General features: G+C 46.5%; 1 protein-coding gene across 2 annotated transcripts; it reads right to left on the bottom strand.

The window, feature by feature from the left end:
* Positions 1 to 4088: 4088 nt before the first annotated feature.
* RCAN1 (regulator of calcineurin 1) lies at positions 4089 to 118096 on the bottom strand. Of its 2 annotated transcripts, none has more exons than XM_044284461.1 (4): positions 117819 to 118096; positions 11237 to 11410; positions 10839 to 10998; positions 4089 to 7812 (listed from the first exon to the last, which is right to left on the bottom strand). In XM_044284461.1, exons 1-4 carry the CDS (start codon positions 118005 to 118007, stop codon positions 7634 to 7636), a joined length of 702 nt encoding a protein of 233 aa, XP_044140396.1. In that variant the 5' UTR covers positions 118008 to 118096; the 3' UTR covers positions 4089 to 7633. The 2 variants fall into 2 exon arrangements, with proteins under 2 accessions (XP_044140396.1, XP_044140398.1); XM_044284463.1 differs by lacking the exon at positions 117819 to 118096 and adding an exon at positions 17512 to 17798.
* Between the last annotated feature and the right edge of the window lie 4416 nt (positions 118097 to 122512).

Here is a 122512-nt window from a genome sequence, read left to right on the forward strand (position 1 = left end):
TCACGAAATACCTTGGGGTGTCTTCTTTCCAAAATGGGGTCACTTGTGGGGTAGTTATACTGCCCTGGCATTTTAGGGGCCCAAATGCGTGCAAAAGTAGTTTGAAATCAAAATCTGTAAAAAAATGACCTGTGAAATCCAAAAGGTGCTCTTTGGAATGTGGGCCCATTTGCCCACCTAGGCTGCAAAAAAGTGTCACACATCTGGTATCGCCGTACTCAGAAGAAGTAGGGCAATGTGTTTTTGGGTGTCTTTCTATATATACCCATGCTGGGTGAGAAATATCTCGGCAAAAGACAACTCGGCAAAAGACAAATTTTTTTTATACAAAGTTGGCATTTGACCAAGATATTTATCTCACCCAGCATGGGTATATGTAAAATGACACCCCAAAACACATTGCCCAACTTCTCCTGAGTACGGCGATACCACACGTGTGACACTTTTTTGCAGCCTAGATGCACAAAGCGACCCAATTTCCTTTTAGGAGGGCATTTTTAGACATTTGGATCCCAGACTTCTTCTCACGCTTTAGGGCCCCTAAAATGCCAGGGCAGTATAAATACCCCACATGTGACCCCATTTTGAAAAGAAGACACCCCAAGGTATTCAATAAGGGGCATGGTGAGTTCATTTAAAAAAAAAATTTGGGCACAAGTTGGCGGAAATTGTTTATTTTATTTTTTCTCACAAAGTCTCCCTTTCCTTTGGCACAAAAATTTCAATCTTTCATGGACTCAATATGCCCCTCACGGAATACCTTGGGGTGTCTTTTTTCCGAAATTGGGTCACATGTGGGGTATTTATACTGCCCTGACATTTTAGGGGCCCTAAAGCGTGAGAAGAAGTCTGGAATATAAATATCTAAAAAAAAAACGCATTTGGATTCCGTGAGGGGTATGGTGAGTTCATGTGAGATTTTATTTTTTGACACCAGTTAGTGGAATATGAGACTTTGTAAGAAAAAAAAAATATATATATATATCAATTTCCACTAACTTGTGCCCAAACAAAAAGTCTGAATGGAGCCTTACAAGGGGGTGATCAGGGAGTCTATGGGATGATCACCCCCCTGTAAGGCTCCATTCAGACGTCCGTATGTGTTTTACGGATCCACGGATCGGATCCGCAAAACACATACGGACGTCTGAATGGAGCCTTACAGGGGGGTGATCAATGACGGGGGTGATCAGGGAGTCTATATGGGGTGATCACCACCCTGTCATTGATCACCCCCCTGTAAGGCTCCATTCAGACGTCCGTATGTGTTTTGCGGATCCGATCCATGGATCCGTGGATCCGTAAAACACATACGGACGTCTGAATGGAGCCTTACAGGGGGGTGATCATCCCATAGACTCCCTGATCACCCCCTTTTAAGGCTCCATTCAGACGTCCGTATGTGTTTTGCGGATCCGATCCATGGATCCATGGATCCGTAAAACACATACGGACGTCTGAATGGAGCCTTACAGGGGGATGATCAATGACAGGGGGGTGATCAGGAAGTCTATATTGGGTGATCAGGGGTTAATAAGGGGTTAATAAGTGACAGGGGGGGTGTAGTGTGGTGTTTGGTGCTACTTTACTGAGCTGCCTGTGTCCTCTGGTGGTCGATCCAAGCAAAAGGGACCACCAGAGGACCAGGTAGCAGGTATATTAGACGCTGTTAGGCTGTAGATCGCTGGCAGGCTGTAGATCCACTCGCTTACCTTTCGATCCTGTGTGCGCGCGTTCACAGGAAATCTCGCGTCTCGCGAGATGATGCGCCGATACGTCTAGGAGGAATGAATCGACCGCCGCCAGGACGCATCCCTGCGTTAGGCGGTCGGGAAGCAGTTAATTAGGCACACATGGAGGTGTAAGCTGCCTATATAAGCACATCCGCAATACCCAGTCCCCATAGCTCTGTGTGCTTTTATTGTGTAAAAAACCCGATTTGATACATTTACAAATTACCCTGAGATGAGTCCTGTCCCGGAGATGAGCCCAGCACCGCCCCGCATCCTCCGAATCTCCTCCTTGCTCCCCGACGTCAGAAAGCGAGAGCGCCGTAATCTCGCCATGCGCGAGCTAGCGCATGCGCAGTTCCTTCCCTGAGGCTGATGCATCGCGAGATTACGGCGCTCTAGCTTTCTGACGTCGGGGAGAAAGGAGGAGATTCTGAGGATGCGGGGCGGTGCTGGGCTCCTTCACGCTGGACTCATCTCAAGGACAGGACTCATCTCAGGTTAATTTGCATATGTATGAAATTGTTTTTTTTACACAATAAAAGCACACAGAGCTATGGGGACTGGGTACTGCGGAGGTGCTAGCGGCCATCTAGTAACCCATGTCCTCAGCTCTATACCCAAAATCCAGATGACAGGTTCCCTTTACGGCGCAGACGTAGGAGAAGAAGGCATTTCGTCATTTGGGAGATAAATCTTGTTACCTTAGATTGGATCATAATCCTTTGATAATATCTAGTTCCGCCTTATATTTTATTTTGAAAAAGGCGTATGACTTAAGGACTATTAGTTCTAAAACGTTGGAGGGTTTGGCGACTGAATTTCTGGTCCTCCCCACATTCTATCTACTCCCTACAGGGCACATGGATTCTACTTGTCCATCAGAGAGGCCGATTGTGTCGGGCATAGGGGGTTTGTGTGAGACTGTCGGTTTGTGGATTCTTATGTGTGGAAACTCCGCCATCTTTTGTCCGTGACACTACTGATGTTCTGAAGAGAATAAATGTTGTCCATTTGGAGGAGGATATGTTTTTAGTTACGTGCGACGTCGAGTCCCTGTATACCTCCATATGTCATGACCATGGGCTACGGGCGTCGAGATTCTTCTTGCAGATGACAAGTCTAGATAAGGATCCGATTGACTTAAAAGGGGTTCAGCAGTTATCCTCTGGATAGATCATCAGCATCTGATTGGCGGGGGGTCCGACACCCGGGACCCCCGCCGATCAGCTGTTTGAGAGGGCAGCGGCGCTGGCAGCAGTGCCGTGGCCTTCTCACTGTTTACCGCAGGCCCAGTGACATCACGACTAGTATCACTGGCCTGGGCGGGGCTAAGCTCCATTCAAGTGAACAGAGCTTAGCCCCGCCCATGCCAGTGATACTAGTCGTGACGTCACTGGGCCTTTAACTGTTTAGGCATTTATTCAGGGCCCTTGATCAAATATTGGTATGGGACATATGTGAACAGTCCCCATTAAATATTAATATATGGCAGCGTAAATAGGGTTTTCTACATCTTACTCCCCTTTTTCTTTGTCCTTTTCTCTTTGTTTCTATATTTTTATTTATAAATATCATGTATTCAATCGTCTTAGAATTTGTAGGGGAGGTCTAAACAGTATGGCAGCCATATGTGGCGCGGCATTTGTAGGCTGGTGGAGCGCATCACCAGGGTGTGCTGCGTGTCACGTCACGCAGGAGCGGCGCGACGCATCCTTGTGGGGCGGGCTGGACTGCATAGCGTGTGTTCCACCCCTCTCCCTCACGAGGATGCCGATACTGTGCTGGCATGGCGCGCATCACCTGGTGGTATGCGCCATATATTCATCACCTGCTATTTATTATTAGTTTTGGCGCCTTCAGGTGTTTATAAGGACACATAGCTAGAATGTACTCTAACCTCCTGACGAAGCAGAGAAGGCGAAACGCGCGTCGAGGCGTTTTCTAACCTCTGTGGTCCCTCTACCCCCAATCATGTCTACCGGTGGGTTTCTTTGGGTGGGAACTTCAGGATTAGATGCTATTTGGGGAGCAAGTATATGTTATGTTTGAGGGTTATGGGACCCCCCCCCCCCTCCCCCTCCCATCATCTAAATATTTGAGGATTTATTTACTGCCATCTTCGAGGAGTGTGATTATATTTAACCTCCTTAAATAAAGAACAACTATCTGTTGTTCTCTTCCCCCCTCACCCTCTGTCCGACATCTTTTTCGGGTGTATTGGTGCCAGTGGTTCGGTACAGCTACATTACTGTGTTTCTGATGTCTTGTCCCATGCCACTTATCCCATCCATCATGTGCAGAGTGCCAGCGGATTCAGTATAATAAATAATACAAGAAAAAAAAAGACGGTTGATATAAACGCACTAATACAAAGGAAGTTTATTGTCTTGAGACATTTACACAACGGACAAAAAATGGAGACGTCCAGTTTGCAATCAGACAGTAAAAATCAATGGAATCATTGACCAGTTTATCAGACGTTTCGTATCTACATAGCATCTCATAACCACGTTCTACTACTGGTGGGATTGATATCCCCATTCATCCTGAGCTTCCTCGTGCTTGAATAGCATGCCTGCGCTGTAGTGAACACTGACACGACAAATGCTGAATCGATGGTGCCACGTATCAGAACATCGGACAAGTGGAGGGGTGAGTGTACAGTGGGTGGGGGGGGGGGTGTATTTTGTGATTGCTTTGACCAAAAAGGCCATTGTGGACAGTGTACCATACCCCGACAACACCACGCATCCAATATCTACTATAGAGGCTACAATCTCATTCACATTTAGGCTGCGATCCCATGCGGCCATGTCACAGTTTTCTTAAAATGCACCACAACGTGTGAATAATAGCCATATATGTTGAAGCTGAAACTTTCCTGACCGTGTCCAGCTGGCATAGATGCTCGGCTCGTTCAGGCGTTTTATTTTTATTTTTTTGCAGTTTCTAAGTGTAGACCAAAAAACATGATGTCACTACTGTCCCGCATTGTACACAAATGAGGCTGTGTTCACTTTACATCTGGGTGTTATGGCGGGGAAGAACATCACGTCTAAGAGGACTATGGTAGATAAAATCTCTGACCGTATGACCCGAACTTAAACCACTATATACCCATACAATGGTATACATCATCCACAGGTCACCAACAAAAATGTAAAAAAAAATAAAAAATCATCTGGGGCACTAAGGTGTATAAGATCCTTCACATTCGAAGGCCACTGCAGAGATTTTAAGAAAGAGCGGACCACCGGTCGTTCCCTACTGTAGGACAGAAAAGCGGCGCCACCTGGTGGCTATGGTTTACAGCACACGTCACCAAGGGATCATTTCAATGCAAATGAGATTTATGAACACTAAAAATCTGATTGGCTGTTAGAAATCAGTGCACCAACTATTAAAAAGATATAGAAAGGGGCAAATTTCTACAAAGAAAAAGGAAAGGCACACGTCGCCCCGCTAAATCCTACGTATAATCAAATGTAAAAGCAAAAAAAGCAAAAACAAAGCATAATACATACACGGGGTTTATACTGGGAAAGTGTCGTTGATCTATCTTGTGCGTGATGTAAAGGCTATGAACACCTTTTTATGATTGCATTTTGCTCATTTTGGGTTAAAAATAATTTTTTCAATTGGTCTTTATTAAAAACATTCAGAAGTTCTCTCACTAAAGGTTAACTGTTTAGCTGTGTTAATGGTACTTTTACTTTGTACAGTCATCTAATAAACCTCATCACTAAATTACTAAAAAGTCATAGACACTTATTTAAGCCACATTCTTATCAGTAAGATGAAATGAGATATAATGAGTATTGTATAAGGTTAGAGGTGCGAGATAAGGAGCCATCAGCTGAGCTGCCGGATGGAACAGAGTGAAAACAGACAGCAGGCTACTAGAGAATCTCAAGGCTGTGCAGAGAAAAGGGCTCCAAATTTCCCATAAAGACCAATTGAACAAAATGATTTTTAGTTCAAAATGAGTACAATTCAATAAAAAAATAAAAATCGCCCCCAAAAGGTGTTCATAGCCTTTAAGCCTTCTCTACTTATTTACATATGTATACAGATCGGCGCTATTACCAGCACCACCCTCTGGCAGGACATGGAATTGCAAAGAAAATTGTATTTTCTTGTAAATGGGTGGTGCCACAAAGTCAATTATAATGGATGGGGGGGGGGGGGGGAGTAGTTGACGAGAGTAATTTTAGGGGCACAAAGCAGAGGCAGCCATTTGTAGTCTCGCCATCTAGTGATGAGGTCATTCACCAAGTTTAGTGAGGGTCTCAATGGGGACTAAAAGACACCGATAAGCGTCCAGCTGTGACCACCGTAAATGATAGGGTCCGACAAGGATACCCCTTATCCAGGTGCATCCATACTAGCGTAGGGGATAGAGCAGCGTTCCCAGAGCGGGGATAATATTTCCTGACTTTTTAGATGCTAGTAGATAGTCATCTATCATATATCTGTCTGTTACCGAAACTGAAGCTGGTAAATTTGGGACCTGTAAGCCCCGCCCTAGGCAACGCCCCCAAACAAACGTATCGGTGGAGCTTACTTAAGCCCTGCCCATTTTCGGCTCGGGATAGCCCGAATTTGGAACCATCTCTGAAAGTTAGGGACAGTCCTTGAAAATGCGGGGCTGTTGGCATCTATGCGGTCTCTCTCAAAGGAGAGACTATGGGGTTAGCGCTGTGAAATATGAAATCTGAGCATTGATTGGTCGCTATGGTCAACATAGTAAGTTTTAGGAAATTTCATACATCTTTTTTAAAGGGTTTTTTGACGGTATACACCATAAAAGCGCGAGACTGACTCCTGGGACTCCGGCCTAGCGGGAGAATGGGTCTGGCGCCGTTCCTGGAAGAGGTCATTTTCCATTAAAGTCAATGGGAGATGCCCAAATTCTGTACCTAAGCAAGCTCAGGATCACTGATGCGGCACAATATGGTGGAAAACCCCTTTAATTACTGTAAACTGTGGTCGACGGTCAGTTGATTGGAGACGACTGACGCCATTTTGAATTTCCAAACCTATACGGTAGTCACAGTGGGGAAAGCAGCACACAGGTAGCAGGTATTGCATACTTTATCTTATGATCTTTTCCAGGATCACACGGACAGCGTATACATTGAAAAAAAAAAAAGCTACGAGACTAAAGTCATTGACATTGCCATACGATCAATCGGTAGGGTGGAAAGTCCAAAGTTTTTAGTTTTTTTGTTTAAACTTTCCATCTTGTGTTCCATACAACAGAGTTGTAAAATAATATCACCAACGATTCATTCAGTTTTTTCCGCGAGGGATGTCACGGGGTCCACCGGCAATCGGGGAGGAAAACGAAAAAAAAAAATCTAAAACTAAAATCTATGATAGAAAATATGTCGGCATTGAGTTCACATGCAGAATAATAATTAAAAATGGAAAAAAAAACTGCCTTCTTCCTCCCTGCTCGCAATGAACAGATGTGCGCATACCAGCAAATATATACAAAGGTAGGTTAACGGTGAAGCCGCCCGCGTCTCTGCACGCGACAGGCCATCAAGCATCCAGCCCTCACTATTCCATTAACCTAGATCATCGAAAAGGCAAGAAAAATAAAAAGAGGCCTAAAAAAAAAAAAAAACGGCATTTGCTCTCCCCCTTGATTGTTTGATTGTTTTATAAGGCCCAATGGACTATACAAAACGCGAGGGCGCTGCCCGGCCGATTACAAAAACAAGCCAAAAAGAAAAAAAAAAAAAAAAAAGACACCAGTTCGGAAAAGCCGAGTTCTGTATAAATTCGGCTTCTGCCGCCTCTGTGCTTCACGCTGAGTTCTGTCGTTCTCAGGTTTACAAAAATTTCATGGAGTGAAACGGACGTCTGTCCTCAAACTGCGTCTGTCCTCCTCTTCAGCTCAGGTGGATGGGCATGTAGTCTGGCCTTTTCGTCTGAATGATTTTTGGTCTGGGTTTGCTCATGCCATCCTCGTCTTCTTCCACCTCCAGTTCGTTCTCGGGATCGCTCTCGCAGACATGGACGACCACGCTGGGGGTGGTGTCTGTGGCGGCGTGTAGTTCATACTGCTCACCTGTAAAGAGGGAAGGGCAATGGTCAATGCTCGTCAATTATTCATCTTTAGACAGATCACGTACAAAAAGACTTAAAGGCTGGAGTTCCCCTCTAATGGTCTATTCATGGACAGGCCATCAATATTCTTAAGCCGGGAAATCCCTTCAAGGGGGTTGTGCCAACTATGAAAGTAATTCCCTATCCACAGGATAGGAGGTAACTAATTAGTCTCTAGGGGTCCGACTGCTGGGACCCCCACAATCCCAAGAACGGGGACTCCATGTTACCATCGTGATGGAGCGGATGGTGGAGCATGCGTCTTGCCTCTCCATTCATTCTCTATAGGACTGCCATAGCTGAGTGCTGCCACCCCAACAGGAACATGGGGTTCCCGTTCTTGGGACTGTTGAGGGTCCCTGAAGTCAGACCCCCACCGGTCAGCTAGTTATTCCCTGTTGTGTCAATAGGGGATAATTTTCAAGCCCCATTAAGGGTATATTCAGACATTGTGGTCATACTTCAGGTCTTTCCATGAGTTTGTAACAAACATGAACCATCATAGCACTGGTTTCTGATGATAATTAAAGGGTCACTGAGACATATCACAAAACTTTTGATCAGTGGGGGTCCGAGTGCTGAGACCCCTGCCAGTCTCTAGAACAAGGAGAGAGAAGGGCTTGTATAGTGCACTCTCTTTCCCTTAATCCAGAGGATGGACTAAACTTCTCTTGAGCCTGTCTCCTGCACCGAGGAGAAAGAGCACATCATCTTTCTCCTTGTTCTAGCCATCTTGGAGGTCTCAGCACACTGGTGAAAACTTTTTATATGTCTCTATGACATATCAAAAGTTTTACCAAAATTCAGCGACCCTGTAAGCTTCTATAACTCCAAGCCTTGCATGGCTCCTCTATGTGGAAAGTAAGTAGTATACTATTCATCTGGTTTCTCCTAGTTGATGGATGAACTACAGTAAAAAACATCACACAAGGAGCAGAAGAGAGGGAGCAAGATAGCTAAAGAAGTTCTCCACTTTGGAAATGCCTACTCGCTAGAAAGGTCTGTTGACAAAAAGCTGATCACAAAGGCATCTCCAGTGATCAGCTGTAATCTGTGAGGAAACCTGGCAACAAGTGTTACATTTCCCTACAGCACTACCACAGGAGAACGTAGGTATTATACAGTTTCTCATTCCAATCAATGCTTTCTGTGCCATCCAGGACAGGACATGTCCTCCAGAGCATAAGACGCTCTTTGTAACCACTCTCCACTAACGTTTTGGACATGAGTTTATTAAACCGGACCACCCCTTTAAAGTAACTCTTTAGGAAATAGGCAAATTTATTGGCCATTCAGGGTCTGTGAAAAGCTGGGCACTGTGAAGTCTACCTGAATCGGTTGTCACTCAGCACATGTAGGAGGCCACAAGAAATAGTTGAAGACCCTATCATGACGTGACACAATGAAAAGAGCGTCAGTCTCGAAAGCGGATTCCGCCAGTCATATATAACGGAGGTTTCTCCTGGATGACCTGCGCCAATTTTCCCACATTACTTAGAGGATGAGGTTTTGTTTTTGAGCTCTATGCTGGGATATTTTTTTCCCCTTTAGCCTAATGTAGGAAAAATGTGCTACACAGAAAAATAACTGAATGATTTTGTCTGGAAAGAATGGAAACTTGGCCCCCGCACATGTTCTATAATCAGCAGCTATTTCTGGACAGCTCAGAGAAAACCTTCTCTGTCAGTAGCTCACACTTGCTGCACAGGAAAATAAATAATGACCAAAGTGTAATGCCATTGCCTGAGCTGGATCTGCACCAGCATCTTACTGCTACTCTTATCTATAGGACAAGTCAAGACAAGTGGAGCATTATAGTTGTATCAGAGCTATATCCATCAGTTAAAGGTGTTGCAGGCTGTGGCAATAGTGTGTGTAACATGGTGGCTGGTAAAGTTCTGGGGGAGTGTACCGGTATATCTCACAAAGATTGCTTGGATGGGTGAGTTAAACAAAATCCAGGAAACCTGGATTATTTTATCAAAGCATAGTTTCCTGAGGCACTTTATTTTAAGGTTTGTTATGGGCCTGGATTTTTATGGAATGGTGGGTAGGTTGGTAGAGGGACCTGCCATTCCCTCCCACTCCAGTACAACATTTTCAATTAGCTTGAGATAAACCTAGGTGTAGCTGCTGGGCACATTACTGTGGATATAAAGAAAAGGCTGAGAGCCTCATTCTGTGTCAGTGCCTGGAAGCTGCATAACCTGTGGTGGTTGTGCAAAGTCTGATCCTCCTGTGCTGGATTTGAAGTACCTAGGTGAGGTAACCTGATGTATAGTTAGTGTCCAGATGGGCAAGGTTATTTTTATGTCACGTAAATGTGGATGTTGAAACGTAACGAATGAATTTGAATGCCATTATTCTTGGGTTGGATGGAAAAAAATAAAGTTGTTTGGGCTTTAAATCCCCGAAATATGTGATTCTGTCATTGCCGACCCCACCACAAGCACATGGACCTTCGACATGTGTTAGAAAATAATAAAAACTAGCTCATCTTTTAAAATGCCCTCCGTTCCAGTGTTGCAGCTCCCAGGTCAGAAGTGACGGCGACCCATTCTTTTTTACAAGACCACTGCAGTTACTTACTGGCCTCAGTGGTCATGTGTGTAAGAACACCACATCTTGTACGCATAACCGCTGAGGCCGTTGGTTGGCTGCAGCAGTCTCGTGACCAGGAATGGGTCCCAGTCACTTCCGGTTTGGGAGCCGCTGCACTGGACTGGAGGGAGTTTTAACTATACGGTTTCTCACCAAAAAATTCTCTAAAACAACATTTAAAAAAAAACCTCTTCAGTCCACTGCCAATCCAGGGCCGATCCCCCACTCTCTGCTTTAAAGCAGCTGGCATATAACTGCTGCAGTCAATTAGCGGCCTCAGCAGTCACATGACATACTAGTAGCATCACAGCTCCTACAACTGAGTGGTGATATTAACAAATCTCAAGTGTGCACGTCATATATATACGTATAAGCAGCAGCTCCTACCTGGCCCGAGTTTTGAGATGGCGTACAGGAGATCGTAGTTGATAACCGGGGTGGCGTCTTCTGCCTGTTTCCAGCCCACAGGAGGGGAGGAGGGAGGAGAGATAAGGAATTGCTTCTCGGGGTTTGGGGGTGCCAGGTGAGAACTTCCTATGTGCAAGGTCTACAAAAGAACAACACAAGGACTATTGACGTGGACTGCATTCAAGTATGGACACGTCACATTCACGGGGACTGGTGGCACTATATACAAAGTAGTGCCTAACCATACACACTATACAGTCACATATGGGCTTAACGGGCTTTGACTGACCAGGGTAGCATGCTGGGATATATAGTGGCCCAAGGGCTGTGCTTACACTTCACAACAGACGTACATTTTAATGGCGGCTTACACAGACCTGTGCGAAGTACAACTTGATCTCCTTCCCCAGGAACTCTGTCTTGTGAAGCTGGATTCTGGCCTCTGCTGCTGACAACGGGTTACTGAAGTTGATCCTCACTCTCTTGAAGCTCTTAAAGTACTGAAAGGTGGTGTCTTTATCGTACGCTCTGAACAGAGACTCAAACTTGGTCTGAAAGAGAGGAAGTCAATTAAGAAAAAAATGTTAGATTACGTGTCCATTTATCCATCAAACATGAGACCCAACAGAATATGAAACAATCCAAATACCCAGACACGGAGAAGAAAACAGAATTACAATTCAAGAGTTTGAATACTTTTGCAACCATCTTTTTATTACTGCTCGACTGGATCTAAAATAAGGCAAACTATTTTAAAAAGACTCTTCATTGACAATATCCTACTGCTTTGTGTATACAGACGTATGTGTCCCCATGGTTACAGACTACAAAGAAACCTTGTGTAGTCTGATCCTTCAGTTGTTTTTCCTTCTCCTTGTCCTGCTTACATGCTCTTTGAAAGGGGTTTTCTGATATTTAGATACTTAAGATCTATCCTCAGGATATCCGATAGACCGGGGTCCAACTGCTAGTACCCCTGCCAATCAGCTGTTTGAAGAGGCCGAGGCACTCTGGTGATTGCCACGACCTCTTCCTAAGCCATGTGACTTCGCGATCATCGGTCACATGGTCTAGGCACAGCTAAGTGTCATTCAAGTGAATGGGACTGAGCTGCGATACCAAGCAGAGCGAGGAGGCCCCAGCAACGTTTGGCCCTAGCTACTACTATGTCAATCCTGGATCTTTTCATATTAGCTACACATGGTCATAAGAAGTTATATATGCTTATGATACAGTGTCCCTACCGACTGCACAGACTTGTCTAGGTCTCTCTAGGGCCATGGGGCCTCCACTATCCATCCTCTCATCCTGTCTCCATAACTCATGTAGACCTCACTGTGCATGCATGACCTCTATGCAGCTGCAATAGGGTACTGGAGGTAGGATAGGGGCCCCCCGCCAACCATAATCCAGCCCAGGGTCTATTCCATTATGTACAGTGAGAACATTCATGGAAATATCTTGGCAATTCTTCCATTCTGTGAATGAACCACCTGTATAACCAGATGACTGTACTTGCCGCCTGCACCGGCTCTTTCCAGGAGGTAGACCCGGCATGGCACTCTATATAGCAACACTGATGACACTGAGTAATACAACCGGCAATTTCTTGCAAGTCACAAGTGTCCCCCACCACCAGGGAAAAGAGGGCGCATTAATCATTGTGTGAGCTGTGACACAGGAATGCCATTCCTCTATGCTGCCACCGCGCTGGGCGTAAAATACCAATTAGGAGCCCGAATGACTGCTTATTGACAAAAGGGGCAATGACAAATTGTCTGTGCCATAGACTAATATGTTTTTCCATTGCTGCAGCTGTCACCTTCCTACAGAAAAGAGCAGCTGTCACTCCCCCCGTGGAAAGAATGTCACACTAAAGAGGGGAAAACGCGTCCTGCTAATTCATTTTATGAGTGCTCCTTCTAAGTGACAGCGCTGCTCCTTGCAGGACACTAGCCCGAGTACAAAATGCTGCTTCAGCCTGGAAGATGGCGGCCTTCATTATGCATCGGTGATGGTTGACATCTAAAGCGGCGTGAAACCAGGTGAATACCAGACCGCTTTGGTAAACCATGAAATTAAATGGAGACTTTTTGCACGGTTTGGACATTCCCAGCGCGGGGATTATTTGTCCTGAATTTACCAACTGCACATTTCTGGCACCGACAATGCCTAATGGACCCCACTGATGTATAGTAGGGTCATTCAGGCTTGCATCGTGGTGTCCTTCGTTCTGATGAGTGCTTGCTCGAAATGAGTGACCGAAGCCACAATGCTCCACATGGACCATCATGTTCTGATGAGGTGGCCCTGCATGAGCCTCCTCCAATGCAGATGTGAACAGAAACTCTAGGTGGCCATATACCTTAGATAGTTGTCCACATACACGTGTATGCTCATCTTAGCCTGTCAGAACATAGAAATGGGCATGCTGAAATCAAACATGCCTGACACTTCTTTGCCCCCTGCCATCAGGGGAGAGTCGGGACACCCCATACACATTAGATGGCTACCCTCTCCTGCCACATTTGATTTAATTTTTATGGGTACCGCCCTATCATATCTCTAATATCTCCCAAATTTTTCATATTTCTCTCAGAACTTTATCTTGATCCAGCCATCTCAAACCTATTCATGATACATACAGCAAACACAAGAAAGGCTTCATGCACACAAGCATTTCAAGTCCTATTATACAAAAAAATTAAATATACTGTGCCCATCCATTTATAAGAGGTTCCATTTAATTAGGGGGGGGGGGGGTCTAGGACCCTAATGAAGGATCCAGATGAGATTATAAGCACTGTTGTGGATCTTTCCTCAGAGTTTTGGCGGGAAGCTTTCCCGCCTAAATTTCCTTTGAATCCAGGCAGACTTGGCCCAGCTAGCAATGGTCAGCTGATTGGACCATGGTTCGTCCAATCCGGGTAGAGAAGATTTTCCCTGAACCCAGTTACAGGTGGGTCATTGGGCTGGTGAAATCCATGTGACCCACCTGCTTTGCTATATAAGGACAGCTCCTAGGGCTAGAAGTTGTTGATCTCCTATCTTCCCACTCTTTTTGCTTATTTTAAGTGGCTCATTTTGGTCTTTTATGTTTCTGTGCTGTCATGGCCTCTTTATTTAAAGGAGGAGTGAGTCCCTCACGTTGTGAGTGGACTGTCTGTGAATGGTCTGGTTTGTCTGAACTTTTGGCTGGACTATAAATATAGTTCGTTAAAGGGAACCTGTCATCAACTTTATGCTGAGCTCACTGAGGGCAGCATAAATTAGTGATAGAAATGCTGATCTCAGCGGTGTGTCACTCATGAGCTAAACGTAAGTGGTTGCTGAGAACCAGCTTTATAACCATTGCAGCCCAGGCCTGGAAAAAGAGTCAAATCTACCTGAGAAGAGTCCTGGTTATTATAATCTCCCGCACTCTCACCCATCTGCTGATGACTGGCAGTTCTCTCCTAGAGAGAAAGGGAGAAAACTCAGTAGAAGACGGTCAGTCATCAGCAGGTGGGCAGGAGAGCAGGGATTCATGAATAACCAGGACTCTTCTCAGGTGTCCGGGACTCTTTTCCAGGCCCAGTCTGCAATGATTGTGATGTTGGTTCTCGGCAACCACTTACTTTTAACTTATAAATTACAGATCATTGAAATCAACTCACCTGTCTCTACTTTATACTGCTGTTAGTATGGGCAGCATAAAGTTGATGACAGGTTCCCTTTAAATATAATTAAAGGTATTTATTATGGATTGTTGAAGTTTAGATAATTATCAATCTTTAATAAAGATGGCTGTGTCCAAATCTTATCTCCACTAAGTCTGGTCTCCACGTATTTTCATTCAGTGTCCGTTCCGTTTTTTTTGCAGACCGTATGCGGAACCATTCATTTCAATGAGTCTGCAAAAAAACTGAAGGTACTCTGTGTGCATTCTGTTTCCGTATTTCCGTTCCGCCAAAAAAATAGAACATGTCCTATTATTGTCCGCATTACGGACAAGGAGAGGACTGTTCTATTAGGGGCCAGCTTTTCCATTCCGAAAAATACGGAATGCACACGGACGTGATCCGTTTTTTGCGGACTGCAAAATATATACGGTCATGTGCATGTTGTGGGGGGGGGGGGGAGGGTCCGACTATCAGCATTCAGCACACACATATAATATATATATACACACACATATAATATATATATATATATATATATATTATATAACACATTATGAGATTCTCAGAAAACCCCTTTAATAGTAGATATTGATGAGTATTGTGATTTATAATCTCCCAAATCTAGTTTTCCTCTACAAGCAATAAATCCGGTGCTTCTACAGGAGAACCTGTGGCGGCGGACGGGCTGTGTTTTGGATTATACCGAGGATGCCTATAAAACATAAGAACATGGTACTGACATAATATAGTGGCCTCACAATGCTGACCGGAATTACTGTACACAGCACATCGTTACACCAGACATGTTCTCATGTTATCATGCACTTCCATACACTGACCAGCAGGAGGCAGTCAATCTTTACATATTTCGCATTCCTCCGCACATAGTTATGATCAGGCCTGGCTGGCTTTCAGGTCAGCCCATAACAAGGAAAATGCCCCCAAAACATAGAAACTTATATTTCATGTTTACATTTAAACAGAACTTGTTTCACCGGCATACAAAAAATCCAAAAATTCAGTCTTACAAGCTACACGGGTGGGGGAGTGGGGGTAGTGTATATATTTACAGATATAACAGGAGAATATGTGCTTAAAAAAAAAGTACAATGTCATCGGCCTCATTTATCAAAACTGTCTAGTAAACCTGTCTGACAACCACAGCAACCAATCAGAGCACACCTTTCATTTCCTGTATAGCTCTGGAGATCTGAAAGCTGGGCGCCATGAAATATATAAAAAAAAAAAAAAAAAAGTGTCAAAAACCCTTGCTTATCATTTTTGGTAGCATTTTTGCAGGTGTTTTTGCCCACTTGACGTTTTTTGCATTTTCTGTTTTATATTTTAGAGGACAGAGAGCATTTTTTTTTTTTGTTTTTTTTTTTTTAAATAAACATGCAAAACTGTCAACACATTATGAAGCTAAAAACTTAATAGAGATCTATGGGGGGGGAAGCTAGGCAACAAGGAGACCACGCAAGACCCAAAGCAGTCAGAAATTAGAAGAAAAAAAAATTATATATATGCAAATGACCCAAAAATGCACCTTAAGGTGAAAAAGGTCATTACAAAAAAGTGCCCGTTTGTCCTGCGTATAATATTACCTATAGACTTTCATGCAAGCTGATATTTGCTGCCTAAAAATGCTGCAAAAAAACGCCTGCAAAAAAATAAACACACACACACAAAAATCCCAGCCTTAGGCCTTAAAAACGCGATAAATAATCTGCTAAGAAACCCGCTACCCAAGGGGTGGATGACCGATTTGACAATCCGCACGGCAGGTCAAATCCTGCATGGAAGACAATACCTGTACTATGCTGCGTTTTTTTTCTGCATTAAAATTGGCGCAGAAAAACCGCACGTACATCTTGTGCAGGTAGCCTAAGGCCGGGTTCAAACGCGACTGAAAATCCGGTTTTCTGTGCGCTTGCGCAGCAAATGGTGCATAAAAAGCTGCAACAATCCTCTGTACAAATTGACACACTGCTGAATTCACCGCAACTTTTTTTGTTTAGTTTTTTCACGCAGCGCGTGGATTGGAATTCAGAAATATTCATCCACTTTTTACTAAAATCCACAACGGCAAATCCGCAGCTAATAAGTCACTCGGGACCCCCGACCTTAAGGGCCCGATTAAAGGACTTACTGCACGTAATGTGTCCACAGAGAACCAAAATTGTAAGCCTATGTCAGTACCGTAAAAACACGCGACACGTCTGTCCCTCTGACGCGGACAGATCCATCAACAGCAGGTTAGAGGTCAACAGCAATCGGTCAGACGGATCACCCAGCGCATCCTCAGGCTACTTTCACACTGGCGTTTGGTGCGGATACGTCAAGGATCTGCACAGAGGGATCCGTCCAGATAATACAACCGCATGCATCCGTTCAGAACGGATCCGTTTGTATTATCTGTAACACAGCCAAGACGGATCCGTCTTGAACACTATTGAAAGTCAATGGGGGGGGGCGGATCCGTTTTCTATTGTGTCAGTGAAAACGGATCCGTCCCCATTACATTGTGTGTCAGGACGGATCCGTTTGGCTCACTTTCGTCAGACGTACATTAAAGCGTTTTGGTGTCCGCCTCCGGAGCGGAATGGAGATGGAACGGAGGCAAACTGATGCGTTCTGAGTGGATGCTTAGCCATTCAGAATCCGTTTTGACCGCGTGGGAGAGCCCTGAACGGATCTCACAAACGTAAAGCCAAAATGCCAGTGTGAAAGTAGCCTAAGGCTAGTCAGATATAAGTGACTGGCGCGAATCCTACCGAACTATTGTCTTCTTTCAACCGTACCTACTGTGTTCATTGTTACGAAGGTAGCAGAGCCCAAAACGTCGATGTAGCAGAGCCCACTGATTTACAGAAGCTGTATCGTAGCGAGTCGCCTGCCTGAAAGAAAACCTTCAGCGACAGGATCAGCTCTGCTACATCTGAACTGTCACTGCGGAAAATAATACTAATGAAAGGGAAATAAATCCTTACCCTGACATCGCTCTGATAGAAGATGTCGTTCTCGGCCACACAGGCCACCAAGGAAGCAAAGCTGTAGTTGAAGTTTCTGAAATGCATCTTGAGTGTTTGCGGAGGGCAGAGCGGAGCTGACTAAGAAGTTTCAAGACCTGAGCAAGACACTTAAGGAAGCAGTGCCAACACCAAACTGTGTTTATAAGGCGGCCGCCACAACTCCTCCCAGCCAAACCCGGCAGATTGGGTCCTATGGGGCAGCGGATTCCTGTGCAAAGCCCTGTTCCAAGTAACCGGGAAGAAGGACAGAGCAGAACTAGCTGGGAAGAGGGTGACGTCAGCATTAGTCACTTTCCCTATGCTAATTAACTGGCTCTTTTTTTTTCTGATTTGCAGGATGGAAAAACAGCTGAGGTTTGCAGAGCAGTTTCTTTATCAGGACCTCTGGCTGCATAGTTTCCACAGCGAGTAATTCCATTCAACACTCAGGCTACATGCACTCTCCACTTGAGCCCGTCTTAAGATGGAAAATGTTAATGCATGCGACCCGGCCGGACACCCAGGCATTATCTGAGAGGAGGCGGAAGAGAGAAGACAAAACACACCGCACTGTTAGTAAATTAGCAGGCGCAACAATGTAACCGAGTCCGAGGACTTCACTGCTACAGCAAGTGTGTATATATAAAGCTGTATAACTGTGTACATACATTATATGACTAATCCTGTACCGATCCTGGGTTACATCCTGTATTATACTCCAGAGCTGCACTCACTATTCTGCTGGTGCAGTCACTGTGTACATACATTACATTACTTATCCTGTACTGATCCTGAGTTACATCCTGTATTATACTCCAGAGCTGCACTCACTATTCTGCTGGTGGAGTCACTGTGTACATACATTACATTACTTATCCTGTACTGATCCTGAGTTACATCCTGTATTATACTCCAGAGCTGCACTCACTATTCTGCTGGTGGAGTCACTGTGTACATACATTACATTACTTATCCTGTACTGATCCTGAGTTACATCCTGTATTATACTCCAGAGCTGCACTCACTATTCTGCTGGTGCAGTCGCTGTGTACATACATTACATTACTTATCCTGTACTGATCCTTACATACTTACATTCTGTATTATACTCCAGAGCTGCGCTCACTATTCTGCTGGTGCAGTCACGGTGTACATACATTACATTACTTATCCAGTAGCGATTCTGAGTTATATCCTGTATTATACTCCAGAGCTGCACTCACTATTCTGCTGGTGCAGTCACGGTGTACATACATTACATTACTTATCCAGTAGCGATTCTGAGTTATATCTTGTATTATACTCCAGAGCTGGAGTCGACTAGGAGAATTGTGAGTGTAGCTCTGGAGTATAATAAAGTTTGCAACTTGGCATCAGTACAGGATATAAAATTTATGTATAAAGTGACCGCACCAGCAGAATAGTGAGTGCAGCACTGAAAAATACAGGATGTTAACGGAATTTGAGTCAGTTATCACACTGAAGAATGCTGCAGTCATCCTCAGTCCTGCTTTAAATGCCCGATATCAGGGAATAATAGACTCAGCTGCAAGCAAAAAATTTACTTCAAGTCGGGTATATTTACATTCTGCTGAGATCTGTACACATGGGCGGGTTGGAAATGAAAGAATCTGAAGGTTAAAAGTCCTAATCTAGTTTATTTTATATCCAAACAAAACAGTGGCATCCAAGTTGTCATTTTGCTCAATCCACAGGTAGCAAATATAAACAAAGAAAATACCTGCCCATCTGGGCGCTAACTGAAGACAGGTAACTCGCATAGCTACTTCAGCATAAAGAAGAGACCAGACGTAGCACAGCAAGCATGCCTTGTAGCTTACAGGTGACCCCGAATGAGCCTTTCACCCTGCATCTATTCCACCAGTAATGAGCCCAGCAGACTCACCTGGGTTACCTTGGGCTAGGAAAAAAGTGGTGTACTGGAGTGGGGAGGGAATGGCAAGCCCCACTACAAATGCACAAACACGCCTCAGCTAACTAAACTTTTCTGGATTCTTTTCTCTCACCCATCTACCCATGCTGGGCCCCCCTCCATTACCTTTCCGGACACAGTGTTACAGTTCTTAGGCAAAGCCTACATAAGAATGTCCCTTGTGAAAAATCTTAGCTTAAAGGGGTTTTACAAGACCTATCCTCTGGATAGGTAATCAGTATCTGATCGGTGGGGGTCTGACACTCAGGACCCCCGCCTATCAGATTTTTGAGAAGGCAGCGGCACTCGCAATAGCACTGCAGCCTTCTCCCTGCTCACCAAGCACAGCGTCGTACATTGTATAGCGGCTGTGCTCGATAATCGCAGCTCAGCCCTATTCATTTCAATCACCATCAAGTTTCCTATTAAGTGACAGCAAGCAGAGATCTAGATAGCCCTGAGGAATTGATCTCCAGAAAGTGGATTAGAAAATTGTAAAATCCGACAAGTACATGAGGCCTGCTCCGCCCGGACAGGGAAACAAGCGTTGAATTACTGACCACAGGTTACTAATGCATGTGCTGTGCAGAGACTGGAGGTAGTATTAATGCTCGGAGGGATAATAGGTTATACCAGCAAACAGTAATTACAGCTGTATACCGCCATCTCCAAGCCCCGCCAGAGATTAAACTATTTCCTGCACACACATTACACAAGTTGCTGACGGAGCAGATATCAAGCATAGGTCTCTGTCAATCTTTAAGTAGAGTCTTCGATTAACATTGACCTGTAGCCCATAAATGTAAAATTGAGCACCACGACGGGGTTGTCCGATTTAGAAAAGCCACGTTCAAATTCTGGACGCTTCTGGCAAATTGATAGGCTATATCAAAAATGTCCGATAGATTTGGGTCGTTCCACCCCTGGGACCTGATCCTCCAGTATCTCAAGAACAAGGCCCTGAGTGAATGTAGAGCATGCCGCGCGTGCGCAGAGTCCTCTCCCAGGGCGCTTGACTATTTTTGTTAGTCCCATAGCAGCAGATGGAAAGGAAACCAAGCCATGTGCGGCCACCCCTCCTTTCACCGCTATGGGACTTCCGAAAAATAGCCGAGCTAGAGCTCACTTTTTTTGGGATGTCCTATATCGGTAAATGGCGGAGTGGCGGCGCCTGCACAGCTTTCTTTCCAATCACCTTGGGCCCTGTTTTTGAGATAGGAGCGGGTCCCAGAGTTGGAACCAGCACCCATCAGACATCTACACCATAAAGGTCCAAATGGTACAAACCCATCTGTTCATCCAGAGGGTAGAGCATAAGCCCCACCCTGGGAATGCTCACTTATTAGGGGGGCTTGCACAGGCCTGCCCATTTTCAGACTGAATCCAAGACAGTCTGAATTTGGAATAACTGTGTCTGAAAATAATGGACCGTACCTGTAAATTCGGGACTGTTGGCAACTATGGTAGAGTGCTTCTCTCTCTCTGAAGGACTTTCCCGGTCCTGCATTGCATGGACAGCCCAGTCATGTGAATGGACACTGTGTAATGCTCGACTTCCCCTGTGCTGTGGGGCTTCAGGGAAACATAACTTAAAAGGTGTATTCCGATTAGCTTAACCTATCCCCCCATCTACAAGATAGGGGATAACAATTATACTGTAGGGGTCCCAGCAGTAGGACCCCCACTGATCATGAGAACATGGGCCCCATATCTCCTGCAAACCCCTGAAATTAATTGAGCGGCCAGTCCTCCATGGGGAAGCATAGGGGGCATTATAAGTACTGGTGGCACTATGAAGTCATTATAACTATTAGGAGCACTATGGGGGTACTATAATTACTGGGCCACTATAGGGAAGCATGATAATTACTGGGGGCACTATAGCTACCACAGGCACTATAGGTCATAATAACTACTGAGGGCACTTATGGGGGCATCATTACTACTATGGGTACAATGGGGGTTGTTATTATTGGGCACAATATGGAGGGTACTACTACTAATGGGAGTACACTACAGCAGCAATGTTAATAATAAAATTATAACTATTGATGGGTGCTTTTTTGCGTTTGCTACTATTATGGAGGGGAGACTGTCTGTATAGGACTATTATTTGTGCAGTATAGTTTTTGGGGGGCTTGGGGGAGCACAGCCAGTAAATAATATTGGGGGTAGAAATAAAATTTGGGCACCGGGGGGTGAAGTCAAGAAACTAAGGTGTCTGTGTGTCAAACTCTGCAGAGACGAGACGCGCTTGAAAGAAGACATCATGGCGGTCTGGCCCGAATGGAGAAGAAGGAGAATGTGCATATAATTAGAAGAGACATGACTGGATGTAAGAGGCATGTGGTGCTGCATTCTCCTGTATGTTTGGTAGAACTGAATGTAAATTTGACCATCCAAACATGTCTTTAGTGGACATAACTCTGTGAGGGCACTATTGGGGCATTCTACTGTTTGGGTGTCACAAAGGGGACATACTGTAACTACTGTGTGGGGCACTATGGGGGGAAAAAAGGAGAAATTCTGTAACTACTTTGTGGAACACAATGGGGGCATTCTACTGTATGGGGGGCACAACGGGGGCATATGGAAACTACTGTGTGGTGCACTATGGGGGCAAAAAGGAGACATTCTGTAACTACTTTGTGGGACACAATGGGGGTATTCTACTGTATGGGGGGCACAAAGGGGGCATACTGTAACTACTGTGTGGGGCACTATGGGAGCAAAAAGGAGAAATTCTGTAACTACTTTGTGGGACACAATGGGGGCATTCTACTGTATGGAGGCACAATGGGGACATACTGTAACTACTGCGTGAGGCACTATGGGGGAATTCTACTGTGGAGAACATAAAAGGGATATACTGTAACTACTGTGTGGGGAACCATGGGGGTATCATACTGTGTGGTGGGCACAATGGGGACATACTGTAACTACTGTGTGGGGCAGTATGGGGGCACTCTACTGTGTGGAGGGCACAATGGGGACATACTGTAACTACTGTGTGGGGCAGTATGGGGGCACTCTACTGTGTGGAGGGCACAATGGGGACATACTGTAACTACTGTGTGGGGAACAATGAGGGTATTCTACTGTGGGGGGTATTCTACTGTGGGGGGCATTCTATTGAGACCAGTAGTTCCACACAGCCAGTAAGGGTGCTCGTTGTCATGGGTGCTAGCCATCGTTCAATATAAAGGGGATGCTCACCATGAACAATAGCGGAAAACTTTATTTTTAGTGTTCCATTGCAGGTAATACACGGGAGGCAGATCGGCCAGTGACTGTTTTGTGTCCCCTGACGCTCTCTGCAGGCCAAGTTTTTGTCTCCCTTGTATTACCTGCAGGGACGCACTAAAAATAAAGTTTTCCGCTATTGTTCATGGGGAGCGTTGTGGACTTCTCTTACTCCTAATGGTTATTTATGTGTGTATGGCGTATATATGATGTGTGTGTATTTCTGTGTTGTCTTTGTAAATATGTGTGTCGTGATGCTGCATTACTGCCGCACTTCTGCCGTTCCCCCTTGAGTAGGGAACCTGTTGCTGAAAATTTGAATCTCATCCCTGTGTTGATGGCCTTGTTGCCCTCATCATCCATATCTATATAGTCTAGAATGAGGGCATAATGGTGTCCAACCATGAATGGACCATCACTACCATGTAGTCAGGATCATGAAAAGGGTGCAACGTCACACTCATGAGGTCAACGGCGTCAATATGTATGTGAACACCTCTCCTGAACCTGTCCCAAAAAGGTCACTTTTGGCAGAGGTCAGGCCCTATGGACACATATACACAGTCGAGTCACATTATTATGACCACTTCCTACTTTCGACGTTGGCAGAGTGTAGCTCATGAAGGAAGTCCCGTATGAGGAGCTGGTTTGGTGGGCATATAAGGTGTATGATAGGCTTGTCTCCACACATATCCCTCCTTGCTGTCATGGGTAAAAGGGGTGAATTATTTCTGACACTGCACAGTGTGAACTGTTCTCTGCTGCTATGGCGAGTGGAGAAATGGCACCATTGTGACTAAACCACGTGTAAACTGCAGAGCACCACCCACCATTGATGCCAGAGGTAAATGTCGGCTACAAAGGTGCATGAGGGTGGACCGACCCCCTACAGTGAAGCAGCTCACCACCAAAATGAACCAGGGGCTACAAAACGCGCGTCAGATCAGGGAACGCTACTGCGCATGGGGCTCTGGAGCAGGCGGATGGCCACTGCACCTCTGCTAATGAAGTTGCATCGGCAGAAAAGGCTTACATTTTCACTGCAGTATCGGGACTGGACCTCCACTGATTAGGAAAGAGTTGAACCATAACTTTTAATACATATATAATGTATATATTATAAAAAATAACATGTTAGATCGTGCTGACTGTAAATAGCCTACATTGGTAATCTTTGGAGCCCACATGTATCTTTTTGCATCAGGTCGTTGCTCCATATTTTTTATGCTCAGGTATTGGTCTGTAGGCCTCTTGCACACTAACGTTTTTTTTTCAGTTATGTTCCTTTTTTGCGTTCCGTATACGGAACCATTCATTTCAATGGATCCTCAAAAAAAACGAAAGGTACTCCATATGCCTTCAGTTTCCGTATTTCCGTTCTGTTCAAAGATAGAACATGTCCTATTATTGTCCGCATAACAGACAAGGATAGTACTGTTCTATCAGGGGCGAGAACGGATTGCACACGGATCAGTTTTTTGAAGACCGCAGAATACTGAAAAAGCCATACGGTCATGTGCAAGAGCAAGAGGCCTAAGGCCTCCAATAACAGATGATATCTTATCAACTGTTTATGTTGAACCTTTATCAATCTACCTGGGGAAACGCGTTGGAATTTAGGGTATTATTTTTTTTCACAATTTTGTTAGGGCTTCTAGGGGCATATTAGGCTTAGGTACGAGGACAGAGGGCATCCACCATCAGAGTGCGCCTCTGGGCCGAGCCACTATCTAGGGTTCTGACAGGGTCAGATTTCCCGCTATGTAGCCCTTATTTGTCCCTGATGCCAAGTTTATCACTGATTATCGGTATAGCAGTGCTACGTTGGGATATACATTGATAGCCCGAATTGGGCTCTTTTTATATAATATGTATTAAAAGTTATGTTTTAATTGGTTTTTGCTTTCTGTGATTAGATTTTGATTTTTGCATGACCAACATATGTTATTATCTACACTTAAGTTTTTTGTATTTAGGAAAGAGTTGCCTTCTCCGATGAGTCACATTTTCCGATTCATGGAATGGATGGACTGGCGTTTCAAACAAGAATCCTCAGAGAACAAACCACCTGCAACCATTGCTGGTGGGGGCAGCGTTATGGTCTGGGGAAGGTTTTTGTGGCATTCTCTTGGCCCACTTATCCATGTGGAAGGCACTCTGAACCGATTTGGGTATCAATCCATCCTTGCAGATCAGGTACACCCGTACATGATTGTCTTCCCTGGGGCAGAAATGTCTGACATTGGATGGAAGAGCATGACTAGGACTTCCAAGTACTACCTTGGCCTCCAGATTCTCCAAACTTGAACCCAACTGAGAATCTGTGGGACCACCTCGATGGTCATGTTTGCTCTATGGATCTTCCTCCATGCACCGTCCAGAAGTTGTGGGATGCACTGCAATCAGCAGGGCTCCAGATACCTGTGACAACCTAACAGGACCTTATGGAGTTACCCACAGCCCGTCTAGCTCCTGTCCGTGCTGCACACAGCTGTTACTCTGGATAGTGGGGGTCATAATGAAGGGACTCGACTGTGTAGTACATACACCACAAACAGCCTTATATTTACTAGCGATTTTCAATTTTTCCAATCTGTAATTAAAGGACGGACTGAATATAATAATTATGTTGGTGATCTGCCCCTGGTGCACCTGACAACCTCTCTAACTTCATCATCCCAGTGTCAGGGTTTCCCCTATACCAGTTCCAGGCGGATGTGGCAGTCTTTTGTTTACATTATAAAACCAATTCTTTTCAGCTAAATCCTGTTACATCCCAGAAGAAACCACCCGTGGTGGTAGCACCCAGGCCCTGACACCTGAAAGGGCCCAAATGTTCCTCAGACACATCAAGAACACACCAAGATTAGGGCTCCGTCACACAAAAATTTGTTCCACATACTTTTTTTTACCATAAGATGCATGCGTTATTATGGCTTTTTTTTCTCCCTAAAAGCCTCTTGCACACGACCGTGTCGGATAAAGTCCAGATGCGTTCAGTGAAAAATGTGCGATTTCGCAAGCAAGTTCATTCAGTTTTGGCTGCAATCGCATTCAGTTTTTTCCGCGCGGGTGCAATGCGAATTAATGCATTTTGCACGCACGTGATAAAAAACTGAAGGTATACAAACATTTCGTAGCAACCATCTGTGAAAAACACATCGCATCCGCACTTGCTTGCGGATGCGATGCGATTTTCACACAGCCCCATTCACTTCTATGGGACCAGCATTGCGTGAAAAACGCCGAATATAGAACATGCTGCAATTTTCACGCAACGCAAAAGTGATGCTTGAAAACCACCGCTCATGTGCACAGCCCCATTGAAATGAATGGGTCCGGATTCAGTGCGGGTGCAATGCGTTCACCTCACGCATTGCACCTGCGTGGAATACTCGCTCGTGTAAAAGGGGCCTAACGGAGATGGGAAAACTTAATTGCTTCGATCTGCTATGTTAAAAAAAGAACAAAAAAACAAAAAACAACAGACACACAAAAAAACACTATGGGGGAGATTTATCAAACTGGTAGAACTGGCTTCAATGCCCATATCAACCAATCAGATTCCTCCTTTCATTTTCCAAAGGAGCCGTGAATAATGAAAGGTGGAATCTGATTGGTTGATATGGGCTACTTAACCAATTCTACTTTACACCAGTTTGATAAATGTCCTCCTATGTCCTGTATTTCATATTTCCCATAAACCTTTAGCTAGCATCTGGAGCGGGCGATTTTCAACAAAAAATGCACCAAAACCGGCAATATTGTGTAAATTTACATGGTAGGGGGGCCCTGCTACAGATCTTGAATTGGGGCCCAGAAGCACCAAGTTACACCACAGACAAACAAGCCAATGTACCAATGTAAAGGAGGACTCTGATGGCATTTTGATGCGTCATCACTATATGATTGGTGGCGGTACAACCGGTGGGACTCCCAAAGATGTTGAGGATGAAGGGGCCGCAACCATAATAATAATAAACCCCTAACATTTGCCATCAACCAGTTGCGGACAGTCCATAGACTTTATATGCCTGGCGATCCGTAAAGATGTTCCTGAACACCCTTCAGAAAGATTGTGTAGCTGCGTGAGTGGGAAGCCAGCTGTTAGTGATCACCGGGCTCCCCGTAGAGAAGGCGGAGATGTTTTCTTCACCATCCCGGCCATCTCCATTTCTGTGTGAGCAGCATGTATACACAGATAAGGAAGCAATGGCAATGCCATCAAGAAGTGCCGCTTCCCGTCACTGTACCCCTCAGATGCTGCATTCATACATGATCACGGCATCTGAGAGCAATAATCGGGTGTAAAATAAAAAAATAAAAATAAATTAAATCACTACTTACCTCATCCATTGGCTCGTGAAGGCCGCCATCTTGATTAAAGATCTGACGCAAAAAACCAGCCGGTGTGGTGACGTCATACGTTACCGCTCATGGGATTTCATGCAAGATCTTCAAGTAAGATGGTGATGGCCGACCCATTGAGAGCAAATGGATGAGGCAAGTATGATTTTTTGGGGGGGTTTTTACACTTTCAGGTAAAATTCGATTTACTACCACAAAGCACAAGGAAATTCAGCTTCGCGGCAAAATGAATTTATCCTCAAATTCGTATCCATACTAGCCATCGGTATCTGATGGGTTGGGGGTCCGACACCTGGGATCAGCTGTTTGAGAAGCCACCGGCGCTCACAGTAGAGCTGCGGCCTTCTCCAGCTTTCCTTAGGCCAGTGATGTCATGTTCATCGGTCACATGGCCTAGGCGCAGCTCAGCCCCACAGAAGTGAATGGGGCTGAGCCTGGTACCAAGCAGAGCCGCTATACATTGTACAGCACTGCGCTTGGTAAGCTACGAGAAGGCGGTGGCACTACTGCGAGCACCGGTGTCTTCTCAAACAGCTCATCGCTGGGGTCCTGAGTGTCGGACCCCCAACGATCAGATACTGATGACCTATCAAGAGGACAGGACATCGGTTCCAAAGTCATTGCGTGCCAGGGGATGTATGGAGCGGGCCTCTGCAGTGAGCCCGCTCCATATGCGCTATCTGCCGGCTGTATGATACAGCCAACATCCGGCGCACTGACAGGAAACTGCGATCGCGCCGCCCCTGCCATTTAAGCCCTCAGGTGCCGCGATCAAGATTGATTGCGGCACCTGTGAAGTGATGCGGCTCCATATCCCTTCTGATCGGAGCCCCCGCAGTGAAATCGCGGGGCTCCAATCGGTTGCCATGGCAGCCTGGAGGCTGCCGAAGCGATCCAGGCCTGCCATGGCTTTCTCCATACTGAGCTATGCATGAGGCATAGCGCTGAATGGAGAGTGTAAAAATCCTATTCACCGTAATAGATCTCTATTATGGTGAATAGGAGACGGGATCAAAAGATCCCATGTACGAGGCCCCTATGGGGGCGAAGTGTTGTAAGTTAAAGTAAAAAAAAAAAATATTTAAAAAAAAGTTAAAAAAAAACACCAAATATATTAAGTTTGAATCACCCCCCTTTAACAATTTTACATATAAAAATAGAGAAACAATAAAAAAATAAACATATTGGGTATCGCCACGTCCAAAAATGTCTGAACTATTAAAATATTTTAAAAAAAATTCTTGTGCGGCAAATGCAGTTACAGAAGAAAAATAAAAAAACATGCGATAGCAATTTTTTTTGCCATTTTGTCCCCCCAAAAAATTTAACAATGGTGATCAAAACATTGTATTTACTACAAAAATGGCATCAATGAAAACTACAGTTTGTTACGCAAAAAACTTATAAAGCTCTGTAGACCGCAATATAAAAAAGTTATTGCTGTCAGAATATAGCTATGCAAAGAAAATGTTCATTTTTCTAAAAGGTTTTAATTTTTTTAAAGTAAAAAAAAAAAAAAAACTGAGGTGCCCATAGCAACCAATCAGCTTCTAGCTCTCATTTTTCAAAGACCATTTTGTAAATGAGAGCTTCAATGCGATTGGTTGCTGTGGGCAACTCCTCCTCCTTTCCTCTGCCCAAGTTCTGATAAATCTCTTCCACGGGCCCTGATACAACTGATCATCCCGTTACCCATAGGAAACCGGTCACAAAGGGTGACTCCCTGAAATAAGAAAGGACAACTAAAATGTTGTTTTTCGGTAACGAATATTGCAGTTTGCTCTGGATCTGCGCCGGTGAGATCCTGCAGGAGCGAGTGTGAACGAAGGTCATTACAGACATTAACGACCATTTAATGTGCTCCAAGCTTCAAAATCTAATGGTAAATTGCAATTAACTCTGGACAGATTAAACTCTTGACAGACCACTAACTAGAGAGACCTCACCTCAGATGAACTTCCTTGAAAAGGGTGACACAAGTACATACGGGATCCACACATGTATTCCTGCAAAGCACCTTGTAGGAACCAAAATGTATCTAGAAATGTAAGAAAATAAATGGTCATATGACCATAAGAGGCATCTGGAGCGACGATCAGGCTGACCTTAAAGGAGCATGTCACCTGGAGACTCACTGGAAAACCAGGTCCTGTAGGTGTACCTCAGCTGAATGTAATGATACCTTTCACTTAGCGATCCGTTGCCTCATTCTGGAGAAATAGTACTTTTAATCTGTATGCAAATGGACAGCGAGGGTGAGCCTGATCCAATATGTGACCCTTACTTCTACTGATAGTCCCTTCCCCACCTTGACTGAAAGAGCCAGATGAAATGACTATGCAGGAACCTGGCCCTATCAATCAAGAAGAGGCAGGGTCTGGAAGAAGGAAGCAGGAGGAGCAAGGGTGCACAAAAAGACTGGCCTGGCCTTGGTGCACTTAACTGCTCATTTGCATGTTGAAAAAAAAAGTTAAAATAAAATTAAAAAAAACCTCACCTGACACAAGCGCTCTAGGTCCAGCACCGAGCTCCTGGTCTGCTGCTTCCTATCCCTGATGTCACTGGTGCTGGCCAATCACTGGCCTCAGTGGTGACCTGTCAGGAATGGCAAGTGACCAATGTTACCACCGAGGCCACTGATTGGCTAACAGGAGTTACGCACATGTAGGCACATCGCACACTTCCTGTCCTACAGGAGCTTGGAGACATTAGTATCCTGCCCCCTGACCATTGGTTCTTGTCTCAGATAACCGCTTTAAGTCTGGCGTACACATTAGTCTAAAGTTGGTGAGAATGGATTATTTCAACCAACACAATGGTTCGTCAGGTGAAATTGTACATGAAATGATCATTATAGCTGACCGATGACAGACTCATCTTCCGGAAAGTAGTTGGCCATGCATCAAGCGATCGTTCAAACATCTACCTATTTTTATCTAATGTGTATGGCCACCTGTAGAAAGAAATAACTGTTGTCCTTGCCTTTCATTCCATTGGGCTTGATGGGGGTGACTCTTAAGTTAGGACTGGGGGGTACAGTAAACATCAGATGTGCTCCCTTGGACGAGCTCTACATAGGTGAGTGTACTTTTTCAATTGCCTGTACCAGAACTAAGACGGCCTCCCCGACGCTCTAACCATCTTGACATATTCTTGTCATCCTTGGGCAAATATTTGTGTAGGTGAGGCTAAGATCAAGTTGTGACAAGTTTCTTTCTGTAGTGGATGAAATGACATCCAAGACCTCGAACACTACAGACGGCTACTGAAACTTTTAAAGAGCCCACCAGCTTCAGTAGCCTGGCCTACTTGAAGGACGGACAATCCGGGAACCAGGCAGCCAATGTATCCTGAAATTTGCTTCAGGCACCTAACCTTTTGGGTTACTTTCTACTGATCCCTATGAAATTCTGGACTCCCTATAGACTGCCATAGTTACACACACTCTCTTTTATAGTTGTGTTAGTACTCACAAAGTACTTTGGTGAGACATTGGAATACATCTAGAGTTCAAAGCAATCACCATCAGATTGTCCAGCGCTCGTCACCTTAGGAGTAAGCCTGTGATCTACCTCCCATCTACTAGGTCCATAGACAAAAGCATCACTATTTCAAAAGAGATAGATCAAAGCTACCAGAAGAAATGAAATAGGAGTAAAAATAACATGTTGCAGGTGAGCGCGAGTCAATAGTGATGACCTCCCAAGAGCTTCAACGCCTTCTATGTCGACAAAGCTGGTGATTGGAGTGAGCATTTTTTTTTGCTTTTAATTGCGATACATGGAGTCCTGCTATTGAATGCTGCACCTTAGAACACATCTATCAGGGAGGAGACTCTGGCACTATTCACCCTAGGCTTCCTACATCTACTGATACCTACCTAACCCAGATGTGTCCATCTCAGTGCGTGGTACCACCATAAGTCCTAGGAAGCAGGCCTGCTGTCTTGGGGTTATGTTAGACTAAGATCTTTCTTGTTCTCCTTTATCATCTCTTTGTATCATATACACCTCAAAACATATCCAGAACCTGCCCTTATTTTACTCTGGAAATGGCCCGAACTCTTCAGACGCATTTAGACGAACCGAGCAGCAGATTTTCGGGAAGGAAGCATTTCTTCCTGACAGTTGGCCGCTTGTTCAGTGGAGGAGACTGCTGCATTTACACACCGCGATCACCTCCACTGTATGAGGATAAAGGATCGCTATTGCGATCGCTTGTCCTCAGAGCTGCATTGTTTCTGGGCAGCAGATCACTGTTTATACAGAAACAATCATTTAGGTGCCTGCACAAACGACAGGATCACTCTATGAACGAGCGTTTTGTTCGACCATCAGGTGATCGGTAACACCTTTTGATGGGCAGATTCCCAGGAACGTTCGTTACCGATAATCTGTCAGACAATCTGTACATCTAGGGAGAGTTCACATGCTGGGTTCTTCTGATCCAACAGAAGAACAGAAAAAATCCTATAAAAGAAAAAAGGGATCATGTTGCACATTTGGCATTCGTTTGAGGCATTTCCATCCGAGATCCGTGAGATTCAGGACTTTTTTCCACGTCTAAAAAAACTGATCTCAGATGAAAATGGCTGAAGCGGATGACAAAAGTGCAACAGGATCCGTTTTTTTGTTGTCTGTTCTTCTGATGGATCAGAAGAACAGAACATGAAAAGGAGATGCGAACTCTCCCTAAATCCACCTTGATTGCTGCCCTGATCCACTCTCATCTTTATTACTGTAAGGACTCTTTCACACGGGCGTCGCGTGTGAGGGCCGGACAAGATGCGGGTGCGTTGCGGGAAAATGCGTGATTTTTCCGCGCGAGTGCAAAGCGTTTTAATGCGTTTTGCACGCGCATGAGAAAAATCGGCATGTTTGGTACCCAGACCCGAACCTGGACTTCTTCACCGAAGTTCGGGTTTGGGATCGGTGTTGTGTAGATTGTATTATTAACATGGTTATAAGGGAAAATAATAGCATTCTGAATACAGAATGCTAAGTAAATTAGGGATGGAGGGGTTAAATATTTTGTTTTTTAACTCACCTCATCCCAGATCCTCAAAGAAGAAGAAAGAAGACAAGCCGGGCTGCGCGAACAAGTGGATTAGGCGAGTTTAATTATTATAATTTTTTTTTAACCCCTCCATCCCCAATTTACTTCTGTATTAAGAATGCTATTATTTTCCCTTATAACCATGTTATAAGGGAAAATAACAATGATCGGGGCCCCATCCTGATTGTCACCTAGAAACCATGCATGAAAATCGCACCACATCCGCACTTGCTTGCGATTTTGACGCCGCCCCATTCACTTCTATGGGGCCTGCGTTGCGTGAAAAACGCACAATATAGAGTATGCTGAAAATCAACGCTAATGTGCACAGCCCCATTGAAGTGAATGGGTCCGGATTCACTGCGGTCGCAATGCGCTCACCTCGCGCATTGCCCCCGCGCAGAATTCTCGCCCGTGTGAAAGGGGCCTAACTCATTATTGATCTCAATACTAACCCCCCCCCCCCCACTAAACTCTCCCCCTCTCCAGTCACGAACCCAACATACTTATCTTTCTGTTCAACCTCTACACAGATGCCTCTGCTCTGTGCCAATCACTGCTCCGATGCCCCCTGTGCCAGTCACTGGTCACTGCACCAAGGCCCCACCCTGTGCCAGTCACTGCACCGATGCCTCCACCCTGTGCCATTCACAGCACCAATGCCCCCACCCTGGTTCAGTCACTACACCAATGCCCCCACCCGGTTCCAGTCACTGCACCAATGCCCCCACCCTGTGCCAGTCACTGCACCAATGCCCCCACCCTGTTCCAGTGCAGCCAGGCTCATCTATCTGTCCAACCACTACAAATTCTAACTTAAAACGAGGTAATAAATGGGCAAATCATCCATTACATGGTCATGACAGGTTGTGGTCAGTATGATCACCAATAGACCAGAGACCTCACACTACTTATACCCCCCCCCCCCACCCTTATAATAAAACACATGCATGCTCATGCTCCTCTACTGAATCTTCATTCGACGTTGAGATGAACATAACCCGTTGGTGTCCTCTGTTATCAACCATTTCAAATTTCAGAATTAGAGGCAGATCACTTATTGCTTGCTATAGTTTTTTTGCTTCTTTGCACTTATTATAGCCGCCCACCCTTGGTCACAGTGTTGGGTTGTGAGGGAGCTAACTCTGTGGAAAATTCTGCAAATCGCCGAGGTTTGTTTTGGAAAACCAGTTCTGCATTTCACAGAAGTTTCTTAAGAGTTCCTCGGAGGTGAACGGCAGTCTCGAGATGAGACTGAGTCAGCAATTCTACACATCTTGCATATTTATGGCTTCACCTGCATGGAAAAAGTGACACACCCGCTTTAATTACACGTGTATCCAAACATACAGAGTGAGGTCAGGTGTCACGGGGAGACAATGGCGAGCGAGCAGCCGACGCTGTAAATGATGCCATTATATGAATGACAAGGAAGAGCAGCCTTAGATTTAGGGTGGCTGTGAACACCTCGCAGGGAGTTTGATTCATACTTTCCGATAAAAAGGTATCGGGGATGTGTCTCCAACAACAGCCGGTACTTCCCTGCCTAGTGTAGTCCACATACATCATACAGACCTGGAAATCCTAATATTCTAATGGACTGCTTGGAGTCATGGGACTATAAAATAGATACAGGGACGGACAAACAGATAAGGGATAGATAGATAGGAGTGGCATTTGTATTTTAAGCATAAACATTTTTTTTATTTTCATCTCTTACATTTTCAAAATAAAAAAGGAAAGGCCAATGCAAAACTTTGGGCACCCTGCATGGTTAGTACCTAGTAGCACCATCGCAGCTTGTAAACGCTTTTTGTGGCAGCCAAGAGTCTTTCAATTCTTGTTTGAGGGATTTTCATCCATTCTTCCTTGCAAAAGTCTTCCAGTTCTGTGAGATACCTGGGCCGTCTTGCATGCACTGCTCTGTTAAAGGTCTATCCACAGATTTTCAATGATGTTCAGATCTGGGGACTGTGAGGGCCATGGTAAAACCTTCAGCTTGTGCCTTTTGAGGTCGTTTTTTGTGAATTTTGAGATGCGTTTAGGATCATTACCTATTTGTAGAAGCCATCTTTTCTTTTTTTTTTTATTTAGCTTTTTTTACAGTCGGTGTTATGTTTGCTTCCAGAATTCGCTGGAATTTCATCCAATCCATTCTCCCCTCTACCTGTCAAATGTTCCCCGTGCCATTGGCCGCAACACAACCCCAAAGCATGATCGATCCATCCCCATGCTTAATGGTTGGAAAGGTGTTCTGTTCATGAAATTCCGGCCCCCTTTTTTCTCCAAACATACATATTTTACCTCATCGGTCCACAGGACTTGTTTCCAAAATGCATCAGGCTTGCCAAGATGTTCTTTTGCAAACCTTTGACTCTGAATTTTGTGGTGAAGACTCTGGAGGGATTTTCATCTGATGACTCTTCCATAATGGCCATATTTGTGTAAGTTTTGCTGAACAGTACAACAATGTACCACAACTCAAGATTCTGCTAAATCTTCCTGAAGGTCTTTTGCAGCCAAGAGGGGCTTCTGATTTTCCTTCCCATCAATCCTACGAGCAGATAATTTTGTGACTGAAAATGGATTCTTCTGAATAAGGGATGAACAAGAATTCCTGCACAACCTCACATAGATGAATGAGACAGACAGAAAAATGTTTACAAGGAATCTGCCATAAGCGAATACACCCCAATACCTGACTCCCCGGTCCATGCAACTCTGTTCGATGACCCGCTTGCAAAAGAAGGGATGATGATTGGTCAACTTTAGGGAATTGTCTTTTGTGCACTTTTCTTTCATAAGGGTAGCTGCACCACATGATGTATAGCAATGCAGAAACAAAGCGGGCACGCAGGGTAATGAGTGATGTTATTTCAGGTTATGTTTGGGCAGTTGAGTGACATTTTTGGCTGTTGTGCTTATACTGTGCATACAGCAGAGATACATCTACATACCACACACATCAGTGGATATCAAGTCACTTGTTTTTTGGCCTTTGGCTACAGCATCTCTGCCCCATAAACAGTGCCGCCTGTAGTGCACTACTATTCCTATAGGCAGTCATATTCCCTATAGAAAGGCGCTGTCCAGGAAGTACTGTTCGCTGCAGCTTAGAACAAGGAGGGGTTAAAGGGGTCATCCAGTTTCAGGAGGAAACCAGACAACACTTGCAATTTTAGTGATCATTACTTAACAAAAGAGGTCTTTGGCTGCAGCGGCCATGTGTTGCCGATGTGATGTCAACGCTAAACCTGGGATCCTGGCCATGAGAACTGAAGCAGTGGCACAGGACCTGCAGGTAAGTAAAGATCACTTCTTTATTGCAAGTGAATCCTGTGTTGTCCTCCTAAATCAGGACAACCCCTTTAAGGAGGGCCTCTCTCCCCTCCTGTCATGTCCGTTTTAGTAACTACTTGCAATAACAATTCTGGAGCATCTATTGTTTTGACTTTATGTCGCGCCGATCCTCAATTATTTCTACTAGACATTTCTGAATGAAATGCTAGCAGTTTGCAGTGAAGGTTGATGGGTGTTGAGGGCGTGTGTCACTGCACAGTCTAACATTGCCAGCACTGATTGGTAACACCCAGAGGGTCCTTTATTGCAGACTGGTGGCATTTCATTCATAAACTTCTAGCAGGAATAATAGAGGAATGGCTTAACACTGAGTCATAAGACTAGATGCTTCAGAATTGCTATTGTAAGTAGTTACTAAAACGGACATTTCAGGAAAGGTGACAGGTCCTGCTTAAAGGGGTTGTCCTGTTTCAGAAGGAAACTGGGCAACACAGGATTCACCTGCAATACAGAAGTGATCATTACTTGCTCCGCTTTAACTCTATTAGGCCTCATTCAGACGGCCACAGTGTGGGCACATTTTAACGCCCATATTAATGGCCTCTGTACACTTTGTGGATTCAAATGCTGTATCCCTATGTTGACATTACAATACTAGATAGACGGTGGGCAATGTCAGCACAATGAAGAGGTGGCAGCCCTAAGGTCCTTCAAACAGCTGATCGGCACAGGTTCCCAGAAGCAAACCCTCAGTAAGAACAAGCCATCAATATTGAGAATTGGGAAAACGCCTTTAACTTTTTAGCGTAAGGAATATATTCTATTAGGGCGCTATCCGACTATTAATTCCTTTATGGACCATAATTAAATGTTAATTCTAGGAGACCATTGAAAGAATTCCAATACGATATAAAGAAAAATTAATCTGGCGCGGATACCACCGCGAGGCCTGAGATTAGGTGGTGTAATCCCAGGCCCATCCCCATGTAGAACAGAAGAATCGCGGGTATCTTATATGTGTAGGGTTGGTTTCCTTAGCGATCCTTTAAAAGCAAAACAGCGCTTTCCCTTCCAGGCATGAAAATTCTGTGAACTGACAATTAAACAACGGCATAACTGCCAATTATATTGGGTTTTATTTCAGTCATGCAGGTTTGTTTCAGCCGAAACGATTAGAGCCTGTGGTTTGTTGGTGGATATGCTGCTCATTTGTTGTCCATGCCCTAGGTGAGATCAAAGGCAATTAGGCCCTTAAAGGAGCCCTAACGTAAAAAATAAATAAAAAAATGTAACGTTGGATATATACGCATTGGATTTGATCGAGAACTAATAGCAACTTCAGTAGACTATCAGCATGGCGTATCTTCAGCCCTTGTGTATTAAGACAGCTCCGTCCCTGTAGCTAGATGGCGTTCTACTGGCTAGGTGCAATGCCAACTGACTGTACCACCAGCTTTTTGCCTTGGTCACACACATAAATCATGTCCTCTCCTGCATAACAGAAACGGGAAGGATCCGTTTTGCAGCCCATAGACTTCTATTATGACGGAATGAATAATGGAATGCCTCTAAAGGCTTTCCGTTATGCAATCAGTCATAGAATTGCGTTATGGTCCGTGGTAACGGAATCCATAAGGCAATTCTGCTTTTACCACCAAACGAAGCGTGAACGAATTTCATAACCTGAAATTCGCTCATCGCTAGCTGCTACCACAGGGCAACTGGTGCCAAATCACTTTCATGGCTTCATGTGAAATCATGACAAGCTTCTATAGCATTAAAAACCTTTTATGTATATGGAGGTTCTATAGAAGATCTACTATCATTGACGTGAACCCTCTGGAATTTTCCAACCATAAGCAAGCGAACATCACGGCCGATTTAGTGGAGGCAATCATAGGTCTTTGACCTCTTGTAGGAAATTCACTCAAAAGGCAAGGAGATGCTGACAGAGCAGACGCTTTACAGCAAGGATCAGAGCGATTTTCCAACCAAAGTGTGTTGATAAGTCATGAAACACTGATCAATGGGCCTCTGGGACCCCATTGATCATGAGAAAAGGGCACATCAGTCCTGGTCCTCACACTCCATTGAGAAGCAGCTATGGAAAGTCACTTGCTAATTCCATAAGCCCCAACGATGCATGGGCAGACTTGTTCTCCTCCATGATCAAAGATTAAAAGACAGTCCCATCTGCTGTAGAGGGTACACCAAATCAGCCATAACATAAAACCAATGATTAGCTTATGACAATAGGATGGGATATATTGGGCAGCATTTGAACAGTCAGTTCCTGAAGTTGATGTGCTGGAATCAGGATAAATGAGCAAGCATAATGATCTGAGCAGCTACGTATGAAAAGGGCCAAATTGTGAGGTGTAAATTGTAGGGTGTTTCTGATATCAAGTGGATAGAACCTACCAAGAGTGGTCCAAGGAAGGACAACCGGTTAACTAGAAACAATGTCATGGGCTCCCAAGGTTCACAGATGTGTGTGGGGAAAAGGTGAAGGTTATCCCCTCTGGTCCAGTCCCACAGAAGACCAACTGTAGAGCAAATTTCTAAGATAGTACCTACTGGAGAGGACATCTCAGCTTGCTGTGTATGGGGCTGTTTAGCGGTCCATGCTGAACCCTGCCACTCCTGAAACAGCATATATTAGGCACTTGAACATCTGGACTGGACCATAGAGCAATGGAAGAAGGTGACCTGGACATAATGTGGACAGCTGGGCACTTGTGTGTCACTGATGAAATGGCATCAGGAGGGACTATGGGAAGAAGACACACCGGCGGAGGAAGATTGATACTCTGGAACCAGCTGAGGAACCCTGAGGCCTGACATTACTGAGGATGTGACCAACACCACATACCTAAACATTGTACAGACAAGTACCCCCCTTCATGGCAGTGGCCTGTCTCGGCCACACTGCAAAAATGGTTCAGGAATGGTCTGAGGAACGCGAGTCCAAGGTGATGACCGTTTCCTCAAATTCCCCAGTACTTAATCCGATCATCATCTGTGGGATGTGCTGGAAAAACAAGTCTAGTCCATGGAGGCTGCACACACCTAGCACTTATAGGATCTGCCCTCAATGGGTCAAAGCTGTTATGTTTCTCACGAGGGGGAACTACACAAAAAAATAATAATGTTATGGCTGAAATATGTTTGAAAAATATATTGTCTAGTAAGTGCTGTACAAAAGCCAAGGCCAGATTACATAGTATCTCAAGAATTAGGATATGGTCAGTAAAGTCTTACGAGCACTAGAACAACATTTCACAGATATCCCGCTTCCATAACCCTAATGCTCACTATTGTAATTGTCACCCAGCTTTCCAAGATTTCTGACTCACACGTTCTTCCAGTTATTGATTTCTATATGGCCAGCCCCTTTGGAAACCAAAATAGAGGCCATAATGGATACAGCTAAAAGTAGAATTTTTGACAAAACAGGGCAACTCAATGGATTTACAGTATAAAAACATGTGTAAAGTACAGCTGGCTTAGTTGCCCATCGCAACCAATAAGATTCTACCTTTTATTTTTCAAAGGCGCTCTGAAAAATGAAAGGTAGAATCTGATTGGTTGCGATGGGCAACTAAGTGAATTTTCCTTTACACCAGTTTTGATAAATCTCTCCCAATGAATTATCTGCACTGGAGTTTTTATATAATCATTTAGGGAATTTGGAGTTAAAACAGGGTGGGTCCTCTGTTCGGCAGCTGTTATAAAGAGTGTCTCTCACTCTGGAGGACCTGTCCTGTCCTACATTACATAGACAACCTATTCATTTGAATGGGCACTGTGTCATTCTTAATTTGTCCTGTGGTGGCACTGCAGGAAAACTTAACTCTTGCTTCTAGGTCCTTCCCAACTGATCGCTAAGATCCAAACAGTTTGTCGCTTATCAGTTTATTGTCAAGGGACCCTACTAACATGTAGGGATAGTCCAAAGCGGGGTAACCCTTTAATTACTTTCCACAGGGAAGAAACAAGTCAAATACCCACAAGATGGGTTCATCTGCAACAGTAAAGGGTGACTTGAGACTACATAATCAATTCAAAGGAATAGGGCCACACTGCAGTACCAGACGCAGCCTGTGGACAACTGTGGCGCTGTTTTTTGTTGACACAATCATCCATTTTATGTTTTTCTTTTATTTATTTTTTTGCAGTTTTAAATTTACTGCATCTTAACAGATGGGAAAACTGTACCACTCTGAACATTCACTGTAACGACACTTGGATGTTTTCAGCTTTCCTATTTTTATTTCAGCAGCCACATGGGAAAATCACTGCGAAGAAATGTTCTATTTCACTAAAACCCCAAATAAAAAGTGAACAATTTCCTCAGCTCTATTAAAATACACATCCTCCTGCGTAGGGTTATTTCACCCAAGCTAATAAAAGACACATGTTTTTGGGGGATGATATCATAGGGGCTCGTTCCTCACAGCTCTGGGTTACATACGAGACATTAGGTATAGAGCTATATACATATTTTATAGTTAATATGGAAAAACTAATCCCTGCAGTCCGAAGGGCCATTAACTCAGAGCAATTGTGTGTAAAATGTCTCATTTTTTGGAATTTCTAAAATTTGAAACAGAGAACTTTCTAAAAATATTGCAGGCGAAAGTCTTTAAAACCGCAAGCGACAGAAGCACAATTAAAGTAATGATATGTTTCCACATTGTTCTAGCATCGGATTGGAATTCTAAAATTCAGCCTGCCTGCTGCCACCACTAGGGGGAGCATAAGAGCGTTCTTATTCAATGAAATGTGTAAACAGTATGCAGTAAGCTCCTGAGCTCCCTCTGGTGGTGGATGCAGGCAGTAAGACATTTATTATTTATCTTTAGGTCTATGCAGGGGATTTGGAGCATCTGGATCAGAAAAATACAGCTCTGTGTGCATTTAGAACTTTCGTATAGGAAAATTTACTAGACTACCTGTTAAATAATAGGTTTTCATGTAAACCTGCAGCATGTCTGTGACTAAATGCTGCAGTGTAGCTCCAGCCTTACAATGCTGATGTGTCCATCAGATCACTGGCGGTCCGACTAAAGGAGCTATGGTGTGCGGGTGAACACTGCATCCTCTTCATGCCTTCTAGTGGAGCTGTGTTCACGTGAAATACCTTGACCATAGTGGTCAAGCAAACACTCATTCGGTCAACAGTTATATAGTTATTCCTCCCGACCGCGCCCTTCCCCAAACACATGCACACCGGGCATATTGATAATTGGAAGTGGGGAGTAAGCCTCTGTTAGACACTTCTGGTGAGAACAAAGGATCGGACATGTTGAATCCAACATGCCTGATCCTTCCTTCCCCTATACACCTGGTGTTGGAGGGGGAGGAGTCAGGATTATTAGATGGTTTGCTGGTCCTGCGGACAATGACAGGTCCCCTGCCATTGATATGTGTACTTCCAGCTTTAGGCCTCATGCACACGACAGTATTTTTTTCACGGTCCGCAAAACGGGGTTCCGTTGTTCCGTGATCCGTGTCCTTTTTCTGTTTCCGTGTGTCTTCCTTTATTTTTGGAGGATCTCCAGACATGAAGGAAAGTAATTAAAAATCGAAGTCAAGTTTGCCATGCAAATGATAGGAAAAAAAACGGATGCGGATGACAATCTTGTGTGCCTCAGTGTTTTTTCACGGACCCATTGACTTGAATGGGTCCGCGAACCGTTGTCCGTGGAAAAAAATAGGACAGGTCTTTTTTCCACGGACTGGAAACACTGATCACGGACGCAGATGACAAACGGTTCATTAGCCAAGTTTTCCACGGACCCATTGAAAGTCAATGGGTCCGCAGAAAATCACGGAAAACGGAACAACGGACACGGGACACAACAACGGTCATGTGCATGAGGCCTTACTCCGAATGTCGCTCCCATCTTGCCCCAGGATAAAGCGCAGATTCCATATTGTTGAGAAGGGCGTTATCCTGCGCTGTTACGCCTACTGTCCTGTCAATGTGAGCGGGGGAAGGGATCTGACAACTGTTCTGTGCCCACGTATTATAAACCTTCAGCTATGGGGAATAAGAACGCCGACCCCTATGGTAAGAAATATATGGATTCAACCAGATTAGCATGAAAGATACTGCATCATACCCAAGCGCTTAGACACGTGGGAGCCGCTATATACATTGATTACGTGATGGAACATTCTTACGGAAAATCTGTTTAACGACTTCTAGTACATTGCAGCATATTATTATATGATGCCGATTATAAGACGGATTATAAATGAATCACGCAGGTCTGCCGCAGCCAACACATCCCACAAACAAGCAAAACCGGTTCCACATCTTTTTTTTTTTTTTTCCGTAAGTTAACAATAGATTGAAAGGTTAGAAGCGAGTGACCGGCCGTGGGATTGATCTGGAAATAAAAGAGTTATGGAAACAATACTACTGTCCAAGTCTGTGGCGTAACTGAATGCCGAAGGATTTGCGAGCCCGCGGATGGATGCCAGGACAGGTCAAACAGAAGAAAGCGGTGGATATTTAGACTCATGTTCTGTTCTTGTTGCCCTGGGTATAATTACAGAAAAAGCTAAATCCTTATGAAGTACTGACCTCCTACTTGCTGATGGTTTCCAGATAGTAGGAGTTGCTCAAAAACCACAGTGGAGGACTGAGGCTAGGTTCACACCTGAGCGTTTTACAGCGCATTCCTACGCGCTGTAAAACGCTCAGGCAGAAACCAATGTTTCCCTATGGGCATGGTTCTTACCTGAGCGTTTTACAGCGCGTACGGACGTGCTGTAAAACGCCCTAAGAAGTACAGGAGCTTCTTTGGGGCATATTGTTGCGTGTATTGTGGCAGTTTTTCATTGGATGCCTCTGTGGATAATCATACAAACGCGCGTACTACGCGCGTTTCCAAAATACAAAAACACCCCAAAATACGCCTCAAAAACGCCTGTAAAAAGCGCTCATCGAATACACTCAGGTGTGAACCCAGCCTTACAGTAACAGGCTGCTCTATCAGTCCTCCAAGCATTACATGCTCACCTATTCATTTCAATGTCTTCATGTAATACTACATTTGCCCTGCAGTTGCCGCTGTAGCAGAAATGGTTAGCGGGAACTTTCTTCTATACTTTGAGTTTCAGTACCGCTCCATTCTCAAGATCTCAGTTTGTTGTCATGGAATGAGAACCCTAATAGATTTTTCATATTCTGCCACCATGAATGGAATGGTGCATGTGAAATAATGCTCAGCTCTGTTCACAATGAATGTGTTGAGTCGTAGTAAGAGGCGAGTGGTCATTGTGTCAGATACTGCAGTGACGGGCAGGGGTCCTAAGTGAGGGACCCCCATGGATCACACTGATGTTTTGTACTAAGGAAAGGCATCAATCGAAAATGTTAAATTCCAATTGTAACAGCGGCTGCTGTAATCCGCTATTCTCCTGCTTACCGCCGTGGTCCCAGGCGCCGTGTTCAGCGGTGATCTGCTGCCAGTGTTTCCTTTCAGCCCTGGCCACAGCATGCTTGCTGCTTGTTTCCTGCAGCATTTTCTTAAGGGCCGGCGCGCGTCACTTCCTGTGTTTTATGAGTTGGATCATGTGACCTTGCCAACCAATACTAGCCCTCCTGCACATATATAAGTGGCTCAGCCCCCTTCCCAGGTGCCTCAGTGTCAAGGTCCTTGTGTCCTGCTAAGGTTCCTGATATTCGCTTGTGTTCCTGTCTCGTACTTGTGTTCTTGGACTGCTACCTGTTTGATCCCTGCCTGCTTTCCTTGACTCTCCTGTTGCCGATCCAGATTTCCTGACCTGTACTTGGTGCCGCCTGCCCTAAACTATTGCCTGTCTGACTTCGCCTCTACCTCATTCTTCTGTCCTGCACTGTTGCTCCTGCTAACGACTTAGCCTGCTGACAATGCCTGTACCTCTGGTACCTTTTCTCAGGTACCTCCTGGTCTGCCTGGACTAGCTGCCTATCCTCCTCAAGAGGTAGCGACCTGATGTTCCCCCTCGGGAAAGTCTATCCCCACCATCAGGGGTACTGTGAAGATCGAGGGGCTCACTTAGACAACGCCCTTAGAGGTGGTAGGACATATGGCACAGTAGTGGGTTCACACCCGCTGGTTCGTGACACTAATAGATTATAGGCCACTCATTTTATCTGTAATTGGGAAATGTAATGTAATGAATGTGAAGCTATCTGCATAACTCCTCTTACCGGAGATGTGGGTAAAGTGAAGTTAAAGACCCAACATCTCCTGTACATGTATGGAGGATGTCAGGAAGGGGTTAACCTCTGCATGGAGATTTAGACTGTCCATAATAGTTCTCAATTGGTACCAGTAGTGCTTTTGCAGTATAAGCGTAGTAAGAAACTGAGCCAAGGGTAGTCATCAAGAGGGGGTCAAGATGTAACAGGCCAAAGGGCGAGATTGGAGGAGTACTCCAGAACGAAACCAACAGTTGTCCCCAGTAGATCGCTCAGGGTACGGCAGACCAGAGCATGATATTGGAGCGTACTCAAGAATGAAGCCAAGGATCATCACCAAACAGAATGGTCAGGATGTGACAGACCAAAGACCAGTACAGTGGTCAGTATGTGACAGGCCACAGTGCTGAGATGGGAGCAAAGTCGAAAATGGAGCCAAGGATCAGAGGCAGGAGTAGGACAAGAGATACTGTGTGAACAATCCCAAGGATGAGGTAGGAGCAATATCCAGGAACAAGGTCTGAGGTCAGGATTAGGGTCAATCAGGAGTCAAGATCAGGAAGACAAGGAACAAGAAGCAAGAAAGAGAATGAATCCCAATCAGCCGGCGAGGCATGGCATAATGATTTCCCTTTAGGTAGGCCCCACCAGTACTGACGTGATAGGTGTGTGCCGATTGCCCTAGCAAGCTGATGTCACCAACCGTGGAGAAGATGACAGCGGAGCTTGGAACCAGCAAGGCTGCTACTGGAGGAAGAAGCGGAGTTAGATATAGCCAGTTGCTTCACAGCCAGATGCGGTCATTGACTGGAGTCGTGGCCACTTACTGGGACTGGTCAAAGAAGGTAACAAATTATTTCTCTCTCAAGTAGCTTTCACAATAGTGGCTTGTGAACTCAAGACAGGTCCAAAGGTAACGTGCCATACGTTTCAAGACCATTGAGTGCTGCAGAATGCCATCCATTCAGGTGGCACACCTAATAACTGGATTCTTCAAAGCTAACTGTCCAAAAAGGGAACCCAGAAGATGTCGCCGGGGCCAAGACAATTGCATTTCCCTGATGAGGTTAAACAGGGACGCACTTGATCTCAGGTAGCATTCGTGTCGTGTTTGATCTCTGGAAAAGCTATTTATTACCCAAAGATCTGCTTCAGTTGCCTCAGCTGTAATTGGGAAATAATAACCACATTGTTCTACGCTTCCCGTTGGAGGATCTGGCAAATAAACAGATAGACTATTGTTCCCCACCTGCTCCTGCCACTCTATACCTGGAGGTTAGGTCGGATGCCAAGACAGTCACCGTTGGCAAAAAAAAGCAGCACGTCATGAAAATTTCTGCCCAATCTGACTCTATGCCAGGGCTGGTGAGACCGCACACTATGCCAGGGCTGGTGAGACCGTACCTGACCGCCCACATGGAGTGAAAGAAAATGGGATTCATCAGACCAGGCCACCTACTTCCATTTAATGCTCCCACTGTAGGAACTTTTGCCAGTGGACATTGTTTAGCATGGGCCCTCTAACTGGTTTTTAGCCACACAGCCCCATACACAGAGTGCCGCCATGTCCTGTACAAACCCCTATCATCTCCAGCAGAAACCTTTTTCAGCAGCTCTTCTGCGAGACCGGACTAGCCTTTGATCCCCATGTACATCAATGAGTCTTGGGAAACCAGGATATCAACACTGGTTGTCCTTTCTTGGACCACATTTGGTAGGTACTAACCACCAAGTAGCGAGAACAGTCTATGAGACCTGCCATTTTAAAGATCCTCTCTTTACAATATGGCCCTTGTCAAAGCCACTCAGATCCTTCAGCTTGCTCATCTTTCAAGCTTCCAGCACATCCACATCAAGAACTGAGTGTTCACCTTCTGCCTGATATACCCAATTTCATAAAGAAGAAGGAAAATTCGCACTTTGCACGAGTTGCCAAGCAGAGTGGGGGACAGGCTGTGACAACTACCCTGAGCACATTTATGGATTCCTTTCACACCCCTGGTCTAAAAAATGAAACCGGATTTGTAAATGCACATCTTTGGTTAAAAATAAAGACCTGAATGGAGAATTTCAAGGGATTGTTCCGGGTCTTTTTTCTATTCAAAAACAGTGCCACTCTTGTCCACAGGCTTCACCTGGTACTGCAGTTTCAGGTGAATAGTGATACTAGACTAGGGTGGCTCCGTTTCCCAAGCTCTACAAGTGTATTTCTGATCCACCACGTTTCATTTTATTTCAGGAGATTACGCCTGTTTATCCATTACCGCCATCTGACCTCATGCATCACAGATGACGGCTTTCCTCTCGTCACTTGCCAAGGTTTCACCCAACAACCTAATAACACGAACGAAAAGACATTTTGCTAATTTGAAGCAATCCATGTTCTTGTGCAGGAGCCAAAGTCGGAGATCCCTTCCATGACTTCTTATAGGTCATGAGATATACATCCGCCGAGCTGTCAATCTCTTGGAAAGTATGCCATGCAGCTGTCATCAGCTGTTCCCTGGCGCAGCGCTGTGCCCGGCAACATAGAGCCTGTGTACACACAGCTGGCAGCCAGGCGAGCTTCTTGGAGGACCCCGTCACTCCCTCCCATTATCTTCTCCATCTTCTCAAGACACGTCAGATAAAATAAAGTGCTCCAGCCTGCTAAATGGAGCGGAGTGGTTCTTTAAATTCCGATGGAAGGCCTCATGCATGTTTATTCCATGGGGAGGAGACAAGCCACCAAAGGGGTTCTTCTACCAGCAGATCAAGAAAAAACGCATTCTGAAATTCCAGTTTTAGGGATGGGCGAGGTCAGATGGACCTGCACCAATCTAAAATTTAGGGTCCATTCACACGTCTGCAAAATGGGTCCGCATCCGTTCGGCAATTTTGCAGAATAAGTGCGGACCTTATTAATTTTCAATGGGGCCGCATTGTGCTGTCCGCATCCGCATATCTGCACGTTCCGCAAAAAAATAGAACATGTCCTATTCTTGTCCGCAATTGCGGACAAGAAAAGGCATTTTCTATTAGAGTGCCGGCGATGTGTGGTCCGCAAAATGCAGAACGCACATTGCCGGTGTCCGTGTTTGCGGATCCACAAAACATATACGGACGTGTGAATGGACCCTTATCACCATGAGAAATACAAATTGTGAGCAAACCCCTGTGAACCCCTTTTGCACTACACAGAGATTTCGATTAGTGGAAATCTGATCCCGACAAAGGTCAATACATATCAATTCAGATACGTATGTATCGCTGGTGGTCCGAGATCATGTCCACAATGTCATCTTCCATGACAGCAGCACTACTCCAGAAGGAAGAAAAGATGCACTACCGTAAAGAGGTCATCTCCTTCCACCCCCAAATATCACCCCATAAAGCCATTTTCATATAAAAAAAAAAAAAAAAAAGATTAAAAAGGCTAAAAAAATAAAAGAAAGTTACTCACCCTCACGAATCCCCAGCCGCTGCCCCCCCACATCCAGGTCCTACACACAAGCTGTGACCAGTGAATGTTTCAGTGGTGATCGAAAACAGCATCTGAACAGCAGCAAGTATTGATCATTGGCTCATATTAACCCATTCTTCACCCTTCTTTTTCTAAATATTCTGTTGCAAAACTCCTATAAGCTGGTCATAAACATCCACAGGGCATAGAGAGACTCCCTACTAACATAGGTTTGCTCTGCCAGGCATGTAGGGGCACGTTTAGCATTTTCTGGGGCCACTCATCACATGCCCAAACGCACCGCTAAGCTCGGCCCTGCCCCTTCACATTGCTAAGCTCCACCCTGTCATACCGCTTAGCTCTGCCGCACTAGACCAGCAAGCTCCACCCCTGTCGGTCTGCTAATCCCCACTCTCAGTTTAGCGGTGAAGCCTGGTCACTTTTGCTACTGCTTTACAGCTGGGAAAGGCCTCCTTCCCCCCGGGTCCCTGAACTTGTTGCACAGGTGTTATGGACTATTGATACAAAATGGATACTTGCTTGTTGAGCTAAGATGGTGGCCAGGCATTCAGCCTACACCTATAAACTAGAATCTTACTTTGTGTTTTTATCATGTGTTTCTTTGTGGTTTCTGTTCAGCTCAAGCAAGCAGCTACAAAGAAAGAAGTAACGGTTTCACCCAGGGGGGAGGGAGAAGGAATTTCCTCTGGCCGTCAAGGTTACAGAAAAGTAGAGAGTTCATAGCCAATAGAAAATATATACTTTATCTTTCACCCCCCTCCCACTCCCTCCTCTCATGAAACCCATGTTGTTTTCAGAAATAAACCAGAGATACTGATTAACTCCATGTAGTGAGTTGTCTGTCTGATCTCTCCGTGCACGTATCTTAATTAATTTGGAGCAGTACATCAAATCAAACTGGCAGCTTTGTCAGAACCAGAACAATTTTGGCACCCAGCGTGGGGCTCGAGGATTGGACCCTCTGTTCCCGTACCCCCAGAGACCAGACGAGGAGAGGCGCACTAACGGACACCGGGATCGCAACCCGTGATATGAGGTAGGAAAATTGAGTCATCTTGCCTATAAAGTGTCCCCTGGTGTAGCCTCTTGGTGTTCGTCTGAGGGAGGGGTGCGGAAGCAGTCTGGGACGTCCTCGAGGGCATGAAAGTAAGAACCCCATATGTTTTCTTAAAGTCTTGATGTACTGTGTTGTGCCTATAAGTTGTGAAGACCCTGTTGACAAGTATCATTGACTGAGACACGGAGTTCTCCTGTGTGCCTGTATCGGAGTTCAGCCCGGTGTCTGACTCGAATCTCCATAAAGGGGACGATCACAGATGGGTGGAGAGCGGTTCGCGGTAGCCCAGAGTGTGCTGACCGGGACTCAAAGGTCTTCACGTCCAGTGATTACTCTATGCAGAGGTCTTTAGGCGGCTTCAGTAGGTACGAGAGATAATGGGAAATGAGGAAAGTGTCCCGAAGGGTTACTGTTCACCTGAACAGTACGTGGCGGACAGGAGAGGCAAACGTTTCATAAAAGGATTAAGTAAGTTGGAGAAGAGTTAAAGGTGTCTGTAAAGGAGGCATCCTATGTAGTGCCACCTGGCAAGTGTTAAACGAGAAGAGAGGGAAGTTAGAAGATGATGAATTGACAGACATGGTCCGTGTGTGGTTGGACTGTAGTAAAGAATTTGAACAGACCGGGGGGGAACTAAATTTTGATGAGAAAAGACAGAGATATTTCTGTGAGCCTGGTGTTGCATTGATACATGACTAGCCACCACCCTATAATGGCGCCGGGAAGAAAGCAGGTGGGTGGACCTGCAAAACATGTGGTCAACAGAATCCCTCCTCCCGTGATACGTGCCTTCCCTGTGGGGTTCCCCACCCACAAAACCACACCTTGGTAACTACTCCCCGGCACGTCCCATCACTTCCCGCGTGTTAGCTACAGCGCCATCTTGTCCCCAGGCAACGCCCATGAACGGACCTTTAATATCATTCGGTCCGGACCCCCCCCGTCACTCCTATGTCACCCTTGCCCCTTCCTACTACCTTGTACCCGATGATAAACCCGGACGGTACATTCATGCTACCCCACTCACCTGCCACCCTTACTCCTATAATGGTAGGGGGGCAACCTGATGAAGCAGAACAGGGGGATGCAGACGGTGCTGCAGAATCCACAATGGGCATACAAAATGCACCGGGTAATATGCAGACTCCTTCGCGGGGTACCCCGACAGACTACGGTGATCCGCCAACTTTACCCCTGGCACCACAGTGGACTGTACCCATGACCGTGCGCCCATCACGACGTTCACAAGATCAAATACTGCAGGGTCAGATTACAGAGTTACAAAAGAACTTACAGAAAATTGAGCAGGGAAACCTTGAGACACTGAAAGAAGCCCTAGCACTTAACCGGCCACAGGGACCACCAAAATATGTGTCTTTCACCCCACAACAGTTATTCACCATAGTGAATTTACTGCCTGACCCTGAGACCCATCCCATGCCCTTTTTCAGGAAACTGTCCCAAGTGCATCAAACCTATGGGTGCACATGGTCGGACCTGCAAAGTATAGTGGAAAACAAGACAGGTGAATACTCCACACTGATAATGGATCAAATCCACATCCCTGAACTTAAAGGTGCTAACTTTGACCCCCAGGATCATGAGTCTGGAGAATTCTTTATAGAACAACTACAGAAATGGACAAAAGCTAAAATAGCAGATCATTCCACACTGCAGGACAGCTGCGGGGGATCAGTTGACCCCCACCTTTTTTCTTTTCACAGAAATGTTAGTTTCTTCTGTGTTAGTTTAAGCTCCTCTTTCTGATAAGAAACTGTCTCGCTTCTTGGTCTTTGTGGTTTTCACTCAAATTATGTGACACCCACGGCTGCCGGATGTCTGACAATAAAATTCTGCACTGCTTTATATGAGCAAGGGGATTCGCTGCAAACCATTTTGCACCTCATCCCCAATACTCTCTGGCCAGAGGACCCCAGGATATTGGATACCTCAGTGTCCCACCAGTCACTGTGACCCTGAAGGACCCCAAAGTCCTGCCATACAAAGAGACTGGACCCAGTAGCCAGAGAAGCCCCTTCCTGTGTCAGAGCTATCCATGCTGCCAGCTCTCTTCTAAACGTCACATCTGACGTTGTGCTGGGTCATCCCCTCACTATTCTGGCTCCCCATGACGTTTCTGCCATCCTCCAGCAGACTCAACCTGAACACCTCACTGCACAGCGCCACCTCCGGCTTCCGTGTAGTTTGCTTCTGCCAGATAATGTCACCATTCAGAGGTGCCAGCATCCTCAATCCTGCTGCACTCCTTCCTCTTCCAAGGGGGGAGTATACTGGAGAATCTGAAGATTTTATTGATCTACAGGCACACTCGAGCTGACACCTCTGAAGCCAGAGGAAAAGCCCTAGCTGATCAAGCAGCAAGGAAGCAGCAGTGAAAGAGGAAAGAGTCCAGTCAGACCAGATTATGATAACACAGGAAGACCTGGAACAAGAAGAAATCACATGGGACCTCCTGAAACAAATACAGAAACAGGCCACGCCACAAGAAAAATTGGATTGGCTAAAAGAGTCAGCCCAAGAAGAGAAAGAATCTGGACTGTGGACCCAAGGAAAGAGCATCTCTGCCCAAAGCTCTCTATCCTCTGATAGCTTCAATAGCTCATGGGCCCACCCACCAATCTAAGACCATCATGAAAGAACTAATAGACAATGGCCCCAGGGATAACCCCTGTCCTGGTGAGGCATACTCAGTCTTGCCTCATCTGTGCGCAGTGCAACCCGGGAAGACCTGAGCCTACACCAACCAAATGTCTCCCCAAAGCCCAGTACCCGTTCCAACGGATTCAAATTGACCACATCCAGATGCCAATGTGCCAAGGGTTTCAATATGTGCTAGTAGTGATAGACTTGTTCTCTGGGTGGCCAGAAGCCTACCCCGTCCGAAACCAGACAGCAACCACTACTGCAAAAAAACTGATGCAGGAGCTTGTCTGTAGGTTCGGAGTACCTGAGGTCATTGAGAGTGATCAGGGCCCAGCATTCACTGCTAGATTAACCCAAGAAGTCTGGAAGATGGTAGGGTCACACTTAGCCTATCACACACCCTACAGACCCCAAAGCGGCGACAAAGTCAAACGACTGAACGGGGTACTGAAGTCCAAGATGCTGAAAATGACTGGGGAGACAGGGCTCAGTTGGGTACAATGCCTGCCAATAGCACTATTTTCAGTTAGACACACCCCTAGGCCTCCACACCAAATTTTGTTTAGGACACGGCCTAGGATGGGACAGTACTTCCCACAGCAATTGCAAATGCATTATGAATCTGTTGCTAAATATGTGATTGCCCATAGTAAACAATTGTCTAACATATGTGCACAAGTTTTCTCTTCCATTCCAGATCCTGACTCCCTAGAGGGAATACACACTCTCAAACCTGGAGAGTGGGTGGTGGTCAAGAAACACGTCAGAAACACCCTCGAACCACGATACAAGGGGCCTTACCAGGTGTTGCTGACTACCCCGACCTCTGTGAAACTCGAAGGGAGGCTTACCTGGATCCACGCCTCACATTGTAAAAGAGTAAAGGCTGTCCCGACGACCCTGGAACAATAAGCCATGAGGATTCACATACTGATCATGACTTTGACAGTGGGCATATCTGCAGTGTTCACGCCACTGGGTAATGAATGGGACACTGGGCTAATGTCACATGTTTTCCTAGCTGGACACACTGTTATTGCCTCCAAGTACAAACCAAAGGTATGACATTTAGTCCACACATACACTCAGGTTGCAATGATTCAAAAACAGACAGCCACGTGCAGTGTATTGGTGTAGATGCTGAGAACGGAAAGGATCTGCCCTGTAACAACCGTACTGTACAGGATCTCCTGACAGGTATATTAGCTAACGACACCGAAAGTCAGTCAAAAGGATATGAGTTGGCGAAAGGGACACAATTAGCCAAACTAATTACCCGATTATTCAATAGCACAGAAGTTCCAGAAGATATATACTTAGTTTGTGGACACAAAGTGTACAAATGGTTATCCGAGAATGTCACAGGACTGTGCACCATCGCCAGGCTTACTCCTGCCACCTTTATAGTACCACACTCTGAAATTGGCATAAATGCAGTACCTAAACACACCTTGAATCGTAGGGCCAAAGATAACACACCCAGACCAAATGGCAAGCCACATGTAGTAGAGATGAGCATTACCAACAAAATTGTTAGTTCCATCTTCATATATCCCATGATAGCGCAGATGTGGGATCATCTGGTAGTAGCAACAGACTACCTGGATGACCAAATATGGGAAGTGATGAGACTTATGAATACCTCAAACATTGTGCAAAACCAGTTAATCATTGTCACCAACCAACACATATTAGTTCTAGATTATGTTACAGCTAAAGATGGAGGTATGTGCCAGGTTGTGGGACCCTCTTGTTGCCATTACATAGACCCGCAGGGTAATTTGCAAGTTAAGGTGGGTATAGAGAAGATGGCGGATTTAAGGGATAAATGGCTGGACGCACATAAAGCTGGTAAAGATACATGGTGGTCTGATACCTTCTCTTCCCTTAACCCCAATAACTGGTTCAAAGGTATTGGGGGTTGGCTCATGGGAATTGTCCAGGTAATATTGCAGGTAGCCCTAATAATATTGGTGATATATGTAGTGATTAAGCTCGTTCTTATTTGTGTGACCCGCTTTTCAAAAAGAATGAAGAAAACTGATGAACGACCTATTATGCTCCTCTACGATGAGGAAGGACAGAAGGAAACATCGTTCAACACAGCTCCCCCTCCTCACAATGATGCCTGGCTGAGATAGGGTGAGATGAATCCCAGGGTATTACCACAAGTCCGAGCAACCGGGAGCCTACCTATAAGGGGTAGGTTGTCGCCACTGCGGGTGAAGAGGATACGAATGGTATGCCCAGGGGATTCGCTAGGCGAAGGGAAAGTCTACAATCAAGTCTCCAAGGGGGGACTGTTATGGACTATTGATACAAAATGGATACTTGCTTGTTGAGCTAAGATGGTGGCCAGGCATTCAGCCTACACCTATAAACTAGAATCTTACTTTGTGTTTTTATCATGTGTTTCTTTGTGGTTTCTGTTCAGCTCAAGCAAGCAGCTACAAAGAAAGAAGTAACGGTTTCACCCAGGGGGGAGGGAGAAGGAATTTCCTCTGGCCGTCAAGGTTACAGAAAAGTAGAGAGTTCATAGCCAATAGAAAATATATACTTTATCTTTCACCCCCCTCCCACTCCCTCCTCTCATGAAACCCATGTTGTTTTCAGAAATAAACCAGAGATACTGATTAACTCCATGTAGTGAGTTGTCTGTCTGATCTCTCCGTGCACGTATCTTAATTAATTTGGAGCAGTACATCAAATCAAACTGGCAGCTTTGTCAGAACCAGAACACAGGCAGTATGTCTGCCACTTCAGCACTTTTTTTTTTCAGCCGACAAGACGCGGCCAAGGAGGGGGCCCCCTGATCTCTGGAGTCCCAAGCATTTGCTTGGTTTTCATGGTGGTAAACAGCATACAGGGGGATAAACATCTACCAGACACATTGAATGCTGCTCATCTCTGAGGATAGGACGAGCGGTAGGAGAACCTTCTCTACAATATATGTGGCAAAGAACGCAGGAGAACCACCAAGGTCTGCTTTATGACCGGTGGACACATACCCTATAAACATACTGCCCTGTGGTCTCCTATAACACGGCTTGGAGAAATTGTGCCAGTCAGTGATGGCATGTCAGGTCATCATACATGTACCAGGTCTGGATCACTCATTTCAGTCATCAAGTCATATCTTATGACTAATCTCTTCCACTGTACAATTTTCCATCACAGATCTGCCACCAGATAAAGGAGATAAAACAAGCTGTAAAGTCTACAATAAACCTCAACCATCCGTTTTTCCATCATCAGGTCTTCGTGTTGACGAGTCCCTCCTTACAGTCCAGTCTGTGAAAACCTTTACCCTGTGTAAGGAAGGCCGCTGGGTCACCGAAAAGGCAAGGATTACTGGCGCCTCGGTCTCGTCTGAGGTTTTCCCGCGGGGGCGCCAACCAATCAAAGGTCTATGGGGTGTCACAAATCTACCCTGACAGGAGACGTTGGAGACGTTGTATTTTAACATGCAAGATCCATTTCGGTATGTGACTGGCAGCCTACCCGCCCTGTACATATACGGAGTGCGTCTCTCCACCCGGTAGAGAAATGCTCTGATCCTCCACTCATACATGATAAATGAGTGAGGGGGAGCTTATAGTCGGCTCTGAACCCAGACAAACCCCTTTAAGTGCTATGGACGTCTTTGAAAAAAAATAAAAAATAAATGATGTTTACGTATGTTAGCAGTTCCTCCATTTTCAGACGCCTGATATTCAGTTTGAAACCTGCTCCTACTGTGGTTCAATCTTTTTCTCATGTGGCAGTGTTCCTCCCAGTAATACATGCGCGATCTGTGTGTCTAGGATGCTGCTTTCTTCCTTCTCTAAACAGCTTTGTGTGTGCACTCCTCCCTATCAAGACTGCGTGCGCTGCGCTCATTGTATACTTTGCCCCCTCTCCATTCTCTAATCTGCTGTATACAACCTCCTCCATCTCCCTGCAGCTCACTCTAAAGGTTTCATGCATACAACCGTAAGGGTTTTTGCGGTACGCAAATTGCAGATCCGCAAAACACAGATCGTAGCTAAGTGCATTCGGCCATTTTATTTTTTAAACGGACAAGAATAGGACACGTTCTATCTTTTTAATGGAGCTGCAGAACGGCCGTGCGGTCGTGAACAGCACACGGTGTGCAGTCTGCAAGTCTGCATCTTTTGGAGTTCCACTGAAATGAACGTATCCGCAAAAAAATGGGGATCGGGTGCGGACCGAACATATGGTCATTTGTCTGAGCCCTAGCAATGAGAGAAGGGAGGGGGAGAGCACAAAGAGCCGTCAGAAACAGCAGCAGAGCTCTTGACCAATTTATTTCAAATTCACCATCCAGGTGAAGGAATTACACAAGCTGCATAAGGGAAATGGTAGGCAATTTTTAAGGAAGATAGCCATAGGGTAACGTTCACACATTCAGGATGGGCGCCGAGCATGGACACTACACAGCGAACCTCCTGGAACCGCGGCTGCAGGTAACAGCTGATCAGTGGAGGCTCAGGGTGTCGGACCCTGACATTTTGATATCGATGATCTATGCTATGGAATGGATAGGCCATCAATATTTCAGTTCTTGGGGTCACATTGAGTGCTTCAGAGCTGTACTTTATACTGCGCCAATAGAAAGAGTTGTCTTGATTTCCCTTTATGATATAGCATAACAGTACATAGGGTAGGACAGGGATCAGCAACCTACGGCACTCCAGCTATTCTGAAACTACAACTCCCAGGATCCTTCTATCACTTTCATGGGAGTTACAAGAACAATTGAGTAAGAGTGCACGCTGGGAGGTGTAGTTTCACGGCAGCTGGAATGATAAGGTTGCTGGTCCCTGAGGTAGGGGGTAAACGAGACACCTTCAGCATCGCTGCCCATTCTTATCATTTTTAGGTACAATTTGGATAACCTATTTCAGATGATACAGTACACATCCCCTTTGAGTGATAATCTCTTCCTGGAAAATTAGCAGGAGACATACAGACACGTCTCTAAAAAAATTTTTTTTTTATTTTTTTTTTTTCCACCAGTAGTCACACAGGCTAAAAATACAGGGTGCTGGATTACACAAGGTCATCTTGCTCCACACCGGCCACACATTATGTAAAGGCCTGAGGTTTGCATGCCCGCTGTGTTAGGAAAATACATAGAGAAAAACATTCCAGCGCAATCTACAGATTCACTGGTCTCTATGAGACGCCTGTGGTCAGGGAATAAGAGCGCGTTCACACGCAGCAAACAATCATTAACCCCTTAAGGACATCTTTATTGTGACATAGGCAATTTAATGCCCCTAGCTTTGTTATTTGTTGGGCTTCTGTACCAATTTTTTACTTTCACGGCACAAAGAGCTCTATTTTAATACTTTTTAGAATTTTTTTTTTTTTTATTTCGACTAAACTATACAATTTTTTAGAATTATTTTTATTTTGCAAATTAGAGACAAATAAATTATATAGGTCTCCACTGTATGTGTTTTGTAGTCTGCAAACCACGGATCCGCAAAACATGTGTGTCCCGTATTTTCCAGTACCGTACGCCCTGCTGTATTGTAAAAATGCCTACTCTTGTCCGCAAAATGGACGAGAATAGGACACGTAGGCCGCAGAGATGTGGACAGTACACGGACGATATCTGTGTGATATTGAATGGGTTCGCGCGCGAGCCTCAAAAATTTTTGGGATCGGGCGCAGACCAAAAATACGCTTGTGTGCATGAGGCCTAAAAACGTTCTCTGGGCTACAGATATTGATGACCTATCCTCAGGATAGGTTGCAATATCAGATCGGTGAGGGTCCAATACCAGGTTGGTCAATCAGCTGTTTCGGGACGCCACTGGAAAACTATACAATGTACAGAGCTGGAGGCAGACAGCTCCATACGCTGTATAGTGGCCGTGCCGGGGTACTGCAGCTCAGCTGCCATTCAAGTAAATAGTAGCAGAGCAAAAGTATGTCAGCACCAAAAACTACACAATGGATGGACCGTTCTGCTTCCAATCTGCACACCGTATAGTTTCCGGCACTGCTGATACAACTGATCGGCAGGGGGTGCCTGGTGTCGAACCCCACCGATCTGATGATCTATTCTGAGGATAGATCATCAATATCTACAGCCCAGAGAACCACTTTGAAACTGGTTCCCTAATTTGTGACGGCCATTGCAATACCAATAGTTTTGTGTAAACCAGGGCAACATACACAGTACTGTGCAAAGGTTTTAGGCAGGTGAGCAAAAAAAAAGGGAGCAAAGTAATAATTATTTCAAAAATAGAAGTGCTAATAGTTACCAAAATTCAAAGTCAATGAACAAAACAGAAATCTAAATCCAAATCAATATTTGGTGTGACCGCCCTTTGCCTACAAATAGGAACACTTGCATGTCCTCACGTAACCACTGCTCCCAACACCTCCTAACAGTTCGGTCAGAACGGCGGGCAATTCATCAAAACGATCATCCTTCACTCATTCCAGTGATCTGTCCCTTCTCAAAGTCTGAGAACTGGGTAAAATGTATTTGATTGCGTCATAGAGTCACGTCTACCAGTCAATGATCTCTCACCAAGGGGTACACTACCCAAAAGTAGACTCTGAGAGCCTTTTTATAGGGCAGGGGGGAATGCACCTTTACGCCCTCTTGTGGCAAAGACCTCAGACCACAAGCATTTACATACCCGAGACATAAATGCATGCTGAGTTTTGCAGCAATCCTACATTTTAATCTGCTCTGGGTGCGGTATTTTTCCCGTCAATGAGAGTGTATATATTTTTGGTATATAATAAGATCCCCAAACTGGGGCAACCAAAGTAGTCCCAGTGACAGGAAAAAGAAATTCCTGGGCGGTACTTGTGACCGGCAGAGCTGAGCGAGATTCCATGATCGCCAGGACTGCTGCTTAATGCGAATACCGCAATGTCCCCAAAACAGTTTGAAAACAATCAGAGGTAGGAGGACCGGACTGGCGGCACAGTGAACCATGATGGAGGAAGAGGCGAGGTAGTTTAGACTTTCGGAGGGCATGTTTGAGGTTTTTATTAACTCAGACAACCGCTTTAAGGGCTCATGCACACCGCCATAAGTGTTGCGGTCCTGAAAACAAGGATCCCGGCCAAAACAGATAAGAATAGGGTGTTCTATTTTTTTGCGGGGCCGGGGAGCGGACTTACGGATGCAGACATCAAACTGTGTGCTGTCTGCATCTTTTGCGGCTTCAAAAATGGGTCGGCCTCCGATGCGAGATGCGGGCCAAAACTACAGTCGTGTTCATGAGCCCTAAAGAGAGGGATTTATAACACCATGCACTCCAAAATTCAAAAAGTTACACAATAGGGACCTGCAACATTTTGCATTTTCACACCACTGGCACCAGTTTTGAAAAGTGGGCGGGGAAGTGGAAGTGATCAGATTTGTTAATTAGTTTCATCCCAGATTTATCAACTGAGGGGGTCATTTACCAACCAGAAATATGCCTATATTAAGCATATTTCTGGCGCAGATTGCGGCACGAAGACGGCAGAACCATCTCATTTACCATTTTCTACGCCTAGTTTAGGTGTAGAAAATGGTCTAAATGTAAGACAGGAAGATGTTTGACATTTAGAAGCGGCAGTGGATCCGCCAAAGTTAAGTAGAGGCCGGCGCCTCTACATAAGTCTGGCGGATCCACCGCCAGCTATAGGGAATATTAAGACTAGGGCTGAAACAACTACTCAAATTAAATCGATTAACGCGTTTTTTTGCATTGATGATTCGTTTGTGCCATGTGACCATGGAGTGTGAGTGAAGAGCTTGCTTTTACTCACGCTCCGTGGTCACCCGCCTGCCCGCACAACGCTGCACTGGATCCTGACGTATGAATATCGTCAGGACATAGTGCTTGTAAGCACGTGAAGAAGAGCATAGAAGAGCTGTGGAGTGTCGGCAGCACCCCTACAGGAAAGTTAAGTATTTTAGTTCACTGGCGCTGCGGCTGGGCACTGATGGCTAGGAGGGAGAGTAGAGAAACTGATGGCAGTGGGGGCAGCTGGTGGCACTGGGGGGAGCTGATGACACTGGGGGGAGCTGGTGGCATTGGAGGGGGAGCTGATGGCACTGGGAGGTGAAGCAACTGATGACATAGGGAAGCTGGTGGCATTGGAGGGGGAACTGGTGGCACTGCTGGAGGAACTAATTGCATTGGAGGGGAGCAACTGATGGCACTGGAGGAGGAACTGATGGCACAAAGGAGGGGGAGCTGATGGCACTGGGAGGTGAAGCAACTGATGACATAGGGAAGCTGGTGGCATTGGAGGGGGAACTGGTGGCGCTGCTGGAGGAACTAATTGCATTGGAGGGGAGCAACTGATGGCACAAAGGAGGGTGAGCTAATGGCACTGGGGGGGAGGGTAGACTGATAGCAGGGGGGCTGATGAGTTTTTATGAAAACGTTCTTTTAATTAGTTTTTTCTTATTAGAGGACTCGATTAATCGTTGGATTGCCAAGGCCAATAAGATAATGGGTTGCATCAAAAGGGGCATAGATGCCCGTGATGAGAACATAGTCCGAACACTTTACAAATCACTAGTCAGACCACACATGGAGTACTGTGTACAGTTCTGGGCTCCTGTGAACAGAGGCAGACATAGCAGAGCTGGAGAGGGTCCAGAGGAGGGCAACTAAAGTAATAACTGGAATGGGGCAACTACAGTACTCTGAAAAATTAATCAAAATTAGGGTTATTCACTTTAGAAAAAAAGACGACTGAGGGGAGATCTAATTACTATGTATAACTATATCAGGGGTCAGTACAGAGATCTATCCCATCAGCTATTTATCCCCAGGACTGTGACGAGGGGACATCCTCTGCGTCTGGAGGAAAGAAGGTTTGTACACAAACATAGAAGAGTATTCTTTACGGTAAGAGTAGTGAGACTATGGAGCTCTCTGCCTGAGGAGGTGGTGATGGAGAGTACAATAAAGGAATTCAAGAGGGGCCTGGATGTATTTCTGGAGCGTAATAATGTTACAGGCTATAGCTACTAGAGAGGGGTCGGGGATCCAGGGAGTTATTCTGATTGCCTGATTGGAGTCGGGAAGAAATTTTATATTTCCCTGGAGTGGGGAAAATTGGCTTCTACCTCAGTTTTTTTTTTGCCTTCATCTGGATCAACTTGCAGGATGACAGGTCGAACTGGATGGACAAATGTCTTTTTTCGGCCTTATGTACTATGTTACTATTTGATTACTAAAATAATCGATAGCTGCAGCCCTATTGAAACACCGGTCTTAATAAAGAACCCCTTGAGTTGCAAAAATGATCACACTTCGGTAAAGGGGCAGTGTAGAAATTAGAGTAACATCTTAAGAAAGGAATTGTTAGCCTTAAAAATGCATCAAATTTATGAAATTTAGAATTTATGAAACATGGTGCAACATTTCAAACTATTACAATGCGGACCCCTGTAAAAGATGAAAATTACTCTTACCGGTAATTGGATTTTCCCTTAGCCTCCACAACGGCACTTCCTGGAGGGTACCCGCCTCTTTAGGGACAGGAAAACAACGAAGATCGACGTATAAAAGCCCCCTCCCCTTTACCTTCACCAGTTAATAGCCTAGAACTTCGAGTAGATGCATCATTTAATAAGGTTAAGACATAACGATACAAATGAAATAAAGGGCCAACTGCCCATAAATATCAAAATAAATGAAACAAAAGAAAAAGAAAAAAAATTTGGTGGGAATTCCCCGTGCCGTTGTGGAGGCTAAAGGAAAATCCAATTACCGGTAAGAGTAATTTTCATCTTTTCCCCACGCCTCCACAACAGCACTTCCTGGAGGAATAACAAAGAATCCACTCAGGAGGGGGACCACAGCAGATAAAACTTTTCTGCCAAAGGATAGGTCTCTATTGGATAGCACATCAAGTTTGTAATGTCTGCAAAAAGTAGAAGGAGGTCGCCCTAGTCGCTGCTCTGCAGATATCTTCAAGTGAGGCAGAGGCCCCTTCTGCCCAATGAGGCAGCCATAGCTCGCGTAGAATGGGCTCTTTGTCCCGACGGGGGAGTCATTTTTTTTTTCAATGTAACAGAGATATACAGGACTTAATCCAACGTGTTATGGAAGCCTTGCTAGCTGGTAAAAAAAAACCTAATGAGATCTGATTGAGACAGTTTTTCACCCATAAAAGCACTTAATGCTGATACCTGTACCTTTAAGGTGCTTATTTCTAAGACCTTGGTCTAGTCCTGATTGGAGAAAATGTAGAACTAGTACTAGGTCTGGGGGCCTGAACGGTTCCTAGGATTTTTTTTTGAAAAAGACAGGAAAGCTTTCCAGAATCTTATATATATTTTTGAAGTAACGGATTTTCTGCTATGCAGTAAAGTATCTATTACCTTTTCGGATAGCCCCTTCCTTCTCAAGATGTTCCGTTCAACCTCCAAGCTGTCAGATGGAGTTGCGGGCTGTTGGGATGAGAAACCGGACCCTGGAGTAGGAGATTTGGAAGAAGGGGAAGGCTCCAGTAATCCTCCCCTGCTAGAGACTTGAGTATCGGACACCAAGTCCTTTTGGGCCAGTATAGGGCTATTAATATTAATTGGGATTTTTCTTCTACCACTTTGGTCAGGAATTTCGGTATTAGAGAGAAGGGAGGGAAGGCGTACAGGAGACCCTTCGGCCATTTGTGTGCTGCGGTCTGTCTTTGTAAGAAAGGGAATAAAACCTGCTGACTTTCTTGTTTTTCCTTGAAGCAAACAAGTCGATTAACAGTGTCCCCTATCTTGCCAAGATCTGGTCGAATACTGTCTGGTTTAAGCTCCATTCTCCTTGTCTCAGTTTTTCTCTGCTCAAGAAGTCAGCTAGATGATTTTCTTTCCACTTTATATGGACCGCCGTCAAAAATTTTAGGTTTGCTTTGGCCCAAACAAATATTTTTTCTGCCACCGCCGAGAGGAGACGATTTCTTGTCCCCCCCAGTTTGTTCACATAAGCAACCGTGGTCGAGTTGTCGGAAAATATCTTCACATGATTCTGGACCAGGGATGGAGCGAAATAATTTTAGTGCCTGCCAGAGACTGCCTGAAGCGGTCGCATGTTGGGAGATGGCCGGATAAGGCTCTTCTGCCATAGACCCTGACATGTCCTGCCGTTCAGGTGAGCTCGCCAGCCTTGGCTGCTTGCATCCGTCGTGACTACTATTTGCTCCGACTGCCGCCATTCCACACCACTGGAAAGGTTCTCTTCTTTAAGGATACCAGGTAAGAGAATCTCTAGCCTCTTGTTTAAAGCTATTAGTCTTCGATCCCAGAACCGTAACAGGAAGGACTGAAGCACTCTTGAGTGAGCCTGGGCCCATTTCACTGATGATATTGTGGAAGTCATTACTCCCAGAATCATCATGATCTCTCTTATAGATGTCTTGCGTAATTTTTGAAACCTTGCTACTCTTCGGACCAGGTCTTTCCTTTTTTTCCCCCGGAAGAAAGGAGGACATTAGATGAGAATCTAGGAGTACCCCTAGGAATACTTTCCGATAATGTGGAACTAGGTCTGACTTTTTCATATTGATGATCCAACCTAAATGTGACAAGGTTTTGACTACAGTCTGTAACTGCAAGAGAAGGGACTCTGTTGTCGGGGCTGTTATTAACAAGTCATCCAGGTATGGAATCAAGACTATCTCTGACCGATGGAAGAAGCTTGACATTTCTGCCATAATTTTTGTAAATACCCTTGGGACAGAGGATAGGCCGAAGGGAAGAACCTGGAATTGGAAATGATTGATTCTCCCCTGAATCCAGACTGCCATTCTCAAAAATTTCTGGTAATGTTGATGGATTGGAATGTGGTAGTAAGCATCGGATAGATCTATTGTTGCCATTACCCAGTCTTTGTATATTAGGTTGATTGTGGACCTGTCTCCATTCCGAACTTCTTGTTATAAATTTGTCTAGATTCTTCAGATTTATTATCAATCTGAATGACTGGTCTGGTTTCTTCACCAAAAAGACTGAAGAATAGAAGCACTTTGTTTCTTCCTCTGGAGGAACTTGGACTATTGCTTTTTTCTGAAGTAGAAGCACAATCTGTGATTCTAGAGCTTCTTCTTTCTCCTTTTTTAACCTTGAATACTCCAGGTATATGTCTTGGGGAATACTTGATAGCTCCAGCCTGTATCCTGTTGCTATTACAGATAGTACCCAAGGTGGTGCATGAATCTGCACCCAGGCTTGGTCGAATTCTTTTAATCTCCCCCCGACTGGACTTGTGGCATCATTGTGTGGTACTTGGACAGGAGGACTTATCCAAGAAGAGGAATCCTCTATTCTTGTTTTTCGATTATTGCCATGAGGATCCCTGATTTTTCTTTTTCTGATCAAATGCAGGACGTCTTTGGGCACAGAAATTACGTCTTTGATGGAAAAATCTTGATTCTGTAGGGAAGCCATTTTTCCCATCTAAGGCCTTCTCTAGGATATCGTCTAGTGTCTTCCCAAATAAGCGATCCCCTTTACAGGGGATGGCTCTAAGTTTTTTTTTTTATGCTGCATCTCCATTCCACGATCTTAACCAAATTGCCAAAACGGGAGGCGTTTCATAAAGCTGCGTTTTTTGCTGATAATTTCACAACATCTGCGGAAGCATCAGACAAAGTTGGAAGCTTGTTTCAGGATCAGGATAGAGGCTAGAATGTCCTCTCTTGGAGTGCCCGACTGAATATTATCTTCCAATTGAGTCAGCCATAATAAGAGTTCTTGCTGTATAAGTAGCTGATATTCCTGGACGTAATGAAGCTATAAAAGATTCCCAGGACTTCTTGAGTAGGGATTCACACTTCTTGTCCATGGGATCCTTAAGGACTCCAAAGTCTTCGAAGGGTAATGCAGATCTTTTAGAAATTTTAGCCACTGGCGCATCTACTCTTGGGGCTTTATCCCAGGAGTTGGAAACTTATTTGGCAAAAGGATACTTCTTCTTGAACACTCTAGATGCTGCCTGTCTCTTTTCTGGATCCTTTCATTCGTTCAAGATTAACTTTGTAATGTTAGAATGAACCGGGAAGACTCGCTTCTTCCCCCCCCCCCCCCTAGTCCTAAGAACATTTGATCCTGGACGGTCAAAGTTTTTTTTGACTCATCCAAATTTATTGTTGCCCTGATGTTTTTAAGTAAGCTTTCAGTCTCCTCAATGGAACATAAGCGGCGACCTGAGGAGTCTTCACATCTACTAGACTCCGTATCCGAAGAAGCGTCTTGTTCATCCGGCTCAGAAATCTGTTCCTCAGTCACAGAAGGAACCGTTCTAGAGGTGGATGGTTTCGGAGAGACTACCGCTAGTCTTGCGTCGATAGCTGCTCCAATCTCTTCTTTAATTAAGGATCTAAGGCTATCTACAATAGATGGAGATTCCTCAGATACCACTCTATTTATACATTTTTGACAAAGAGATTTTTTTGTGTTTGAAGATAATGTCTTTTTGCACTTTTGCCATTTTTTCTTCTGCGACGGTTCTCCAGATGATCTTTGACTTTCCCTCCCTTAAAATTTAAATATGAGGGTGGAGAGTCAGAATTTGGGTATTAAGGAAAAAAACTTCAAATAGGAGAGCTGTCACCCAGAAGATAAGACATAACACCCTGTGCACATATAGGGTGAATTTGACAATATAAACGTCCTCAGGGAGGAGGCTTACCGGGCTTGAGGGCCTGGGGGCACCAGTGGTCTTTTTTGCTGCATCAATCTCTCCAGGGGCAGACATAGTGGTGCTAATGGAAACGCCACTATTCCCTTCCTGCAGCAAGCTGCTCACCTGTAGGACGCGGATCTGCTTTTGAATCTGCCGCCTGAAGACTTCCGGGTAGGCGTGATGATGTCCCTTCTTGCGCTGCGCTCCAACAGTGGAACGCAGCGCGCCACAGCCGGAAGCAGGGTTGGAGCGCTTCCGGCCCGGGAACGCCCCCAGCCACCGAATGGCCGAAACATAGCCTTCTCCTCTAGCGGGAAGACCGGGGAAGCCAGCACACGCCGGACTAACGCCATAGGGGAGGAGGAGCAGTACATCCATGCTCTGGGATCCTTCCCCCTACAGGAGCCCTCCGGGAAAAAAACTCTGGGATAATTTACCAAAGGCCCTGCGCACTGTCGATCTCCACCTGCCACTTGAGGGACAGGAAAACAACTGGTGAAGGTAAAGGGGAGGGGGCTTTTATATGTCGATTTTCGTTGTTTTCCTGTCCCTGAAGAGGCGGGTACCCTCCAGGAAGAGACGTTGTGGAGGCTAAGGGAAAACTGACTTTAAACATTTTCCCGATGATAAATCTCCCCCTAAGGGCTCATGCACACGACCGTTACTTGTTTTGAGGAATGGAACGTCCTGACCTCTATTTAACAGTCCTATCCTTGTCCTAAAGAATAGGACATGTTCTAAAATGAAACACACATACGGATGCAGACAGCACACTGCATGCTGTCCGCATCTTTTGCGACCCCATTGAAATGAATGTGTCCGCATCCGACCCGCAAAAGGTACGGATCGGATGTGTACAAAAAATATGCTTATGTGCATGAGCCCTAAGACTATTTATTGATATACCAGTGAGGAACATCATTGTGTGTTCTACTGAAGGTAGCGAAGGGTTACAGCTATACAGCATCAGTAGTAGCGACCAGGGCCGGGTTTGCTCCATATTTTAATAACCCAGAATGCCCCAGGCTGGAACCCCTTTTATATATCCTTTATACTGGGAGAGGAGCATTTTTTGCTCCTACGGTCTCCCCCGATATAGAAAGTTACAATGGTATGAGATGCCTACCATATAGTACAGGGAAAGGAAGTGATCTACCACAGCCAGGGATTGGTTGAGCGAGCTTTTCCAGCCATTTCCTGTATGTCAAGTCGAAAACAGGAAGTGGACAGGGGCAAGTACTCGAAACGGCAGAGTTCGGGGATCTGAGAGTTAAAATATTTTTTTTTATCTACCGGACAAATATTTTGTTCCTCTTGAATACCCCTTCAAGCTCATGTGTCTATCAAACTAAAGGTCCTCAAAAAGCGTGTGGCCTAGTCTTAGGGGGATCATCCATTGGAAATTGGAGCAAAATCAAATAAGCAAGACTGCCTGGAGGAAATTTCAGCCTATCAACAAGGCTCCACCCCCTCCTGGCCCTTCCTATCTGGGGATAGACAGACTTCTCGCCAACCGGCCTGGTCTCCATTGTAGGCCTGATGAGAGAAAAGAAGGAGGGCGAGAAACAAAATGTTTTGTGACATGGACCGTATTTTTTTTTTCTGTTTAGCTGCCCCTTTAAAACACCTTATGCCATAGGTTTTGTTTCCTACCTCTCTATGGACATAAAGCAGGGTTTGCTGGAAGACGAGCAGAAGTGTAAAGTATCAAATGGAAAATATTAACACTGAGTGAACCTCGCAAACCCTAAAAGGCGGCGACACTTTCTGTAACAGATACTGGACGGACAGAACATATCTGTCATAGCTGCTACACCGACCTGAATTACAAGGTCAGCCGACAGTATGCAGCAGACGCCGGCACATATCAGGACGTGAGGATGATGGAGGCCGAGCACAAATACTAAACACATCTGCACCTCTGACTATAAAAACCTATAATGACCCCTCCGAAGACTGGTGAGACCTGTTAAGCAATGGAAAATAGCTGCAGAATGAAAATAGACGTGACCTGTACATGAGATTAAAGCTGCAAGGAGGGGAACGTATGATATAAATAGAGGATATAGGACGAGGTGCGATAATAAGACAGTGCCCGGTGCAGTGTCACTGTCAACAGGGAATCAATGGATGGAATGAGGGCGAGTCGACGTTCCATAGGGACCAGTGGAAGCTTACGATTGGTCCTGCTTTTTGGACCCTGAAAGGGACAGAGCTTTTATAAAAGAGGTGTGGCACCAAATGGCACAGCATAAAGGCATCATGACAAGAACATCTGCCAGTTCCTTTGTTGCTTTCAAGGATACGCTACCGTCATATGCAGTGGGCGCGATTCATACATACCAGTTTTGTAGTTCTGCATTGTATTTACGCGATTCTGTGCTATAGAACACAATCAACAACATAGAAGGTCCAAACTTTTGCACCAATCAGTTTCTTTATACACTCACCTAAAGAATTATTAGGAACACCATACTAATACGGTGTTGGACCCCCTTTTGCCTTCAGAACTGCCTTAATTCTACATGGCATTGATTCAACAAGGTGCTGATAGCATTCTTTAGAAATGTTGGCCCATATTGATAGGATAGCATCTTGCAGTTGATGGAGATTTGAGGGATGCACATCCAGGGCACGAAGCTCCCGTTCCACCACATCCCAAAGATGCTCTATTGGGTTGAGATTTGGTGACTGTGGGGGCCATTTTAGTGCAGTGAACTCATTGTCATGTTCAAGAAACCAATTTGAAATGATTTGAGCTTTGTGACATGGTGCATTATCCTGCTGGAAGTAGCCATCAGAGGATGGGTACCTGGTGGTCGTGAAGGGATGGACATGGTCAGAAACAATGCTCAGGTAGCCCGTGGCATTTAAACGATGGCCAATTGGCACTAAGGGGCCTAAAGTGTGCCCAGAAAACATCCCCCACACCATTACACCACCACCACCAGCCTGCACAGTGGTAACAAGGCATGATGGATACATGTTCTCATTCTGTTTACGCCAAATTCAGACTCTACCATTTGAATGTCTCAACAGAAATCGAGACTCATCAGACCAGGCAACATTTTTCTAGTTTACAACAGTCCAATTTTGGTGAGCTTGTGCAAATTGTAGCCTCTTTTTCCTATTTGTAGTGGAGATGAGTGGTACCCGGTGGGGTCTTCTGCTGTTGTAGCCCATCCGCCTCAAGGTTGTGCGTGTTGTGGCTTCACAAATGCTTTGCTGCCGACCTCGGTTGTAACGAGTGGTTATTTCAGTCAACGTTACTCTTCTATCAGCTTGAATCAGTCGGCCCATTCTCCTCTGACCTCTAGCATCAACAAGGCATTCTCGCCCACAGGACGGCCGCATACTGGATGTTTTTCCCTTTTCACACCATTCTTTGTAAACCCTAGAAATGGTTGTGCGTGAAAATCCCAGTAACTGAGCAGATTGTAAAATATTCAGACTGGCCCGTCTGGCACCAACAACCATGCCACGCTCAAAATTGCTTAAATCACCTTTCTTTCCCATTCTGACATTCAGTTTGGAGTTCAGGAGATTGTCTTGACCAGGACCACAACCCTACATGCATTGAAGCAACTGCCATGTGATTGGTTGTCTAGTTAATCGCATTATTGAGAAATAGAACAGGTGTTCCTAATAATTCTTTAGGCGAGTGTATATCATCATCATTTTGGAGCCCCATTTTTCTGATACAGAGGTCCAAATTCTAACTGCCTGCAGCCACCACTAGGGGCAGCTCAGGAGCTTTCTGCACACTGGATATACAGTAAACTCCATAATAACACAGTATACAGTGAGCATTCAGATTTATCAAGACTGGCAATATGCCGGTCTAAAAGTGAATAGTGCCCACCAAATTTAGTAAAGGACACACTTGATAAATTTTGCACATTTTGGACTTTCTAAAGCCAAAAAACTGCTGCAGAGTGGTCGATAAATTTACCCTGGTTTGTATAGAAAAAGTTTGGATTTGGGTTGCGTTGGAAAAAAACTGAGCTTTGACTACAATAAAGATCTATTCCAGTGAGACTGTCAGTAGTTTTGACCCCTCAAAACTGAGAATAGTACAACATAAGCCTTGGGGGAGCAGTGTAAGCTTATTCGGGGTGATGGCCATTAGAATGACTGAGAAATCCAACGTAATACCCCCAGTGCAGTTATCGCTTCAGACGCGCAATGTGAGTATGCGACAGCTTCAGTCCTGTCCTCCTAGCACTGATGAGGGTAACATTGCATTATATTGATTTATGATATTATGTAACCCTTAGAGCTCTGGAATGTATTGTATAACACTGACAGCATTATGTCAGTGTTATTCACTACATTCCAGAACTGTAAGTGTTACATAGCATCATAAATCAATATAATGCCATGCGACCCCGTCAGTGCTGGGAGGTCAGGACGGGAGCTGCAGCATACTCACGGAGCATGGAACTCGCTCGTCTGAAAGGGGCCTAAAGGATGTCCCTTTGTGTTCAATGCCCTCGGCTCTCTGCATTGAACACTTCCCCTACCCCACCCTTCTGAGTGACGGTTGTAGAGTCCAATCAGGAAACTGCTACAGCCTTCACTCAGTGCAAAGGAGAGGAGCTGGGGAACAGCACTGAAGGCACCGCCTCCATGGCACTAGAGATCCCAGCTCCGGAGGGATGCAATCTGCATGACTACACCCCAGATATGCTTACACTGCACTACCCACATAAACCTATATAGTGCGGTCAGCAGTTCTGAACGGTCAAAACTGCTGACAGTCTCCCTTTAAGAACGTTAGCTTTTATAATACAGACCATCAATGTTCTGTGGGATCAGAGACTATGACCGGGATGGCCAACCTGAGGCTCTCCAGCTGTTGCAAAACTACAACTCCCAGCATGCCCAGACTGCCTACAGTTATCAGCCTGCAGTAGGTCACGGTGGGAATTGTAGTTTGACAACAGCTGGAGAGCCGCAGGTTGGCCATTACTGGACTATGATGTTAAACACAGATCTCATCAGTAACTGGAGCGCAGAGAAGAATTTCAGGTCAGTGCAAATTAAGTGACATTTTGGGTTAATTAATGCTCTAAAAGTGATGCACCACACAGTCCTTACCTTTACAACGTGTCAAGAGCTTTAACAGACACTCACATAATGTGATCTCGCATCGGTACTTCCAGTGTAATATCTCACTGCCAAAATTCAGTCTCCAATGCGCAAGAAAAAAAGAGAAGTGTGGAGGGGCCTGCACCCGCATAGCACAACTGCACCCGCATAGCACAACTGCACCCGCATAGCACAACTGCACCATTAAAGCAGGGCTGTGGAGTCGGAGGCAATTTTGGGTACCTGGAGTCGGAGTCGGCAAAAAAATGAGCCGACTCCTACTAGATTTAAATTGGAATAAAAAAAATTAAAAAAGCAAGTTTAAATGTCCCAATTCACAAAAAGTTATAATTAATTACCGTATTTTTCGCCCTATAAGACGCACCTGCCCATAAGACGCACCTAGGTTTTTGAGGAAGAAAATAAGAAAAAAATATATTTTGAACCAAAAGGTGTGCTTTTGGTGGGTTTTGAACTAATGGTGGTCTATGGATGGCACTGTTATGGGTTCATCTGTGGATGGCACTGTTATGGGTTCATCTGTGGATGGCACTGTTATGGGGGCATCTGTGGATGGCACTGTTATGGGGGATCAATGTGGGGGCATCTGTGGATGACACATATATAGCATCTTATCTTATGCGTCATCCACAGATCCCCCCCATAACAGTGTCCCTGTGTAGTGAATGGGGGCCGGCATCTGTTTCTGTAATGGCAGCGGGGCCCGGTGCCTGCTACATTCCTAAAGTGGGCGGAGCAGGCGCGTGACGTAGTAAGCTGCACTACCAGTGCCCACCCGGCCTCCTGACTGCCAAGAAGTTAGCAGTAAGTAGTACAGCGCTAGATTTAAGATGATTGAAATACTTTAACAATACCCACAAGTTAGGTATGATTACCGTATACTACAGTGACCGGAGCCCGGTGTAGTAGAATACAGTGACTGCACCGGGCCCCGCTGCCATTACAGAACCAGATTCCGGCCCCCAGCCCCTCCTCCCTCTCAGCCTATTCACCGGATGGTCGTAGCATTCGCCCCATAAGACGCACTGCTATTTTTTCCTCCACTTTTGCGAAAAATACGGTACTTCTCTAGTGTAAGAATAAAGGCCAATGCATGCAGTGCGTCACGTTACCGCAAAACGAACACGTTAAGTGACCATGAAGAAGCATGCTTTTCACATGCTTCACTATATGTCATGCAACGCACAGTTAAGGAGCGGCAATACTTATACTTTCCATTGTGTTGTCTCCTCCTGTTACAGGGAACGCAACGCCCATGGTTAACCGAGCCTCTCACTGATAACTGATTAAGTAAATATGTTTTTTGCAGGACTAGAGACACTTGTATAAGTGAAGGGAATGGATAGTGAATAGTTCAAGACTGAAGCTGTAAACCATTTGAAAAACTGCTGTCATTCAGCTAAGGCTCCATTCACACGTCCGCAGAATGTGTCCGCATCCGTTCCGCAATTTTGCGGAACGGGTGCAGACCCATTCATGCTCTATGGGGACGGAATGGATGCAGTGTGCTGTCCACATCCGCATTTGCGGTGCGCAGCCCCGATCTTTAGGTCCGCAACTCCGCAAAAAGATAGAGCATGTCCTATTCTTGTCCGCAGCTTGAGAAGAATAGGCATTTCTATGGGGGTGACGGGCTGGTGTGTTGCGGACCCGCAATTTGCGGGTCCGCAACACACCACGGACGTGTGAATGCAGCCTAAGGCTATAAAAACTTGTAAACTCAGATTGTTAGCTTAAACTTTAAACATGACTATGGGATTCTACTAGGGAAATCATGTTTTAAAATGAATGCCCTTTCCCCTGCCCCTTCCTGCATCCTCCCACTGCCCTATCTTCAGCAGAAGATCAGCACACAAAGGAGAGGGCAGCAGCTTCCTAGCCAGTAGTTCTGTGGTAATGATATGTATGTTGCCTTTCTTTCCTTCAAGGAATGTATAAAATACATTTGCATATTAAATACAGAGGAGTCGGAAGTACCAAAAACGGAGGAGTCGGAGCATTTATCTACCGACTCTACAGCCCTGTATTAAAGTACAAGGTGCAATTCACACGTCAGTTTCACAGCATGGACCAGGGAAAATAAAAGGACGCACCTGGACACTGTATGGTCGTCCATATAAGCCTGCCTTTTGTGGCTGGAAATTGGGAAACGGCCTCCTAAATCCAGCCTAACCGCAACATTCTGTACTAGAGTTGCACCAGGTATCAAAATATCGATACCCAATCGATACTTTTGTACCAGTATCGATTCGATGCCAGGATTTGCCTAAGGCCTCATGCACACGACCGTTGTGTGCATCCGTGGCCATTGTGCCGTATTCCGTTTTTTTTCGCGGACCCATTGACTTTCAATGGGTCCGTGGAAAAATCTGAAAATGCACAGTTTTGCAGCCGAGGCCGTGATCCGTGTATCCTGTCCGTCAAAAAAAATATGACCTGTCCTATTTTTCTGACGGACAACGGTTCACGGACCCATTCAAGTCAATGGGTCCATGAAAGAACACGAATGCACACAAGATTGGCATCCGTGTCCGTGATCCGTGGCCGTAGGTTACTTTCATACAGACGGATCCGAAGATCCGTCTGCATAAAAGCTTTTTCAGATCTAAGTTTTCACTTCGTGAAAACTCATATCCGACAGTATATTCTAACACAGAAGCGTTCCCATGGTGATGGGGACGCTTCTAGTTAGAATACACTACAAACTGTGTACAAGACTGCCCCCTGCTGCCTGGCAGCACCCGATCTCTTACAGGGGGCCGTGATCAGCACAATTAACCCCTTCAGGTGCGGCACCTGAAGGGGTTAATTGTACTATCATATCCCCCTGTAAGAGATCAGGGCTGCCAGGCAGCAGACCCCCCCCCCTCCCCAGTTTGAATATCATTGGTGGCCAGTGCGGCCCCCCCCCCTCCCTCTATTGTAATAATAGCTTGGTGGCCAGTGTGCGGCCCCCCGGCCCCCCCCCCTTCCTCCCTCTATTGTAATAAATCGTTGGTGGCACAGTGTGCGCCCCCCATCGGGCCCCCCCCCTTCCTCCCTCTATTGTAATAAATCGTTGGTGGCACAGTGTGCGCCCCCCATCGGACCCCCTTCCTCCCTCTATTGTAATAAATCGTTGGTGGCACAGTGTGCACCCCCCATCGGCCCCCCTCCCTATATAGCATTACCAACATTGGTGGCCAGTGTGCGACCTCCCATCTCCCCCCCCCCCTGATCATTGGTGGCAGCGGAGTTCAGATCGGAGTCCCAGTTTAATCGCTGGGGCTCCGATCGGTAACCATGGCAACCAGGACGCTACTGCAGTCCTGGTTGCCATGGTTACTTAGCAATAGTACAATAGTAGAAGATTCATAGTTACCTGCTGGCTGCTGCGATGTTCGTGTCCGGCCGGGAGCTCCACCTACTGGTAAGTGACAGGTCTGTGCGGCACATTGCTAAATGAACTGTCACTTACCAGTAGGAGGAGCTCCCGGCCGGTCACAGACATCGCAGCAGCCAGCAGGTAAGTATGAATCTTCTACTATTGTACTATTGCTAAGTAACCATGGCAACCAGGGCTGAAGTAGCTTCCTGGTTGCCATGGTTACCGATCGGAGCCCCAGCGATTAAACTGGGACTCCGATCGGAACTACGCTGCCACCAATGATCGGGGGGGGGGGGGAGATGGGAGGCCGCACACTGGCCACCAATGTTGTTACTGCTATAGAGGGAGGGGGGGCCGATGGGGGGCGCACACTGTGCCACCAACGATTTATTACAATAGAGGGAGGGAGGGGGGCCGATGGGGGGCGCACACTGTGCCACCAACGATTTATTACAATAGAGGGAGGGAGGGGGGAGGGGCCGCACTGGCCACCAATGATATTCAAACTGGGGAGGGGGGGGTCTGCCCCCTGCTGCCTGGCAGCCCTGATCTCTTACAGGGGGATATGATAGTACAATTAACCCCTTCAGGTGCGGCACCTGAGGAGTTAATTGTGCTGATCACGGCCCCCATGACTGCCAGGCAGCAGGGGGCAGTCATGTACACAGTTTGTAGTATATTCTAACTAGAAGCGTCCCCATCACCATGGGAACGCCTCTGTGTTAGAATATACTGTCGGAAATGAGTTTTCACGATGTAACTCATATCCGACAGTATATTCTAACATAGAGGCGTTCCCATGGTGATGGGGACGCTTCAAGTTAAAATATACCATCGGATTGGAGAAAACTCCGATCTGATGGTATAAAAGGGACTCCAGACTTTACACTGAAAGTCAATGGGGACGGATCCGTTTGAAATGGCACCATATTGTGTCAACATCAAACGGATCTGTCCCCATTGACTTGCATTGTAATTCAGGACGGATCCGTTTGGCTCCGCACGGCCAGGCGGACACCAAAACGACTTTTTTTTCATGTCCGTGGATCCTCCAAAAATCAAGGAAGACCCACGGACGAAAAAACGGTCACGGATCACGGACCTACGGACCCCGTTTTTGCGGACCGTGAAAAAATACTGTCGTGTGCATGAGGCCTAATGCGCAGCCTAGTTTCAGAAAACATGGCGTGCACTGCTCTCAGGGGGCGCCATGCTCCTTCACAAGCACATTGGAGAAGGAGTCACTCTCTCCCTCCCCCCTGTGCCACCGCTGCCAATGAGGAGAGACGGGACTGTGGCCACTGTGCCACCAATGATAATTAACATTTAATACAGGTGCGGCACCTGAGGGGTTAACTGATCGCAGCTCCCTGTCATAGAGGCAGGGTGTCGGCTATGTGAATCTGCCGCCGACACCCGCCTCCTGTATCTGTATTAAACGTTAATTATCATTGGTGGCACAGTGCGCCCCCCAGTATTAAAAACATTGGTGGCGCAGTGCGCCCACACCCCAGTATTAAAGTAATTAGTGGCGCAGTGCGCCCCCCCAGTTTTAAAATCATTGGTGGCAGTGGCCACAGGGTCCCCTCCGCCCTCTTCATTGGTGGTGCAGTGGCAGTTGTAATCCTGGGGCTCTGATCGGTTGCCCTGGCTGCCATGGTAATCTTCCTGCCGTGTGCACTATGCCCAGGGCAGCAGGGACAGTAAGATCCTATTCACCCTGATAGAGCTCTATTAGAGTGAATAGGACAAGGGATGAAAGATCCCAGGTTCTAGCCCCTAAGGGGGGAAATAGTTATTAAATTTAAAAAAAATAATAATAAAAACACTAAAATATTAAGTGTAAATCACCCCCTTTACCAATTTTACATATAAAATATATAAACAATAAATAAACATATCGCCACGTCCGAAAAGTTCAAACTTTTTTTTCACCTTTCCCCCCCCAAAAAATAGGATAGGACTGTTCGATTATGGGACAGACATTCAATAAAATGCGTAATGCACGCGGCTGTTTTGGCGTTTTATTTTTTTCGCGTGGTATAGAATGGTATAGAGTATCGCAATACTTTTTTATGGTATCAAAATCAAATCAAAATTTTGGCATCGCGACAACCCTATTCTGCACGGGACTGTCCGAACAGTCCTCTACCAATAAGAAAAGCGACAGACGGTGTAGAGGGAGCCTCTGCCGAATACTGCAGAAAGAAAAACTTTACAGTGAATGTTCACCCTCAAACATCATTTTATTTTATACATTGAACTCTACAATAAAACTGTATGCAGTAAGCTCCTGAGCTCCCTCTGGTGGTGGCTACCAGTAATGTATCAGTCAGTGAGCAGATTTGTATGACACTGGCTGACCTGTTTCATGTGCGCTTGGCAGCTGAAGGCATTTGGGTCCCATGTTCATGTGTGTCCGCATTGCTGAGAAAAATTAACATACATTTTGTGTAGCTTTTATTATCAGTAGTGTGAATAAAGTTTTATTCTGCCAGGTTCTGATCCTGCAAGTGCCCAGGAGGTGGAACTTCACTATGAAGTGCTGTCTGCGTCGAGCTCCTTCACTGCCCCTCCTCTCTACTGTGAGGGACAGCCGTAGTGGTCTGCTATAGCTGTCACTCAGAGCAGAGGGGAGGGGCTGTAAATCTGCAACACAGAGAATTCTTCACAGTGATGCCCAGAACCTTGCAGAATAAAAGTTCATACTCACACTACTCCTGATAACAAAATCTCCACAAAAAGGTATGTTTGTCCTGCTCTCCCCAGCTTCTACTTTGTGCTGTCAGCAGTTTGGCACGGTCAACACTGCTGACAGATTCCCTTTACATCTATGGTTAGGCATGAGATTTGGAGCTCTGTAAACAGAAAAAAAATATTATAAAGAAATATATTATGAAATCTACCAGCAAAGAATTTCTGGCTCTCAAAATGACAAGGCGGAAAGTCCCTTTAAAGGGAGTCTGTCACCACATTTTAGCATGTTAGACCGTTAAAATAGAGTTATGTGATCCAGCCAGAACATAAAAACGGTACCTTTGTGGTAGAAAACGGACTTTTCTTTTTGCCGAAAATGAAGTTATAAGATTATGTTCTGAGCCCTCTCAAGTGCCCAGGGCGGTCTCTCAATCCTCGGAGCCCCAGGCAGGAACCTCCTAAACGGCTCATAACCCCGCCCTCTGTGCGCCTCTGCCCGCCCGTTTACTCCCCTCCCCTGTCCTTTTCCACTGCTGCTGTGCGGTCCAAATCGTAGCGGGCGCATGCGCAATGCGATGCCCGCTCCTGGCAGGGCATCGCAATACCTACTGCGCATGCGCCCGCTACGATTTGGACCGCACAGCCGCAGTGGAAAAGGACAGGGGAGGGGAGTAAACGGGCGGGCAGAGGCGAGAGGGCTCAGAACATAATCTTATAACTTAATTTTCGGCAAAAAGAAAAGTCCGTTTTCTACCACAAAGGTACCGTTTTTATGTTCTGGCTGGATCACATAAGCCTATTTTAACGGTCTAACATGCTAAAATGTGGTTACAGACTCCCTTTAAATGTTTCTCTTTTATTCATGGTCACTATCCAGGACCTTCAGGAACAAAACAGTAGATAATGTCCCGAGGAAGCGAAGTAGTATGGTGCAGTCACTCAACCTAGGAGGCTCAAGGGACATTCCGAATTTCACATATGTACAACGAGTTTAACCCTTACACAATCAGAGGGCTTTTAAGTACCATCACAGCGACACTTAGAGTTGGGAAATCAGCACAATTCTGAAGTTTTAGTAATGAATGGAGAAGAAAACATATTGTCACCCCCCCCCCCCCCCCCCACACACACACACACACACACACCATTTTGTAATTTTCTGATAAAAAATAAAACAAGTCCGGGTTTATTTGCATAAGGATTAGATTAAGCTCCAGTGACTTTCAAACGCGACTAAACGCTATTTCTTTGCAAGTAAAATCTCTGCCTAAATCCAGGAAATTAAAAGCGGAACGGAAAAAACGCCTCAGTAATAATGAAATGATGTAATTTGGAGAAAATAAGGAACTTGAGGAACTTTCCGTGCAGTTGTGGTGCAGACATCAGCGCATATTTCATAGAGGTCACTTCCACTAAGTGAATAAGCTGCTGATCCGAGATTACGTCCACAGTGAGGAACACGGCACCAGCCAATATCCTGTGGGGATACGGCCACATTCACACTGCTGCAGTATGGGGCGCATAGGTCACATGCTGTATACTCGCCAAAACAATGTCCGTTTGGCTTCCGCCAGGCTGGTATATGACGGCACACCTTTCTTCTGCTGTATGGAATAGCACTACTTCATACAGCGCCATCCCATAATAAAATAATAATAATACTGTATTTCCTACACTATAAGACGCACCCCAGGTTTATACAACCCAAAAAAATTGGAAAATTAGGTGACTTAATTAAGTGGAGGGACTAATGCGAGTAACTTACACACACAGCACTACTGCATACACAGCTCTGCTACATGCACACTCACAACTGTACTATATACACACACAACAAACACAGCTATGCTACATGCACACAAAGCCAGCTATGCTACATACATGCACACAGCACTGCTACGTGAAAAACAACAAACACAGCTTTGCTACATGCACACTCACAACTCAGCTGTAGTACATGCACACAAAGGCAGTTATGTTACATACACACACAGCTCTGCTACATGCACTCACACACATACATCTGGCACTGCTAGACTACTGTGACTGTGCATTATAGGATGCAGACACTTTTTGGCTAGATTTCTTCTTGCCGAAAAGTGCGTCTTATAGTGCGGGAAATACAGTTATACCACCCTTTTTTTATTTTTACTATTAAAGGGTTTCTACCACTTCGGTTTCACATATTTAGCTGTCAGACACTAGTGATCCGCTAGTGTCTGCTCTGCTCAACCATCCTAATATAATTGCTTTTGGGGCAGCCGTTTTGCTAAAAAAAAGAACTTTTATTAATATGCTAATGAGCCTCTAGGTGCTATGGGGGCGTCATTAGCACCTAGAGGCTCCGTCTACCTTCAGAAACTGCCGCCGCCCAGCGCGTCCCTCCAGCCCGCCCATCTCCTCCTGAATGCGATCCTCCTTGTGAGCGTATGTATTCTGCGCATGCGCAGTGAATGTCTGACAGCTTCCCTGCTCAGACATCTCCACTGCGCCTGTTCCTCGGAGCACTATGGCGTCATCGCGCAGGCGCAGTGGAGATGTCTGAGCAAGGAAGCTGTCAGACATTCACTGCGCATGCGCAGAATACATACGCTCACAAGGAGGATCGCATTCAGGAGGAGATGGGCGGGCTGGAGGGACGCGCTGGGTGGCGGCAGTTTCTGAAGGTAGACGGAGCCTCTAGGTGCTAATGACGCCCCCATAGCACCTAGAGGCTCATTAGCATATTAATAAAAGTTCTTTTTTTTAGCAAAACGGCTGCCCCAAAAGCAATTATATTAGGATGGTTGGGCAGAGCAGACACTAGCGGATCGCTAGTGTCTGACAGCTAAATATGTGAAACCGAAGTGGTAGAAACCCTTTAATATGGGAGCCTATGGTGATGTATGGCAAATATCAGAGGCATCCGCCGGGAAATCCTCCTGAAGTATCTCCAGCGTACCCTGCAGTGTGAATAGACCCTCCTTAAGGGTTAGACTTCTATTATTTAAAGGGGTTGTCCGGCCTAGCACTAAATGTAATCGGCAACCAGAATGTGTGTTCAAAAGGAAAAAAAAAAAAAAAAAAAGGTCAAGCCGTTCCAGTGCCCATCTCCCGTCTCAGTTGGATTGGAAGTGGCAAAGTACCATTACCGCTGCAGCCAATTACTGACCTCTGCTAGTTCGGGAGGTCACCAACAGGGACATGTTTTTTGATTTCATTGGCCCAAGTTCCGACCATTGATAAAAGGGGTATTCCAGTTAGAGAAAGTTATCCTCTATGCATAGGAAAGGGGATAAGTATTGGAGTGGTGGGGGTCCTACTGCTGGGACCCCTGCCTATCACAAAAACAGGGGCCCTGTAATCAAAAATGGATGGAGCAGCTTGTTGGAAATGCACAAAGCTGCTCCATTCATTTCTATGGCTTGGACCCCCACCGATATTATAGTTATCCCCTTTCCTGTGGGCAGGGGATATTTTTTTCTAACCAGAATATCCCTTTAAGGGCTCATGCACATGACCGTCCTTGGTGCTGGAACCCTCATGTGAACACAGTACAATAGACCTGCGTTCAGACAGGAGCTCGCCGCATTGTAAGTCACTATGATGCAGCGAGTTCTGGTCAGAAGAGCAGCCACCGATCCGGCAGATGAGGCCGACACATGAGCCGTGTTTCCCGGACTGAGCACAATCGTGTGCATGAGCCCCGAGTCTACTGCTGGGTCGCACAACCCCTTTAACGGATGGGGCTGTGGAAAAGCATTAAGGTGTTATTCTGCTGCATATCTGTATTCTTTTTTTTTTTATAGCAACATTTACATCACTTTATATTGTACTGAAAAACATTTCCTGTCAGAAAAAATATAAAAAATAAATGGATTTCTGCCCTGGTTTTTCGGATTTTTGTTTTTACAGCATTCGCTGTGCGCTAAAAATGCCCCGATTCTTCTGCAGGTCAGTATGATTACAGTGATACCTGTGGTATAAAAACCTTTAAAAAAACCTGAAAAAATTATTTTCTTTGCATCATTATATCCTGACACACACTACGTTTTTATGCTTTCAACTGCAGAGCTGTGTGGCATCTTGTTTTTTCTGCAGGGCGAGAGCTTTTATTTTTCACTGCCATTTTGGGGAAGACTTTTTGATCACTTCTTATTCAATATTTTGGGTGGGGCAAAGTGACCGAAAAACAGCACGATGCACATATCCCATATATTTTTTTCTCTTTACATTATTCACTGCACAAGAAAAAATTTTTTATATTTTAACACTTTGGACATTTTGCACCCAGTGATGCCAATTATGTTTTTTAATTATTTATAAAAAAAAAAAAAAAAATTGGAAGCGATTTAAATTTTCACATTTGCATTTTTTGCTTTCTGTTTTTCACTGTCATTCTTATTCCCCTTGGGGCACTTGTACATTACATCTTCTGCTCACTTGTACCATAGACTGCAATAGAATACTATTGCAGTCTATGGGTTTTGTACAGGCTGCCTGTCAGGCTGTGCCACAGTCATGGCTTAGCTGGCAGCTTACTATGAAAGGCTTGGTGGGCTTCACAAAGGCCCAGGCTGCCGTAGCAATATTGGAAACCTCCGATCGGAGGACAAAGGCAGCCTCTCCCCCCTAACTGCCCAGAAGCCACAGTTGCTACTGACCATGGCATTTGAGGGGTTAGATGACCAGATCAGAGTCACCTCCGATCCAGGTCAATGCAGCTGGGTACTGGTTGCATTATACAGCTGGCACCCACCAAAAAACACATTTTAAATACCATATAATGGAATGCTGGCCTACTAAGATGGGGTCTGCTCTTTAAGATCTTTAACAATTTTTTTGTTGGCGTCGGACAACCCCTTTAACCACAGATGAAAGTAGCTACAAAGAGAGTCTGGAGGATCCATCTTGCAGATCATTCATTAATTTCCATCAGCCTTGTGTAATACTAGATTTCTCCTGTGGGGGCACTGCAGGGAAGCAAAACTCCTGATGTGGGGTTATGCCATTATAGCTCATCACTGGAGGTCCTAGTAGTAGGTCACCTTGTGATCAGTTTATCTTTAGGGGACTTCTCTAATAATAAATGGACCATTCATATATAGCAGAATGGCACTGCGCCTAGCGAAGGAAAAAGAAGCTGCACACTGTGCTGATTAGATTAAAAAAAAAAAAAAAATCCAAAAGTAGATGCATTGGGTAAAATATACAGCACTAGGCCAGGAGCAAACTACAAGCAGGCCCCTATCGCATGGAGTAGATGACACGCTCTTCTCTTTTGTGGTCAGCTTCTCTTCTCTTTTTGGGTTGCCTTGAAACATGGTAAAGTCAGCTACAAACACAAGGTAACTCTAGGTCATGTTCACACAGCGGGTCTTCCTGTAAAAAAATAAAATAAATTCACTGTGTAATCCATGGCAGAATGTAGTTCGACAAGCCGGGGATCAGCTTTCAGTTTTGGAACTGATGTCTATTCTTTTTTTCAATTTCCAAAATGCTTGGCAGAAAAGGTCTGGCCACCTTAAAGGGGTGTTCAAGCTAGCATCAACATCCCTTAAGATAATCCATTTTTCATTGTATTTATTTTCCCTTTATCGCTCCTATCTCCCGTTTTGGGCTGTGGTCCCATGACCATGTCCATGCAGCTCGTTCTTATTTCCTGTGAGGTTATGTCCATGGGCGGGGCAGTGATAGGGGAGTGTCTATGTAACTAGCTCGGTGGGAGGTAGGGTGGCCACTGGCTTCACACAAGAAAGCCGGACCTCACCGACCATGCCCCCAACTGATAAACTATGCCCACATAAGTGAAGTCCCGTAAGAGAAGGCCCTTAAGGCCAATTTGCTTCCTATAAAAGGGACCCGGGGACCGGCACTGATGCGAGTAACTGCAGTAGTACACAGGAAATGCGGCAACTCGACCAATCAGCTTGTTGCTTTCATTTTCTAGAGAATGTGATTGGTTGTTGGGGAGCTCCAACTTCCCTTTACACCAGTTCACATATATAAAAGAGAAGACAATCATCTCCTATGTTCTCCAGATTCTAAGAATGGCCACATTCAGGAACCTTATCTCTTCTGAGAGCGCTGAAAGGAAGGATCTCATCAAAGGAAACATTCAGGAACGATCCTCCCCACTTGAGACTTCCTGTTATTTCGGCTAGGTCATGGGGAGAGAGCGCTCTTCATGGAAACACTGATTATATAGGCAGCTTGTTAAAAGGAGAGATATGGAAACCAGCTGCTGCTGGAATGGATGGAAAAAGCCGACTAGATCCAAGAGCAGGGCTTGTGGAAGCATTTACTTAAAGGCGTCATCCAGGAATTTTAGACTTATGGCCTATCCTCTGGACAGGTCATCAATATCAGACCAACTCCAGACACCCTCGCCCATCAGAGGGCGCTGCGGTCTCTTCACAGCTTACCAAGCACAGCGCCGTCCATTGCATAGTGGCCGTGCTTGGTATTGCAGCCTGAGCCTATTCATTTGAATGGGACGGAGCTGTGTCTAGGCCATGTCACCGATATACGGTGATGTCACTGGCCTAGATGCTTAAGCGCTCGCAGGGTGCTGCGCCCTATTTGAGTAGCCGACCGGCGAGGGTCCCAGGAGTCGGCCCCCAACTATCTGACCTATCCAGAGGATTACCCTCACCTCCTGTATCCTTCCCCTATTCCTTATAGATTGTAAGCCCTCGTGGCCCAGGTCCTCGCTCCTTCTATACCAGTTTGCAACTTATCGTGTTCTTGATTATTGAGCTCGTCCTGTTTTCATATGTGCAGTGCCATAGAATAAATGGCGCTATAAGAATAATAAGAATTAATAATAAACAAACAATAAAGTTACTCCGTGTGCATTCTGTTTCCGTATGTCCGTATTTCCGTTCCGCCAAAAAATAGAACATGTCCTATTATTGTCCGCATTATGGACAAGGGCCAGCTGTTCCGTTCTGCAAAATATGGAATGCACGCGGATGTCATCCGTATTTTTTGCGGACTGCAAAATACATACGGTCGTGTGCAAGAGGCCTCACTCTACAAACAGGAGCAGTTTTTATTTATTTTTAAAGGGGACCTTCCACTTCTCCTCTGTTTGTAGTAACTACCTGAATTCCCCATTAAATAAGGAAGTTTAGGAATGAATTGCCAGCAGTTTAGGCCATTGTCAGGGTAGACCATCGATATCTGATCAGTGGGGGTCCGGCACCCACCGCTCATGTGTCCTGTAGTACCTCCAGCGCTCACTCCACACGGCTTCGCCCATTGTGTAGTGGTCAAAACGGGTACCGCAGTTAGCTCTATACCAGCACTGTGCTACTGAAGAACAGCTGATGAGTAGGGGTCCGAGGTGTTGGACCCCCGCTTATCCCGAGGATAGGCCATTAACAGTAAAATCCTGGACATCCCCTTTAAGAAAATTAAAGGGGTTCCCCCAGGCATGGCTGTACCTGCTGAAGAAATAATACTTACCTGATCCCGCGCTGCTGGGCTCCGACACCTTAGCTCCCCTTGATGCTGCTGGAGATCTCGGGGTCTCCCTGTGTAAAAATCCGGTTTGACGCTTGTCACGTGGCTGCTGCAGCCAAAGATGACGTGTACAGGGTCACATGATGCACGGGGTACACGTCCGGTCGTTGTCTGCAGCAGCTACATGACCTGCATCAAACCAGATCAGACAAGTATGATCTCTTCCGCAGGTCCGGCTGATGGGGTCGAACAAACACAGCTGTTTTTCAAGAACGGCGCCACACCTGTCCACAGGCTGTATGTGGTATTGCAGCTCAGCCTCATTTACTGTAATGCAAAAGAGCTGCAACAACAGACACGACCTGTGGACAAGGGTCACATTTTACTAATCATTGTAAAGATTGTGCAGGTATGCAAAAAAAAAAAAAAACTAAAAAAAAAAGCCTTGCACCCCAGCAATAATCAGCGAGGACACACCCAATACCCAGCAGCATCACAACAAAGAGACTTCTCTGTAGACCTTGTGATTGCATAACCTCCGTCTCTCAGTCCAGCCCTGCAGTTTGGTTTTCCAATTACTTGCAAGTCGCTTGTGCCAAACAAAAGCCTGTAACGGCAGAAGGCCCGTCCTCGGAGAGATTTTTCCATTGACACACCTCTAATAAGCGTGCACCCGCCACGATGACCTCATGGAAAATGTCACCGGTCCCTCGTCAATAACCCGGGTTACAGTGTTTGTTTCGGCTTCACACTCTCAGGAATGCGAGCTTAGGCAATTAAAAATTAATTTAATATTATAGTCGCAAAACCACTTGGCTCCGATACACAGGAGTGACGGATGAATGAAAGTTCCTAAAATAAACCCGATCTTCCACCCACAGATGAGATGGGGGGGCGGGCTGCTTCTCCATTAAAGGCATGGCTTTCTTTCAGAAACAGCGCCTCAGATGTTGACAGGTTGTGTGTGGTACTGCAGCTAAGCCTCGCTCACTCCAAGGAGTATAGCTGCAATACCAGCCACAACCCAAGGGCACATGTGGCGCTGTTTCTGCAAGAAAGCAGCCGCTTTTATTTTTTTTAATCCTTCAATCCATTGAAAACTAGAGTTAGGCTGAATGCACACATTTTGTTTCAGTGTCCGTTCCGTTAGTTTTTTTTTTAACGGATTATAGGATGTGGACCCATTCATTTCAATGGGTCCGCAAAAATGCGGACAGCAAAACGGATTGCATAACACATACCGCAAAACACATACGGTCGTGTGCATGTAGCCTTGGTCTTTAAAGCAGGGATCAGCAACCTCCGGCACTCCACCTGTTCTGAAACTACTTTTACTTCTATGGGAGTTAAAAGAACTGCCGAGTAAGTGTGCATGCTGGGAGTTGTAGTTCCACAGCGGTGCTGAAGGTTGCTGATCCCTGCTTTAAAGGGATTATTTGTGATATTGATGGCCTATATCAGATCGGCGGGGGGCTGGGTCACGGGACCCCTGGTCCTCAGTTGTTTGAGCAGGCCGTGCGCGCTTAGGCCTCTTCGTAGGACAGTGACGTCACCGTACATCAGTCACAAGGCCTAGGTGTAGCTTAGTCCCATTCATGCGAATAGGACTGAGCTGCAATACCAAGCAAAGCCACTATCCAATGGACGGCGCTGTGCTTGGAATGCCATAAAGGAAGCCACATCGCTCACTGGAGTGCCGTGGTCTCCTCGAACAGCTGATCGGAGGGGGTTCTGGCCGTAGGACCTCTAACAATCTAAAATGGATGACCATCAATGTTCAAATCCAAGAGAACCCCTCTAACCTTCAGTAATTAATGTAGCGCAGTAAATTCTGTACTTGACTGGAAGTTGTCGAGCCAACATGTGAGTTGTCGGCTGGGTCACGTGCCACTTGGGGACACGTCACTGCTGAGGCCAGTCCTGGAGCATGCTCACAAGACATCGTCTGTGTTGGAACAGGCCAAAGAGCGCAAATGGAGTGGTAGGGAGCAGGTAAGTATAGCTCTGTTCATGGGTCCCACTGGTTGGGAAGGGGGGCTTAAAAAAAAAAAAAAATAATAATAATAATAATAATAATAATAATAATAATAATAATAATAATAATAATAATAATAATGAATCAATCCTGGACATCCCCTTTAAGAATACTAAAGTACAGATACCCATTTCACTGCCCGGATCCCACCTGCTTTCTACTTCCTGCTACCATCACTAGCTGAGGTAGTTCACTGCTGAGGCCGGTGATTGGCTGGGAGGGCATTTCCTGCGCGTCAAGTTGGGAGCAGTTAGTAGAGAGCAGCGGAGACATGGGTGGTGTGGGGACGGCAGCAGCGGGGGATCGGTGAGTTGAGTAGCGGTCTTTATGTAAGGTCCTAGGGTCTCATCGTAGACAACCCATCATACGAGAGCTCCCAGGACCCCGATTTTGCCAGAGGTTAACATTGGCTGCTCACTACCTCTGCAGTGGCCACTACAGGTGATATGCAGTATTACATACGGGCATCAAAGTGGACGTGACACCATTTCAAGTCCGCCACAGCGAGAACCGGGCGGGGACCTTCATCCCCATGATAGGATATTAGAATAGGGGTTGTCCTGATCTCTTTATGACCAGGATAAGGCCTATATGCTTTTTATACGTTCTTTAGCCTGTAGGCCAGGAATGGCCAACCTGCGGCCCCCCAGCTGTTGCAGCCTACAGCAGGGCATGGTTAGAGTTGTAGTTTCACAACAGCTGGAGGGCCGCAGGTGGAGCATCCCTGCTGTACGCAAATGGTCCCCTTCCCTCAACGAACCAGTGTTCAGATTAGAAATGTCAAGAGGGTACTGTCCTATTACAGCAATGGACAGGCCATAGGCTCTATTGGGAAGATATTCGGTGGGCTGATGTCCTGGGAGCCATCTGAGGCGTCCTCACTGTCACTGTCAGATACATAGTGATCTGACGCTCCCAGCATTAACACAGAAACGTCAGGTCCTTATGTACCTGGCCGGTGGGCCCAGGCGCCGCCCTGAGATCAACTGTACCACCATACCCAGAACGGCAATACAGTGAAATACTTCAGCAGGCACCCGAGCCGATGGCTCCCTGCACCGCTGTTCATACTCTTAGGCCACTAAACCTGAAGCCTATGAGGCAGTAAACGAGGCAATAACGTAATTGTCATAATTGCCTGTGGCCGGCACCTCAGATGGCGGCGTGGAACGGCATTCAGGTAGGTATTAGATTTTTTACTTGCTCACTTGGGGAGCACTATGGGTGGATTTTCAGTACTGTCGGCACTCTAATACTGGGGACACTTTTTAACACTGAGCGCATTATTACTGGGGGCACTGGAGACATTTTTAATACTTGGGGCAGTTTAAAGGGCATTACTGGGAACGTTATAGGGGACTTTTTAATACTGGGGGCATTATCATTGCTGGAGGCAGCAGCAGGATAGCAGCGTTGGGAAAAGTGATGACTCTTACATGTCTCTGTGGTAAACAGTGCAGAGACGAGATGTGGCTGAAAGAAGTCGTCATGGAGGTCTGGTCTGCATGGAGAAGATGAGGAAATATAAAGTCTACATCAGAGGAGACGTCACTGGATGTAATAGGTATGTATTGCTGTATTCTTCTAGATGACCAGGCAGTATGCTGAAGGTAGGGCAGGCTCAGTGTTGTGGCCCACGTGTCACCGCTTCAGCCCCATCCTACATATCTTAGAGACAAATGGACGAGGGGGACAGGATGTGGAAGCTTCCGGAAAAGGGTCACATTAGTTCCCAGTCCGGCCCTGCAGATGGTGTAGTACTACGGTGTACTTCATCTGATGGCTCTGGTGGCCACGTTCAGAAAGGGGTTGTCTCAAATGAGACAAATCCTTTAAATCCTCCTACCAACCTACAAGCTAACAAACAGGGAATTCTGAGGCTACGAATGGCATCACATACTATATGTACTCTTGCTTTAAAATATAATTTGATATTTCATATATTTCAGAGGATACAGTACCAATTAATAAAAAAAATCAATCAAAATAAAATGAATAACTTTCATTTTAGAGATCCATTTGGGGAAAAATCCTAGCCACGGAATATAATGAAAACTAGCTGTGAATGGAAGGACTATCTGCATGAATAGGTTTAGATTTCCACACTGAGAAGGTCATCCTATGGAAATAGGCTGGAAAATCAGGTCTAGCAGAAAAACCTATAACTATTCCGATGACCGGTGAGATGAATCTTCCGTGTACAAAGAGCAAATCTGTGTATGTAACAGAGCATGACCCATGGGATGGAATATTATGTAGACGGGATGATTACAACACCCAACATCTGCAGGCAATTGGCCCTAGTGAGTGAGAGACGAATTAGATTCTGGGCCACACGGGGACAGGAGGAGAAGTATAATCTGTAGAGCGCCGTGCAACATGTTAGGTCAAGGCCTGACAAATCCCCATAGCCAGGTAGCAGGCCAGCTTAAAAATCTGCAGCTGGAGTCTTAACTCTTAGGACTGTTTTCTATCCAAGTCTACGGAAGTTGTTCAGTTAGATGGCTGCGGTGGAGTAGAAGGCAAATTTGACGGAAGAAATCATGTTATTTCCACCATTTTTCTTGTCGTCAAAATAAAGGAAACAATGGAACTTGAGGAACCCATTATAGGTCAACGAGGTCCATTGGGCACCAGTGGTATCCACTGATGGATCCAGAGTTGCGGTCCTCAATGGAAGAGTGCCTTCAACAGCTATCCTACCCAACTCCCCCGTACGCAGACGTGCCCGATTTGGCAGAGTGTGTACGTGTTTTCCAAGGGGTGAGAGAAGAAAGTCGGTCACTGAGGACACCCCTGCCGGAGGCTTACCTTCCAGGAGAACAAAAGGAATTGGGCATTGAAATTCAACACGCCCGATCCTTCTCTCAACAGACATCATCTGTCTAAATTCACGACAACTTAAAAGGTATTGTATGGTATATAAAAAAAAACATGGCTGCTTTCTACTGGAAACAGCAGCACTCCTGTCAGCAGGTCATATGTGGTATTGCAAGTCAGATCCATTGAAGTAAATATGAGTGAGCTACAATACCAAACACAACCTGTGGACAGGTGTGGCGCTGTTTTTGGAAAGAAGCAGTCATGTTTTTCTAACCTTGTACAAATCCTTTAACCTTGTAATAATAATTTAAGGGGTTTTCTCACTTCAGTAAGTGACATTTATCATGTAGAGGAAGTTAATACAAGCCACTTACTAATGTATTGTTATTATCCATATTGCCTCCTTTGCTGGCTGGGTTCATTTTATCATCACATTATACACTGCTCGTTTCTATGGTTACAGACCACCCTGAAATCCAGCATCGGTGGTCGTGCTTGCACAATATTGGAAAAAGAACTAGCCTATGTGCGCTCCTATGGTCCCGGCCACCAGAAAGGCAGACGCTTTTTCCTACAGTGTGCAGGCACGACCACCGCTGATGGATTTGAGGGTGGTCTGTAACCATGGAAATGAGCAGTGTATAATGTGATGGAAAAATGAATCCTGTCAACATAGGAGACAATATGCATAATAACAATATATTAGTAAGTGCCTTGTATTACCTTTCTCTACATGATAAATGCCACTTGCCTTTAAGGGGTTGTCTCACCTCCAACATGGGTGGCATATCGGAGCAAGTCCCACCTCTGGAACCTGAACCTCTCTACAAGAAAGCTCCTAAAGTGAACAAGAGCACACCGGGCACATGCAGTCAACATTTACTCATTTCTATTGGAGTGTACAGAATGGAGGGCGGCGGCGCATGCGCAGTGCGCTCTTCTCTGCTTTAGCGTTCCGTTCTAGAGACAGGTATGGGACCCCTACCTATCTGACACTGGTGGCAAATCCTGGCGATATGCAACCAATGTTAAAGGTGAGACGACCCCTTTATGTGCACTAAAGCACAACCTTTCACTTACTGATCTGTTGCTTCATTTTGGAGAATAAGTATCTTTAATTCATAAGGAAATGAGCAGTTAAGTGCACCAAGGGCGGGCCCAGGCCACTCTGTGCACCCTTGCTCCTCCTGCTTCCTCTGCCAGCCCCTCCCCTCTGCTTCTCTCCAAGATGACCATGCAGGAACCTGGCCCTGCCAATCAAGGAGGAGAGGGAGGGGCTGGTAGAGGAAGCAGGTGGAGCCAGGGTGCACAGAGTGGCCTGGGCCCGCCCTTGGTGCACTTAACGGCTCATTTGCATATTCCACTTTTCTCCAGAATGAAGCAACAGATCGCTAAGTGAACGGCATCACTACATTCAGCTGAGCTATCCCTGCCAGGCATCGTGCCTGGTGAATTTCCCGCAGACAGATCCCTTTAAGAAAAGGACTGCCTTTCATACAGCACCCTAGTCATCATTCCTTCCTATATTACCGTTACTAGATTTATAAACTATAATGTTGGGGGATTTTTACAGGGTTGAATTATTAAGAACACATGGAGAATTACGAGGTGAAAACCAGTGGACCGGTGCCAGCGGGTGAAGGGGATCAGCACCGGTACAGGTCAAGAGCCGCCATAAATAAAAGGGTATTGAAGCAGTTCTGCAGCCCGTCCGCACACTGGCCTGGCGCTGCAGGATATTTTCCATACGGCCCGATTTTCTGACGCCCCCGCTGCTTATATTTAAAAGGCTGCACTGTTTCGTGGTGCGGTATGCAAAGCCAACTCGTGCTGACTCAGAGCCTCGCCGGTAACTTGGCTGCTTCTTACTCTGTGTCAAGGTCCCCGGTTATAATCTTGAAGAAGGAGCCACGTGTGATGCAGACGGCGCTGCAGGAGGCACGCGATGACTGGCAGTTCTCCTTCCAGTGAGTCTGCAGTATTTTTACAGCGACCCAAAAACAGTTCACAGGAGGGGGCACTTATTTTTTTTACTTTGCAACTCGAGCATAAAATGTCAACACACAGGTTTATGAACCCCTCGGAGGAAAATCAGTTACCCATTATAGGGTTAATAAGCAAGCAGGTATCGCTCTTAAAGGGGACTTGCACATTAAAAGCCTGAAATGTGTAAGCATAAATGGACATGCTGCGGATTTAAAGGGGCTGTGACAAGTTTTAAAGTTATTCCCTATCCACATCGTTGACCTATCAGTCTGACCCCCACCGATCCCAAGAACGGGTGCTCCCTGCCGCTCTACCATATCCAGGGAATGGGACACCCGTCCATGGGATCGGTAGGGATCCCAGTGGTCGGCGCCCCACAGATCAGTTAAGTTATCCCCTATCTTGTGAATAGGGGATAGCTTCAAAATTTGGCACAACCCCTTGGGATCAATTTGTGCTGCAGAGTGCGGACGGCATTTCTGAAAGTCACACCCACTTCGCTGGTACTGTACAACGTTGCGGCTTTGACGCATGAAAATCCGCTAAGTATGCATCCCGAGTGGACGCCGGGAGTTGTCCAGGATAAGGAAAACATGGCCGTTTTCTTTGAAACCACACCACTCCTTGTCCATGGGTCGTGTTTGATATTGTAGTTCAGCTCCACTAGGGCCGCAGTACTGCACAGATCCTGTGGACAGGGTGTGCGCTGTTTTTGGATGAAAGCAGCCATTTTTTTCTAATCCTGGACAACCTCTTTAAATATAGCTCATCGTTTTGCTTACATAAGGTATAAACCTTAGCAAGAAAGGGATATTCCAGGATTTTAATACATCCTCAATACCTGATCAGCAGGGGTCCGACACCCTGGACCCTCACCAATCAGCTGTTTAGCCCCAGTGCCAGAACTACAGCTCGGTCTATTATGTAGTCTATGTAGTAACCAGCCCTGATTCTGGCGCTACTCCAGAACAGCTGGTCAGCACAGTTGTGGGGTGTCTGACCCCCTCTGAATAGATATCGATGGTCTATCCTGAGGACAGGCCATCAATATACAAATCCCGGACAACCCCTTTAAGCTGGGACATTAACGTTAGCCAAACACGCCGATTTAGGATCTCAGAGCTGTCAGACAAATTATTTTTTGGCCAACAGCTTTCTGGAGTATATGGACAGCTTTAGGGGGTTTGACCACAAACAGATTTCTTTGTAGTCTGTTACCATGGAGACACATACAGTACAGACCAAAAGTTTGGACACACCTTCTCATTCAAAGAGTTCTCTTTATTTTGAGGACTATGAAAATTGTAGATTCACACTGAAGGCATCAAAACTATGAATTAACACATGTGGAATTATATTCATAACAAAAAAGTGTGAAACAACTGAAAATATGTCATATTCTAGGTTCTTCAAAGTAGCCACCTTTTGCTTTGATTACTGTTTTGCACACTCTTGGCATTCTCTTGATGAGCTTCAAGAGGTAGTCACCTGAAATGATCTTCCAACAGTCTTGAAGGAGTTCCCAGAGATGCTTAGCACTTGTTGGCCCTTTTGCCTTCACTCTGCGGTCCAGCTCACCCTAAACCATCTCGATTGGGTTCAGGTCCGGTGACTGTGGAGGCCAGGTCATCTGGCGCAGCACACCATCACTCTCCTTCATGGTCAAATAGCCCTTAGACAGCCTGGAGGTGTGTTTGGGGTCATTGTCCTGTTGAAAAATAAATGATGGTCCAACTAAATGCAAACCGGATGGAATAGCATGCTGCTGCAAGATGCTGTGGTAGCCATGCTGGTTCAGTATGCCTTCAATTTTGAATAAATCCCCAACAGTGTCACCAGCAAAGCACCCCCACACCATCACACCTCCTCCTCCATGCTTAACGGTGGGAACCAGGCATGTAGAGTCCATCCGTTTACCTTTTCTGCGTCGCACAAAGACACGGTGGTTGGAACCAAAGATCTCAAATTTGGACTCATCAGACCAAAGCACAGATTTCCACTGGTCTAATGTCCATTCCTTGTGTTCTTTAGCCCAAACAAGTCTCTTCTGCTTGTTGCCTGTCCTTAGCAGTGGTTTCCTAGCAGATATTCTACCATGAAGGTCTGATTCACACAGTCTCCTCTTAACAGTTGTTTTAGAGATGTGTCTGCTGCTAGAACTCTGTGTGGCATTGACCTGGTCTCTAATCTGAGCTGCTGTTAACCTGCGATTTCTGAGGCTGGTGACTCGGATGAACTTATCCTCCGCAGCAGAGGTGACTCTTAGTCTTCCTTTCCTGGGCCGGTCCGCATGTGAGCCAGTTTCTTTGTAGCGCTTGATGGTATTTGTGACTGCACTTGGGGACACTTTCAAAGTTTTCCCAATTTTTCGGACTGACTGACCTTCATTTCTTAAAGTAATGATGGCCACTCGTTTTTCTTTACTTAGCTGCTTTTTTCTTGCCATAATACAAATTCTAACAGTCTATTCAGTAGGACTATCAGCTGTGTATCCACCTGACTTCTCCACAATGCAACTGATGGTCCCAACCCCATTTTATAAGGCAAGAAATCCCACTTATTAAACCTGACAGGGCACACCTGTGAAGTGAAAACCATTTCAGATGACTACCTCTTGAAGCTCAACAAGAGAATGCCAAGAGTGTGCAAAGCAGTAATCAAAGCAAAAGGTGGCTACTTTGAAGAACCTAGAATATGACATATTTTCAGTTGTTTCACACTTTTTTGTTATGTATATAATTCCGCATGTGTTAATTCATAGTTTTGATGCCTTCAGTGTGAATCTACAATTTTCATAGTCATCAAAATAAAGAAAACTGTTTGAAGGAGAAGGTGTGTACAAACTTTTGGTCTGTACTGTAGATCTGCATAGGTGCTGTACACTTTATATATAATTTTGTTCTTTCAATGAAGACTATATGCATCATTGCTTTATTTTTGGAGAGCCCTAGAACCCATATGGTCTTGAGGCTCTTTGTGCATCATGTATCTCTACAGGTGAGCAGGCTTCTGTCCATATAAAGGAGAAGGCAGACATCCCGCTTTCTGTCCTGCATTCTTCAGATTACTTCTGAGCCTTTTATCTTTATTTGTGCTCAGTTTTTATTAGGTTTGTAGGGATGGAAAAAAATTGTAAAACAATTGACGAAGTAAAACATGTCCTGGTCAGAGTCCAGGAGGACAGGAGAGGTCAATAAATCCCTCCAATGAAAAACAAACACATTGTTCACAGAGGTCTGACCTTCATCCCAGATGATGGAAGCTGGAAAAAGAAATGTCAGCACAGAGGCACAGATGGCCAGGAACGTGTGCGGGACATGGAAGACAATCAGGTCTCTATATTATATGCTCTTCAATGGACAACCACTCTCCCACCAGGACCTATACATCTTACCCCTATACAGAGGTCTTAACGCTAAAGACTTAAGACAGTCTAGATCACTAGTTCCTAAAAGTCTGATTCTTATGGGTCTGATCACTAGGTTCTCCACCGATTCCAGGAACAAGGGTGCCAGGTTCTTGAATCCTTTCATCATGTGGGTATTCTCAGGAAAACAACCCCTCCTCTACCAATAGCCAACTTGACTCTTGACAACCCCCATTGATCAACGAATATCGATGGAGGAAGTTTAATTTCCCTTAAATAGGTGGTCTGGGAATAAATACATTTTTTTTAATGCCTGGAGCCTGCCTCCATTGCATCCAACCACTGGCTTAAGCGGAGCAGGTGACCGTGCCCATGCAGGGAAAAAAATAAAAAAAGGTCATGGGCTGGAAGAGCCAGCATGCAGGTCGGGAGCAGGTGTAGGCCTCTTTCCCTGGCAGAGGCAGGCATCAGGAAAAAACAAACGAGTTGTCAAAAACCCATTCACCTGCTCATCGACACTACATTCCAGCTCCTTTCAATGGTCTTCTGGCCCTCATCCTGTAAACTTAAAGGACGGATGGGATCACTGCAACCAATGACTGAGGCGGTGACATCATTGCTGGGTCAGGTGCCACTTGGGGACAAGTCATTGGCTGCTGTGATGCATGCGACTCAGCTGTCTGGATGTTTACAGGGAAACTGCGGAAGCCAAAAACAGGTGAGGCTTGAGCAGGTGAATACGTTTTTTGGTGCAGGTGTGTTTTTTTTTTTTTTAATCCCAAAGGCCAAATTTAGCACCTTTCTGCTTTTACACCACGGCTCGAGGGGAGTCTGGAGTAAGGGATCCTCCTCTATGAGGTCCATTTGTCCTCAAAGGACTTACGGGCAACACCTACTTTCAGCACACCAGTTGTACTGCCATAACATTGTAATGCCTCACAGCCATCCAGGATGAGATTGAAATAGCCTTTAAAAAAGGGACCCAAATGGGTTAAAAATAAAAAAAATATACCATGCCCACCCTCCCCGATTCCTTGTCGCCACTCTGCTCTTCCAACTCTGCTCTGGTGTCTCCTGCTCTCCACTTCCCGGTCCTGGCAGAACAGACAGGAAATGGTTGTTCTACTAATCCTTGGCCAGAAGTGACCCATCTCAGCCTGTGACTGGCTGAGCGGGCATTTCCAGCCATTTCCCGTGTGTTGACCCAGGAGACTATAACGGCCGCCATTGTTGGTTGTCACACAGCATTTATATACCCAGATACTCATACACCGCCATCTCGTTGGACGGAGCTCGACACCAGGTGCTGCCCTAAGGCCATAAACATGTCTTCATTTTCTGGTTAGTGCGGACTGATGTGCTGCCTGGTGTAAATTTAGAGAGAGCTGTCTAATCTTCGCTTCAAAAGTGAGACACTGCTAAATATACATTCGGAGGATGCCATCAAAGTGAGATGTCTCCACCGTACCCAGCCCTGAGGAGCTCGCTAATGATAGGCCACGTCCATGGGAAAACGACGGCTGTAATCAGTGCTCCACACATCTGCTCCAAACCTGTCCCTTATATACAGACGCATGCGCAGTGTGGACTGCTGGAGAAAGTGTTTTGGGGGGGGGGGGGTCTGATCCATTTTGGCCATCGGGATGAAAATAAGTGACGTACAAGAGGCTCATAGTTTAATTACCTCCTCCTACACAATAGGGGCAAATTCATAAGAAGCCAATTAAAGGGGTTGTCTCACCTATCACTAGGATATGTCACCAATGTCAGATAGGGGCGGGTCCCATTAGTATCTCTAAAACGGAGCTCCCAACGTGAAGAAGAGTGCACCGTGCATGCGCATCCGCCCTCCATTCATTTCCATTGGAGCTCCAAAAATAGCAGAGCGCCGACGATAGCCGTGAACGGACCGGTGGCTGCGCTTGCGCAGTGTGTTCTCCATTCATTTCTATAGAACTTCTGAAGATAGCTGAGCACGCAACTCGGCTATTTTTAGCACTCTCATAGAAATCAATGGAGGGCATACGTGCAGCTCTGTTCTAGAGAGAGGTGCAGGTCTCGGAGGTGGGACTTGCACCTATCTGAACTGCAGCCTAGTGATATACCACAATCATCGAGGACCTGTCATCTCGCCTGACACAGGTGACAGCTCCTCTTTAAAGGGCATCTGTCAGCAGACTTGTCCCTATGACACCGGCTGACCTGTTCCATGTGCGCTTGGCAGCTAAAGGCACCTGTGTTGGTCCCATGTTCATATGTGCCTGCCTTGCTGAGAAAAATTATGGTTTAATATATGCAGATGAGCATCTAGGAGCAATGGGGGCGTTGCCGTTACACCTAGAGGCTAAGCTCTCTCTGCAACTGCCACACACCCTGAAATTTGATTCACAGGGTCAGGCAGTGAAAAGGTCATCACACCTGGACCTGTCAATAAAAATGCAGAGGACGCAGCAGTTGCAGAGAGAGCAGAGCCTCTAGGTGTAACGGCAACGCCCCCGTTGCTCCTAGAGGCTCATTTGCATATATTAAAACATCATTTTTCTCAGCAATGCGGACACATATGAACATGGGACCAACACAGATGCCTTCAGCTGCCAAGCGCACATGTAACAGGTCAGCCGGTGTCATAGGTACAGAACTGCTGACAGATGTCCTTTAAAGGGGTTGTGCAGCCTGTTCGTATTGATGACCCAGCCTCAGGATAGGTCATCAATATCTGATCTGTGAGGGTCCATCACCTGGCACCAGGGTGGATAGAAATCAATCATTTTTTTAAAATAAATAAATAAATAAATAAAAATTGAAAGAAAAAATAAATAAATAAATAAATATCGGATTTTTTTTTATTTAAATCTGATTTTTGGGATTTAAATCAGATTTTTTAATATAAAATGCTTTTTGGAGGAAAATATATTACCATCCAAAGGTTATTTCATTATGAAATAAAGATTACTTTTTTAATTATGTAGAATAAGGCTGTATATGTTTAATTTTTTGTTAAATTCCATTAATCCATTCAGCTGTTTTATTGCTGATGCTGTTGAAATTTGGAAGGAACTGAGTGAACACTTAAAAACAGAACTACACATGGACAGAATTAAATTACAAGCATTAAAATAACAAATGGGACAAGCACTGTCTCCAGCTAATTTTTTGGCAAATATTGTCAATATCCAGTATCAGGGTCAAAACTTAAGTGCTGAGGAAGAGGCGTTCGCTATGACAGGGGTATCCAGCAATCATCCATCTGTAATACCAACTATAATGAACTTCAAAGCCAAGGGGGAACCATTCAAGAAATATATGTTTGCTGAAGATATTTTAAAGAAAGTCACACCAGTGAACTGGTGGAAGTCACTTAAAATATATATATTTTCTTTAGCCAAATTAGTTAACAAACATGGATGTTTAAGCAAATAACATGCTGTAATGTTATTGTTTCAGTTGAATAAATCCTATTTAAGGGCTCTTTCACACCTGCGTTCTTTTCTTCCGGCATAGAGTTCCGTCGTCGGGGCTCTATGCCGGAAGAATCCTGATCAGTTTTATCCTAATGCATTCTGAATGGAGAGAAATCCGTTCAGGATGCATCAGGATGTCTTCAGTTCCAGAACGGAACGTTTTTTGGCCGGAGAAAATACCGCAGCATGCTGCGCTTTTTGCTCTGGCCAAAAATACTTAAGACTTGCCGCAAGGCCAGATCCGGAATTAATGCCTATTGAAAGGCATTGATCCGGATCCGGCCTTAAGCTAAACGTCGTTTCGGCGCATTGCCGGATGCGACGTTTAGCTTTTTCTGAATGGTTACCATGGCTGCCGGGACGCTAAAGTGGTAAAGTGTAGCGGGGAGCGGGGGAGCAGCATACTTACCGTCCGTGCAGCTCCCGGGGCGCTCCAGAGTGATGTCAGGGCGCCCCACGCACATGGATGACGTAATCGCATGGCACGTCATCCATGCGCATGGGGCGCTCTGACGTCACTCTGGAGCGCCCCGGGAGCCGCGCGGACTGTAAGTATACCGCTCCCCCGCTCCCACTATGGCAACCAGGACTTTAATAGCGTCCTGGCTGCCATAGTAACACTGAAAGCATTTTGAAGACGGATCCGTCTTCAAATGCTTTCAGTACCCTTGCGTTTTTCCGGATCCGGCGTGTAATTCCGGCAAGTGGAGTACACGCCGGATCCGGACAACGCAAGTGTGAAAGAGGCCCCACATTGTTATTATTAAGGTAATGATTATTTTTCTCCTTCCTAAGTACAACTGAAAAATTGTCCAAATATGAATCTTTATGTAAAAAACTATGATTTAAATCAAGCCTTACTGACTAGTGATTTAAATCAAATCCACCCTGCCTGGCACCTCCGCCAATCTGCTGTTTGCAGAGGAGGTGGCGCTCCATCACGTCCTCTTCATTACACTGCCCGTCGTCTCGGAGGTGCAGAGTAATTACAAGTACTTGAATTACACTACACGTCGCTCCACAGGAGACAACAAGCAGTGTGATGAACAGGAAGCAGCGCTCGCATGGAGCGCCGCCGCCTCTTTAAACAGCTGATCGGTGGGGGTGCCTTCAATCAGATATCGATTACCTATTTGGAGGATAGGTCATCAATAGAAATCACTATACAACCCCTTTAAGTTACCGAAAGCAGGAGACAAATGCAGGACAGTATGCCTGAAGGATCAGACTACAAAGGGTATGTTTGTAGTCTGTTACCATGGAGACACAAGCTGCAGCCACCAAACAGCAGAAGACGTGGATGCATCGAGTAGGTGTATGCAGATTTTAAATGATGTGGGGGGTTCAGTCAGCACAGCCCTGTATGCAGGTGCAGATTGCTTTGGCGAAATACAGATACAAACGCAAAAACACAAATCCAATGGCACTCTGCAACCAGCACTCTGCCCTGCCTTTATGCTGGATGTTGAATGAGGCATTGGTGTACATTTTGGCCAAAGCGTAATAAGCCACTCACCACGTCAAGGTCGCCTCCATGAGTGGTCCCTAACACTAGTTCCTACCTGTTATGGGCCATGACAGCCACATAAAGTCCAGGGAGCGCAGGCGGTGGGCTCAGCATGCATGTTGGTACTTGCATCCCTGGATCCGATGAAAGCTGTAATGGCACCGGACGGGGTTAAAAGCCGAGTGTGCTTGGCGTGCATGCTGTACCTGCGCTCCCTGGACTTTGTGTGGCTGTCATGGCCCATAACAGGTAGGAACTAGTGTTAGGGACCACTCATGGAGGCGACCTTGACGTGGTGAGTGGCTTATTGCGCTTTGGCCAAAATGTACACCGATGTCTCATTCAACATCCAGCATAGAGGCAGGGCAGAGTGCTGGTTGCAGTGTGCGATTGCATTTGTGTTTTTGCGTTAGACTTTATTACAAACTTGCCATATATTATAGGATGTAGCTGCTCCTGAAAAATAACATGGATGCTATCCTGCACAAGACGTCAGACGCCGAGTGACTGGAGGTTTCAGCACAAGGCATCATGACACCTGTGACACCCGAGGCCTAGTCTGAACCGTCCTATCCAGACCCGGGTCCTTCTGGGTACCTGCGGCCGATGGTGTGTACACACAAGGGAACCGGCATGGATGTATCCTGGCATAACTAGGGTATGTGTCATTCAGCATCCGGGAAAAGCTGGGTGACAACCCTGACTGCAGCCATACTGACTATCACCCAGCTTTCCCAGAAGCAGATGTTGCCCTATAAATGAACACTATAAATCATACGAGAGATTTCCATCATTAAACCGGCGAAAAGCTCGGGCCGCGGCGAGAAGAGGCTAGGAATTATTAAGTAATGGAATCAGATGCGACCTTGTTTCCACGTATAGGCTATAAATTAACAGCGCGCCGCATTTTCCAATAGTATTAATGGAAGAATAAACCCGGTGACGTTTTAAATGGACAGAACCTGGAAAATAGAAATTAAAATGTCAAAACAGCTGACATTCTGCAGATCAGTCCAATTAAAAAGGGAAAACCCTGGTAAAGGCCTTCAGACGCCATCACTTTTACAAGCAGTGAGCTTACTAGCCAGCCCGTGACTTAGCTAAGGCTGTTGCCTAGCAACAGGCATCACTGGCCGCGAGTGACAACACTCATTCACCAGCTCCTGCGGAGATCAAGTGGTGTCACTGTCCAGGACAACCCCTCTCCACACAGGCATTATATTAGGGTATATGGATATCGCCGAGGGGTTAAGAAAGAACGGCTACTGCTGCGATTGTGAAGACAAGCCCTTTAAAAGAGGCCAAGCCAATTCTCCGAAATAGCAAGATAACGCGTCATGGACATCAGCGTATACAGCGGGCCCAGTGAGGACGGCGGTCACAGAATTGCCGACGTCAGACGCCGTATGACGACCAAATGTGTTTTGCGGATGGAAATCTGATTGGCCTAAGGGAACTCCTCAGAATGCAATTCCCAAATGTAGAATATATGCGCTGAGCGCCGCTCCCCTGAGAGCGTGAGTGGTGGCAACGAGGGTGGTTGTAGTCCTCACGGTGGCACAGTGACTTGTCCAAATAGCCGTGTATAAGCAGAGACAATGATGATGGTAGTAGTCCTCCCTGAGTCTCTCTCTAAGTTCACTTTGCAATCTTCCCAAATAACCTTAGGCGTGCAATTCAGTTTTCCGGCACCTGCGTCGCTTCTGATCCCTGCGCGTTCGCCACTGCATCTCCCCGTCGCTCGGATCAAAACATTTGGCGACGAGGTGGGTGGGGGTTGTTTGGGTTGTGGTGCTGGGGAAGGGGGGGTTCAGTCAATAGCAGGCCGCGACAGAGACAAACCTCCCTAGCGTCACCCACGATGTTAGGGAGGCTAGTCCCCGTCACAGTCTGCTATTGGCTGCCCCCCCATATCGCCGGATGTTTTGATCTACGCGGTGGGGAGATGGAGCAGCGGCCGTGGGGCGGTGAGAAGCAACGTGGGTGCCGGGGTAAGTATGACCAGTATGATGGGCCCGGGCATTAGGGGGATCATTATAGGGGTTGGATAACCCCTTTAACTCTTTCTGCGGGGTGCAGATAGGTGGCCAGTCCATTTCAAACTATGGTCGATGCCGGAGCAATATACCCTTTGCACAGCAGTAAAGTCTTGTACCGCATGTTTATGGCAATCTTACTGTAATTCCAGTCCAGGGGGAGGGACCAGCCCATCACCCAGGGAAACTGGACCAAAGCTGCCGGTGTTACCCATTTGTTGCCCATAGAAAACTATTTGGCATACATGGTGCATAATGTAATATAAGTGCTTTAATAACAAATCTCAACACTTAACTCTGTAGCATTAAATTAGCCCTTTGCAGTAATCCTCCGGGTCACTGCATATGCTTGGCAATATTTGCAAGGCCAAAACTGCAACACTTAAAGAGGTATTCCAGGATTTTGCAATTAATGGGCTATCCTGAGGATAGCCTATCTATATCTGATCTGTAAGGGTCCGACAACCGGCACCCCTGCTGATCAGTTCTTCTTCAGTAGCTCCAGCGCTGTCGGTTGGAGCCGGATCTACACAGCTCCGTCCATTATGCACTGCGCAGAGCTGGTAAATGCAGCGCTGCTCTTAGGCTGGGTTCACACCTGAGCGTTTTACAGCGCGTTCCTACGCGCTGTAAAACGCACAACAGGCAAGAACCAATGATTCCCTATGGGAATGGTTCTCACCTGGGCGTTTTACAGCGCGTACGATCGCGCTGTAAAACGCCCGACGCTCAAACAAGTGCTTGAGCTTTTTTTGGGGCGTTTGTCGCGCGTTCCCGCACATAGATATTCGGGAACGGGCGACAATGTGTGCACGCCTGTCTCTGTATGCGCGATTGTAAACGCCCGTACAATCGCGCATACAGAGCGCTCGTTTCAGAACGCTCAGGTCTGAACCCAGCCTAACAGAAGTGGATGCTGCAGTAATCAGCTCCGTCATTACAACGGATGGAGCTTCAGAATTTACAGTCACTGACTCCTGGCACTGCGGCTATGCTGAATCAGTTCATTGGCGTGGTGAACACCTGCTGATCAGGATAGGTCATCAATAACAAAATTCTGGAACACCCCTTTAAGCCCTGCCTTGGAAAGGCCCCAAACCACCAGCAATGCCCATTTTTTGGGTGGCGTTTGCATAAAGGTGTCCCCTTTTGTGGTCCAGTTCCCCAGACTGTCCTGACAAATCGGGACCGTAGAAAAGTATGATGAAAGAGGTGAGCGGCGCAGGTGCGGAACAATAACTCTGGCTGGGTGGCGACTTTTCTCGCACATCTCTCAATGAAGTCAATTTCATGCCAGATCAAAGCTGCAGTCAGCGACTATTCTGCTGAGTGACCAAGATCACTATGGCAGGGAATCCATCAGTCCCATCCCATGCAACAGCCACGCGAGGAACGACAAAAAGCACAGACGGGCTGAATATATGCAAACAATGATGACTCCATTCACTGACAGCAAGCAGCGAACTTGAAAATGGTGAGAAACTAAAACACGCAGAGCTTTTCTTTACACAGGACTGGACGGTCCAGCTAAGGGTACTTTCACACTTGCGGCAGAGGATTCCGGCAGGCACTTCAGTCGCCGGCAATCCAGGCGCAAACTGATGGCATTTGTCAGACGGATCCGGACGCGGATCTGTCTGACAAATGCATTGAAATACCGGATCCGTTCCTCTGGTGTCATCCGGAAAAACGGATCTGGTATTAATTTTTTTTTTGCATTTTTAAAAGGTCTGCGCATGCGCAGACCGAAAAGCCAGATCCGTTTTGCCAGAACACTTAATGCTGGATCCGGCACTAATACACTTCAATGTAAATTAATGCCGGATCCGACATTCCGGCAAGTGTTCAGGATTTTTGGCCGGAGAGAAAACTGCAGCATGCTGCGGTATTTTCGTTGTTCCAAAAACTTAAAAGGGACTGAACTGATGCATCCTGAACGGATTGCTCTCCATTCAGAATGCATTAGGATAAAACTGATCAGTTTTTTTTCCAGTATTGAGCTCCTGTGATGGAACGCTATACCGGAAAACAAAAACGCTAGTGGGTAAGTATTCTAGGAAGCGGTGCTACAGGCTGAATCACAGATATTATAATTCTACAGAGGAGCGAGGGTTTATAAGTCAGCAAAACGACATCTGCAAGGAAGCGCTGACCAAGAGGTCACATGTCATGCGGTATTAAAGGCAGAGACAGGAAACATCTGTATGAGTGTGCAAACATGTCCGCGGCTCTGGCCAGCCACAAAGCAAAAAAAAAAAAACACACTAGATCCATCTCCCCTGGCTGGCACTTCCGTGGCTCTCTAGACGTGGTCCCATGTGACTGCTACAGCCAATCAGAGGCTGAAGTGGTCACATATCCTTAAAGGCACTTCCCTAGTCACAAAACTATGGGACTGCTGGAGACCATCAGGGTCCCCATTGTAGTGACCGTGGGGGTGCCAGGAGTTAAACCGCCGCCGATCAGACACAGAGATAAGCGCTCGTCACAGGACAACCCCTTTAAGATGGCCGTACCCTTTATGCGGCTGACAGCGAATACCTCTCAATCTCTCAGTGCATAATTAGATTTTTGCCATTTTCATGCCGTATAAAAGTCACCAATTTTAGCATGCTGGGGGTCATTTACAAAGACCGGCTTATTACACCTCCCTGTGCTGGCGGAGGATTCGCCCAATTTATGACAAGCGTCTGACTGGAGTCGTTTTTATGCCTCTTTTACGCCTGTTTTCAGGCATGAAAGATAGTGGGGGAGATTTATCAAGCTGGTGTAACGTAGAACTTGCTTAGTTGTCCACAACAACCAATCAGATTCCTCCTTTCAATTTCCTATAGGGCTGTGAAAAATGAAAGGTGGATTCTGATTGGTTGCTAAGGGAACTGAGCCAGTTCTACTGTACACCGGCTTGATAAATCTCCCCCAGGAAGTTTGCCTTGCAAAGGGCATGTAAAAAGTCGCAAAAAGGAGTTTTGCAACATTTGTTTACACCAAAAACGGGTGTAAAAATGTTCATAAATGACGCCCACAATTTTTACACAAAAATTCCCCCTCCTTCTGTACACGCTCATTCTGGCCAAGCATGCATGTATTCTCAGTAGGGAGAGGGGAATACGCTGCTGACAGATACGTCTCATAGCGAACTAAGGATCGGGCACACTGGAAAATCAACATGCCCGACCTTTCTTTCCCTAGACATTTCTGTCATTGGGGGGGGAGAGGACTCGAGACACCACCATACACATAAATTTTTCATACTTTTCTATGACCATCCAATAATCTAGAATCAGACAAGCGAGAGTTAAGCAGCCAGCGTGCGATTTATTGAAAAAGAAGAGGAAGTGGCTAGAAGACAAGAAGCCATTAAAGGGGTTGTCTCACTTAGTGGCATTTATCATGTAGCGAAAGTTATTACAAGCCACTTACTAATGTATTGTGATTCTCCATATTGCTTCCTTTGCTGGCTGGATTCATTTTTCCATCACATTATACACTGTTCGTTTCCATGGTTACAGACCACCCTGCAATCCATCAGTGGTGGTCGTGCTTGCACAATATAGGAAAAAGCACCAGCTTATGTGCGCTCCCATGGTCCCGGTTACCAGAGAGGCTGACGCTTTTTCCTATAGTGTGCAAGCACGACCACCGCTGATGGATTGCAGGGTGGTCTGTAACCATGGAAACAAGCAGCGTATAATGTGATTGGAAAAATAAATCCAGCCAGCAAAGGAAGCAATATGGAGAATCACAATACATTAGCAAGTGCCTTGAATTAACTTTGTCTACATGTTAAATGCCACTTGCTGAAGTAAGAGGACCCCTTTAAGTTCCTCCCCACGTTAATATTTAATGCAGGAAATATTTATTCTCAACTATTAGGGATATTTTGTGTCAGATCTTCTCGCACTGTGGTGCACGCTCTGCTCCGCAATCATTTAAAGAGGCCGCACCTGCAGTGTTAGGCAAGCCCTTCTCGTGTCAGCTCCGGTCCGAGACAGGGTTATCCAGAAGTAGTTGGCCCTACTGTCCATGGTTCATTGCCAGTGCTCTGGTAAAGTGCTTTAATTAATGCCGCCATATACGCATGGCCATCTTCTGCTCACTCCCATTTTAATGTCAATCCATGTGCACACATTGGAACAAGAACCTATGCAGGTCAACTTATAGACTGGTCGGCCGGCATCCCCTCCTCCCGACCTGCCCATATACAGGGACATCCCCTCCTCCCGACCTGCCCATATACAGGGACATCCCCTCCTCCCGACCTGCCCATATACAGGGACATCCCCTCCTCCCGACCTGCCCATATACAGGGACATCTCCTCCTCCCGACTTCCCCATATACAGGGACATCCCCTCCTCCCGACCTGCCCCATATACAGGGACATCTCCTCCTCCCGACTTCCCCATATACAGGGACATCTCCTCCCAACCTCCCCATGTACAGGAATATCTCTTCCTCCCAACCTCTCCATATACAGGTACTCTAATCCGAGTGTGCATGTGTTGGCAGTGGGTAGAGAGAAGCTTGCGGCTTACAGACACCCTCAATATCTGATCAGCTGTGGTCGGACACCCCGCACACCTGCCAATGGTGTGCGGGGTAGCTCCGATGCAGGATCTACACAGCTCCATCTGTTGTGCAGTGGACAGAACTGGTTACTGCAGCGCTGCTTGAAATAAATGCTGCACTACACCATGGATGTGTGCATTTCTGGCGGCCAGAGACACCACGAAACAGGTGGGGGTGTGGAACCCCCATCGATCAGATAATGATGACCTATGATGAGGATAGCCAATCAAAATCCTGGACAAGCCCTTTAAGCTTTAAAGGGGTTGTCCGGGTTCAGAGCTGAACCCGGACATTCCTTTATTTTCACCCAGGTCTGTGCGGTGCATTGCCTAATGATCTGTCACTTACCAGTAGGAGGAGCTCCCGGCCGGACACAGACATCGCAGCAGCCAGCAGGTAAGTATGATGCTTCTACAAATTGCTAAGTAACCATGGCAACCGGGACTGCAGTAGCATCCTGGTTGCCATGGTTACCGGTCGGAGCCCCAGTGATTAAACTGGGACTCCGATCGGTACTCTCCACTGCCACCAATGATAGGGGGAGAGATTTTAATTAGGAGGGGGAGGGAGGGGAGAGGGCCCACTGGCCACCAATGAGTTAACTACAGGGGAGGGAGGGGGGGGGCCCACTGGCCACCAACGAGTTAACTACAGGGGAGGGAGGGGGGGCTGGCCACCAACGAGTTAACTACAGGGGAGGGAGGGGGGGCGCCCACTGGCTACCAATGAGTTAACTACAGGGGAGGGAGGGGGGGCCCACTCGCCACCAATGAGTTAACTACAGGGGAGGGAGGGGGGGGGGGCGGCCGCACTGGCTACCAATGAGTTAACTACAGGGGAGGGAGGGGGGGCCCACTCGCCACCAATGAGTTAACTACAGGGGAGGGAGGGGGGGGGGCCGGCCGCACTGGCCACCAATGAGTTAACTACAGGTGGGGAGGGGGGGGGCCAGCCGCACTGGCCACCAATGAGTTAAAAACGGGGGGGGGGGGGGTCTGTACACAGTTTTTTAGTATATTCTAACCTGAAGCGTCCCCATCACCATGGGAACGCCTCTGTGTTAGAATATACTGTCGGATCTGAGTTTCACAATCTAACTCATATCCGACAGTATATTCTAACATAGAGGCGTTCCCATGGTGATGGGGACGCTTCAAGTTAAAATATACCATCGGATTGGAGAAAACTCTGATCCGATGGTATAAAAGGGACTCCTGACTTTAGTCAATGGGGGACGGATCCGTTTGCAATTGCACCATATTGTGTCAACGTCCGTCAAACGGATCCGTCCGCATTGACTTGCATTGTAATTCAGGACGGATCCGTTTGGCTCCGCACGGCCAGGCGGACACCAAAACGACTTTTTTTTCATGTCCGTGGATCCTCCAAAAATCAAGGAAGACCCACGGACGAAAAAACGGTCACGGATCACGGACCTACGGACCCCGTTTTTGCGGACCGTGAAAAAATACTGTCGTGTGCATGAGGCCTTACAGGAATGTTATTATAATTGTGGATTTTTTCAATTTATTTTGATATATAATAGCAGAGTGTGAATACTGCTGAGGCGGATAGAGGATCCTGCGCGTGCGCCCGCTCATCATAGCCAGGGCTAAAGGAACATGCTGCACATGGAAGACAGCCCCACATGGAAGACAGCTTTCTTATTCCTGCCTCGTGTTTCCCCGTCACATTGACGTGCACTGCGCCATGCTGAGAAAAAGACGCAAATCTACGGGGCAAAGTTATGGGCGGGAAGGTCCGAATATTTAAGAACATAAAAATCGGTTCATGTCTCATGTCACAGCGTTTATTACATGTTCCCCCTGGACAGATTAAAGGTCTTACATTGCTTTTAAACTCTGCAAACACACAAAGTCCTCAGTCATCACTGAGCTAATAGACAGATATCACATCCCATACAGGTCTATGGGAAAAATACAATGAATCCGGCAGACAGCGCCCCCTACTGCACTTATACCTACAGTGCAACAATATTTGGAGATAAAGCAGCAAGCTGACACAGTAACATGCTCACATGGCGCCCTCTAGTGTCCACTCTGCCTCTCAGCGGTAATATGAGGATACCAATGACAGGGGTGAAATCTAGAACACATGGAGGAAACTTAAAGGGGGAGTCGCTCTAAGGGCTCATGCACGCGGCCGTTGCCCGGCAGTTTCCGTATTGCGGCCCGCAAACAGCGGGTACTGGCATATTAGTCAATTATGGATGACACACTGATGGTAAAAACGGACACATGGACCAACCACGGATCCTTCATAGACATCTTCACGGATGAAACACGTACGGTTTTTTTTCACGGACGTCTCACTGACACGGAAATGTGGAAGAGGCCTGAATGGGTCTGGATCTGGCTGTGGAATTCGCACGGATGTTGCCCGTGCATTGAGGACCGCAAATTGCTGACCAACAGCCGTGTGCATGAGCCCTAAGTTTGATCAGGATGTCCGATTGGTGGGGGTCTGCCTACGAGAACGGGGTTCGGTGCACTCCGATTTAGATGGAGCAGCGGACACGCGTGCACACAATCGTGCCATGCAAATGTATGCGACTGCCAGGGACATCAAGGAACAAGCGCTCGGTTACCTCCGGTAGCCCCATAGAGCTGAATGGATCAGAGGCGCGCATGCCGACTACCACTCCATTCGCGATCAGTGGGAGCCCCAGTGGTCACAACACCACCGATCAGAACCATATCCCTTAGGGTTCATGCACACGAACGTATTTTCTTTCCGTGTCCGTTCAGTTTTTTTTTGCGGACCGTATGTGGAACCATTCACTTCAATGGGTCCGCAAAAACAGCGGAAATTACTCAGTTTGCATTCCGTTTCCGTATTTGTCCTCTTGGCTGTTCTGCAAAAAAGTAGAGCATGTCGTATTATTGTCCGCAAATCACTGTCCGTGGCTCCATTCAAGTCAATAGATCCGCAAAAAAATACGGAATGCATACAGAACACATCTGTAAGTCATCCGTATTTTGCGGATCCATGCCCACTTTGCCCATGTGTTTACCGTTTGCAAACTTTACAGTAATGATAAACTTCCTGTTTTTGTTTGCGATCTGCAAAAAACGGATCGCATACGGAAACCATACGGATATGTTTTGTGGCATAACGGAATGGATGCGGCCACAAAACAGAAAAAAAATAAAATAATAAAAAATACTCATATACGGAATAATGGATCCGTTAAAAACGGACCGCAAAACTACAAAGGTTGTGTGCATGAGCCCTTATTCTGTGGATAGGGCATAAGCGGTCTAAATGGGAGAACCCCTTTAACATGAGAAGTAGTCTGCCTTGCCGTCACCTGCGCCAAATCTACCAAAAGTTGCACAAAGTTTGATAAATTTGGTGCAATTTGCAATACCATAGAATGGGCCCCAATTGCCTGATCAGGACCTGGACATTTCTAATGACCCCCAACTGCTAATACAAAACGTCTTCTAGCAGCCGCGAGCCTCAGTGTGTAGGTGCCTTTACTTGTGTGAGGGCCCACTCCAAAATGTCTTTCCTATTCTCAATGGAGATAAGCGCGGGCGCTGCTCCACTGATCATAATGGAGGAAGTGGCCCCTGATGTCTGCATTAAACTGCCACAACGAGGTTGTAGGACCCCCGTCTCTCCACACCGATCTCCATTCTTCCCCTTTCAGACTAATATAGCCTGCGTCCTCGGTTTTCTGCTCTGCGTCCCTTTTCAGCAGGCCACACCCCTTTATACTTTGCCGCTCCCTTTTCCCGCCGCACTTACACTCCTTCAACGGACTGTTTGGGCGCCAGAGCTAGTGATGCAGCATTTAGGTGCCATATTTAAGATATGAATAAAGAATAACATGGACTTCAGTGCATGTTATCAATCCCCCCCACCACCACCAGTCGAAGAATACTAGCTTCCCCGATTGTCACATATGGGGTCTTTTTGGGGAGATGAAGGGTACGACCACAAGATGCAGTCGTGTCAAAGTCATGACGTGGCCATGCAGCTGTACCTGAACACTTGCCCAGCTAACCACCCCTCTGCACCTAATAAGGCCATTTTATGGACATCAAAACCTAGACATTTACCAGCATCTGGATCATAGTGCCAAATAAGTGGCACCATGTTACACAGTTCTCCCCCGTCCATACTGGATCTTCATCGTAAAACCTGCCGAGCGTTTCTGTAACGATACCGGTCATGTGCTGCAGCAATGGCGACCGTCGCCAGAGAGGAAGATCCCATAGATTTCTGACAGATGGAGAAGGTTTCCGTCAGAACAGATGTTTTCTCTTACTGTTGCCATAGGGCAAACTTGGCTCCTGCATAGGGCAGCACAGTTCAGGAGCAGCCATGAAATAGGGGGAGGGGAGGGATTTTTCACGGCTTTGTCACGATTTGTTTCTCCATAAGACCTCATTCATTACATCCGGTCACACATCAGGTCGAGGAAGCATTTTTGGCTTAATTCTAAAAACGACAAGACGCCCCCCAGACCAACCCCCACATAAATTTTTTTTTTTGCTTCGAAAAGTGATAAAACCCCCCCCGGTCTTGAACCAAGTAGTGAAATCGATCGGCACCAGCGAAGTAACTTCTCTCCATAGGAAACCACATGAGTTAACGCCATCCTAGAGGCGAACGGCTGTCATCCGATCCAAGCAGTAAAATCTATACCCGTAAGGGAATACGCCAGAGCGAGACGGCTCCGGGCCGGAGATATAAATGATAGATTAGGGAGGAGAGGGTGCGCTCGGTACAAACGAAGAGCAAAAAACATCCCGAAATCCCTTCTACTCGACTGAAAAAAGGGGCTTGTAGGGCTCCGACATGGTAGAACGTGAGAAGACCTCCCCAGCTCCTCGTGTTCCTCTGAAGAGGGTGTCGGTCCTGTTCAGTAGTAGCGAAGCCATCATGGAAACCACTGGAAAAGAAACTGGATGGTATACAGGGCGCCAAGAGACCGGAGAAGGCGCTGGATGGCGCGCTACTGCAAAATGATGGCGTGGCCTTCATTAGGTAGCGCGCCACCTGCTTCGTCAGATCGTGACAAGGGAGTTGCAGTGGACAGTAAACTGAACTTTAATGATCAATGCCAGGCAGCTGCTGCCAAAAGCGCCATGCATCAAAAGAGGCAGGGATGCCCACAACAAGCACATATTTTTGCCTTTTTTGGACCACACATGGAACATGGTGCACACGTTTGGGCAAGGGTATATAAGGGGGACATACTGGAGCTGAACTAATGTGGGTGCAGAGGAGGGCGACCAAGGTAATTAAGGGAATGGACGGATTGTAGGACCAGGTTATCAAACCCGGGGAGATCTAATTACAAAAGGTACAAATATTCGAACAGTACAGAGATCCTTCTAGTGGTGATGTTTTTATATCTAGGCCTGTAACCACGACAAGGGCGTGTCCTCTACATCCAGAGGCGAGATGGTTTTTACCATCACCATGGAGGCCTGGAGGCTGTAATGGCTAACTCACAGTTCAAGAAGGGTCTGGGTGCCTTTCTTTAATGTAAAAATATGGCGGGTCAATGGGCACTAGATTTCTGTAGGTGGGACGATGATCCAGAGATTTATTCTGATTGGCAGCTTTGGAGTCAGGAAGGGATTTTGCTTGTGCCACGAACAATATTCAACATTTTTCAAACCAGCAACTGGATCTGAAAACGTTTGTAATTGCATGTAATTAAAAATGTACTACAGCCACTGAGTTGTATCTGTATAGCGCCACCTGCTGTTTGTTCTTTTACTTATTTTTTCTTTTGTCCATCTCACCGAGGTGGTCGCACATGCTCAGTTGAAATCTTTAACCAGCTAGGGTTGGGCGATATCAAAAATATTCCCATGATAACGATATTAAGAAATTTATCATGATAAATATAAATGCCCATTTAGAAAAAACAAAACAAAAATCAAAACATGTATTCATGTTTCCTTGTTGCCCCCCATACATTATAATGTCTCCTTAAAGCCCCCATGCAGTAATATAATCTTTGTTGCCCACCAAGAACGGGGTCACCGTTCCCCCCAAATCTGATGGAGCGGCCGTGCCCCCTGCTGCTCCATTCATTCTCTATGGGAGTGCTGGAGAAAGCAGCCATCAGCCATCTTCACCGCTCCCACAGAAAATGGGACATCCTAGCGGAAACCCCTGATAAGTGGGTTGTTCAGAGTGTGCCCATCATAGGTGCACATTGTCAGGAAGGGCACCTTGGCATCATAAAGATGCCTTTCAGTCAAATAAAACATTGGGGGTCATTTACTAAAGACTGGCACTTCCCATATGGGTCTTAGTCCCTACACACTACAGCCATATTACCGCAACCCCCAGAGCGCAGCGACTGTTCTCAGCCCCAGCCTGTCTGTGCAGCAGCCCCCAGAGTGCAGCGACTGTTCTCAGCCCCGGCCTGTCTGTGCAGCAGCCCCCAGAGTGCAGCGACTGTTCTCAGCCCCGGCCTGTCTGTGCAGCAGCCCCCAGAGTGCAGCGACTGTTCTCAGCCCCGGCCTGTCTGTGCAGCAGCCCCCAGAGTGCAGCGACTGTTCTCAGCCCCGGCCTGTCTGTGCAGCAGCCCCCAGAGTGCAGTGATTGTTCTCAGCCCCGGCCTCTCTGTGCAGCAGCCCCCAGAGTGCAGCGACTGTCCTCATCCCCGGCCTGTCTGTGCAGCAGGCCCCAGAGTGCAGCGACTGTCCTCATCCCCGGCCTGTCTGTGCAGCAGCCCCCAGAGCGCAGCGACTGTTCTCAGCCCCGGCCTCTCTGTGCAGCAGCCCCCAGAGTGCAGGGACTGTTCTCAGCCCCGGCCTCTCTGTGCAGCAGCCCCCAGAGTGCAGCGACTGTTCTCATCCCCGGCCTGTCTGTGCAGCAGCCCCCAGAGTGCAGCGACTGTTCTCAGCCCCGGCCTGTCTGTGCAGCAGCCCCCAGAGCGCAGCGACTGTTCTCAGCCCCGGCCTGTCTGTGCAGCAGCCCCCAGAGCGCAGCGACTGTTCTCAGCCCCGGCCTGTCTGTGCAGCAGCCCCCAGAGCGCAGCGACTGTCCTCATCCCCGGCCTGTCTGTGCAGCAGCCCCCAGAGCGCAGCGACTGTTCTCAGCCCCGGCCTCTCTGTGCAGCAGCCCCCAGAGTGCAGCGACTGTCCTCATCCCCGGCCTGTCTGTGCAGCAGGCCCCAGAGTGCAGCGACTGTCCTCATCCCCGGCCTGTCTGTGCAGCAGCCCCCAGAGTGCAGCGACTGTTCTCAGCCCCGGCCTCTCTGTAAAGTGGCCCCCAGAGTGCAGCGACTGTTCTCAGCCCCGGCCTGTCTGTGCAGCAGCCCCCCAGAGTGCAGCGACTGTTCTCAGCCCCGGCCTGTCTGTGCAGCAGCCCCCAGAGCGCAGCGACTGTTCTCAGCCCCGGCCTCTCTGTGCAGTAGCCCCCAGAGTGCAGCGACTGTTCTCAGCCCCGGCCTCTCTGTGCAGTAGCCCCCAGAGTGCAGCGACTGTTCTCAGCCCCGGCCTCTCTGTGCAGCAGGCCCCAGAGTGCAGCGACTGTTCTCAGCCCCGGCCTCTCTGTGCAGCAGCCCCCAGAGCGCAGCGACTGTTATCCAGCTCCGGTCTCCTGGCTCTGGGGGTTTACAGCCACTAGATGCCCCCGTGACTAGGGTTGTCACAATACCAACATTTTGATTTATGGCACATAAAGTAATGCAATACTCAATACCACGCAAAAGAAAAATTTAATCCCCCAAAAAAGTGTGCATTCCGTAATTTATAGACCGTGCGGCCCATAATAGAACAGTCCTATCCTATTTTTTAGGGGAGAAGGAGACAAAAAAAATAAAATGGAGAATCGGGTGTTTTTTGGCATTTTTTTTCTGTTTTACGGCATTCACCACATAAGAGATATTTTTCAATACTTTAATAGTATGGACTTTTTCGGACGTGGAGATACTTTTTTTTATAAACAATAAAAAAATTAATTGGGTATGTAAATTGGGAAAGGGGGCGTTTTAAAATGTTAATGTTTTGGTGTTTTATTTGTTTGTTTGTTTTTTACTTTTTATTTAATACTTATTAGCCCCCTTATGGGGCTAGAACCTGGGATATTTTCATCCCTTGTCCTATGCACCCTAATAGGGATCCCTGTGCTTTGTGCACACGGCAGTAGGGAGATTACCATGGCAGCCATGGATGGCTTCAGTAGCGTCCTGGCTGCCATGGTAACCGATCGGAGCCCTGAGATTTCACTGCTGGGGCTCCGATCAGAAGCTGCCACTGCCACCAATGAAGAGGGGAGGGAACCCTGTGGCCACTGCCACCAATGATTATAATACTGGGGGGCTTGGGTGCACTGCGCCACCAATGATTATACAATTTATAATACTGGTGTATGGGGGGGGGCACTAAGCCACCAATGAATGTAATTAACCTCATAATACAAATATATCACACAGCCGGCACTCAGCCTCAATGACAGGGATCCCACCAAACCGTGCCATTTAACCCCTCAGGTGCCGCATTTGAGGGGTAAATTGCCTCGGTTCGCCGCTTACTGTCATTGAGACCGGGTGCTGGGTATGCGATACGGCCGGCACCCGCAGTCTATTTGTATTGAGGGCAATTCTCATTGGTGGCGCAGCGGCCACAGCCCCTCCCCTCCTCCTCACTATTACCTTCTCAGTGGTGGCGCAGCGGCAGGACACGCCTCCTGAGCTGTGATAGGGAGAGAGCTGTAGCAGAAAGGACACGCCTCCTGAGCTGTGATAGGGAGAGAGCTGTAGCAGAAAGGACACATCTCCTGAGCTGTGATAGGGAGAGAGCTGTAGCAGAAAGGACACGTCCCCCAAGCTGCCAGCTTGATATAAATCTAGCAGAGGTATTGGAGCAATGAATGGGGAGATCTCTGGACCCATGTGAGGCACAGGGCTGGTTCTACCTTTGTTAGAAAGAGATCGTCATGTGCTATATGATGTCTGGTTTTCATCTATTACATCAATCATGGGAGAACCCCTGTAAATTTGTAGAAACTGGGTTTTGCTTTCCTTTGGATCCGCACGGCAGGACTAATGGTTGGTCTTGACGTTCCTAAGTCTTTTTCCAACCAAGTGATGTAACTACGATCGGACAAAGACCGCGAGGACATGAGTTCATTATCCAGCGTCTTCTCTGGTCACCGGGCGCCCCACATACCATCCATTCTCACAGTGGCTTCCACCACCGACCTTCTACCCCCTAACAGACAATAACATTTCGGACAGGTCCCGTCTTCTCTTATCCATTCTTAAAGGGGTATTTCAGGAATTTTAGATTGATCACCGATCCTCAGGATAGGCCATCAACACCTGATTGGTGGGGGTCCTACAGGCCGCACCGCTGCCGATCAGCTGTTTTACTGTAGCTCTGGTGCCAGAAGTTGGCACCAGAACTAACCAGCTCAATCCGTCGTGTACGGCGGCGCTGCTCCCACTGAAGTGAATACTGTGGTCACCATCTCCGCCGGCGGCGCCGTCCAGACCGGGAGAGGTAAGTTCATCCATTTCTTTTATGTCTGATCTGAGGTCTAACCGAACCTGGATTCATTATGGACTAATACAGTTTGGCATGCGCCGGACTCCCATGGTCTCGTGTAACTAGCGGCCGCAGCAGAGTCAAGAAGTTAATTCTAACGTACGGCGATCGGGAACTCAGTATATTTACTGAGAAGAGAAAAAATAAAGATTTGGATTTGTCCAATCTACCGTCACAAATGTAGAGCTAAAAATCACTTTTCCAATTTGTCTTTTCTTTAACAAAAATATAAAAAGTTTGTCTTCTAAAGTTTCAGTTTCACTGCATCTGCAGACTGTTCCTTCTCCGTAAATCCGTCAGAGAGCTGCTCTGACGGCTCCATCTGTAGCCCTTATCTCTAGTCCCCCGACAGCTCATAAACCCTCATCAAGCTACGTTCTTATCAGTTTAGTCAAAATGAGTGTTTAGGAGCTGTCAGGGCTACAGACGGCGCCATCACAGCGGCTCTCTGACGGATTCCCTGAGAGGGAACAGTCTGCGGATGCAGTGAAACCGAAAGCTGCAGAGGAAAAACTGCTGAAAAGTTTTACCAGCGATCAATTAGAAAAATGAATTTTAGCCCAAGGTAAGTAGAAAGCAACAATACAAAGACCCAAAAATTAAAACCAGCCGATACCAGATCTCAATTTCTGGCATAAATTATACTAAGGGCTCATTCACACGACCGTACGGCCGTGGCGTCCATGCTGCAGACCACTAATATTCAGGCACTGGCCGTGTGCACTCCGTGCTGCTGTGAAGACCCATTGACTTGAATGGGTCCGCAAAATACGGCAAAAGATAGGACATGTCCTATCTTTATGCGGTGCAGAGGCACGGATCGGAAGCCCGCGGGAACACTCGCTGTCCTATCTTTTGCGGTATTTTGTGGATCGCGGACCTATTAAAGTCAATGAGTCCACACAGCAATACGGAGATCGCGCGGCCGGTGCCCATGTATTGTGGACCACTATTTGCGGTCTGCTGCACAGGCACGGCGACCCTATGGTCATGTGAATGAGCCCTAAGATTGTAGCCCCGCCTAACCACATCCAGTTTTCCCGAAACTTGAGAGAAGTAGAAAAGTCGCCATTATAGCGAAAATACGGCGCATGCAGCAGATTTACAACTGTTAGGCCCCTTTCACACGAGCGAATACTCCGCACGGGTGCAATGCGTCATGTGAACGCATTGCGCCCGCACTGAATCCGGACCCATTTGTTTCAATGGGGCTGTGTACATGAGCGTTGGTTTTCACGCATCACTTGTGCATTGCGTGAAAATTGCAGCATGCTCTATATTTTGCATTTTTCACGCAACGCAGGCCCCATAGCAGTGAATGGAGCTGCGTGAAAATCGCAAACATCCGCAAGCAAGCGCGGATGCGATGCGTTTTTCACGGATGGTTGCTAAGAGATGTTGCTTGTATACCTTCAGTTTTTTATCACGCACGTGCAAAACGCATTAAATCGCTTTGCACCCACACAATAAAAACTGAACTGAACGCGATCGCAGACAAAACTGACTGAACTTGTTTGCTAAAAGCACATTTTTCACTGAACGCGTCCGCAACGCATCCGGACCTAATCTGCTCAAGCTCGTCTGCAAGGGGCCTTATACGTTCTTGTGCCCGCTGCTCTTCGGGGGATCGTTCTGGTTGATGCATTTGCTTTATAAACAGATCATTAGGAAGACGCCCAATTTTGGTGCTTTTTACGTTAGTTTTACGCGACGCAAAGTTCTAAGAAAAGACGCTGCAGAACTGAACAGACATGACAGGCGAGGTCAGGGGTCCGCTTTAAAGAGGGTCTTCTGGAAATAATTATTTTTTTTATCCGGTGCCCGCAGTCTGCCCCCTGAAACAGAAGGATCATACTGACCTGCTCCACGCCGTTCCCATCCTCCTGGATATGGACACAATGACTGGCTTCAGCGGTGACTTGTGGCCACATCACCAGTAACGCCATTGGCTGGAGAGGTGCATGTGACCATGTCCATGACCAGCCGGATGTAAACAGCGTGGAGAACAGGAAGATGGAGGGAGCGGATCCTTCTGTTTCAGTGGGCAGACTGTGGGCATCAGAATACCCACCATTTCCCGCATGATATTGACGCCCCCCTTACCACATCCAGTTTTTTTCCAACACTTGAGAAAAGGTGTGACTCCATGCCCCCCCCCCCCCCCCCCAACATACCGGAAGCTCCAGAGGGCCCCCTCCAACATACCGGATGCTCCAGAGGGCCCCCTCCAACATACCGGATGCTCCAGAGGGCCCCCTCCAACATACCGGATGCTCCAGAGGGCCCCCTCCAACATACCGGATGCTCCAGAGGGCCCCCTCCAACATACCGGATGCTCCAGAGGGCCCCCTCCAACATACCGGATGCTCCAGAGGGCCCCCTCCAACATACCGGATGCTCCAGAGGGCCCCCTCCAACATACCGGATGCTCCAGAGGGCCCCCTCCAACATACCGGATGCTCCAGAGGGCCCCCTCCAACATACCGGATGCTCCAGAGGGCCCCCCAGCATCAGGATGCTCCAGAGGGCCCCCTCCAACATACAGGATGCTCCAGAGGGCCCCCCCAGCATACAGGATGCTCCAGAGGGCCCCCCAGCATCAGGATGCTCCAGAGGGCCCCCTCCAACATACAGGATGCTCCAGAGGGCCCCCTCCAACATACCGGATGCTCCAGAGGGCCCCCTCCAACATACCGGATGCTCCAGAGGGCCCCCCAGCATACAGGATGCTCCAGAGGGCCCCCCAGCATCAGGATGCTCCAGAGGGCCCCCTCCAACATACAGGATGCTCCAGAGGGCCCCCCAGCATCAGGATGCTCCAGAGGGCCCCCTCCAACATACAGGATGCTCCAGAGGGCCCCCTCCAACATACAGGATGCTCCAGAGGGCCCCCCAGCATACAGGATGCTCCAGAGGGCCCCCCAGCATCAGGATGCTCCAGAGGGCCCCCTCCAACATACAGGATGCTCCAGAGGGCCCCCTCCAACATACAGGATGCTCCAGAGGGCCGCCCAGCATACAGGATGCTCCAGAGGGCCCCACCAACATACAGGATGCTCCAGAGGGCCCCCTCCAACATACAGGATGCTCCAGAGGGCCCCCTCCAACATACAGGATGCTCCAGAGGGCCCCCTCCAACATACAGGATGCTCCAGAGGGCCCCACAGCATACAGGATGCTCCAGAGGGCCCCCTCCAACATACAGGATGCTCCAGAGGGCCCCCACCAACATACAGGATGCTCCAGAGGGCCCCCCCAGCATACAGGATGCTCCAGAGGGCCCCCTCCAACATACAGGATGCTCCAGAGGGCCCCCAGCATATGGGATGTACCCCCCTCAGCACACTGTCAGCTGTCCTCCCCTCCCCCAGCACTCAGGCCTGCACTCACCCTGCAGCGGCCGTCATAGAAGAGCCCGACGTCCAGGTTGCAGCAGATGACGGCCGTGGGCAGAGAGCGCAGGTCGATATCCTCCATATCGATGTCCAGGAAATCCCAATCGTTCCCGGCCAGCTGATTGCCCGGGGCCTCCTCACACACCCCTAGGTGGGCTGCGAACTCCCGCAAGGCCTGGTCCATGACGTCAATCACCGTGACATCACTGACAGCCACCCGTCCGCACACAGACTGACACAATGTATCAACTTATTACTCCGCGCTGACGTCACAGGGCCACCGGAGCGCTCCGCAGCGGCACCAAGCGGTGGCTACTGGAAAATGGCACTGCGGCGTTAAAGGAGTATAAGCTGTCTGGTGGGTTCGAGTTCATGCGACAGCGACATCTGTTGTTGGAACAGGGGAAATACGGCTGCATAGCGACACCTTCCGGTGACCAGTGGAAATGCTGCAACTAAAACATCAAATTGAGCCTCTATAACGAGTCAGGGCATTTACTGAATTTATACAGTGACCCCAAAACAGTCAGTACCCCCTGCAATGTTACAGGTGAACACATAGCAACCACAGCAGATCCCTCATGAGCAGTCAATACAGTGTCCTCTTTACCCCCAGCAGTAAGACCTCCTACAGCAGTGAATCACGGATGTGCGCTGTCTGTGGTCTCCATGGACTGTAATGTCTGTATTCACACAGCAGTGGTTCCATGGTGACGCCACGGAGGCATGTCCTATTTTGTCCATGATTACGGATGCTTCACGCACATTATAGACCATAGGTCCAGGAAAACTACAGACGCAACACGGATGCCATCCGTGTTTGGACGGTGATATTCACAGACCATAGGTAGGAGATTCTCTGAAAACTAAATTTTGGCCTAGCAACGTCTGTGGAATAGGGATGAGGCACGTAGGGCAAAAAACGGGCACGCGGCTCAAACACGGATCCTTCACGGATGAATCACACTGACTGTCTTGTCACAGATGTCATCATGGTCGTGTAAAGTAGGCCTAATCACAGCATTGTCCCGTGTCCTTACGGTAATAACCGTAGTATCCCCTCTGAGGAGAGTATTAGGGCTTAGGCACCCGACCGTATGTATTTTGCGGTCCACAAAACACTGATCCGCAAAAAATACAGATGACGTCCGTGTGCATTCCATATTTTGCGGAACGGAACAGCTGGCCCCTATTAGAACAGTCCTATCCTTGTCCGTAATGCAGACAATAATAGGACAGGTTCAATACTTTTGTGGAACGGACATACGGAAACGGAATGCACACTGAGTAACTTCCATTTTTTTGCGGATCCATTGAAATGAATGGTTTTGCATATGGGCCGCAAGAAAAAAAAAACGGAATGGACACAGAAAGAAAATATGTTTGTGTGCATGAGCCCTTAACCTCCAGAATGGTGGTCCCTGGCCCAAATCCCACCTGCTGTGGTGGAAAATATAAGGATGCCCAGCTGTTTCCAGTAGTGTGTATGGAGAAAGCCATTGGCATGAGTGGCCACCTCTCCATTCATTCTGGATGCTGTGGACACGTCACCAGGTTGGGTGACCCCCATTCTGGAGATGGGACCGGCATGTATCATACATATGGACTAGTCTCCTCTAGTCTCGAAAGAGCAGGTTAAGTTTTCTACATGAGATTGCTGGCAGGAGCCACCAGGTGGAGCCAGATGCATTGCAGATGTACTTATGTGGCTTTCATTGACTTCAGTAGGATCTGTATACATATGTACACAGTTAGCTCCCCCTAGTGGTATTTACAGGCAAACAAAATTAATTAATTAAAGTTGGCACTGTTTAGGGGCGCTTGGTTATGAGGGGCTGTCTGCAATCACTTATGGTGCAGTTAGTGGAGGCACATAAGCTGTTGTTATGGGGGTACTTCTAAAATGGACTCTAAGGTAGGAAAACATGGAAGGAACCATCGAATATTCTTTCACAAAATCCTACCCAAGGTCATTCTGCAGCTGGTTCCTGTTTTTTCCTGGTCAGTCATCACAGGAGCTGTGAGTGGGGTGACCCCATTTTGGGTGGTCTTTAGCGGTGAGGCTCCTGGTTTCTTTGTCTACCACATTAGACAGAATCTTCTCTGACTCTTACTGTTGTACAGAGAACTCCTTGAGAAAAGTGTTGTCGCTTTCTCCTTCCTCCTGCTCGATCGTTAATCAGCTCACAGTATTTGGTGACTTTTTTAAATAAATAGAGATAACGTCGACCTTGAAAGCGCTCACACTTGTGGCATCTCTTCCGGGGACTTCCAACCACTTGAGAACAGCCTGGAGACAGAGAGACACAGACTGGATGAGAACCACATGGACGTTCCTCTGAAAATACCAACAACTAATTACACGTTCTCAACAAATTAAAGTTTTCTGTCATCTCAAAACCAGAACGTCTAGCACCCCTCTCTGGTGGAACACTCAGTACCCCTCTCTGGTGGAACGCCCAGTGTCCCTATCTGGTGGAATGCCTCCTGCCCCTTCTTAGTGGAACACCCAGTGCCCCTGGTTGAATGCACAGTGACCCTCTCTGGTGAAATGTCCAGTGCCCCTCTCTGGTTGAAGTCCCAGTGACCCTTATTAATGGACCATCCAGTGACCCTCTTTGGTGGAATACCCAGTGCCCTCTCTGGTGAAATGCCCAGTGCCCCTCTCTGGTGGAATGCCCAGTGCCCCACGATAGCGAAATCCCCATTACCTCTCTGTGATGGACATCCTAGTGCCCTTCTTTGGTGGAGTGCCCAGTGCTTGTTTTTGGTCGAATGCCCAGTGCCCCTCCCTGATGAAGCACCCAATGTCCCTCTATGATAAAATCCTCAGTGCCCCTCTGGTGAAATGCCCAGTGCTATTTCTTGTTGGAATGCCTCTTTAGTGGAACTCGTAGTGCCCCTCTTTAGTGGAATGTTCAGTACCCTCTCTGATGGACAGCCTAGTGCCCTTCTCTGGTGGAATTCCCAGTGCCCCTCTTTGGTCAAATATCCACGGCCACTCTCTGGTGGAACGCCCAGTGCACTTCCCTGATGGAACACCATATGCCCCTCTCTGGTAAAATACCCAGTGCCCTTCTCTGGTGGAATGCCCAGTGCCTCTCTTTTGTGGAATGCCCAGTGCCATTCTCTGTTGGAATTCCCAGTGCCCCTCTCTGGTGGAACACCCAGTCCCCCTCTCTGATCAAATGCCCAATACACCTTTCTGGCAGAACACCAAATGCTTCTCTATGGTGGAATGCACAGTGCCCCTCTCTGGGGGGTTGCCCAGTGCCCCTCTTTGGTGGGTTGCCCAGTGCCCTTTTCTGGTGAAATGCCCAGTGCCGCTCTTTTGTGGAATGCCCAGTGCCCCTCTCTGGTGGAATGCATAGTGTCGGAATGCCCAGTGCCCCTCTCTAACACCCAATGCCCCTCTCTGGAGGAAGGTTTAGTGCCTCCCTCTGACCGAACACCCAGCGCCCCTCTCTGGTGGAATGCCTCGTACCCCTATGGTCATTCTGAAGGTCATACCTACTAACATTTGAAGCCCCATCTCATTTACCCAAGAAAGCTCACAAAATAACAGAAAGCTGCCCCTTCAAAATTAGCACAATCCATGCCTCCTTTGTGGTCCAGTTTGTGGGGCAGCACCACAAAACTTGGAAGTGTTGACAAGTACTTTGTAAGCCAATTGTACCTTTGAAGACTTAATTTTACAGTTTATACATCTATTTTCTGCACAATAAGTTTGTAACTATATTACATTACTTACACTACAATGATCCTGAGTTACATCCTGTATTATACTCCAGAGCTGCACTCACTATTCTGCTGGTGCAGTCACTGTGTACATACATTACATTACTTACACTACAATGATCCTGAGTTACATCCTGTATTATACTCCAGAGCTGCACTCACTATTCTGCTGGTGCAGTCGCTGTGTACATACATTCCATTACTTATCCTGTACTGATCCTGAGTTACATGTCCAGCTCACTGAGAAGGCCGCACATGCTCAGTTTCATCCTTCAACGGCCTCCTGAGCTGTGATAGGCAGAGCTGAGACGCGCCCCCTGAGCTGTGATAGGGAGAGCTGAGACACGCCCCCTGAGCTGCAGCAGAACAGTCACGCCCCCTGAGCTGTAGCAGAACAGACACGCCCCCTGAGCTGTCAGCTTGATATAAATCTAGCAGAGCAATGAATGGGGAGATCTCTGGATCCATGTGAGGTACAGGGCTGGTTCTAGCTTTCTTAGAAAGAGATTGTCATGTACTGTATAGTGTCAGGTTTTTTTTTTACATTAATCATGAGATAACCCCTTTGAGGATCAGTAGAAGTTAAAGTAACGCAATGTATGTAGTATATTTACAAGGTGACTGAAACACGTTGGGTAATCATTGTATAAGACCATATCAGTTTGTTTGGCTTGTATTATTGTATGTATATGATCTATATCGGGGGCGAGCTCCAGGGAGTTGTTTGAATACATGGAAGGCACCCTTCTGTCACTAAGGTTATGTCACAAAGGCCTCACGCAAAATACGAATACCTTACGTGCTGCATTCTTTGCGGACACGTTGATTTCAGTGGGTCTGTGGTCCGCGTTTTGCCGCCACGTATAGGACATGTTCTATCTTTTTGAGGAAGGGACATATGGATGCGGAAAGGTCATGGATTATCCAAGTGTGCTTTCCAAATCCGTATGT

The sequence above is a fragment of the Bufo gargarizans genome, chromosome 3, assembly GCF_014858855.1.
Source record: "Bufo gargarizans isolate SCDJY-AF-19 chromosome 3, ASM1485885v1, whole genome shotgun sequence".
NCBI lineage: Eukaryota > Metazoa > Chordata > Amphibia > Anura > Bufonidae > Bufo > Bufo gargarizans.

What these genes read in the sequence shown, in the direction of transcription:
- RCAN1 (XM_044284461.1), bottom strand. Translation starts at nt 118,007, where the DNA reads ATGGACCAGGCCTTGCGGGAGTTCGCAGCCCACCTAGGGGTGTGTGAG. An exon ending in TCTATGACGGCCGCTGCAGG is followed by an intron (nt 11,411 to 117,818) that starts GTGAGTGCAGGC and finishes CCTCTCTTTCAG; the next exon opens with ACCAAGTTTGAGTCTCTGTT. An exon ending in TCAAGTTGTACTTCGCACAG is followed by an intron (nt 10,999 to 11,236) that starts GTCTGTGTAAGC and finishes GTTCTTTTGTAG; the next exon opens with ACCTTGCACATAGGAAGTTC.